This window comes from Antechinus flavipes, chromosome 3 (genome assembly GCF_016432865.1).
Source record: "Antechinus flavipes isolate AdamAnt ecotype Samford, QLD, Australia chromosome 3, AdamAnt_v2, whole genome shotgun sequence".
Taxonomy (NCBI): domain Eukaryota; kingdom Metazoa; phylum Chordata; class Mammalia; order Dasyuromorphia; family Dasyuridae; genus Antechinus; species Antechinus flavipes.
This window is the reverse complement of record NC_067400.1, coordinates 54,290,446-54,422,563: the sequence shown is the minus strand read 5'-3', so window position 1 is coordinate 54,422,563 and position 132,118 is coordinate 54,290,446. Positions and strand designations below refer to the sequence as shown.

Sequence of the window (132,118 nt, the reverse complement as noted above, 5' to 3'; positions counted from 1 at the left end):
TTTTTATTTACAAGTTATATGCTTGGGTAATTTTACAGCATTGATAATTGACAAATCTTTTGTTCAAATTTTTCCCCTCCTTCTCCCCAATCCCTCCTCCTGATGGCGGGTTGAGCAATACATACTCAGCATCAGTTCATGTAAGTCTCTCCAGGCCTTTCTGAAATCATCCAATGCAAACAAGATTAGAAGGGAAGCAACAAACTGGGAAAATATTTTTACAGTTAAAGGTTCTGATAAAGGCCTCATTTCCAAAATATAGAGAGAATTGACTCTAATTTATAAGAAATCAAGCCATTCTCCAATTGATAAATGGTCAAAGGATATGAACAGACAATTCTCAGATGAAGAAATTGAAACTATTTCTAGCCATATGAAAAGATGCTCCAAGTCATTATTAATCACAGAAATGCAAATTAAGACAACTCTGAGATACCACTACATACCTGTCCGATTAGCTAGAATGATAGGAAAAGATAATGTGGAATGTTGGAGGGGATGTGGGAAAACAGGGACACTAATACATCGCTGGTGGAATTGTGAACACATCCAGCCATTCTGGAGAGCAATTTGGAACCATGCTCAAAAAGTTATCAAACTGTGCATACCCTTTGATCCAGTAGTGTTTCTACTGGGCTTATATCCCAAAGAAATCTTAAAGAAGGGAAAGGTACTTGTATGTGCAAGAGGGTTTGTAGCAGGTCTCTTTGTAGTGGCCAGAAACTGGAAACTGAATGGATGCCCATCAATTGGAGAATGGCTGAATAAATTGTGGTATATGAATATTATGGAATAATATTGTTCAGTAAGAAATGACCAGTAGGATGATTTCAGAAAGGCCTGGAGAGACTTACATGAACTGATGCTGAGTGAAACGAGCAGGACCAGGAGATCATTATATACTTCAACAACAATACTATATGATGATCAATTCTGATGGATGTGGCCATCTCCAGCAATGAGATGAACCAAATCAGTTCTATTAAAGCAGTAATGAATTGAACTAGCTACACCCAGCAAAAGAACTCTGGGAGATGACTATGAAACATTACATAGAATTCCCAATCCCTTTATTTTTGTCCACCTGCATTTTTGATTTCCTTCACAGGCTAATAGTACATTATTTCAAAGTCCGATTCTTTTTGTACAGCAAAATAACTGTTTGGACATGTATATTTATATTGCATTTAAGTTATATTTTAACATATTTAACATGTATTGGTTAACCTGCCATCTCGGGGAGGGGATGGGGGAAAGGAGGGGAAAAATTTGAAGAAAAGTTTGCCAATTGTCAATGCTGAATTACCCATGCATATAACTTGTAAATAAAAAGTTATAATTTAAAAAAAACAATAATACTATATGAGGATGTATTCTGATGGAAGTGGATCTCTTCGACAAAGAGAAAATCTAATTCAGTTCTAATTGATCAATGATGAACAGAAGCAGCTACACCCAGAGAAGGAACACTGGGAAATGAATGAGGACTACTTGCATTTTTGTTTTTCTTCCCAGGGTATTTTTACCTTCTGAATCCAATTCTTCTTGTACAACAAGAGAACTGTATGGTTCTGCACACATATATTGTATGTAGGATATACTATAATATATTGAACATGTATAAGACTGCCTGCCATCTAGGGGAGGGGGTGGAGGGAGGGAAGGGAAAAGTTGGAACAGAAGTGAGTGCAAGGGATAATGTTGTAAAAAAAAATTACCCATGCACATGTTCTGTCAATAAAAAAAGGTTGAAATATATAGTCCTAGGCAGGGAACCTGAACATTGGATAATACTCATGAGAGGGGATACTATTGAGAGGATCATTATTTTCACCATTTGGCATGCTGGGAAGAATGTTGGATATGTTGTCAAGAAAGTTGGGTCCATGTATTGTCTTTATAATGTCCTGCCTCTGATTCTCATTGCCTTTATAACCTTAGGCAAATCACAACCTCCCTAGGACTCAGTTTTCTTATCTGTAAAATAAGAGTTGTGTGAGATGCTTTTAGGGGTTCTTCTACATCCCTGTCTACATGGAATGTTCTACATGTTCCAAGTCTACATCCCTAAGAGCCCATGATTCTATCTTAGCCCTGCCCCTTTTACTGGTTATACTACCATGGGCCAGAAACTTACCTAAATTTCTTTTACCTTTCCATTCTTTAGGCCAGAAACTTACCTTCCCATTCTTTACTTGTAAAACTGGTTCTGAGGGGAGAAATACCATCTATGCTACTTGCCTCATAGAGAAAGGATTGTAGAGTGTGAGGAAGAGAAAAATTTGTAAGATTAAAAAAGTAAGAGAGGGTCAGGTTGTATAGAGTTTAAATGTCAAGCATAGGCGTTTGTATTGAATTCTAAATATCTGAGTCAACTGTGCACTAGCCTATCAAAAATACTAAAGGGAATAGGGAGAAACTGGATTACATTGATTCCGGATGATAAGGTCAGACTTAAATTTAGTGGCTGTTGGGAAGCTGGATTGGAGTAGAAAGAGGCTTGAAGCAGGAAGGCCAAAATAGAAGACTATTGCAATAATCCAGGCATGAGGTGATGAAAGCTTGAGTTATCAGAGTGAGGATTGGGGGGAAGGGAAGGAGATGTAGGGGAGAAATGAAAACCATCGGAGAAATGAGCATCAAGAAGAGGGGGGTGAGCAAGTGTTTCAGAGATTGCAACAAGGTCTTTAGTGAGGACTTAGAATGAATCAATGGAATTGACTTTTAGAGTCCTGATGCCCCTAGAGACAGGTGTTTCAGATGACTTGTAGGAATGGAAGTCAGATCTTAGGGGCCTAAGGAATGAGACCACTTCTTTAGTGAAGCTTTGTAATGAAAAGACGAAGATGGGTAACATATTGCAGAGTAGGTAGCAGAGAAAAGAAATAGTATTATGGTTATTGTTTAGGATATGGAAGATTTGAACTGTTTTTAGAGAGAGGAACTGTTTTTAGAGAGATCACAGAATCCCAGAATTTGAGAGATCAGAAATGATCTTGGCATCCAACTCCACCTATCATACCAGAACAAGCATCCTCACTATGGGCACTTGAGAAATGACCATCCAGGGCTTGCTTAAAGATCTCCAATAAGAGGGAACTCACTATCCATTCTATTAGACATAGTTATAATTACTGGGACATGTACTGTTATATGAAATTTGATTGGCTTCTTTGAAACTTTCATCCATCATTTCCAGTTAAGCCCTTTGGTCTGAGCAGTAAAAGTCCATTCCCTATTTCACATGACATTGATCTTATCCTTCCTTGAATTTCTTTTCTTGAAATTGAACATCATATAATTCCTTCAAATGACCTTCTTATGATATGAATTAAAGGCCTTTCTCTCTTCTGCTTATCTCATTCTGTCAACTTTTTACCTTATAAAGATACATCTTTAAAAAAAATCCTTAAAATTTAAATTTACATGTTAGGTTGGAAAAGAACTCCCATTCTCTCCAGTAAAAAGAGTAAAGAATAGTATGCTTTAATCTGCATTCAGATTCCATGACTTCTTTCTCTGGAAATGGATAGAATTATTCATCATGTGATATATAAGAAGTTTGAGAGATATAGTTTTAGGGTTATTAATTTCTTCATTAATTATTATCAGAGAATAATTTTTAAAAAGGGTCAGTGGCACTCTGGAATTCCAAAAATCCCTCATGGAACCCACTCAGTGCTTAAATGTTCATGAACTAGTGAGTGTTCCTGAGGGTAAAAATCAACTCTGATTGGTTTATAAGTCATGAAACAATAAATATTCTAATAAGAAGTGCGCGTATTCTAATGGGAGTCCAGGGAAATGATTGATCATTCAGTCTTGGACAAAGTAACTTACCTCTTTCCTGACCACCCTAGTGTAATGTGATCTTTAAAAAAAGAGTAATCCATTCATACATGTCTGACTGAAATACAACTGGCCTGAATCTGCTTATTCATCTAAAACAAAGCTTCCTAAACTTCTATGGGGTTGTGTAACTGAATAGGGGGTTATGAAATTATGATTTATTATCAGGAAATGTTTGATTTGTTAAGCCTCTTTTATATAACTATATACATGGGGTCACACAAAAAATTTCTCAGGCAAAAAGGGGTCACAAGTAGAAATAACTTTAAGAAGTTCTAGAATCTAAGCTAGTTTTCCCAGTTGAGTTAGCCTAAAATTGAAGAGAATGTCAGAGAAGGAGCAAATAGGAAGGAAAAAATCCTGAATTTCTCCAATAATAAATGGATAAATAATAAATGAGAGAAGCAATCATTTCTCTCAATCATAAATCCTTTGAAATCGTCTCAGATCATTTTGTTATTGACAATAGCTAAGTCATTCACAGTTGATCATCACACAATACTGCTGTTACTTTGTACAGTGTTCTCCTAGAATTGCTTAATCCACTATGCCTCAATTCACCTAACTCCAGATTATTCTGAAAGGATCCTGCTTGTCATTTCTTAGAGTTCAATAGTACTCCATCATAATCATATATTACAACTTGTTTAGCCATTCCCCAACTGATGGCCATCCCCTTAATTTCCAGTTCTTTGCCATTCCAAGAAGAGATGTCATAAATATTTTTGTACATGTGGATATTTTTCTTCTATGTTAAAAAAAAAAACCTTTTTGGGGGATGTAGACCCTGTAGTGATATTGTTGGGTTAGATGTTATACACAGTATAAATATTCTTCTTCCATGGTAGAGAAAGAACTGACCATAATGTTCCAAGTATGAGTAAAGGAAGCTAAGGTAGAAATAATGACTTCCTGATTCTTGAAAGTCATGTTTCTCCATGAAGCTTCAGGTCACACTAGCTCATTCTTTTGGCTGTCATGGTACACTGTTGATTCATATTGGGCTTGTGGTCCAGCAAAATCTACAGATCTTTTTCATGCAGACTACATTTGTACTGTTCCTCCCTCATCTTGAATGTGTGCAATTGAATTTTTGAAACTAAATGTGCACACATACATTTCTCCTTATCAAATTCATTTTGTTGGAGTCAGCCCATAGTTTTAGTGTCTGAAAATTCTTTCGAAACCTGATATCATTTGGTGGTGTTAACCGGCACTTCTACTCTTTTATCCCTTGTGAATTTTCTAGGGATGTCATCCACATTTTTTTCAGGGTCATTATTGAAAATGTTAAACAGCAAAGCCCAGAGCACTCCCCTGGAGACCTCCTTGAAAAATTTAAATTATCTTTGAAACTGTTCAGTTTTTAATCCATCAATTTGTCCTATTATTCAGTGCTAGAAGCTTCTGTCATTCCAAGCCAAATTCGCTGATGTATAGATTACAACTTTTATGCTCCTCCTCCTCCCTTTACTCCTCTTCCTCCTCCTCCTGCTCCTCCACCTCTTCCCCTTACTCCTCCTCTTTCTCTTCCTCCCCTTCCTCTGTTCCTCCTCCTTTTGCTTCTCTTCCTGGATCCCCTGCTCCCCTCCCCTTCCCCCTCCTCCTCCATCTCCCCCTTCCTCCTCTCCCTACCTCTTCTCCTCCTTCTCCTCCTCCTCCTCATCTGTCTCCTCCTCCTTTTCCTTCTCCTCCTCTCCTCCTCCTTCTCCTTCTCCTCCTCCTCCTTCTTCTTCTTTTCCTTTTTCTCCCTCTCCTTCTTCTTCTCCTTCTCCTTCTTCTTTTCCTACTTCCTGTCCTCTTTCTTCTTTTCTCTCTGTCCCTTTATCTTCCTCTCTCTTTCTCTTCTTCTCCCCTTCTCCTCTCCCTTGCTCCTTCTAGCTCTTCCCCTTATTCTTCCTTCCCCCTTATCTTTCTCTATTCCTCCTTCCTTCCCCATATATTTTTCTCTTCCTCCCTCCTCTCTCTCTCTTTATCTCTCACATGAGTATTCACTTAATAGAATATTATTGATCTCCCCTTCTGAAATAGCAATCATGTTGTTTCTGCAATGTAGGTAGTGATAAAAATAGCTGATACAATAAACTAGATTGTACAATTCCAAAGAGAAAGAAAATATGGATAACAACTCCTTTTACTTTAATATTTAAAAAATACATATTTTATATATATACATATATGCAAATCACACCAGTGGGGGAAAAAACCTCTTGTTTCCCTGCTGTAGTAACAAAAAAGAGTTACTTATACACTTACAATGTTGAATTCAAAAGAAACATAGAACACAGTCAGAACACAGATTGTCAACTTCGTTTCTCAAGGCAAAATGCACTCACACAGACACACATGCTACAAATGACAACAATGTGTTCAGGGACAATAAGGAAGGTAAAATAAAGTCTTGGCATCTTAAGGACTTGAACCAATAGACAAGAACGTTCCATCCATTAAATATTGCTCAGGACAGCCACACCAGGGAGGACTTTTCCTTTCAGAAGCTCTAGACTGGCAGCATTTCCAGTGCTCACATGCTGACTTTGCTTGAGGGTTCCTTTTGACATAGTCAATAGCAATATCCCCACGATGGTGATAGAGCATGAGGAACAAAAGAGCAAAGGAACAATGCGGTAGTGGCTCCTGCTTAAGGTATGCTTCTTTTCAAATTAATTAGAGGGCTCCTCAGATATCTTAGGGTGATCCACTCCAAGGAGACCTATGACTGGAGGAGGAAACCTGGGTGTTTGTTAGCTTTGTAGTGCCCCTGTAATTATTGCTATCATGGAAGCGCATCAGACTTGGCACAGGAAGGACACTACATTTGGAGTTGCAGAGGTGTCAAGACAGTCTTGTTTTAAAGATCATTCTTTAAAGGCACCCCTATTTCCAGGAATAAGGCTATGTTGTCTTTATTCATCAGAAATGTTCAATAAACATGTGATGGAGGGAAAACATTTCTCAACATTGGTGTGTGAGCAGGGATTATTTCCTTGAGGATTCCCAAGGTAAGATGCGTACCAGTGGCATGGAAATTTGCATTATCTCTGAACTGAATGCTTCTCATCTATTGAACCCTTAACCCTTAGTAGCAACATGATAAGAGCCCCACTTTTGTGAGAAAATCCAGTCCTCAAGAGGATATGATTGTGCTTCTCTTAGACTAGAGTTTTCCATACATTCAAACGAAAAAGGATCATGAGTGATTTTATGGTCATTTTTTGGATTTTATTGAGAAAAAATAGTAAAGATTTAGAAAGACTCCAAAGCAGCAGAGTAGTAAAATAATATATAGTACAAATAGAAAGAACAAAATTAAAGGTAAAAAAGCCAGAAGAGGATGAAATTCAACAAGAAAGAAAATATTTTAAAAAATTATGATTCCAATTTGCTTGGCTCATAGGCTAGACTATTCAGTAGCTGGGCTGTATTCTTTTTTTACTGTCCGACACCAATTGTATTGAGAGACAAGCCTCGTAGGGAGACAGATCTCAGTTGCAACAGTGCCTTTGAGAAGAGGCATTAAGTGCAAATAACTCAAAGGATCATATATGTTCGTGGATGCATCAATTCTATTCAGGCCAGAAAAGAGCAGAAGTGAATAACAGCAGTCAGACCTCAGAGCTGACAATAATCTCATAGTCCATTTTATTTAAGCTTCTTATTTTGGGAAATGAGGTAAATTAGAATCACGTTGCCCTCTCATGTTCCTTTTCTCTCTGAGAACTGATTTTTCTCTAAGTCTGTGCAAGTGACATGCATGAGGTCTTAAGTTAAGTCACTGGCAGAGTGAGGTTTAGGACCTCATCTCCTTAAGTCTCAGGCCAATGCTCTATTGCTAAACCCCTGTGAAATCTTACCGATTGGTGGAGAGTTTTCCCACCTAGCAGCAGCATTGCTTCTTACAGCAGCACTGCTGGCAGCAGCATTTCTGTTGGCAGCAGCCCTTGCAACAGCCACAGCCCTTACCACAGCCACAGCCACAGCCACAGGAGCCACAGCCACCACAGCAGCAGGTGCGGCGGCAGCAGACCACTGTAGGGCTGCAGCAGCCCCCGCAGCAGCCACAGCAGCAGGGGCAGCAGCCAGAGCAGCAGCCTACACGGCGGCAGGTACAGGTGGTACAGCAATTGCCACAGCCGCCACAGCCTCCACAGCCACAGCCTCCACAGCCGCAGCCGCCACAGCCGCCGCAACCACAGCCGCAGCCACCACAGCTGTTACAGGTGGTACAGCTTCCTCTACAGCCACAACAACCCATAGTGTCAGAACAGAGGGTTCAAATGATGCGAGGAGAGAAAGAACTCAGGAGAGGTGAGTGAAGTTTGATACTCTCCTTCTACAGGACAGTCCTTATATACACTGCTCAAGAGCTGGTCCAAGACCCATGATGTTTTTTGTTGTTTATCCCATGATAATCACATGAACTCTTCTTTCTTGTTTACTTCCTCTTTGAGCCTCCTCTGCCTCATGAAATTATTTGTTTTAGGATTTCCTGAATTTCACACTGTTTCACAGCCACATTTTAATGGGAAGTTTTAAAAGCTGAAATTTGTAGTCCTAGGCAGGAAACCTGAACATTGCATAATATTCATGAGAGGGGATACTATTGTGAAGATTATTACTTTCACTATTTGGCATGCTGGGAAGAATGTTGGATATGGTGTCAAGAAAGTTGGGTCCATATATTGTCTTTATAACATCCTGCCTGTGATTCTCATTGTGTTTAGAACCTTAGGCAAATCACAACCTCCCCAGGACTCAATTTTCTTTTCTGTAAAATGAGAGTTGGATGAGATGTTTTTAAAAGTTCCTTCCAATTCCATGTCTAATCACTAAGAGCCCATGTTTCTATATTATCCCTGCCCCTTTTACTGGCTGTACTACTAGGGGACAGATAGATAATTTCTTTTACCTTCCCATTCTTTTTGTTGTTGTTGTTGTTGTTGTTGTTGTGGCAATTGGGGTTAAGTGACTTGCCTGGAGTCACACAGCTAGGAAATGATAAGTGGCTTAGGTCAAATTTGAACTCAGGCCCTCCTGACTTGAGAATTGGTGCTCTATCCACTGTGCCACCCAGCTGCCCTACCTTCCCATTCCTTAGGCCAAAAACTTACCTTCCCATTCTTGACTTGTAAAATTGGGGGTGAGGGGAGAAATTCCATCTATGCTACTTGTCTCATAGAGAAAGGATTGTAGAGTATGAGGAAGAGAGAAATTTGTTGGACTAAAAAAGTAAGAGAGTGTCTGGTTGTACAGAATTTAAACATCAAGCATAGGAGTTTATATTGAATTCTAAATATTTGGGTAAACTCTGTGCACCAGCCTATCCAAAATACCAACGGGAATAGGGAGACAATTGATTACATTGGGTCAGGATGATAAAATCAGACTTGAACTTGGTGACTGTTGGGAAGCTGTAGAAAGAGGCTTGAAGCAGGAAGGCTAAATAGAAGGCTATTGCAATAATCCAGGTATGACGTGATGATAGCTTGAATTATGACAGTGAGGATTGCAGGGGGGAAGGAAGGCGATGTGGGGGAGAAATGAAAACCAGAGGAGAAATGGGCATCAAGAAGAGGAGGATGAGCAAGAGTTTCAGAGATTGCAGGAAGGTCTTTAGTGAGGACTGAGAATGAATCAATGGAGTTGACTTTTAGAGTCCTGGTGCCCCTAGAGACAGGTGTTTCAGATGAGTTGAAGGAATGGAAATCAGATCTTAGGGGGCTAAGGAATGAGACCATTTCTTTAGTGAAGCTTTGTAATGAAAAGGCAAAGATGGATAACATATATTGGGGAGTAGGTAGCAGAGAAAAGAAATATTTGAAGATTGAACTTAGAGAGAGTAACTGTTTTTAGAGAGATCACAGAATCCTAGAATTTGAGAGATCAGAAGTAATCTTGGCATCCAGCCCCACCAATCATACCAGAAAAAGCATCCTCACCATGGGCACTTGAGAAATGACCACCCAGGGCTTGCTTAAAGATCTCCAATAAGAGGGAACTCACTATCCATTCTTTTAGACATAGTTATGATTACTGGGACATTTTTTGTTATGTGAATTCTGATTGGCTTTTTTAAAACTTTCCTCTATCATTTCCAGTTAAGCCCTTTGAGCTGAGCAAGAATGGACTTTTAGTCCATTTCCTATTTCACATGACATTGATCTTAACTTCCTTGAATGTCTTTTCTTGAATTTAAACATCATCTAATTCCTTCAAATGACCTTCACATGATATATATTAAAAGCTTTTTTCTTTTCTGGTTATCTCCTTCTATAAACTTTTTAGCTTATAAACCTACATCCTTTAAAAAAAAAAAACCTTAAGATTTTAAATTTACATGTTAGGCTGGGAAACAACTCTGACTATCTCCCCCAATAAAAAGAGTAAAGAATAGTATGCTTTAATCTGCATTCAGATTCCATCACTTCTTTCTCTGGTAGTGAATAGAATTATTCAGCATATGATATATAAGAACTTTGAAAGATATAGTTTTAGGGTGATTAATTTCTTCATTAATTATTAAAAGAGGATAATTTTTAAAAAAGGGTCAGTGGCACTCTGGAATGCCAAAAAACCTTCATGGAACCCACTCAGTGCTTAAATGTTCTTGGGAGAGAGAATGTTCCTGAGGGTAGAAATCAACTCTGATTGGTTAATAAGTCATGAAACAATAAATATTCTAATAACAAATGGGCTTCTTCTAATCAGGGTCCAGGGAAATGATTGATCATTCAGTCTTGGACAAAGTAACTTACCTCTTTCCTGACCACCCTAGTGTAAGGTAATCTTAAAAAAAAGAGTAATCCATTCATACATGTCTGACTGAAACACAATTGGCCTGAATCTGATTATTCATCTAAAGCAAAGCTTCCTAAACTTCTATGGGGTTGTGTAACTGAATAGGGGTTATGAAATTTTGATTTATTATCAGGAAATGTTTTATTTTAGGCCTCTTTTCTATACCAATATACATGGGATCACACAAAAATTTCCCAGGCAAAAAGGTGTCAAAAGTGGAAAAAAAACTTTAAGATGCTCTAGGATCTAAGCTAGTTTTCCCAGTTGAGTGGGGCCTAAGATTGAAGAGAATGTTAGAGAAAGAGGAAAAAGGAAGGAAAAAAATCTTGAATGTCTCCAATAATAAATGGATAAATAATAAATGAGAGAAGCAATCATTTCTCTTTTTTTTAAAATAACTTTTTATTGATAGAACGCAAATCATTTCTCTTAATCAAAAATCCTTTGAAATTATCTTAGATCATTTTATTGTTGACAATAGCTGAGTCATTCGCAGTTGATCCTCACACAATATTGCTGTTACTTTGTACAATGTTCTACTGGTTCTGTTTATTCCGCAATTCATCAGTTCACCTAACTTTTTCTGGTTCTTCTGAAAGCATCCTTCTTGTCATTTCTTAGAATACAATAGTATAATATGTCTTAGAGTGCAATTATATATTACAACTTGTTCAGCCATCCCCCAATTGATGGACATTCCCTTAATTTTCAGTTCTTTGCCGTTCCAAAAAGAGATGTCATATGTGGTTCTCTTCAATAATGAGATGATTTAAATCAGTTTCAATTGTTCAGTGATGAAGAGAACCATCTGCACCCAGAGAGAGGACTGTGGGAACTGAATGTGGTTAACAACGTAGCATTTTCATTCTTTTCAGTGTTGCTTGCATTTTCTTCTTCTTCTTCTTCTTCTTCTTCTTCTTCTTCTTCTTCTTCTTCTTCTTCTTCTTCTTCTTCTTCTTCTTCTTCTTCTTCTTCTTCTTCTTCTTCTTCTTCTTCTTCTTCTTCTTCTTCTTCTTCTTCTTCTTCTTTTACTGGTTTGATGTCATTTTTCTTGTGCAGCATAATAATGGTATAAATATGTATGCATACATTTGATTTAACATATATTTCTATCATATTTAACATATTTTGGAGTACTTGGCATCTAGGGGAGGGCCTGGGGGAAAGGAGGAAAAATTGGAAGACAAGGATTTGCAAGGGCTAATGTTAAAGAATTGTCCATGCATATGTTTTGAAAAATAAAAACTTTAATTAAAAAAAACAACAACAAAAAGATATGTCATAAATATTTTTGTGTAGGTGGAGTCTTTTATTCTATTTAAAAGTTTTTTGGGGGGATTTAGACCCTGTAGTGCTATTGTTGGCTTAGATACTATGCACAGTATAAATATTCTTCCTAGATGGTGAAGAAAGAACTGAGCATAGTGTTCCAAGTGTGAGCAGAAGAAGCTAAGGTAGAAATAATAACTTCCTGATTCCTGAAAGTCATGTCTCACCATGAAGCTTCAGGTCACACTAGCTCATTCTTTTGGCTGTCATGGTACACTGTTGATTCATATTGGGCTTGTGGTCCAGCAAAATCTACAGATCTTTTTCATGCAGACTACATTTGTACTGTTCCTTCCTCATCTTGAATGTGTGCAGTTGAATTTTTGAACCTAAATGTGCACACATACATTTCTCCTTATCAAATTCATTTTGTTAGAGTCAGCTCATAGTTTTAGTGTCTGAAAATTCTTTCGAAACCTGACTTCATTTGGTGGTGTTAACTGTCACTTCTACTCTTTTGTCCCTTGTGAATTTTCTCCACACTCTTTTCAAGGTCATTATTGAAAATATTAAATAGCAAAGCTCAGAGCACTCCCCTGGAGACCTCCTTGAAAATTTAAATTACTCTTTGAAACTGATCAGTTTTTAATCCATCCAATCGTCCTATTGTTTAGTGCTAGATACTTCTGTCATTTCTACATTACCAGGCCAAATCCACTGATGTATAGATTTCAGCTTTTATGCTCCTCCTCCTCCCCTTACTTTTCTCCTCCTCCTCCTCTTCCTTCTCCTCCTCCTCCTTCTTCCCTTACTCCTTCTCTTCCTCTTCCCCCTTTTCCTCTTCCTCTTCTTCCTCCTCCTCCTCCTCCTCCTCTTCTTCTTCTTTCTTCTTCTTCTTCTTCTTCTTCTTCTTCTTCTCTTCTTCTTCTTCTTCTCTTCTTCTTCTTCTTCTTCTTCTCTTCTTCTTCTTCTTCTTCTTCTTTTTATTGGTTTGATGTCATTTTTCTTGTGCAGCATAATAATGGTATAAATATGTATGCATATATTTGATTTAACATATATTTCTATCATATTTAACATATTTTGGAGTACTTGGCATCTAGGGGAGGGTCTGGGGGAAAGGAGGGAAAATTGGAAGACAAGGATTTGCAAGGGCTAATGTTAAAGAATTGTCCATGCATATGTTTTGAAAAATAAAAACTTTAATTAAAAAAAACAACAACAAAAAGATATGTCATAAATATTTTTGTGTAGGTGGAGTCTTTTCTTCTATTTAAAAGTTTTTTGGGGGGATTTAGACCCTGTAGTGCTATTGTTGGGTTAGATGTTATACACAGTATAAATATTCTTCTTCCATGGTAGAGAAAGAACTGACCATAGTGTTCCAAGTATGAGTAAAGGAAGCTAAGGTAGAAATAATAACTTCCTGATTCCTGAAAGTCATGTCTCTCCATGAAGCTTCAGGTCACACTAGCTCATTCTTTTGGCTGTCATGGTACACTGTTGATTCATATTGGGCTTGTGGTCCAGCAAAATCTACAGATCTTTTTCATGCAGACTACATTTGTACTGTTCCTTCCTCATCTTGAATGTGTGCAGTTGAATTTTTGAACCTAAATGTGCACATATACATTTCTCCTTATCAAATTCATTTTATTAGAGTCAGCTCATAGTTTTAGTGTCTGAAAATTCTTTCGAAACCTGACTTCATTTGGTGGTGTTAACCGTCACTTCTACTCTTTTGTCCCTTGTGAATTTTCTAGGAATGTCATCCACACTCTTTTCAAGGTCATTATTGAAAATATTATATAGCAAAGCTCAGAGCACTCCCCTGGAGACCTCCTTGAAAATTTAAATTACTCTTTGAAACTGATCAGTTTTTAATCCATCCAATCGTCCTATTGTTTAGTGCTAGATACTTCTGTCATTTCTACATTACCAGGCCAAATCCACTGATGTATAGATTTCAGCTTTTATGCTCCTCCTCCTCCCCTTACTTTTCTCCTCCTCCTCCTCTTCCTTCTCCTCCTCCTCCTCCTTCTTCCCTTACTCCTTCTCTTCCTCTTCCCCCTTTTCCTCTTCCTCTTCTTCCTCCTCCTCCTCCTCCTCCTCCTCTTCCTTCTCCTCCTCCTCCTTCTTCCCTTACTCCTTCTCTTCCTCTTCCCCCTTTTCCTCTTCCTCTTCCTCTTCCTCTTCCTCTTCCTCTTCCTCTTCTTCTTCTTTTGATTCTTCTTCTGATTCTTCTTCTGATTCTCCTCCTCCTCCTCCTCCTCCTTCTTTTTCTACTTTCTGTCCTCTTTCTTCTTTTCTCTCTGTTCCTTTTTCCTCCTCTCTCTTCCTCTTCCTCTCCCCTTCACCTCTCCCTTGCTCCTTCTAGCTCTTCCCCCTATTTTTCCTTCCCCTTATCTTTCTTTATTCCTCCTTCCTTCCCCTTATATTTTTCTCTTCGTCCCTCCTCTCTCTCTCTCTCTTTATCTCTCTCACACGAGTATCTACTTAATAGAATATTATTAATCTTCCCTTCTGAAATAGCAATCATCTTGTTTCTGCAGTGTAGGTAGTGATAAAAATAGCTGCTACAATAAGCTAGATTATACAATTCCAAAGAGAAAGAAAATATGGATAACAACTCCTTTTACTTTAATATTTAAAAAATACATATAACATAGATATTTATGCAAATCACACCAGTGAGAGAAAAATTCCCACTAGGATTATATCTTATTTTCATACTGTACTGACAAAATGAGTTACTAATACACTAACAAAATTGAATTCAAAAGAAAAATAGAACATAGTCAATAATTTTTTCTGGATTGTCAATTTTGTTTCTTAAGGCAAAATACATGCACACATATGCTACAAATTACAACAATGTTTTCAAGTACACTAAAGAAGGTAAAATAAGGTCTTGTCATCTTAAGGACTTGAACCAACAGACAAGAAATCTTCATCCATTAGCAATAGCTCAGGACAGCCACACCAGGGAGGACTTTTCCTTTAGGAAGCTCTAGACTAGCAGTAGTTGCGGTGCTCACATGCTGACCTTGCCTTGAGGGTTCCTTTTGGCACAGTCAGTAGCAATATCCGCATGATGGTGATGGAGCATGAGGAACAAAAGAGCAAAGGACAATGTGGTAGTGACTCCTACTTAAGGTATGCTTCTTTTCAAACTCCAAGGAGAACTATGACCGGAAGGAAACCTGGGTCTGTGTTAGCCTTGTAGTGCTTCTGTAATTATTCCTGTCATGGAAGCGTGTCAGACTGGGCACAGGGAGGACACCATATTTGGGGTTGCACAGGTATGGAGATGGTCTTGAATCAAAGATCATCCTTTAAAAGCACCCCTATTTCCAGGGATAAAGCTACGTTGTTTCAATTCATCAGAAATGTTCAGTAAATTATGTAATGGAGGGAAAACATTTCTCAACATTGGTGTGTGAGCAGGGATCATTTCCTTGAGGATTCCCAAGGTAAGATGTGTACCAGTGGCATGGAAATTTGCATTATCTCTGAACTGAATGCTTCTCATCTATTGAACCCTTAACCCTTAGTAGCAACATGATAAGAGCCCCACTTTTATGGGAAAATCCAGTCCTCAAGAGGATATAATTGTGCGTCTATTAGAGTTGTTCATATATTCAAACAAAAAAGATCATGAGCGATTTTATGGTTGTTTTTTGGATTTTATTAAGAAAAACTAGTAAAGATTTAGAAAGACTCCAAAGCAGCAGAGTAGTAAAATAATATATAGTACAAATAGAAAGAACAAAATTAAAAGTAGAAAGACAGAAGAGGATGAGATTCAATGAGAAAGAAAATATTTTTTAAAATCATGATTTCACTTTGCTTGGCTCATAGGCTTGACTATTCTCCAGTAGCTGGGCTGTGTCCTTTTCTCACTATCTGAGACCAATTGTATTGAGAGACAAGCCTCATAGGGAGACAGATCTCAGTTGCAACAGTGCCTTTGAGAAGGAGCATTAAGTACAAATAACTCAAAGGATCACATATGTTCATGGATGCATCAATTCTATTCAGGCCAGAAAAGAGCAGGGATGAGTAACAGCAGTCAGACCTCAGAGCTGACAATAACCTCATAGTCCATCTTATTTAAGCTTCTTATTTTGGGAAATAAGGTAAATTAGAATCACATTGCCCTCTCATGTTCCTTTTTTCTCTGAGCACTGATTTTTCTCTGAGTCTGTGTAAGTGACATGCATGGGGTCTTAAGTTAAGTCACTGGCAGAGTGAGGTTTAGGACCTCATCTCCTTAAGTCTCAGGCCAATGCTCTATTGCTAAACCCCTGTGAAATCTTACCGATTGGTGGAGAGTTTTCCCACCTAGCAGCAGCATTGCTTCTTACAGCAGCACTGCTGGCAGCAGCATTTCTGTTGGCAGCAGCCCTTGCCACAACCACAGCCACAGCCACAGCCACCACAGCCACCACAGCAGCAGGTGCGGCGGCAGCAGACCACTGTAGGGCTGCAGCAGCCCCCACAGCAGCCACAGCAGCAGGGGCAGCAGCCAGAGCAGCAGCCTACACGGCGGCAGGTACAGGTGGTACAGCAATTGCCACAGCCGCCGCAGCCTCCACAGCCGCAGCCACTGCAGCCACAGCCACCGCAGCCTCCACAGCCGCAGCCACCGCAGCCACAGCCACCGCAGCCACCACAGCCACAGCCACCACAGCTGTTGCAGGTGGTACAGCTTCCTCTACAGCCACAACAACCCATAGTGTCAGAAAAGAGAGTTCAAATGAGGTGAGGAGAGAAAGGACTCAGGAGAGATGAATGAAGTTTGATGCTCTCCTTCTACAGGACAGCCCTTATATACACTGCTCAACAGCTGGATCAGGACCCATGATGTTTTTTGTTGTTTATCACAGTTCTGATAATCACATGAGCTCTTCTTTTTTATTTACTTCCTCTTTGCACCTCCTCTGCCTCATTAAATTATTTGTTTTAGGATTTATTGAATTTCATTCTGTTTCAAAGCCATATTCTAATGGGAAGTTTAAAAAGCTGAAATATTTAGTCCTAGGCAGGGAACCTGAACACTGGATAATACTCATGATAGGGGATACTATAGTGAAGATCATTACTTTCACATTTGTCATACTGGGAAGAATGTTGCATATGGTGTCAAGAAACTTGAGTCCATATATTGTCTTTAAACATCCTGCTTCTGATTCTCATTGTCTTTATAATCTTAGGCAAATCATAACTTCCCTAGGACTCAATTTTCTTATCCATAAAATAAGAGTTGTGTGAGATATTTTTAGAGGCTCCTTTGGACTCCATGTCTACATCCCTAAGAGCCCATGATTCTATCTTAGCCCTACCCTTTTTACTGGTTCCCCTACCATGGTCCAGAAACTTAATTTCTTTTACTTTCCCATTCTTCAGGCCAGAAATTTACCTTCCCATTCTTTACTTCTAAACTTGGGAGTGAGTGGAGAAATTCCATCTATGCTACTTATCTCATAGAGAAAGGATTTTACAGTATGAGAAAGAGAGAAATTTGTAAGAGTAGATAAGTAAGAGAAGGTCAGGTTGTATAGATGTTAAATGTTAAGCATAGGAGTTTATATTGGATTCTAAATATTTGGGTCAAATCTGTGCGCTCGCCTATCAAAAATACTAAGGGGAATAGGGAAACTGTGGATGACATTGAGTTGGGATGATAAGGTCAGACTTGAAATTGGTGGCTGTTGGGAAGCTGGATTGGAGTAGAAAGAGGCTTGAAGCAGGAAGGCCAAATAGAAGGCTATTGCAATAATCCAGGTATGAGGTGATGAAAGCTTGAGATATGACAGTGAGGATTGTGGAGGGAAGGGAAAAGGATGTGGGGGAGAAATGAAAACCAGAGGAGAAATGGGCATCAAGAAGAGAAGGGTGAGCAAGAGTTTCAGAGATTGAAGGAAGTCTTTAGTGAGGACTGAGAATGAATCAATGGAGTTGACTTTTAGATCCTGATGCCCCTAGAGACAGTTGTTTCAGATGAGTTGTAGGAATGGAAGTCAGATCTTAGGGGCCTAAGGAACGAGACCACTTCTTTAGTGAAGCTTTGTAATGAAAAGGCAAAGAGTAGGTAGCAGAGATAAGAAATAGTATTATAGTTATTGTTTAGGATATGAAAGATATGAACTGTTTTTAGAGAGAGCAACTGTTTTTAGAGAGATCACAGAATCCCAGAATTTGAGAGATCAGAAGTGATCTTGGCATCTTGCTCCACCAATCATACCAGAAAAAGCATCCTCACTATGGGCACTTGAGAAATGACCATCCAGGGCTTGCTTGAAGATCTCCAAAAAGAGGGAACTCACTATCCGTTCTTTTTCAGGATAGCTCTAATTACTGGGACATTTTCTGTTATATGAATTCTGATTGGCTTCTTTGAAACTTTCATCCATCATTTCCAGTTAAGCCCTTTGGGCTGAGCAGTAAAAGTCCATTTCCTATTTCACATGACATTGACCTTAACTTCCTTGAATTTCTTTTCTTGAAGTTGAATATCATATAATTCCTTTAAATGACCTTCATTTGATATGAATTAAAGGCTTTTCTATCTTCTGGTTATCTTCTTTTATAAACTTTTTAACTTTTTATAAACTTATAAACTAAGGTTAAACTTTTATAACCTTAAAAATACAACATCACTTCTTTCTCTGGAAGTGGATAGAATTATTCATTATGTGACATATAAGAAATTTGAGAGGCATCGTTTTTAGGTTATTAATTTATTCATTAATTATTACCAGAGGATAATTAATAAAAAAGGTCAGTGGCACTCTGGAATGTCAAAAAACCTTGATGGAACCCACTCAATGCTAGATGTCTATGGAAGAGTGAGTGTTTCTGAGAATAAAAATTAACTCTGATTTGTCAACAAGTCATGAAAGAATACATATTCTAGTAAGAAGTGGGCTTATTCTAATGAGGGTCTGGGCAAATGATTGATCATTCAGTCTTGGATGAAGGAACTTAACCTCTTTCCTGACCACCATAATGTAAGGTAATTTTAAAAGAAAGGGCGGAAATCCATTCATACATGTCTGACTAAAACACAATTGGCCTGAATTATGACTTATTTTTGGGAAATGTTTGATTTGTATGCCTATTTTATATACCAATATACATGGAGGAACACAAAAATTTCTCAGGCGAGAAGGGGTAGAAAGCAGAAAAAGCTTTAAGAAACCCTAAGATCCAAGCTAGTTTTCCCAGCTGAGTGGGGTCTAAGATTGAAGAGAATGTTAAAGAAGAAGGAAATAGGAAGGGAAAATGCTGAATTTCTCCAATAATAAATGGATAAATAATAAATGAGAGAAATAATCATTTCTCTCAATCATAAATCATTTGAAATTATCTTATATTGTTTTATTGTTGACTATAGCCAAGTCATTCAAAGTTGATGATGAAATGATCATCAGGCAATATTGCTGTTACTTTGTACAATCTTCTCCTGGTTCTGCTGCTTACTCCATTATACATCAATCCACCTAACTCTTTCCGGTTCTTCTGAAAGGATGCTACTTGTCATTTCTTAGAGTGCAATAGTATTCCAACATAATCATATATTCCAGCTTGTTCAGCCATTGCCCAGTTGATGACCATCCCCTTAATTTCCAATTTTTTGCCATTCCAAAAAGAGATGTCTTAAACATTTTTGACATATGGATTTTCTCTTCTATATTAAAAAACAACTTTTTGGAAGTTAGACCCTTTAGTGCTATTGTTGGCTTAGATAGTATGCACAGTATAAATATTCTTCCTACAAGGTGAAGAAAAAACTGACCATAGAGTTCCAAGTATTAGTAGAGGAAGCTCAGGTAGAAATAATGACTTCCTAATTCCTAAAAGTCATGTCTTTCCATGAAGCTTCAGGTCACAGTACCTCGTTCTTTTGGCTGTCATGGTACACTGTTGATTCATACTGAACTTGTGGTCTGCAAAATCCATAGATCTTTTTCATGCAAACTACATTTGTACTGTTCCTCCCTCATCTTGAATGTGTGCAATTGAATTTTTGAATCTAAATGTGCACATATACATTTCTCCTTATCAAATTTCATTTTGTTAGAGTCAGCCCATAGTTTTAGTCTCTCAAAATATTTTTGAAACCTGACATCATTTGATGGAATTAATCATCACTCCTACTCTTTTGTCCCCTGTGGATTTTCTAGGGATGTCATCCACACTCTTTTCAAGGTCATTATTGAAAATGTTAAATAGCAAAGCCCAGAGCAAGCCCTTGGAGACCTTCTTGAAAGTTTAAATTACTCTTTGAAACTGCTCAGTTTTTAATCCATCCAATTGTCCTATTGTTAGTGGTAGATACTTCTGTCATTTCTACATTACCAGGCCAAATCCACTGATCTATAGTTTGAAGCTTTTATGCTTCTCCTCCTTCCATTAGTCCTCCACCTCCTCCTCTTTCTTCTACTTCTTCTTCTCCTCCTTCTCCCCCTCATCCTCCCCTTCTCCTGCTCCTTCTCCCTTTCTCCTTCTCCTTCTTCTCCTCCTCCTTCTTCTCCTTCTCCTTCTCCTTCTCCTTCTTCTCCTTTTTCTACTTCCTGTCCTCTTTCTTCTTTTCTCTCTGTCCCTTTTTCCTCCTCTCTCTTCCTCTTCCTCTACCCTTCTCCACTTCCTTGCTCCTTCTAGCTCTTCCCCCCATTCTTCCCTCCCCCTTATTTTCTCTATTCTTCCTTCCTTTCCCTTATATTTTTTGTTTCCTCCCCCCTCTCTCTCTTTATCTCTCACATGAGTATTTACTTGATAGAAAATTATTAATCTTCCCTTCTCAAATAGCAATTATCTTGTTTCTACACTGTAGGTAGTGATAAAAATAGCTGCTAGAATCCTAACAAATCTAGATTGTAGAATTCAAAAGAGAAAGAAAATATGGATAACAAGTCCTTTATTTTAACATTTTAATAATACATATAACATAGATGTTTATACAAATCACACAAGTGGGAAAAAAGACAATCAGGATTATATCTTGTTTTCCTGCTGTAGTGACCAAACAGAGTTACTAATACACTAACAATGTTGAATTTTTTAAAAAATGGAACATAGTCAATAGATTTTTCTGGATTGTCAACTTTGTTTCTTAAGGCAAAATGCACACACACACACACACACACACATATGCTACAAATCACAACAATGTGTTCAGGGACAATAAGGAAGGTAAAATAAGGTCTTGCATCTTAAGGACTTGAACCAACAGAAAAGACAGCTTCTTCCATTAGATATTGCACAGGGCAGCCACCCCAGGGAGGACTTTTCCTTTCAGAAGCTCTAGACTGGCAGCACTTCCAGTCTTCACATACTGATCTTGTCTTGAAGGCTCCGTTTGGCACAGCCAGAAGCAATATCCCTATGATTGTCATGGAGCAAGAGGAACAAAAGAGCAAAGGAACAATGTGGTAGTGGCTCCACTAAAGGCATGCATCTTTTCAAATTAATTAGAGGGCTCCTCAGATATGTTAGGGTGCTCCACTCCAAGGAGACCTATGACTAGAATGGGGAAACCTGGGTGTTTGTTAGCTTTGTAGTGCCCCTGTAATTATTCCTATCATGGAAGCTTGTCAGACTGGGAGGACACCACATTTGAGGTTGTACAGGTGTTGAGATGGTCTTGATTCAAAGATCATTCTTTAAAGGTATATCCATTCCCAGGGATAAGCCTATGTTGTCTTTATTCATCAGAAATGTTCCATAAACATGTGATGGAGGGAAAATATTTCTCAATATTGGTGTGTGACCAGGAATCATTTCCTTGAGGATTCCCAAGGTAAGATGCGTACCAGTGGCACAGAAATTTGTGTTATCTCTGAACTGAGTGCTTCTCATCTATCGAACCCTTTACCTTTAGTAGCAATATGATAAGAGCTCCACTTTTGTGAGAAAATCCAGTCCTCAAGAGGATATAATTGTGCTTCTCTTAGACTAGAGTTTTCCATACATTCAAACAAAAAAAAGATCATGAGCAATTTTATGGTTGTTTTTTAGATTTTATTGAGAATAAATAGTAAAGATTTAGAAAGACTCCAGAGCAGTAGAGTACTAAAATAATACAGAGTACATATAGAAAGAATAAGATAAAAGGTAGAAAGATAGAAGAAGATGAAACTCAACGAGAAAGAAAATATTTTTAAAAATCATGATTCCACTTTGCTTGGCTCATAGGCTTGACTATTCTCCAGTAGCTGGGCTGTGTCCTTTTCTCACTGTCCGAGACCAATTGTATTGAGAGACAAGCCTCATAGGGAGACAGATCTCAGTTGCAACAGTGCCTTTGAGAAGGGGCATTAAGTGCAAATAACTCAAAGGATCATATATGTTCATGGATGCCTCAATTCTATTCAGGCCAGAAAAGAGCAGGGGTGAATAATAGCAGTCAGACCTCAGAGCTGGCAATAATCTCAGGGTCCATCTTATTTAAGCTTCTTATTTTGGGAAATGAGGTAAATTAGAATCACATTGCCCTCTCATGTTCCTCTTCCCTCTGAGGATTGGTTTTTCTCTGAGTCTGTGTAAGTGACATGCATGAGGTCTTAAGTTAAGTCACTGGCAGAGTGAGGTTTAGGACCTCATCTCCTTAAGTCTCAGGCCAATGCTCTATTGCTAAACCCCTGTGAAATCTTACCGATTGGTGGAAAGTTTTCCCACCTAGCAGCAGCATTGCTTCTTACAGCAGCACTGCTGGCAGCAGCATTTCTGTTGGCAGCAGCCCTTGCAACAGCCACAGCCACAGCCCTTGCCACAGCCACAGCCACAGCCACCACAGCCACCACAGCAGCAGGTGCGGCGGCAGCAGACCACTGTAGGGCTGCAGCAGCCCCCACAGCAGCCACAGCAGCAGGGGCAGCAGCCAGAGCAGCAGCCTACACGGCGGCAGCTACAGGTGGTACAGCAACAGTTGCCACAGCCTCCGCAGCCGCCGCAGCCACCACAGCCGCAGCCCCCGCAGCCGCCACAGCCACCACAGCCACAGCCACCACAGCTGTTGCAGGTGGTACAGCTTCCTCTACATCCACAACAACCCATAGTGTCAGAACAGAGAGTTCAAATGAGGTGAGGAGAGAAAGGACTCAGGAGAGGTGAGTGAAGTTTGAAGCTCTCCTTCTACAGGACAGCCCTTATATACATTGCTCAAGAGCTGGTCCAGGACCCATGATGTTTTTTGTTGTTTATCCCAGTTCAGATAATCACATGAGCTCTACTTGTTTATTTACTTCCTCTTTGAGCCTCCTCTGCCTCATGAAATTAATTGTTTTAGGATTTCTTGAATTTCACTCTCTTTCAAGGAAATCCTAAAACAAATAATTTCATGAGGTAATATTCATGAGAGGGGATACTATTGTGAAGATCATTACTTTCACCATTTGGCAGGCTGGGAAGAATGTTAGAAATATTGTCAAGAAAGTTGGGTCCATGTATTGTCTTTATTATTTCCTGCCTCTGATTCTCATTGCCTTTATAATCTTAGACAAAGCACAACCTCCCAGGACTCAGTTTTCTTATCTGTAAAATAAGAGTTGGATGAGATGTTTTTAAAAGTTTTTTCTAACTCCATGTCTATATCACTAAGAGCTCATGATTCTATCTTAGCCCTGGCCCTTTTACTGGCTGTACTACCAAAGGTCAGACACTTAATTTCTTTTATGTTCCTTTTTTTTTTTTCTGAGGCAATTGGGGTTATGAGACTTGGCAAGGGTCACACAACTAGGAAATGATAAATGTCTTAATTCAAATTTGAACTCAGGTCCTCCTGACTTGAGAACTGGTGCTCTATCCACTGTGCCACCTAGGTGCCCTACCTTCCCATTCTTTAGGCCAAAAACTTACCTTCCCATTCTTGACTTCTAAAATTGGGGGCGAGTGGAGAAATTCCATCTATGCTACTTGTCTCATAGAGAAAGGATTGTAGAGTGTGAGGAAAAGAGAAATTTGTTAGACTAAAAAAGTAAGAGAGTGTCTGGTTGTACAGAATTTAAACATCAAGCATAGGAGTTTATATTGGATTCCAAATACTTGAGTCAACTCTGTGCACCAGCCTATCAAAAATACTAATGGGATTAGGGGGAGAAACTGGATTACATTGAGTTGAGATGATAAGGTCAGACTTGAACTTGGTGGCTGTTGGGAAGCTGGATTGGAGTAGAAAGAGGCTTGAAGCAGGAAGGCCAAATAGAAGGCTATTGCAATAATCCAGGTATGAGGTGATGAAAGCTTGAGTTATGACAGTGAGGATTGTGGGGGGAAGGGAAAAGGATGTGGGGGAGAAATAAAAACCAGAGGAGAAATGGGCATCAAGAAGAGGGGGGTGAGCAAGTTTCAGAGATTGCAGGAAGGTCTTTAGTGAGGACTGAGAATGAATCAATGGAGTTGACTTTTAGAGGCCTAATACCCCTAGAGATAGATGTTTCAGATGACTTGTAGGAATGGAAGTCAGATCTTAGGGGCCTAAGGAATGAGACCACTTCTTTACTGAAGCTTTGTAATGAAAAGACGAAGATGGAGTAATCTATATTGTGGAGCAAGTAGCAGAGAAAAGAAATAGTATTCTGGTTATTGTTTAGAATATAAAAGATTTGAACTGTTTTTAGAGAGAGGAACTGTTTTTAGAGAGATCACAGAATACCTAGAATTTGAGAGATCAGAAGTGATCTTGGCATCCAGCTCCATCAATCATACCAGAAAAAGCATCCTCACTATGGGCACTTGAGAAATGGCCATTCAGTGTTTGTATAAATATCTCCAATAAGAGGGAACTCACTATCCATTCTATTAGGCATAGTTCTACTTATTATTATATCAAATCTGATTGGCTTCTTTGAAACTTTCATCCATAATTTGTAGTTAAGCTCTCTGGGTTGAACAGTCAAAATCCATTCCCTATTTCACATGGCATTAATCTTATCCTTCCTTGAATTTCTTTTCTTGAAGTTGAACATCATATAATTCCTTCAAATGACCTTCATTTGATATGCATTAAAGGCCCTTTTCTCTTCTAGTTATCTCCTTCTGTAAACTTTTTAGCTTATAAACCTACATCCTTTAAAAAAAAATCTTAAAACTTTAAATTTACATGTTAGGTTGGGAAAGAACTCTGACCCTCTCCCCCCCATAAAAAGAGTAAAGAATAGTATGCTTTAATCTGCCTTCAGATTCCATCACTTTTTTCTCTGGAAGTGGATAGAATTATTTATCATGCGATATATAAGAACTTTGAGAGCTATAGTTTTAACGTAATTAATTTCTTCATTAGTTATTACCAGAAGATAATTTTTTTAAAAGGGGGTGGGCTACTCTGGAATTTCAAAAATCCCTCATGAAACCCACTCAGTGCTTAAATGTCCATGGCCGAGTGTGTGTTCCTGAGGGGAGAAATCAAATCTGAATCGTTAATAAGTCATGAAACAATAAATATTCTAATAAGAAGTGGGCTTATTCTAATGAGGGTCCAGGGAAATGATTGATCATTCAGTCTTGAACAAAGTAACTTACCTCTTTCCTGACCAATGTAGTGTAAGGTAATCTTTAAAAAAAAGAGTAATCCATTCGTACATGTCTGACTGAAACACAATTGGCTTGAATTTGCTTATTCATCTAAACCAAAGCTTCTTAAACTTCTATGGGGTTGTGTAACTGAATAGGGAGTTATGAAATTATGATTTATTATCAGGAAGTGTTTGATTTTAAGCCTCTTTTCTATACCAATGTACATGGGGTCACAAAAATTTCTCAGGTGAAAAGGAGTCACAAGTAGAAAAAACTTTAAGAAGCCCTGGGATCTAAGCTAGTTTTTCTAGTTGAGTGTGGTCTAAGATTGAAGAAAATGTTAGAGAAGGAGGAAATAGGAAGGAAAAAATCCTGAATCTCTCCAATAGTTAATAGATAAATAAATGAGAGAAGCAATCATTTCTCTCGATCATAAATCCTTTGAAATTATTTTAGATAATTTTATTGTTGACAATAGCTAAATCATTCACAGTTGATCACACAATATTGCTGTTACTTTGTACAATGTTCTCCTGATTTTGTTTATTCCACTATTCATCAGTTCACCAGCTCTTTCCTGGTTCTTCTGAAAGCATCCTTCTTGTCATTTCTTAGAATGCAAGAGTATTCCAATATAATCATATATTACAACTTGTTCAGCCATTCCCCAATTGATGAACATCCCCTTAATTTCCAGTTCTTTGCCATTCCAAAAAGAGATGACATATGTGGCTCTCTTCAACAATGAGATGATTCAAATCAGTCTCAATTGTTCAGTAATGCAGAGAGCCATCTGCACCCAGAGAGAGGACTGTGGGAAATGAGTATGGTTTACAACATAGCATTTTCACTCTTTTTGTTGTTGCTTGCTTGCATTTTCTTCTTCTTCTTCTTCTTCTTCTTCTTCTTCTTCTTCTTCTTCTTCTTCTTCTTCTTCTTCTTCTTCTTCTTCTTCTTCTTCTTCTTCTTCTTCTTCTTCTTCTTCTTCTTCTTCTTCTTCTTCTTCCTGGTTTGATTGATTTTTCTTGTGCTGCGTAATAATGGTATAAATATGTATGCATATATTGGATTTAACATATATTTTACCATATTTAATATATTTTGGACTACTTGCCATCTAGGGGAGGGTGTGAGGAAAGGGAGAAACAATTGGAACATAAGTTTTGCAAGGGCTAATGTTAAAGATTGTCCATGCATATGTTTTGAAAAATAAAAAAAACTTTAATAAAAAGCAAAACAAAGAAACAAAAGAACAACAAAAGGAGATGTCATACATATTTTTGTACAGGTGGATTCTTTTCTTCTATTTAAAATTTTTTTGGGGGATTTAGACCCTGTAGTGCTATTGTTGGCTTAGATACTAAGCACAGTATAAATAATCTTCCTACATAGTGAAGAAAGAACTGACCACAGTGTTCCAAGTGTGAGCAGAGGAAGCTAAGGTGGAAATAATTACTTCCTGATTCTTGAAAGTCATTTCTCTCCATGAAGCTTCAGGTCACACTAACTCATTGTTTTGGCTGTCATGGTACACTGTTGATTCATACTGAGCTTGTGGTCCATCAAAATCTACAGATCTTTTTCAGACAAACTACATGAGTACTATGAACCCCTCATCTTGAACGTGTGAAATTGAATTTTTGAACCAAAATGTACTCACATGCATTTCTCTTATCAAATTTCATTTTGTTGGAGTAAGTCCATAGTTTTGGCCTGCCAAAATACTTTTCAATTCTTGTCTGGATCCTATTATTGGGGACAGCCAGCGTCTTACTATTATTGGTCTTCAGAGTAATTATTTTTATCATGGAAGAGTACCAGACTGGGCACAGGGAGGGCTCAAGGTTGCACAGGTGTTGAGATGGTCTTGATTCAAAGATCATCCTTTAAGGGCACCCCCATTTAAAGGGTAAGGCTACATTGTAGTCTTAATTCATCAGAAATGTTCAATAAACTTGTAATGGTGGGAAAACATTTCTCAACATTGGTTTGTGAGCAGGGATCATTTCCTTGAGGATTCCCAAGGTAAGATGCATGGAAATTTGTGCTGTCTCTGAACTGAGTGCTTTTCTTCTATTGAACCCTTAACCCCTTCTAGCAACATGATAAGAGCCCCACTTTTGTGAGAAAATCCAGTCCTCAAGAGGATATAATTGTGCGTCTATTAGAGTTGTTCATATATTCAAACAAAAAAGGAGCATGAGTGATTTTATGGTCATTTTTTGGATTTTATTGAGAAAAATTAGTAAAGATTTAGAAAGACTCCAGAGCAGCAGAGTAGTAAAATAATATATAGTACATATGGAAAGAACAAGATTAAAGATAGAAAAGACAAAAGAGGATGAAAAGCACTAAGAAAGAAAATATTAAAAAAAAATCATGATTCCACTTTGCTTGGCTCATAGGCTTGACTATTCTCCAGTAGCTGGGCTGTGTCCTTTTCTCATTGTCTGAGACCAATTGTATTGAGAGACAAGCCTCATAGGGAGACAGATCTCAGTTGCAACAGTGCCTTTGAGAAGGGGCATTAATTAAGTGCAAATAACTCAAAGGATCATATATGTTCATGGATGCCTCAATTCTATTCAGGCCAGAAAAGAGCAGGAGTGAATAATAGCAGTCAGACCTCAGAGCTGGCAATAATCTCAGGGTCCATCTTATTTAAGCTTCTTATTTTGTGAAATGAGGGAAATGAGGTAAATTACAATCACGTTGCCCTCTCATGTTCCTCTTCCCTCTGAGGATTGGTTTTTCTCTGAGTCTGTGCAAGTGACATGCATGAGGTCTTATGTTAAGTCACTGGCAGAGTGAGGTTTAGGACCTCATCTTCTTAAGTCTCAGGCCAATGCTCTATTGCTAAACCCCTGTGAAATCTTACCAATTGGTGGAGAGTTTTCCCACCTAGCAGCAGCATTGCTTCTTACAGCAGCACTGCTGGCAGCAGCATTTCTGTTGGCAGCAGCCCTTGCAACAGCCACAGCCCTTGCCACAGCCACAGCCACAGCCACAGCCACAGCCACCACAGCAGCAGGTGCGGCGGCAGCAGACCACTGTAGGGCTGCAGCAGCCCCCACAGCAGCCACAGCAGCAGGGGCAGCAGCCAGAGCAGCAGCCTACACGGCGGCAGGTACAGGTGGTACAGCAACAGTTGCCACAGCTGCCGCAGCCACCACAGCCGCAGCCCCCGCAGCCGCCACAGCCGCCACAGCCGCCACAGCCACCACAGCCACAGCCACCACAGCTGTTACAGGTGGTACAGCTTCCTCTACAGCCACAACAACCCATAGTGTCAGAACAGAGGATTCAAATGATGCGAGGAGGGAAAGGACTCAGGAGAGATGAGTGAAGTTTGATGCTCTCCTTCTACAGGACAGCCCTTATATACACTGCTCAAGAGCTGGTCTAGGACCCATGATGTTTTTTGTTGTTTATCCCAGTTCTGATAATCACATGAGCTCTACTTTCTTATTTACATCCTCTTTGAGCCGCCTCTGCCTCATTAAATTATTTGTTTTAGTATTGTCTGAATTTCAGGAGGCCTCCTTAAAAGTTTAAGTTGCTCTTTGAGACTGCTCAGTTTTTAATTTATCCAATTGTACTATTGTTTAGTACTAGATAATTCTATCTTTTCTGCAAAATTACCAGGCCAAATTCACTGATCTGTAATTTGCAGATTTTATCCTCCTTTTTTTCTCCTCCTCTTCCTTCCTCTCTGTCTCTCTTTCCTCCTCTGTATAATAAGTAAATTTACAAGGAGCCAGTATGAAGTGGCAGCTAAGTGTTGCTGTGGATAAAGTGCCAGGTTTGGAATCAGGAAGACTCATATTCCTGATTTCAAATATGGCCGCAGAACCTCAGCAAGTTAATTAACCTTTTTTGCCTTTGTTTCTTCATCTGTAAAATGATCTGGAGAAGGAAATGGCAAATTAGTCCAGCATCTTTGCTAAGAAAATCCCAATGGCATCATGAAGAATTGGACATGACTGAAAGAACTTAACAACAATAAAAGTATAAAGTAGCAATATCAGGAAGAAAGATTGCAAAGAGGAACGCAGGAGTTATATACAAACCATTCCAGAGATCAAAAAGAGCCAAATTTGCCAATTGTATATTTAACAAATTACAATGTTGTGATATGCTGAATTAGGGGAAGCTCTGTAGTCAGGAATTTTTGCTCCTGTGATAAATAAATCCCAGATAAGTTTTAGATATTTGCATCAAATCTAGTAGAAGTTCTACTGATAACTGTGGGATGACATGGATATATTAACCTTAAAGTTTTACTGAAACTTTGAGATGATTTGGATATATTAATGGATTAATTCCCAAGGTGGCAAGGAGAAAGATTAGCCTCTTTCTCCCCAAAATCTTATAAAATGAGACCTCAAACTCCCCAAATCTGCTTCCATCTCCATTGTGTCCACTCTACCAAGTGCTTCCAAATCTACTCCATCATTTCATGAGTGAGTCCCTGTGCTTTTTTCCCTCCTAATTCTTTTTCCCCTGCTGCCTCCCTTCTTTATCCCATCCTCTATCCCAATGGCATTTGACTCTATATCTCCTTTTACTATATCTCTATAATTTCTGGATTTTCATGCCTACATCCTTTGGGCCTTATTAAAATGCAATTGCTGCCTCATTTCTCCTTGTCATAGTAGTCTTTCACAGTGAGTATCAAAGAACTGGGTGTGCCTGCTCTACTTCATAATTTCATAAATTAATTATCAATTCATCTAGGAAGGATCAAAATAGTCTGAATTTTTTTTTTAAATAGGCTCATTAAGAAAAAGGAAAGATGGAACAGAACATTATGCTCACACAAGGATACCTTAGAATTCCAGATCTTGAATAGTGATGAGGAGTTTTGGATGATGGTGAGGGTTAAACTATGAATATTTGGAGAAAGGGTGGGGCTAGCTGAAGTAGAGTCAAGAATAGAAAAAACAGGGATTGGGACAATCAAGGAGCCAAGAGACAAAGTAGCCAAGGAGTCAAAGGCATCCTAGTGAAGAAGAGAACGTGAGACAAAGAAAATATGTCATCAAAATGAGATAAGCAACAAGAAGGAAGTATCTTGTGACATACTCAGTCACCCCCACCTACTAGAGTATATAAGGGCTGCCCTGTGGAAGGAGAGTATCAAACTTCACTCACCTCCCCTTTCCTGAGTCCTCTCTCTCATCTTATTTGAACCCTCTATACTGACACTATGGGTTGTTGTGGCTGTAGAGGAAGCTGTACCACCTGCAACAGCTGTGGTGGCTGCGGCTGTGGTGGCTGTGGCGGCTGTGGCGGCTGCGGAGGCTGTGGCTGTGGAGGCTGCGGTGGCTGTGGCAATTGTTGCTGTACCACCTGTAGCTGCCGCCGTGTAGGCTGCTGCTCTGGCTGCTGCCCCTGCTGCTGTGGCTGCTGTGGGGGCTGCTGCAGCCCTACAGTGGTCTGCTGCCGCCGCACCTGCTGCTGTGGTGGCTGTGGTGGCTGTGGCTGTGGCTGTGGCAAGGGCTGTGGCTGTTGCAAAGGCTGCTGCCAACAGAAATGCTGCTGCCAACAGTGCTGCTGTAAGAAGCAATGTTGCTGCTAGGTGGGAGTGATTGGCTCTGAGCTTCCAGGAAGGACCTGGTGGGGACACATGTGAAGCATGAAGGTAAGACTTTTCTTCATCTCAGCCTATTTGTTTCTCTCTTCCTTGTATGCCATCTCCTAGGCTCACTGCAGTTGAGTGAGTACCTTCCTAATTGTTGGATGATTTTGATTTTTGTGAAAAGCAGCATGATGTAGTGAATAAAGCACAGGACTTGGAAATGGGGGAAACCTAGATTCAAATCCTAGCCTTGGACACTTATTAGCTATGCTGACTCTAGGCAAATTAATCTTACAGAGGCCCAATTTTCTCACCTGCAAAGTTGGGAAGGTGGCTGGATCTGATGGCTATCAAAAGCTCTTCCAGTTTTAAACCTATATTTCTATGACTGTGCTATCTCAGACTCTAATCTCTTCTCCTAGGTATAATTCTATCACCATTATGTCATTTTACAAATCCTCCAAAAGATTATCATGTATCAAGTCATAAATATACAAATTCTCTCATCTTTTTATCTTCTTCAATTTCCCATGAGATATTATCTTTTCAATTTGTTACCTACATTTTTTCTTTTTAGATTATATAAATATGTTACTGTTCTCTTCTGCTATATTTTTCTACTAATTCTTTTGCTACTTTCAATAAAATATACCGAACAAACACACAACAGTCTCCTTTTCCTTATTTAATTGTTTCTTTCTCACATAAAAGAATTATTTTCTCCCTCCCACCCCCCTCACTTAATATGAATCAGCAAACTCTGTTTAGCCTGATACTTTCTTTTAAGTCAAACTCATTTCTTTTTAAAAAAGATCTTTATGAACATTTTAATCACCCTTTCTCCCAATATATCCTTCTTCCTCCTCCTCTTCCTCCCCCAATCCATTCTATAACAAAAAAGAAATAGTAAGAAAAATGCATTTCAACAAAAATCAAACAATACAATGGAACCTGACACAGACTCACATTTTCAAGATGATTTTACTCTATATGAGTTGTTACTATGAAATCATGATAAATCACTTGTCTCCTGCTTTAAGCATTTCCTACTGAAACCTTGTTTCATCTCTCATTTCTAGATTCTCTCCAGGCAATAGGAATATTGTATTACTTAGTGGGAGAAAATGCTGAAGTATTATCTCAACTCAATGAAAACAGTAATAATTAACTCACATTTACATAGTCACAAGTCAAGTCAACAAGCCATTCATTAAGTATTTTCTATGTGCTGGGCCTTTTACTAAGCACTAGAAATACAAATAGAAACAAAAAGAAAGATGGTTTCTGCCTTTAATGAAATTACAATCAAATTGGTGAAGATAAAACATAAAAGGATGCTTAGAAATGATTGCAGGAGTTCTGAGAGAAGGTACCAGAGGGATCGTAGCAGAGAAAGAAGTCAGCTATGAGAGCAGCTTCGAGAGAAATGAAGCAATGAACATGGCTACTTTTCTGGTCATTTTCCTTAAATTAAAAACTCTTCGAGGAACTGACCAGTCAGAGAAAAGGACTATAGGGGCTGACTGACCTTGGGTGGAAGAAGACTAATGCATCATGATGAAGAAAGAAGTTTACAGAGCTAGAAATGGAGCCCGGAGAAGAATCCATGATTTTTTCATAAAAAGCTTGTGGCAAAGTTCATATAAATATTATAATCCCATTTTACAGATTAAAGAAACTACCAGTAATTCATCTAGATGATTACTTTCCCATAGTTATTATCATGTAGCCAGTACTCTATCTGTAACTTAAGTCCAAGCAGCATTATTTAATGCTAGTGATTTTAATTTCTTTTCTCATTACTTCAAAAAATAGCAAGACATGCAGTGGCTAGAGCCCTAGCCTTGGAATCTGGAGGACCTTGTTATGCCCTGAATTGTCACATGCTGAATTGTTATGCTCTCCCCTTTTTTTTCCTTTGCTATTAGGACTGGGAGAACCGAGTCAGGAAAAATCTTGAAGCTCTGGCCACTTTATATTCCAGTGCATCATAAAATCCAGGTGCATTAACTCAGTCCTTGCTAGGATAATTCCCCCTCCATTTGAGTATTGCCCCTCATCTTGCTGTCTCCTGCCCTTGACTTTCTTATCTTGACCCTTATCCTGTCAGGACTAAGTTACGATCCTTTTCTGAAATTATGGCTTGTCCACTCACCCAGTGTCCTCACCCCCTCACTTCCCTTACCTGCTTTTGTTTCCCCTATAAGATTGTATACTCAGGTTTTTCTGTTTGCAAACTCTAGTTAGCTATAAAAGTTCCCTGCCTCAGAGCCATATGATTTTTGAACATGAGTCCCATCAGGCCAGCTAGCCTAAAAAAAAAAAAAAAAAAAAACCTCTCCACCTTATAAAGATTAAAAACCAATCTCTGTCTTGTCTCAGTTTCTCTGGCATTACAACCTGAGTTCAAATGTGACCTCACATACTAGCTGTATAACCCTGAATAAGTCAGTTAATCCTGATTGTCTCAAAAAAAAAAAAAAAGAGTATTGCTCAAGACTTAACCTGATGAATAAAAAGCACTTTGGAGATATATGCATCTTTGTTCTCTGCCTTTTTTCCCTTCTTCTGATCCCACATGGAATTACTTGGCTGTTTTTGATTGAATCACAGAATTGTAGAACTGAGTAGAACTGAGAGATAATTTGCATTTTGTAAGAAACAGATCAATTATTTTTCAATGAAAATTCTATATTCCCAGTCAGCTCTTTATATTCCCCCCTGTCCTGTCTCCTACCTCAATGGATTATACCAAGGGATGGGATGGGATCACTTCAAGGGCAGCAATCATTGTTCTGATATTCTCTGAGGTAACTCAGATTTTGGAGGAGAAAAGACCAAAGCTGGCTGGTTTCATACATTTGCTGTTACCTAAGGTAGTTCTGGATTTGTCATGGACCAGTTAACTAAGCTGGAAGGAGTACTTCCTATACTGAGGCCCAAGTCACAGATTTGATGCTGACAGTCACATATCTCCATCTCTTCATGTCATATTTTGCCAGCCAGTGTACTCATCCTAGGGGATTGAGGAAAGATATTGGAGATATGTCAGAATTGCTGACAGAGCAACTCAAAGTGCATAATTAGTTGGTGGAATTGAGGCATAATCATAGATCTGAAGTTAAAAAAGATCTTTAAGAATATAGTTTCAAAGACAAATTATCAGGGAATCTGAGAGACCATTGAGTGTTAAGGGACAGGTCAATTCTCCGAGAGCCTCCAAAGCTGTGGATCACAACATCTGAAGGAGTTGTAAGGCAACCTTTGCTGATACAGGGGTCGCAGACTAGGAATGAGATAAATTGGAGGCAGAGAGGAGAGAGGTCGGACAACACAATGGCTTCTCCGTCAGTATGGTCAGAGAACAGCAACTGCCTCTCAGTCTTCTTGTATCATCCTCTCACAAGAGGAGATCCATTCTGGGTTAGACCTCCAGCAGCCACTGTCAAGTGGCTCCCATGTATTCCAATAGCTCTCCCATGTATTCCAACAATTGAGTTCAACACCTTTATTTTAGAGATATGGAAACAGTCTCAGCAATAAAGTGACTTATCCAGGGTCACACTGTCTGTAAGTGTTTACATTTTAAGGCAGAATTTAAACTCAAGAATTCCAAGTTCATTGTTTCCATTTTCCAAGTGAGAAAATTGGGCCCCGAAAAGCTTAAATAACTAAATCGATATCACATAAGTAGAAAATGTCAGATCTGGTATTAAAACACAGCTCCTCAGGAGATCATTATATACTTCAACAACAATACTATATGATGATCAATTCTAATGGACCTGGCCATCCTCAGCAATGAGATGAACCACATCAGTTCCATTGGAACAGTAATGAACTGAATCATCTACACCCAGCGAAAGAATTCTGGGAGATGACTAAAACCATTATATTGAATTCCCAATCCCTATATTTTTGCCTGCCTGCATTTTTTTTTATTCCCTTCACAGGCTAATTGTACAATATTTCAGAATCTGATTCTTTTTGTACAGCAAAATAATGGTTTGGACATGTAAACTTATTTTGTATTTCATTTATACTTTAATATATTTAACATGTACTGGTCATCCTGCCATCAGGGGGAGGGGGTGGGGGGAAGGAGGGGAAAAATTGGAACAAAAGTTTTGGTAATTGTCAATGCTGTAAAATTACCCATGCATATAACTTGTAAATAAAAAGCTATAATTAAAAAACAAAACAAAACAAAACAAAACAACAACAACAATAACAACAACAAAAAAAAACACAGGTCCCTTTATTCCAAATCCAATGCCTTTTCAACCAAATCTTGTTATCTTCTCAAGGAAAATCTACTTAGGGTAGAACAATAGTGTATTAAGTTGAAGAGAAAGGGGGAAATGTATTGCTTTAATAAGTAAGTCTATAGATTCAGTTCTGGGTGATATTCTTCAAAAACCATAAGCACATGGTTTTCACTGGGTTCTAGGTCTTCCAAGGCATCTTGTTAGCTGTTTCAAACAAAGGGTGGTAATAGAAAGTATGCCAAATGTATTTATACCATCATGGGTTGGCCCAGTACCAACCATGAGCCAAGGTTGTGCTCTGGGGGCATGAAAACAATGTGGAGAAATTTCCAAGCATTAATCCAAATCACTGAGACTGAAGGCTGGGCACCTTAATAGTTGGAGGCTCTTAGCCACAGATGAATTATTGATGAAGAGATGTCAAGGTGGGCAAAATAAAGCAAATGCTTTTTGTAGTGTTTGGACTCTCACCAGCTCTCATCAAAGCTCTCATCAGCAGCTGTGAGTTGTAAAGGAGAATAAGCTCATCGGATTCTCAGAGAAGATAATGCTCCAATGACCAGCTACAGGAAGCAGGAAGCTAATATTAATCTAGATAAACTGATCAGAAAGTTCGGGAAGAATGATGTTCAGCAATGCATAGTAGAGGAAAGAGGAGAGGAGGAAGATGAAAAATAGATTGTAAGTTTGATAATGAACAGCAAAGTATGAAAATAATCTTAATTCCAGGGATGATATAACTCAATGTATCTATGGATATTTATTAAGTGTCTCTTGTATGCAGAGTGCTGTCCTAGGTGCTAAGGAAGATACATTTGGATAACACACAGTCTGTCTCTGCCCTCAAGGATTTAAAATTTTAATAAAAGGTGAAGGAGGCCATAACACGATTAAAATAAACAATATTGTGTGATGAGTGTGTTAGAGCATCAGAGAACAAATTATGGGATGTGAAGTACAAGATCAGTAACAACAGGAGAATCAAGGGAGACTTTCTAAGGGGATGGGTAGGAGGGAGGATTTGTGAGTTGAGCTTTAAAGAGTGGGAGGGGGTTCAGTGGGTAAAGATGGGGATGGAGAAAAATCCCATGGCTGGGGAGCAAACTGAACAAAAGCATGGAGGAAGAGAATACAGTAAACTGTCTGATTTAGTTAAGGAACAGACTGAGTACAAGAAAGTAATAGGAAATAAGTTTTGGAGGGACTTGAATGCCAGGAAAAAGAATTGGAACTTTTCTCAGTAGGCAATGGGAAGTCAAGGAAGATTTTAGAGAAGAGGAGTGATCTGGACATATTTTTGCATAAAGAATCTTATTCAAGCTCCAGAGGAAAGGATAATTGTTAGAGGAGAAAGTAGAAATAGGAAGACCAGACAGGATACTATATTAGAAATAGAAAAGTTAAGCAGAGGAGAGAGGATGAGTGTAAGCAACATTATGAAGGCAGAAATAGAAATAGTCAGGATACTATATTAAAAATGGAAAAGTTAAGCTGAGAAAAGAGAATGGAGGCATGATGGAAAAAAGAACCTTAGGTTGGAAGTTAGTTGTTGAGATGAAGAAGCCACAGATGGAATTAGTGAATTTAAGAGAAAGAACAAGTTTAGAGAAAGCATAGTGAGTTCAGGCTTAGACATTCTGAACGTGAAGATTTGCTGGGACATCTGTTTTGCAAACAAGTTGGAAATGCAGGTTTTAAGCTGACCTTGCTCCTAAATTCCTCCTACTTCCTCCACCTGTGTGTGTGGCCATGGGACTATGCTAGGCTGTGCTGGCAAGGAGTGGGAGTTGCAGAAGGCAGTGAGATAAAAAAGGATGCTATATTTAAATCTAGGAGACAGAACCAATTCTGTTTTAGAAGTTGGAGAATACAGGGCAGCTTGTTTGCAATAAAGTGGAGGGAAGGTGACTAAAAACCACAATGCAATGCACAAGTACTGAGTGAATTGGGCTGAAGTGGAATTAGGTATATGAATCATTTGAAAAGAGATGAAAATTCAGAAAGATAGCACGTCTATACTATTTATAACTAGGTTCTGTGAGGTTGAGCTTGGAGAACTAGCCCAATTTTTACAATTAGTTTGTACTTAGCAAACTACTCTTGAGTTAGCAATGTCAGTTTTCAGTACAAAGTGGGGAGCATAATAGAAGATGAAATACAAAAATGTCACTAATTTTTCGGTTGGATTATTGTTTTTTTCCTATCTTTTCTTTTAAAAATATTTTAATAGTATATTATCTTTCCAATTACATGTAAAGATGGTTTTCAACATTCATTTTTTGTAAGAGTTTGAGTTGCAGAATTTTTTTCTCCCTCTCTCCCTTATCACCTTTCTCCCCCATACTAGCAAGCAATCTGATATAGGTTATATATATAAATTCATTTTTAAAATATTTCCATTTGAATCATGTTAGGAAAGAAAAATCAGAACAGAAGGGTAAAACTGATAGAAAGAAAAAGATAAAAGAAAAGAAAAAAAGGTGAAAATAATATGCTTTGATCTGTATTCAGTCTTCATAGTTTTTTCTCTGGTGTGGATAGCATTTTCCATCTAAGATTTATTGGAATTACCTTGGATCACTGAATTGCTGAGAAAAATTGAGTCTATCATTGCTGATCATTACACAATTTTGCTGCTGCTGTGTACGATGTTCTCCTGGTTCTGCTCACTTCACTCAGCATCAGTTCATCATTTTCTGAAATCAGCCTGTTCATCATTTCTCATAGAACAATAGTATTCCATTACAGTCATATACCATAACTTATTCAGCCATTTCTCAATTAATGGGCATTCATTCATTTCCCAACTAATGAGTAGCTATCATAAAAAGAATTGCTACAAACCTTTTTGCATGTTTTCCTATCTCCTCTTGTTCTCTTCTCTCTTCTTTTATTTAGCCTTGACATGTTAGAATTATTCCTGAATATTGATCTGGAATTTTCAGGAAAGGGCCTAATTTGCCTCTTCTCTGAAAACCAGGGCAGTTTTTTCCTGGCAACAAACTCTACTATATAGTGAAAGCCTAGTATAATGCTTAGAGTGTTGAGTCTAGTGCATAGTAGGTGCTTAATTAACCCTTAATGATAAATGATGATAGAAAGACCTTGATTTCTTTTGCAACATGACAAATATGAAAATTTGTTTAAAATTATTGTATATTTCTAACCTATGTCAGATTGCTCGCTGTCTTGGAAAAGGGGGAAGAAAGGGAGGGAGAAAAAAAATTGGAATTCAAAATCTTACAAAAATACATGTTGAAAACTCTCTTTAGGGCAGCTAAGTGACACTGTAGATAGAAACACCAGCCCTGAATTCAGGAGGACCTGAGTTCAAATATGATCTCAGACACTTAACACTTACTGGCTGTGTGACCCTGGGCAAATCACTTAACCCCAATTGCCTCAGCAAAAACAACAACAACAACAAAACTATCTTTACATGTACTTGGAAAAATAAAATACTGTTAAGAAAAAAAAAAGAAAGACTCAGATCCAAATCTTTCTCAAACTTACTAGCTATGTGACTCAATTTTGGAATTCCTTGCTATGACTTCTTCCTTCATAAATTCTCTTCTTTTTGAGACCCTGAAGCATGATCACATTTAGACTTTCCATTCTGGGCCAAATCCTTTCCATTAGATTTAGCATTATCAAGATTTTTTTTTTTAATAAAAACTGTCCAATGGTTCTGATATATAGCTTCTAGGGGAGACAGCAATAATTTTAAGGTTCTTTGACCTTTGGGGGCTTCTATTCTGATAATCTGTCAGGGAGTCTAAAGTACTCTGACTTTGGAATCTGATCCTGAGATCCCCCACTTCCAACCTTGGTCTACCTCTAGGCCATAAAATTAGCACATCTATAACATGAAAAACTAGATAAATTCGTCTCCTTGATTCTCTTTCTTTGCTAAATTCTCTTGGAATTTAGATTGCTTCAGTTGACATAACAATTACAATCAACTTTGCCCCTTAACTTGGAAATGGGTTCAAGACTGAAAATTCTTTTGAGACACATCACAATACTGGTCTGTGACCCCAATATTTTGGGTCCCTTCCCAATTTCAACAATTCCAGCCTCTTATTAAGGTGAGTACTCCCTCCACAGTATAAATTACACTTCCTTTAAGCCTTTCTTTCTTGTGTGATTTTGAATGTTCTCCCATAGATATTTCATGGAGGATATAGACTATGATGCTTATCTTCCTGTAGATCAGAGCTTCTTAAACTATGTGACCCCAAGTATATAAATATATAAAATAGGTTTATAAATTAAACATTTACTGATGTGACTGATGTGACAACTTTGTGACCCTCACATTGAGTTATAAGGCCCTCTTTCAGGTAGAGAACTACAGTTTTAAAAAGTTGGGCTCTAGATTTTTTGGTATCTCAAAGGTACTCTCAGTCTGCCCATCTACTTGTTTCACTTTCTTTTCTGATCATACATTTTCATGATCTGGGTATCCTTTGCTTAAAGGCTGCCACAAAAGAGAGCTGAAAAAAGATATGAGAAGCTTGTAGAGATTTTACTAGAGAGCCATTAAGATGATTAAAGGGTAAGAAACAAGATCTCAGAAAGGATGTGTTGTTAAAATACACAATGAAGAGAAAAGAGCTTTGTCAGGTGACAATAATTATCTTTGAACATCATAAGTATTATCGTTCACAGACAGTAAACATTGCATCTGTCTCCATTGAGGAAAGAACAAACAGAAATAAGTTTAACCTGCAAAATCGATGAAAAGTTAAATTTAAGGAAGATTTTTCTGACTGTGTGAATCTTGTTCACTCATCAAAATGAAAATATGAAACTTTTTTTTTGTAGACTTTTAAAATGTGGACCTCATTTCTTTGAGAGAAATTAAGTAATACTTAGATGTTAAAGGATGGAAAACATGAGCAATCAAAGACCTTCTATTTCATTTATTTTCAGGTATTCTAATTTTTATCAAGAAGAAATAGAAGCCAATCAGAATATCCTGTTTCTGTTGTGAATGACAAAGAGGGGTGTGGTAATGAAAGAGAAATGGGAATATGTTGTTTGAATTCTTGAAGTCTTGGATAAACAGAAAAGGGACAGTCACATGCCAAAAATATAAAATACTCATGTGAGACGTGAAAAAGCATGACAGACATTTGCATTGGAGGGACCTCATCATATGATGCGCCAGATCTTCCACTTCCTGCTTCTGAAATTTACTAGCTATGTGATCACAGGTAATTCATATAACCTTTCTGAATCTCAATTTTATTATCTGTAAAATGGAAATAATATCTCATAGGGTTTCTAGGGGCTCAAATAAGGTGGTAATAATAGTTCATATTTACATAGTACTTTAAGGTTTGCAAAGTTTGGTACAAAAGTTTTCTCATTTGATCCTCACAAGAACCATGGGAGGTAGGTCCTACTATTATTTTCATTTTACAGATGAGGAAACTGAGGGAGACAGTGCTAGTAAGTGTGTGAGGCTAAATTTAAACTCAAGACTCCTTCACTCTAAATCCAACTTTCAGCTCACTGCATCACCCAATCAAATATAAAATACTTGGCAAATTTTCAAGTACCATAGGAATGTTATTTATAATAATAATTGTTATTATATTCCATAGAATGCCACAAGACAGTGCTTTCATGACAGCTGTCCTATGACAACTTTGTAATCTTTAGCCGATGTCAGGTCACAAGACCGACTTTACATCAGGACAAGCCTATTGTCCAGAACATAGGGATCTGCATAAAGTAAGGGAAAGGTTTTATAATAAATCTGATATATACTCGCTATAGGGTAGCTAGGTGGAGCCATAGTGCACAGAGTATCAGGGCTGGAGTCAGGAAAATTCCTCTCCTGATTTCAAATCTGGCCTCAGATACTCTGGGCAAGTCATTTAACCCTGTTTGTCTCAGTTCCTCATCTGTAAAATGAGCTAGAGAAGGAAATGCAAACCACTTTAGTATCTTTAGCAAGACAATCCTGAATGGGGCCACAAAGAATCAGGCGTGACTGAAAAATGACTAAAAAAATACTCATTATCCTTGAGAGGCATTGGGAACTAGTGGATAGAAAGCTGGATTTAACATTCAAGGTGACCTGGTTCAGATACCACCTGTGACTCTTAACCACTGACTGATCATGGGCAGATCCCCTAACCATCTGATCTTCAATTTTCTCATTTGTAAAAGGGGGACTTATGCAGGATGTGTGATTCTGGCTGAATATTTCTATTACTTCTCAGTATCCCAAGTAATTCTCAAAGATCATAAGTTTCAGAATAGCTGGTGATACACACACTGGAATGGGAAGCTCTTCACTGAAAGTCCTAAAGCAATGAAAATTTTAGGCTGGTCCACATACACACATATGCATAGATATATATGTATACACATATTTATATGCATAATATTTGCATATATGCCTCCTGGAGAGGAACTTCCTTTACCAATATTACTAGTTCTATATTAATATCTTAAAGCAATGAAATTTCTAGGCCAGCCTACACACACACACATATATATATCTAGATATATGTGTACATATGTATATGTACATACATATATAGGTATATTTGTATACACATATATTTATACATAAAACAATTGTATGTATGTTTCCCAGAGAGGAACTTTCCTTATCATTATTATCAGTATGTATATCTAGTAGATATAAATATGGATATAGAATGTCTCAAAAATATTAACATACTTTAAAGTTTTTAAAGCGATTATAATATAATTATATAACATTATTTAATATAACACACTCAACCCTCAACCTTCACAGGGGTATTGTTCCCAGAAAATGACTCAGAAGTAAAAATAGATCAAAGTTGGTACATTGAACTAATGGGAAATAAAGGATTAGGTTTTTGCAACCACTAAAAACCATAATCTTTCACTGGAAATTGTTCAAAATACACTTTCCTGCAAATAATTCTTTATAACAAGATATTGATTTTGATAATGTGTACTTTTCCTAATACAGTAACTATGAAATAACCAATAAAATGCAGTACACAAAATAAAATTGATAACATGCAAAATATTTTTAATACCAGCAATTCCCTCAAATCCTGAGACCTTTTGTGCTAACAACTCAAAAAATAAAAATAAAACAAAAAACAAAAAACAAAAAAACCCCAATACATTGATTTCAGACAAGTCACTTTTTAAAAAAAATAACATATGAAATCTACAGTATCATAAGTAATATATAGCAAATAAAATTCTTAAAACTAAAATAATTTTGAATCTGAATCTTATCTTTTGCAGTGTCAATTGGCGATGTGAGGGTGTCTTACTGTATGCTATACTGCTGTAGACCTCTCAACTTTGGTCATCCTCTGAAAACCAAGAGAGAGGTTGCTGTCTTTATCACTGCTATCCAGTGAAAGGTAAGGTCTGAACTTTGGAGGTGATCTCTAACACTCTCTTCTTCAGGTGTATGACCTTGGAAGTCATGAAGGATGCACCAGCTTGATATAATCCATCAGTAATGTCTGCTCATGTACATTTGAGACTCTTAAAGATCTCAGAATATTGAGAGCACAGCAGAGGTGAGTTGACAAGTAGCCTCGAGGCTACGATGATAATGGAATTGGCAGCCTCGATGGCTATAGCCAGCTGCTGATTGTCTAGAAGGACACTAGCCACTCCACAAATTTGAACATATTCAGCCTGTCATTTTTTCTTTACTATCCAAGAATGAGTGAGATTGCCAACATGAAAGTGAAACAAAGTTACTAACAAAATCATATGAATGCTTGAAGTTGCAAGTTAAACATGAGAATGTTGAAGATTGACTGTGTAACATAATGTAAAATAACATTCTATCACATCACATTGCAACATGTAACACTGCTTTATGTTATTATATATTTACTTTCTTTTAAAAAAAATTGTTATACTGTATGTGCACGAATGTTTGTGGCAGCCCTCTTTGTAGTGGCCAGAAACTGGAAACTGAGTGGATGCCCATCAATTGGAAAATGGCTGAATAAATTGTGGTATATGAATATTATGGAATATTATTATTTGGTAACAAATGACCAATAGGACGATTTCAGAAAGGCCTGGAGAGACTTACACGAACTGATGCTGAGTGAAATGAGTAGGGCCAGGAGATCATTATATACTTCAACAACAATACTATATGATGATCAATTCCGATGGACCTGGCCATCCTCAGCAATGAGATGAACCAAATCAGTTCCAATAGAGCAGTAATGAACTGAACCAGCTACGCCCAGTGAAAGAACTCTGGGAGATGACTATGAACCACTACATAGAATTCCCAATCCCTATATTTTCGCCTGCCTGCATTTCTGATTTCCTTCACAGGCTAATTGTACAATATTTCAGAGTCTGATTCTTTTTGTACAGCAAAATAACGGTTTGGTCATCTATACTTATTGTGTATCTAATTGATACTTTAATATATTTAACATCTAGTCATCCTGCCATCTAGGGGAGGGGGTGAGGGGAAGGAGGGGAAAAATTGGAACAAAAGGTTCGACAATTGTCAATGCTGTAAAATTACCCATACATATAACTTGTGAATTAAAAGCTATTAAAAATGAAAAAAAATATATATATATTAAAAATTGTTATAGTTTTTTATTGACAAAACACATGCGTGGGTAATTTTTCAACATTGACCCTTACAAAAACTTCTGTTCCAACTTTTTTTCTCCTTCCCTCCATCCCCTCCCCTAGATGGCAGGTAGTCCCATACATGTGTTAAAGTTTATGTTAAATACAAAATTTGTGTACATATTTATACAATTGTCTTGCTACACAAGAAAAATTGGATTTAGAAAGAAGATAAAAATAACCTAGGAAGAAAAACAAAAATGCAAGCAAATAATAATAGAAAGAGTGTAAATGCTGTGTTGTGATCCGCACTCATTTCCCAGAGTTCTTTTGCTGCGTATATCTGGTTCTGTTCATTACTGATCAATTGAAATTGATTTGGATCCTTTCATTGTTGAAGATAGCCATTTCCGTCAGAATTGATCCTCATATAGTATTGTTGTTGAAATATATAATGATCTCCTGGTTCTACTCATTTCACTCAGCATCAGTTAATGTAAGTCTCCCCAAGCCTCTCTGTATTCATCCTGCTGATCATTTCTTACAGAGCAATAATATTCCATATCATTCATATACCACAATTTATTCAGCCATTCTCCAATTGATGGGCATCCATTCATTTTCCAGTTTCTAGCCACTACGAAAGATCTGCCATAAACATTTTTGCACATACGGGTCCCTTTCCCTTCTTTAATATATGATATATTTTAATATCCAATTATTATAAAAGCTTAAAACTGTATTAAGACTTTTGGGATGCTGTATGTGGAACCTGCTTCATAGAATTTTTTGTGAAATTTATCTGAGATAATGTGTATGAAGTGCTTTGCAAAAATTTAAATATTTATAATTATGAACTGTTCTTATTCTATTTTCTGCTTCAGGTCACACCCCCATTTTTCCTATCCCTTCCAGGATGCATCACTGCCCCCAAACCCTTGCAGGGTCAAGACACTATTGATCCTTCTTCCACCACACCTTAGGTGCCCCCTTGGAAGGGCTATGGCAGCTGGGCCAGGCCATGCAAATCAGCTCAAGGTTTCCTGGCAAAAAGTCAAGATAAAAGGAGGTTAAGATAAGAGGCAGTTGAGAAGGTACAAACCTTTGATCTATAGAAAGATGAAGAGAATTGACTTTTTTCCAGAGGCAGAGACATAAACTAGGGTCAGAGGGTTCAGTTCCAGTGACTCAGGAGCTGAGGATTAAACAACACACTGTTCTCTCATGATACACCAGCCAACCCTTGCCCTGGCTAGGTAATGATATCTACTGTTCTCTGCCATTCCCTTTTCCCTACCAACAGTAATTCACATTTACACGGAGTATCTCCAAAGCCTTAGTGCAGTTTGAAGCCTTAAGAGATCAAAACTGCATCAGTGCTTTTTGAGACTCCCTGGAGATTCCTTTCTAATTGACAATGGGTTTTCCTCATAATCCTGGCAAGCTGGCAGTGACTATATTATTATTCCCATTTAATCATTAAAGAGACTGAGGCTTAGTTTCCTTCCCTCCCACTTAGTATTTTTTTTTTTTTAATTTTCCAGTTACATATAAAGATGGCTTTCAATATTCACTTTGTAACATTTTGAGTTCTAATTTTTTTCTCCCTCCCTTCCTTTCTTCTCTCCTCCCCAAGTTAGCAAGCAATCTGATATAGGCTACATATCATTTTAAACATATTTCCATATTAGTCATTTTTGTGAAAGAAAAATCAAAACAAAGGGAAAAATCATGAGAAAAAAAAAGGTTAAAATAGTATGTTTCCATTGCATTCAGTCTCCATAGTATTCTCTCTACTTGTAGATGGCATTTTCCATCCCAAGTTTAATGAAATTGTCTTGGATCACTGTATTGCTAAAAAGACCTAAATCTGTCATATTTGATCATCACAAAATCTCATTATTACCATGTACAGTGTTCTCCTGGTTCTCCTTACTTCATTCACCATCAGTTACAGTTAGTCTTTCCAGACTTTTTTGAACTCAGTGAGGTTCAATTTTAAAAGGGTTTTTACTCATACAAATCAGTGAATAGCAGAACATTTATTTCTAGTCTTTGGAGCCAGCTTTGCTGACTCTGGGTTCACTATGTCAGCTATTAGGCTGTGATATCTTTCAGCCCATAGAAGAAAGGCTATAGAGTTTCCTCTTCTATTTTCCCCAACTTTCTCACACCAACCTCTCCAGTATTTTAAAATCAGATGACAAAACATTTCAGAGGTAGCTAGGTGGCACAGTGGATAGAGCACCAGCCCTGAAGTCAGGAGGACCCGTAGTTCAAATCCGGCCTTAGACACTTAACACTTCCTAGCTGTGTGACCGTGGGCAGGTCATTTAACCCCAATTGCCTCAGCAAAAAACAAAACAAAAACCCAAAACATTTCAAGGGAAACATATTCCGGCATAGATATGGAGGACAGGATAATATCATGACATAATCCAAGATTTTTGTGATTGAATCTGTCTTTGGCACCAACTAATGGACTTTTGGCATATTAAAAATATTTTATTGATTTATTTTGTTTTTCTATTAGTTATTTTCACATATTCCTTCACTATGTGAACTTTCTCTTGAATAAAGACAGCCTCTGGCTCTGTAGTGATTAAGTGTGACAATGTGTGTCATAAGAGAATGACATAAGAGATCAGAGGTTTAGAACATTAGGCTAGATCTAGAAAGGTGATATTTAATAAGACTAAATATAAAGTTTTATACTTGGGTTGTGACAGCAAGATGGCATAGTGTATAAAGTGCCAACTGTGCATTCAGGAGGTCTTTAGTTCAAATCAGGTCTCAGACACTATTTGCCTCAGTTTCCTCATCTGTAAAATGAGTTAGAGAAGGAAATGGCAAACCACTCCTGTATCTCTGCCAAGAAAACATAATTGGAGATGTGAAGAGTCAGACATGGTTGAAAACAACTGAACAACAACAACATTTTGGTTCAAGAGATTCACTCAACAAATACAAGATGGCATCAGGTAGCCATTTGTAAGAAAAATATCTGGGAATTTTGAGTTGATGGCAGTTAAGACATTTATTGGGATCTCTCTTATAAGGACCTTTTATTGCATTGGTTAAACGAGGAGTATATAGAGACATGATAATCTTGTCTTCTTTTCTGAAAAGACAGTATCTGAAACTTTGTTCTATGTTAGGTGCCATTTTTATTCACCCAAAGAACTTTCAGAAGAGGGCAAGCAGAGTAGTGAAGGGCTTGGAGTTCTTGCTATATAAGGAGCACTGGTAGGAGCTAGGGATTTTTTTTTCCTGGAGAAAGTAAAAATTAGGGGAAACATAATACTTATTTCCAAGTATTTGACAATCAAGCTGTTGGTAGCATCCTTACGTTTAAAAAACAAAAACAAAAACAAAACTAAACATAAATTTTTTCTCCCTCTCACCTAATCCTCTCAAGAGAAAAAGAAAAGAAAAGAAAAACAAAACTCTATAACAAATTTTATAGCCCAGTTAAAAAAAAAATTCCCACAATAGACCCAGCCCCCCCCCAAAAAAAAAGTCTCATTCTGCATATTTTGTTGATGGTGCCTCTGTCATTGGTTCTCTGGAATCATGGTCAATTATGAGGTTGATCTTCATTTTTACAATGCTATTTTAATATAAGTTGTTCTAGTTCCCCTTACTTCACTCTGCTTCAGTTCAAATAAATCTTCTGAAATTTCTCTGAAACTTTCCCCTTTGTCATTTCTTATAGCACAATAGTACCCCTTTGCCACATAGTATAATTTGTTCATCCATTCTCCAACTGATGGAAATTTCTTTAGGTAGTCCACAATTCTTACATAATTTTGAACTAGCTTTCACCCTCAAGTTTGGTTGATCACTAGTTTCAAAGTATAAGTTTTATCCAATAATAAAGCTTGATTTCCTAATAATACTTTATTGCATACTGATCATGTTCTAATGCTTCATGTATTCCTGGAAATAAGACTTTTATGAACCCATTTAATTCCAGATAAATACTTATTTGCCTGAACTATTCTGATAAGAATTTGAAATCATGCTTTGAACCTAAGACAAGGCCCTAACCAAGAATCTCTTCATACGCTGTGAAAAATATTTACTTCAAATTGCCATTCACAGTGTCTTGATTCAATAAACATGGTATTCTGTAAATATGTCAGAAAACCCTTCCTAATCCTGATTATTATCAAATCCAAGTGAAGGACAATGGGGAAAATATATCTCTTATCAGAAAATTCAGGTGCAGAAAATTACAAGGATGTATTGGACAATGCTCAAATGGCTTATCAGAGAAGAAAGTAATAGATAACCAATCTGAAATGGAATTGGAGTCCATTAAAAGAAAAAAGCATTTTGCTTGAGATCAAAATCTACCTTGGCATCTGTAAACTGCAATAATCCCTTATGAAGAATTCCAGTTCTCTGATTTACAAAGAATTGAATGTTTTAGGGCAAAGAAAAACAGAGTTGAGTGGGTAATTATGGCTCACAAGAGATAATATCTGCAAATCCAATGTATGTATGCTTGTGTATATGTGTGTGTGCATATCATAATAGAACATTTTTAATCCCATTTTTGACACATATTTGCTATGAATTCTGGGCATGTCCGTTAATCTCTTAGTGCCCCCAAGTAACTCCTTAAAATCATAGGTTATAAAGTACTAATCTGCAGGAAGTTCCTCTGCAGGAGAGTCATACAGAAATGAAATGTCCAGTCAAATCTGATTATATGTACATATATTTCACATGCATATATATATAAATAATATTGGCACAAACATGTACCTTCTGGAGAGGGATTTCTCAACACCATCTAATGCCCAGTTTCTTAAATTGTATAGTAGCTTGCTCAATTGAGGAAACTGAGGCAAACTGAGGTTAAGTCCAAGTCCAAGGTTAAGGCATGCCCAAGATCACACAGCTAGTAAGAGTCTGAAGTATATTTGAACCATAATCCCCACAAATCCTTGCCTCTTCTAGCTTTCAGGTTAAACATCCCCGAGAGGCAACATGGCTTAGTAATAACATATTGGACTCAGAGTTTGAAAGACCAGGATTCAAATCCTGCCTCTGACACTTACTAACTGTGTGATCATGGTTAAGACATTTAAATGTTTGCCCATGTAAAATGGGCAGGAGGCAGTGTAGAGAATGACTCAATGAGAGTATAGAAAATGACTCAATGACCTCTGAAGGTCCTTTTAAACTCCATTGACATATGATCTGGATTCCTTTCAATAATTCTTCTGTAATATATCTTAAGATTTCCACTATCTTGCTCCTCTTCCTCTGAATGCACTGTACATACCTAGTTTTAATATATGATTTGAAGGAGTGAGTCCAAATAAAAATGAAAGTACTTCATTATCCTTTTCCCACTTGGGCTTCTACCCATATTCTGTGTGTATTTATTGTTGGCAGAAACTTGAGTTCTTTCAACCTTAGGAGATGAAAAACACAGAAGCAGATGGAGACAGCTTTGTGCAGAAACAGTTGGTGCTGGCAGATCTGCATGATGACAGAGTGGGCCGGCCAGCCTGGGCTGCTAGCAAACCATTTGGAAAGCAGTGTGAAGCTCCTGAAACAAAGACATCCACATGATTGGAGGGCATGGATGTGGCAGTCCTTGAACCCCTTCACAACAAAGTAGGCAGAATCTGTTTAGAAACTGATGCCATACCAGCCAAAGATGGGAGGTGATTCTACAGCGTATTTTGCAACATAAACGTTGAAACCTCTGTCCGCAATTTAAATTTTCCTTCCAGAAAAGGAAAGAACAGCATATTGCAACATTCACAAGAAACTGTCACGTTATATAATCCAAAGGGAAAGTGTTCATGAGTGGTGGCTGAATTTTCATTAGAATATTTCCGACAGGAGCATTATGGGACTATAAATAATGTGTGTAACATGAAGTTTCTTGGGAACCATATAATCTAACCCAAAATATATGGCTAATATATTCATTTTGTTATTTTTTCCCCATGAAATAAATAGATTTTGAAAGATGGCAATTTTAAATAATTCCAGAATTCTTTATTATTTTGGCAATAGTGACACACATTGAAAGGCAGCCTGGAATGGTGGACAGAGAGAGTCAAGAAGAGCAGGCTTCAAGTCTTGCCTTAGATATTTATTAGCTATGTAACTTTGGGCCAGCTATATTCCTTTTCTGGCTCCCGATATCTTAGCTGTAAAGTGAGTGTGTTAGATTCAATGACTAGGCTGTCTATCTCTGACCCAGAAGCAGTAGCATGTGGCAGTAGAGAGTTGATGAGCTAAACCTCCTTGGCTGTCACTATGGTGACCAAATAGAGATCTGGCACCATCCCTCCTGTGTGCTATCTGCAGAAACTGGGAATACTGAGTAAGCCCTGCAAAGATGTCGTATTCTACAGGGCACCAAGACAAGAAAATAACAACAAACTCCCTTGGTTAATTAAAAAAACAACAACCCACAAAAAACTGCATGTCTTTATCAAGAAATAGTAAGTGATATAGAGATCATTAGTTAGAACCAGCCACTTTAGTCTCCCCTGACTTAACAATATTTTATTTTTTTCCAATTGCATGTAAAGCTAGTTTTCAACATTCACTTTTATGAGATTTTGAGTATCATTTTTTTTCTCCTTTCCTCCCTTATCACTCTTCTTTCCTAAAGAACAAGCAATCTGATCTAGATTATACATGTACAGCCAATTAAAACACATTTCCAAATTAGTTATTAGTGAAAGAAAAATCAGAATAAAAGGGAAAAATTGTGAGAAAAAAAAACAAGCCAATAAACAAAAGGTAGAAAATATGCTTTGATCCGCATTGAATCTCCATTGTTCCCTTTCTGGATGACGACGGCATTTTGTATCCCAAGTCCATTGAAATTGTCTTGGGTGACTGTATTGCTGAGAAGAGTTAAGTTGATCATAGTTGATCATCATAGAATCTTGCTATTACTGTGGATCATGTTCTCCTGTTCTCTTCCCTTCACTTAACATCAGTTCATGCAAGTCTTTCCAGGCTTTTCTGAAATCAGCCTGCTCATCATTTTTTATAGAACAATAATATTCCATTACATTCATATACCATAACTTATTGAGCCATTTCCCAATTGATGAGCATCCATTCCATTTCTAATTCCTTGCCACCACAAAAGAACCAGCCATTTTGTTAATGAAGTTGATCTCCTAAAGAATCATCTAGTCTAACCACTCAGTTCACAATTGAGGCAATTGAAATGTTAAGTGATTTGACTGAGGTCATACAGATGGTAAGCATTGGAGACAGGATTTGAACCCAGGGATTGATTTGAAAATGGAATCAGTGTTTTTTCCACTGTTTCCCATTGCCTCCAAGATAAGTGACCATGTATGTCTTTATTTTATTTGTCATTATGTTTCTTATATGATTATTGTATATTTGGATATGTAGCTTGTACTTTCTACTAAAATCTAAAGCCTTTCAGGATAGGGAACATTGCTGTGCTATTTTTGTACATCCCTCAGTGCTGAACTTAAAGCATTACATATGGTAGGTACCTTGGTTTGAGCAATAGATGCTACATGAACAAACAAGTAGTTTAACAACTAGTTCTTGCATAAGAAACTATCACTAGAGAGGTCTAATCACCTGATGAAAATGTGATTTGGTTATTTTAGTTACTGAAAAGATATAGGAGAAGGATGTATCTTGTACTAATAGGTAGATGAACCTGGGCATGTTACACATGTGATCTGTGTTTCAGCCTGCAAAAGCCATGCCCTAAAGGATGTTTTGGAATAGTTTTCCTTTTATCATAGGCAGCTCCCTGTATGGGTTTCAATCTTATTTATAAAAAGAGGAATCAGATTAGATGGGCATCTGAAAGGACCTTTTCAGTTCAGGGTTTATTCCTTCTATAGGATTCCTCAGCTGATTCAGAAGCAAATATAGAATTTTTCCTCTCTAAAAATGAGTTTATCACAAATCACTTAAGTTATTCTGTTGAACTGTGACTTTAAGGTAAACAAGAAAAAGTTGAATTTAGTAGTTAAATTGAGGCAAAGAAGCCCACTGAAGGAAAAACAAACAAACAAACATCCAAAAGCCAAAAAATAAGAAGCTTTCATGGGGAACTAAGATAAACAACAAGAAGGAACTGTCTTGTGACATCCTGGGTCAAGTCCCTCCAGAATGGTATATAAAAGTTGCCCAGCAGAAGAGACCATCAAACTTCGTTCACCTCTCCTGAATCCTCTCTCTCCTCACCTCACTTGAACCTTCTGTACTAAAACCATGGGTTGCTGTGGTTGTGGAGGCTGTGGCGGCTGTGGCGGCTGTGGTGGCTGTGGCGGCTGTGGCTGTGGTGGCTGTGGTGGCTGTGGTGGCTGCGGCTGTGGCGGCTGTGGCTGTGGCGGCTGCGGTGGCTGCGGCTGTGGTGGCTGTGGCGGCTGCGGCAACTGTTGCTGTACCACCTGTACCTGCCGCCGTGTAGGCTGCTGTTCTGGCTGCTGCCCCTGCTGCTGTGGCTGCTGTGGGGGCTGCTGCAGCCCTACAGTGGTCTGCTGCCGCCGCACCTGCTGCTGTGGTGGCTGTGGCTGTGGCTGTGGCTGTGGCTGTGGCAAGGGCTGTGGCTGTGGTAAGGGCTGCTGCCAGCAGAAGTGCTGTTGCCAACAGAAATGCTGTTGCAAGAAACAATGCTGCTGCTAAAGGTAAATGATCAGTGCTGGACCTCTGGGAAGGAATTACTGGAGGCACATATACAGCAAGAAGGTAAGACTTTCTTCTTTTAGCTTGTCTTCTCTCTACTAAAACATCTTTGGGTTTCAAAGTGTGGAACACTTAACAGCCCTCAGTATCTCTCAAGTACTTAATTTGGAAAGTGCCCATTTTAAAAAGAATGACTTCCCCAATTATTGGAACAAGGACTCAGTACAATTTTCCCAAACTTCATTCATATCATGAGGTCAATAAATAGAATCATGAATTTTAGCATTTTTTCCTCTTAAAATGTCTCTTATAAATGCCTGTATCAATAAGTCTATTCTTTGGATATTTACTATACATTCACTGCCCTTTCTACAATTTCTGTGTTTTTCAATGAATATTTCTTAATAAAATGGACTAAATTTCATTTAAAAAAAAATGGTTTCCTTTTGTTGTTGTTGTTCTCTTGCATCTATACTGTGTACTGATGAAACCTTAAGGAAAATGATGGTGCTAAACTAATAGTAGAAGCTAAGTGATCCAAAGAAACAAGATCCTGAAGGAATAACTGTAGATATTCAAAAGAGTTTACATAAAATTCATGCATGATATGTGCATCATAGATTTTTAACGAGATCACATCTTTAAGATTTTAAGGTAGTTATTATAAAGAGAGGACAGTTACAAACATCTCTTGTCCCATGTCACTGTCGAAGCCAGAATACTGGCCAAAAAGACCACGGAGCAGAGTTATGTCATAGATTTAGAACTGAAAGCAACCTCAGAGCTTTTCCAGTTCAACCTTCCCATTTTACAGATGAGGCAGAGAGGAATAAATTGATTTACCCAAGGTCTCAAATAGTGATGGGAAGTTCAGAGCTGGGATTCAAACCTAGATTCTCTGATTTCAAGCCTAAAATATTTTTCACAATATAATATGATCTTTCATGCTTATAGCTTGTTCAACTGATCACTTTGAATCTAACTTTTCTAATAGATGTTTACTCTTTGGTCATGCTCTGCTATCACATTGGTCAACAACCACCATAAATGATAAAACAAAAGTATACCTCTATTAGTCCCACAATAATTTCTAAGTATTATATCCCACTGAAGTCAAGGCCAACATGTACAAAGATTAGGATCAGGGAAAAAGTATTCTTACCCAGGACCAAAGAGGAAGTGTCCAAGGTGGGAGACAAGCAAACAAATATGGAAAAAAAAAACAGGCCAAGTTGATACCAAGATATCTCAGGATCATCAAAGCCCAAGGAGTTGAGAAAAATAGGATGAGTGGTTCTTTGGACAAGGACTTAAAACCCAGGAGCATGTCCCAGAGCAATATGCCAAATGACAGGTACTGTCCAAGGAGCTGATCATTTGTAGGCCTCAGCCTGATTTCCCAGATCTTCAGTTTTTCAAATGCAGCTGCTTTTACCTTCACATAGTCATGGATTGTGTTGGGTCTCTTTTGAGACATCTCCATAAGGCCATTGGTCAGTCAGTCAATAAGCATTTATTAAATACCTACTATGTGCTGGACTAAACACTTGAGATAAATTAAGGTAAAAGGTCTCAATGATCTTACAATATGGTTATACACAATAGGCCCCTGAGTACCTCCTTTTGCTTCTGCTGTTTATAGAATTCAAGTGAATTTTTCAGGAAGTCTACACTTATTAAGTGTCTGCTATATCCTAGTTGTCTCTGAAAAAGTATTTAGGATAAAGTAAAGGATACTGTGTTGAACACAACACTGGTCAAGACTTGTCTATGAGCAAAAGCAGTTAATTAAACAAAGGATATATTTCCTTTCATTCCTTACAATATGCCAGGATTCAAAGGCAAAAAATTCACTCCTTAATTTCAGGTAGCTTATACTCACAAACTATTGGTTTTTTTTTTTTTTTTTTAATTTGATTTTAACATACATACACACACACACACACACACACACACACACACACACACACACAGAGAGAGAGAGAGAGAGACACACACAATCAGCACTCAATGAAGCCAAAATGGATTCATACCTGTTCATCAAAGCTCCCGTATCTGATGTGGACTACACACATGCCTACTTGGTATTCACCATGGACAGCTCATTCCAAACCCCAAAATTCACAGAATTGTGAAGGGATTGACTTTCTTTTACACCCTGAAAGAGACTTGGAAATCAACTGTCACTTGTTCAAGTGAGTTACAGAATCAGGACCAAAAAATGTGTGCCCTTATTCTCCCTATATGGTTCTTTGCACTATACCCCATGCAATATATTCTAGAGCCTGCTCAACATGAGGTAGAAAAGATGGAGAAACTACTTATATAGAATAACACAGTAGGTCCAATAGTGAGGAAGATTGTCCATTCTCCTTCTTTGTTCCTCTAAGAGATGAAAAGTTCATGCCCCAGTTTCATCATTACACATTTTGACTAAAGAGGGTCTGTCTAACAGGCCATCTAACTAGAACTCTTGTAGAAAAGAGACCCAGAAGAGGATTCTGTGATCTTGGAATTTTCTAGAGCTTCCTCTAAGTAGTTTCCTACTTTGCCCATTTCCTCTCTTTTTTCAGAGATTTTTTTTTTAATTTTGTGTTTCTCAGAGATTTTTTTGTGATCTGAGCTCCTTTAGATTTTTGACCTTCTTGCTCAAGCCGAACAGGAAGTTTAACCAAGGTAAATGAAATTAGAAAAAAAGAGTGCAAACAGGAGAAAAAATGATAGAAAAAGATCTACCAAAAAATTTCAAGAAACTACTTCCCCCTTTGAGGCTATTTAGACCCTAACAATACAGCTCCCAAAGAGCTTATTAAGGCTGGAAAAATGGTATTAAAGAGAGCAAAGATCAGCAAAGTAGCTGGATTGCACCAAGTATAGCTAGAGGAGATACATGCTGGAGGCAATGAAAAAAATGAATGAAGCATCTATGAGCTCTTTCTGTGTGCAAAGCACTGAGTTAAGGACTTAACACATAGAGAAGACAATACAAATAATATCTCTCACAACCACCCTGAAAGATGCTATTATTCTCTCTGTTTTACAGTTGAATAAATTTGGGAAGAGAGAAATCACATGACTTGCCCAGGATCACACAACCCCAAGTGTCTGAGACCAGATCTGAATTCAGGTCTTCACAATTCTTTTCTTAGTGACCTATCCATTGTACTACCTATTTGCCGAGAAGAATCACAAAACTTGGACTTTATAAAGATTATCTACTATACCATACCCATTTACTTATGAGGAATCCTGAGGTCCAGAAAGCTCAGGCAAAGCTCACATGGTGAAAAGAATACTGGGTTGGAGTTAGTAGATTTAGAAAGTTCCTTCAATGATAAGATCAAAACCCATCCATACCTATACATGTTGTGTGATTCTTGTCCAAAAGTTCATGTCAGGGGACCTACCCAACATGCTGGAGGTCTTGCTCCCTTTCCCCTGATATTACATCAAGTCAAAGTTCCAGAACACATCATCTACATGATATAGGGCAATTCCCTTCACTTCTCCTAATCTAAATGTTCTCATCTGTAAAATGAGAATAATAATAATAATGACAATAATAATTTTTACTGCCTATTTCAGCGAATTATCTAAGGATCAAATGAGGTGGGATGTATATTTTGTCAACCATTACATGCTCTACAAACTGCAAGCTGTTATAATTCATTGTTGTTACTAGGAGAGCCTCCTGATCCTGGCACTCTGTAGCTCACCTTACTTCATTATCAATCTCTATGCACAGAAGGGAGAGAGTTGAGTCTGGAGTTAGGAAGACTCATCTGAATTCAGACACTTATTAGCCATGTGAACTTGGGCAAGTCACTTCACCCTTTGTTTGCCTTAGTTACCTCATCTGTAAAATGAGCTCGAGAAGCAATTGGCAATTGATTCAGTATCTTTGTCAAGAAAGCGCCAAATGGGATCATCAAGAGTCAGGCTGAAAATCACTGAACAACAACAAAACACAATGAAAGTCTTATGCTTATAAGAAATCAGCTGCAAAAATATATGTAGTCTATGGGAGACATAGCAGCCTAGAGTACAGTACCTTCGCACAGCCATCTGACACAACTGAAAAACAACTCAGCTACAACCACCCCCACTAGCCACAACTGCCTAAATATTAACAGAACAGCAGACACCTTAGTGAGACACATGGAGGACCAGTGGAATTACTACCCCTCAAGTCATGACCCCAAATCTAAACTGTATGCATTCAAAAAGCCAGAAGATATCCAAGGGTAGCACCTGGATCGAGGTTCCATGCTCTGGGCTCAAGAAGCAGTTTGCTTGGGGATCAAGGATTTAGGAGGAATTTGTACTTGGGACTCACTTGCAACTCATTTTATTACCACACAGCCCGAAGCATGAGGAAAACTACAGATGCCAAAAGGAGTTAGGGAAAGGGAGGGAAAGGAAGGGTGCACAAACAGAATCTTGGTCACAGAGGAACACTCAGGTGAAGAGAACACACAAGGTACAGGATGCAGGAGTTAGCTCTTAGCTTGGAGGTCCAGAAGGCAGATTCTTATAAGATCAAGAGGGAAAAGGATGGTGATCTTAGCCAAGCCACCTGAGAATGAGTTCACTTCTATGTGAAGCTTAATAAGAGCCACCTGCTCCTTTGAGTGAGTCACATGGGAAAGTCAAGGAAAGCAACCCAAGATTCCTTTGTTTACTGTGGCCATTGGGGTCACATATTTACAACATTGTGATAAACACCTCCCTGTCCTGTGTGATCTATTCCAATTCATGTGTCTGTCATGTGTCAAGAAAAATAGCTTAATAGTTCCTATATCTTCATTAGGTAATACTCCAAAACAGAAGTCTGGGGAGGAACAACTGCTTCCAATTAGCTACATCTACAATAAGTACTTTTTCTTAATCTAAATAAATAGCTTTAAAAAGAAAAAAATAGATTTTTCTCTCTTTCTCTGTGTCTTCCTCTTTGTCTGTTTCTCTGTCTCTGTCTCTCTGTGTGTATGTCTCTGTGTCTTTCTATTTCTCTCTCTATCTCCTTCTCTCTCTGTTTCTCTGTCTCTCTCTTTCAGTTTGTACATTTAAAATTTCATCCTCACACCAACTCTGGAAGGTAGATGTTGATGATCCCCATTTTACAGATGAGGAAACTAAGGCTCAGAAAAGGTCAAGTATTTTCTCCAGGGCCACATGGTTATATAGCTAATAAGTGTCTTAAGCAGGATTTGACGTTATAACTTTTTAACACCACATTCAGTGTTTTATCTGCTGCATATGAGTATATGCCTTAGTGGGCTAGAAATAGTCTTCCCTTTCTCTCATCATCAAGAGATGACAGGGTACCAGAGGAGCATTCTATTAATTAATCTGTCCAGTGAAAAGAGTTTCTCTCCAGACTTCATTGGTCATGGGGAAGAATAGGAGTGATAGGATTTGGAGTATCACCTGATGAAGATATTGGAACTATTAAGCTATTTTTCTTTGTTTCCTTTTTAATTTATTAAAGCTTTTTATTTACAAAACATATGCATGGGTAATTTTTCAGTATTGACCCTTGCAAAGCCTTCTGTTCCAAATTATCCCCTTCTTCCTCCCACCCTTCCCCTAGATGTCAGGTAGAACAATACATGTTAAATCCAACATATGTATACAAATTTATACAGTTATCTTGCTGCACAAGAAAAATTGGATTAAGAAGGAAGAAAAAAAACTGAGAAAGAAAACAAAATGCAAGGAAACACCAACAGAAAGAGTGAGAATTAAGCTATTTTTCTTGACACATATGAAAAAGGTATCTGCACATGACAGACACATGAATTGGAATAGACTACACATAAGACGGGGAGGTGTTTATCACATTGTTGTTAAGTATGTGACCCCAATGGCCACAGTAAACAAAGGGATCTTGGGTTGCTTTCCTTGACTTTCCCATGTGACTCACGCAAAGGAGCAGGTGGCTCTTATTAAGCTTCACATGGAAGGAAGCTAATCCTCAGGTGGCTTGGATAAGACCACCATCCTTCTCCCTCTTGATCTTATAAGAATCTGCCTTCTGGACCTCCAAGCTAAGAGCTAACTCCTGCATCCTGTACCTTGTGTGTTCTCTTCACCTGAGTGTTCCTCTGTGACCAAGATTCTGTTTGTGCACCCTTCCTTTCCCTCCCTTTCCCTAACTCCTTTTGGCATCTGTAGTTTTCCTCATGCTTCGGGCTGTGTGGTAATAAAATGAGTTGCAAGTGAGTCCCAAGTACAAATTCCTCCTAAATCCTTGATCCCCAAGCAAACTACCTCTTGAGCCCAGAGCATGGAACCTCGATCCAGGTGCTACCCTTGGATATCTTCTGGCTTTTTGAATGCATACAGTTTAGATTTGGGGTCATGACTTGAGGGGTAGTACTTCCACTGGTCCTCCATGTGTCTCACTAAGGTGTCTGCTGTTCTGTTAATATTTAGGCAGTTGTGGCTAGTGGGGGTGGTTGTAGCTGAGTTGTTTTTCAGTTGTGTCAGATGGCTGTGCGAAGGTACTGTACTCTAGGCTGCTATGTCTCCCATAGACTACATATACTTTTGCAGTTGATTTCTAATGAGCATAAGACTTTCATTGTGTTTTGTTGTTTCAGCCTGACTCTTGATGATCCCATTTGGCGCTTTCTTGACAAAGATACTGAGTCATTTAGCATTTGCTCTTTCAGCTCATTTTACAGAGGAGTAACTAAGGCAAACAAAGGGTGAAGTGACTTGCCCAAGTTCACATGGCTAATAAGTGTCTGAATTCAGATGAGTTTTCCTAACTCCAGGCTCACCTCTCTCCCTTCTGTGCATAGAGATTGATAATGAAGTAAGGTGAGCTATAGAGTGCCAGGATTAGGAGGCTCTCCTATTAACAACAATGAATTATAACAGCTTGCAGTTTGTAAAGCATGTAATGGTTGACAAAATATACATCCCACTTCATTTGATCCTTAGATAATTCGCTGAAATAGGCAGTAAAAATTATTATTGTCATTATTATTATTATTCTCATTTTACAGATGAGAACATTTAGATTAGGAGAAGTGAAGGGAATTGCCCTATATCATGTAGATGATGTGTTCTGGAACTTTGACTTGATGTAATATCAGGGGAAAGGGAGCAAGACCTCCAGCATGTTGGGTAGGTCCCCTGACATGAACTTTTGGACAAGAATCACACAACATGTATAGGTATGGATGGGTTTTGATCTTATCATTGAAGGAACTTTCTAAATCTACTAACTCCAACCCAGTATTCTTTTCACCATGTGAGCTTTGCCTGAGCTTTCTGGACCTCAGGATTCCTCATAAGTAAATGGACATGGTATAGTAGATAATCTTTATAAAATCAAGTTTTGTGATTCTTCTCGGCAAATAGGTAGTACAATGGATAGGTCACTAAGGAAGGAATTGTGAAGACCTGAATTCAGATCTGGTCTCAGACACTTGAGGTTGTGTGATCCTAGGCAAGTCATTTGATTTCTCTCTTCCCAAATTTATTCAACTGTAAAACAGAGAATAATAGCATCTTTCTCTCAGGGTGGTTGTGAGAGATATTACTTGTATTGTCTTCTCTATGTGTTAAGCCCTTAACTCAGTGCTTTGCACACAGAAAGAGCTCATAGATGCTTCATTCATTTTTTTCATTGCCTCCAGCATGTATCTCCTCTAGCTATACTTGGTGCAATCCAGCTACTTTGCTGATCTTTGCTCTCTTTAATACCATTTTTCCAGCCTTAATAAGCTCTTTGGGAGCTGTATTGTTAGGGTCTAAATAGCCTCAAAGGGGGAAGTAGTTTCTTGAAATTTTTTGGTAGATCTTTTTCTATCATTTTTTCCCTCTTTGCACTCTTTTTTTCTAATTTCATTTACCTTGGTTAAACTTCCTGTTCGGCTTGAGCAAGAAGGTCAAAAGTCTAAAGGAGCTCAGATCACAAGAAAATCTCTGAGAAACACAAAATTAAAAAAAAAAAATCTCTGAAAAAAGAGAGGACATGGGCAAAGTAGGAAACTACTTAGAGGAAGCTCTAGAAAATTCCAAGATCACGGAATCCTCTTCTGGGTCTCTTTTCTACAAGAATTCTAGTTAGATGGCCTGTTAGACAGACCCTCTTTAGTCAAAATGTGTAATGATGAAACTGGGGCATGAACTTTTCATCTCTTAGAGGAACAAAGAAGGAGAGTGGACAATTTTCCTCACTATTGGACCTACTGTGTTATTCTATATAAGTAGTTTCTCCATCTTTTCTACCTCATGTTGAGCAGGCTCTAGAATATATTGCATGGGGTATAGTGGAAAGAACCATATAGGGAGAATAAGGGCACACATTTTTTGGTCCTGATTCTGTAACTCACTTGAACAACTGACAGTTGATTTCCAAGTCTCTTTCAGGGGTGTAAAAGAAAGTCAATCCCTTCACAATTCTATGAATTTTGGGGTTTGGAATGAGCTGTCCATGGTGAATACCAAGTAGGCATGTGTGTAGTCCACATCAGATACGGGAGCTTTGATGAACAGGTATGAATCCATTTTGGCTTCATTGAGTGTTGAGTGTGTGTGTGTGAGTGAGTGTGTGTGTGTGTGTGTGTGTGTGTGTGTGTGTGTGTGTATGTATGTTAAAATCAAAAAAAAAAAAAAACCAATAGTTTGTGAGTATAAACTACCTGAAATTAAGGAGTGAATTTTTTGCCTTTGAATCCTGGCATATTGTAAGGAATGAAAGGAAACATATCTTTTGTTTAATTAACTGCTTTTGCTCATAGACAAGTCTTGACCAGTGTTGTGTTCAACACAGTATCCTTTACTTTATCCTAAATACTTTTTCAGAGACAACTAGGATATAGCAGACACTTAATAAGTGTCTTCCTGAAAAATTCACTTGAATTCTATAAACAGCAAAACAGATCGTAAGATCATTGAGACCTTTTACCTTTCTTTATCTCAAGTGTTTAGTCCAGCACATAGTAGGTATTTCATAAATGCTTATTGACTGACTAACCAATGGCCTTATGGAGATGTCTCGAAAGAGACCCAACACAATCCATGACTATGTGAAGGTAAAAGCAGCTGCATTTGAAAAACTGAAGATCTGGGAAATCAGGCTGAGGCCTACAAATGATCAGCCACTTGGATGGTACCTGTCATTTGGCATATTGCTCTGGGACATGCTCCTGGGTTTTAAGTCCTTGTCCAAAGAACCACTCATCCTATTTTTCTCAACCCCTTGGGCTCTGATGATCCTGAGATATCTTGGTATCAACTTGGCCTGGTTTTTTTTTCTTTTCCCATATTTGTTTGCTTGTCTCCCACCTTGGACACTTCCTCTTTGGTCCTGGATAGGAATACTTTTTCCCTGATCCTAATCTTTGTACATGTTGGCCTTGAATTCAGTGGGATATAATACTTAGAAATTCATTGTGGGACTAAAAGAGGTATACTTTTGTGTTATCATTTATAGTGGTTGTTGACCAATGTAATAGCAGAGCATGACCAAAGAGTAAACATCTATTAGAAAAGTTAGATGCAAAGTGATCAGTTGAATAAGCTGTAAGCATGAAAGATCATATTATATTGTGAAAAGTATTTTAGGCTTGAAATCAGAGAACCTAGGTTTGAATCCCAGCTCTGAACTTCCCATCACTATTTGAGACCTTGGGTAAATCAATTTATCCCTCTCTGCCTCATCTGTAAGATCGGAAGTTTGAACTAGAAAAGCTCTGAGGTTGCTTTCAGTTCTAAATCTATGACATAACTCTGCTCCGTGGTCTTTTTGGCCAGTATTCTGGCTTCGACAGTGACATGGGACAAGAGATGTTTGCAACTGTCCTCTCTTTATAATAACTACCTTAAAATCTTAAAGATGTGACCTCATTAAAAATCTATGATGCACATATCATTCATGAATTTTATCTAAACTCTTTTGAATATCTACAGTTATTCCTTCAGGATCTTGTTTTTTTGGATCACTTAGCTTCTACTATTAGTTTAGCACCATCACTTTCCTTAAGATTTCATCAGTACACAGTATAGATGCAAGAGAACAACAACAACAAAAGGAAATCATGGTGGTTTTTTTTTTTTAATGAAATTTAGTCCATTTTATTAAGAAATATTCATTGAAAAACACAGAAATTATAGAAAGGGCAGTGAATGTATAGTAAATATCCAAAGAATAGACTTACTGATACAGGCATTTATAAGAGACATTTCAAGAGAGAAAAAATGCTAAAATTCATGATTCTATGACCTCATCATATGAATAAAGTTTGAGAAAATTGTTTTTGGCCCCTATCTCATTGTTGGGAAGATCATTCTTTTTAAAAACGGGCACTTTCCAAATTAAGTACCTGAGAGATACTGAGGGCTGTTAAGTGTTCCACACTTTGGAACCCAAAGAGGTCTTAGTAGAGAGAAGACAAGGTAAGAGAAGAAAGTTTTACCTTCTTGCTGTACATGTGTCCCCAGTAGTTCCTTCCCAGAGATTCAGCACTGATCACTTCCTTTTAACAGCAGCATTGCTTTTTGCAGCAGCATTTCTGTTGACAACAGCACTTTTGCTGGCAGCAGCCCTTACCACAGCCACAGCCCTTACCACAGCCACAGCCACAGCCACATCCACCACAGCCACCACAGCAGCAGGTGCGGCGGCAGCAGACCACAGTAGGGCTGCAGCAGCCTCCACAGCAGCCGCAGCAGCAGGGGCAGCAGCCAGAGCAGCAGCCTACACGGCGGCAGGTACAGGTGGTACAGCAACAGTTGCCACAGCCGCCGCAGCCACCACAGCCTCCACAGCCGCAGCCCCCGCAGCCACCACAGCCACAGCCTCCACAGCCGCAGCCACCGCAGCCGCCACAGCCACCACAGCCACCACAGCCACCACAGCCTCCACAACCACAGCAACCCATGGTTTTAGTATAGAAGGTTCAAGTGAGATGAGGAGAGAGAGGATTCAGGAGAGGTGAATGAAGTCTGATGCTCCCCTTCTGCAGGGCAGCCCTTATATACCTTTCTGAGGAGACTTGTTCTAGGACATGGGATGCTTTGTTGTTTATACATCTTTCTAAGATGACTCTTATTTACTTCCTTCTTGTAATCTCTGCATTAATTTAATGACTCATTAGTCTTAGTGTGACATCCACGTTACAGAATCTTGCAGAATCCTGACCTCATTGTAGTGACAGTTGAAAGATATTTAGATATCAACACTTGATTGAGTTGAACTGTATTTAATTAACCCTGATAGATTTTATTTTCTGTCACATCTTTCAAAATATGCTATTGCTATTTATAATGTAATACATGTACTTTTTAGTGATTATTTAAAAATGTTTGAACAATCATTTGTGATGCATCTATAACATGCTAGATTCCTATACAAAGTGAACTGGCAATACTGTTTTTGTTCTCTAAGAACTTTTTTTCTGGTAGAAAAGTTAAGACATATACACAAATAAGCATCTCCTACCTCTGTGTCCTTACATAAGCTGGCTTCCTCATATGTAGGACATGCCCTTTCTGAATTTCTGTTCCTTAGAATCCCTAACTTTCTTCAAGGCTCAACTCAATTGTGATCTTCTACATAAAACCTTTTCTGATCACTCCTGGATGATAATCTGTCCCTGAAGTGATCTTATGTTTTGTTATCAAGAGATGATGTGATTTTATCAATAGAGAGTTAACTCAGAACCAAGAGAATCTGAGTTCTATCCCTGCCTCTGAAACATGCTGGCTCTATGATCAGTACCTCTGACTGCTTTCTAAGTCTAAAAGATCCAGACAGATTGACTACCTGTTTTGGTAAAGAGATTTTTTTGCCACTGAGAGTATTTCCCTATGCCATTAAAATTAGATCTAGGTATCTAACTTTGTATACACCTATTGATTGTTCCAATAGAATATAAACTCCTTGAGTGAAGGACTGTCAAATTTTGTCACAGTAATTCTAATATCTAACAGTGCCAGGTATATAATTTTGTTTTTGTTTAGTCATTTTTCATTAGTATCTGACTCTTTAGGGTTTTTTTGGGCAAGAACATGGGAGTGGGTTTGATATTTTCTTTTCAGCTCATTTTACAGATGAAGAAAATGAGGCAAACAAAATTCAGTGATTTTCCTAGAGTCACATATCTAGCTAGTAACTATCTGAGGTTAGTTTTATACTAAGGAAAATGAATCTTCTTGACTCCAGGGCTGGCATTCTAGCTGCCCCAGGCATATATGGTAGACACTTGATAGATTTATCGCTTGTGGATGGATTCATATAGATTTTGGACAAAAGACCTGAAGAAATTTGAGGAGAAGAACTGCTAGATTGATGGCTGTGGGGACATCTTTTTTTTTGGGGGGGAGACAATCCCAGAGATTGACAAACCACGGACTCTCTTCTTCATAGATGTTAAAAAATAACTATAGGCCTTAAAAACTTTTAGCACATTAAAGATCTCAGTGAAAGATTTGTAGAAGAAATTGGAAATTAATCACAAAGAATAAGGAATAGGTGTTTTGTGACCTGATAATGGAGAGAGTAAATGCACTGATGAGACCATGGACAAGAACAAGACTTGGATTTTTTCAAATGAGGTGATTTAAGGCAATTCCAATAGTCTTGGAATGGAAAGAGACATTTGCATCCAGAGAGAACCATGGAAACTGAATGTGGATTACAGAAAGCATAGTATTTTCCCTTTTTTTTTTTTTTTTTTTTTTTGGTGGTGGTTGTTGGTTTGCTTGTATTTTTTTTCTTGTGATTTTGTTCTGCTTGTTCTTGTGTAGTATAAAGAATATGAAAATATATTTAGTAGAATTGCATACATTTAACCTTTATTGGACTGCTTGCTGTCTTGGGGAGGAAGGAGGTAAGGAAGGAAAGGAGAAAAAATTGGAAAACAAAGTTTTGCAAAGGTAAATGTGAAAAACTGTCTTTGCATGTATTTAGAAAAATAAAATACTATTAAAAAAAGAAGTTTTAGATCAATAGGCCTCAAAGTGTGGTCTGGAAAAGCCTTGTGATGATCTGCTCCTCTCTGGCATACATACAATCAATGATTATAGACCTTTAAACTGTTGTGTATCATAGCAGATTTTGTGGTTTTTGGTTCATGTGTAAAAAGATAGTATTAATCTTTTGATTTTTAAATCCCATAAAAGAAGACAGTTATAATTTATATATATATGTACATATGTAACATATTAAAGAAACATGCATATATACGTATGTAAATATATATGCTTTAGAATTGAACTTGAGACCTCTTTACAGCATCGAGAGGTCAAAGTTGCTTTCATAATAACACTAAAATATTTTAATTTATATTATGATAAATATAAGCTGTAACTCATATGAACAAAAGATCTTTAGAGTCTCCAATAATTTTTTTAAATTACAAAGGGATCTTGAAGTTAAAAAAAGTATGAAAACTGCTCATCTAGAGTATTATATTTGAATAAGAGAGAATTTTAAACTTTAAATGGTTGTACATATCATAGCAGATTTTGTAGCTTTGTTTCATGTATAAAAGGATAGTATTAATCTTTTGATTTTCAAGTGCCATAAGAGAAGTTATATTTATATATATATTCATATGTGTCTGTATACATACATACATACATACATACATATATATATATTTGAACTGAACAAAATGGTATGATGGATCAGTTTCACAATTCATTTCCTAAATTTTCTTTACCAGGGATTTTATCCCATTTTTTTTTTTCAGGGATATATGGAAGCTTGAAAATGGAGACAAGAGAAAAAAAAATCATCCTTTTAGGGAAGAAAATGGAATTTGTAAGAGTGAATGTAAAATAAATATGGTTTACAGAATAACATGAATATAATGTGAAGAGTAAACACTTGTAAAAGTGTACATTTGAAATGCCTACATTTTAGACTCAGTCTTTAGTGAAAGTAACATTTTCCTAGTTTAGGAGATAGCTTTTGAAAGTCTTGAGAGAAGATAGTTTTACATTGGGAGAGAACCCTAGTAATCATTGAAAAGGATATTGCCATTCTGCTCTTTATTTCAAGGTAGATGATTTCGCATATGAGTTTGGGACTTTCTTTTAAGAAACATCTCTGAAAAAAAGTAATGGTTTACCATGAAGAATTCTAGGATTTTGTTTTGAACATTCTTTGAATACATTTATATAACAAATTATTTGGGACTAACTAAAATAAGCAATTTAATGAAGCTGAAAAGTCACATAAGGAAGTAAACAAAACGTGTTTCCCATAGAAAATGAAATAAACAGCAGTGTCATGTGTCCTGAGCAGTAGCCCCCCAGGATAGTATTTAAGGGCTGCCCTGTAGCAAAAGAGCATCAAACTTCACTCACCTCTCCTGATTCCTCTCTCTCCTCATCTCATCTGAACCCTTTTGACTGACACTATGGGTTGCTGTGGCTGTAGAGGAAGTTGTACCACCTGCAATAGCTGCGGTGGCTGCGGCTGTGGCGGCTGTGGTGGCTGCGGCTGTGGCGGCTGTGGCTGTGGAGGCTGCGGCGGCTGTGGCAATTGCTGTACCACCTGTACCTGCCGCCGTGTAGGCTGTTGCTCTGGCTGCTGCCCCTGCTGCTGTGGCTGCTGTGGGGGCTGCTGCAGCCCTACAGTGGTCTGCTGCCGCCGCACCTGCTGCTGTGGTGGCTGTGGTGGCTGTGGCTGTGGCTGTGGCTGTGGTAAGGGATGTGGCTGTTGCAAGGGCTGCTGCCAACAGAAATGTTGCTGCCAGCAGTGCTGCTGTAAGAAGCAATGCTGCTGCTAGGTGGGAGTGAGCAGAGACTGGCTTCCCAGAAGGAACTTCTGGAGATTTATGTATAGCATAAAGGTAAGATTTTCTCCTTTTGCATACAATCTGCTCCTCTATGACATGCATGCAATCAGTAATTATATATTTAGACCTTTAAACTGTTGTGTATCATGGCAGATTTTGTGGCTTTGTTCCATGTGTAAAAGGATAGTATTAATCTTTTGATTTTTAAGTGCCATAAGAGAAGTTTTATATATTTATACATGTGTCTTTATATATATATATATATATATTTGAGTTGAACAAAATGGTATGATTTCTAACATTTTTTTCTTTTGAAATGTATAATCCTTTATAACTCTTACACTGGTATTTCCGTTCTTTTTGTATGTACCTTATACTTTTTATAAATTTTCCCCTACTGCTAACATGCACTAATAGATACAAGACCACCTTTTTATAAATAAACTCAATAAACTAAACTAAACTTACATTAAAAGTTGTGTGCTTTTCTTTCAAAATGTCTACCATCTTTACCAAAAAAAAACCCCCAAAACCAAACCCTAAAACATTAGATCAATGCTTTGATTAAGAACACCAACCACAGGGGGTAAAAAAGGATTGCGTAGAGTTGATGTGAGGGCCACCATTTTTTCTGCTATAGTTGTCCAGTTAACATCAATAAGAGAGCCACTCCCAGTCTCCTTGGTGAATTGTACCCAACACCACATAGTAAAAGCAGGCATTTTGGATTTATTTTCACCATGGTATCCAGGTATCCATAAAAATGACAATTCATTAGTGGAACTCTAATTTCTATTCATATTGTGTAGTCCTAGGAGAATGTAAACTTGAGGACAGAAACTTGTCATTTCTCCTCATCACATACTCTAGAAAGTTACATAAAATGAGTTGGCAATTGTGAATATAACAAAAGTACAATATAAGACTAGAGATTGAAGAAAACAAAGGGGTTAATTTATTCAACTCAATCATATTAAAGAAACAAGTGTAACCCACAACTCAAAATCTATTCGCATGGGGCCATCATCCTTGGTAGAGATTTATTACTCAGTTCTACAGGCTTAAAGTTGGCAAGAATTTGAGAGAAGAAAGATCTTAGTTATCTGAGTTTCAGTTTTGAGGAAAAATATATAGGATTCCAGATTCTCTTCAGGTTCCTGAAGGGAGAGAAAGACTGTAGCCATCATGTAGAGGACTCAGCACTTCAATCATGTCCCTACTTCTAGATATTAAAGACTTTGGGACATTTTCCTTTGAGTGACTTCTAGTATTTTCTCTTAATTTTGGTCGAGTAGAAATAATTTATTTCCAGTGTGAATGCTTATTCATTCTCTACATTGTCTGGTACATATTCTCATCTGTATATCTTTTGCTATTTCTATTTGCTTGGATGTGTTTTATTTGCTATTTGCTACACATATTCTTTATGAACCTCCATTTAGTGGGGAGTCAACACTTGAATATTTAGCTTGGATCATTCCTTTCCTATTAAGGGACGGTAATTAAGGATCTCAGCTTGAACTTAGGTTATTTTTCCTAGTCTAACAATCAGGGGCACATAGATATGATTTTAGAATAATACTCTCTCTCAAACTCTCTGAAGAGAGCAGAGTGGCCAACCTCTCAGTTCTTCCTGGAAGGAATCAAAATGTGCCTTGAAGAAAGACTAGAGAAGGATAATCTAAAGTTTTATACCACCATTTAAGCCCTGTGGCCATTAGCCAAATGGCCAACAATGTCCCCCTCCCTAAACCCTGTCCTTGCCCATATGAATTACATCACAGTCTCTGCCCTCAAATTTACAAGCTACTGGTATAGGACCTGCTGGAGTCAGCTCAAATTGGTCTCTGGGCAGTTGTCAAGTTTTCAGTGTGACTGATACATTTTTGGTGGAATTGTGAATGGATCCAACCATTCTGGAGAGTAATTTGGATCTATGCTCAAAAAGTTATGTAACAGTGCATACCCTTTGATCTAGCAATGTTTCTACTGGGCTTATGTCCCATAGAGATCTTAAAGGGAAAGGGATCCACATGTGCAAAAATGTTTGTGGCAGCCCTGTTTGTAGTGGCTAGAAACTGGAAAATGAGTGGATGCCCATCAATTGGAGAATGGCTGAATAAATTGTGGTATATGAATATTATTGTTCGGTAAAAAATGACTAGCAGGATAAATACAGAGAGATCTGGAGAAACTTACATGAACTGATGCTGAGTGAAATGAGCAGAACCAGGAGATCATTATACACTTCAACAACAATACTAACCATTCTCCAATTGATAAACGGTCAAAGGATATGAACAGACAATTCTCAGACAAAGAAATTGAAACTTTTTATAGACATATGAAAATATACTCCAAATCATTATTAATCAGAGAAATGCAAATTAAGACAACTCTGAGATACCACTACACATCTGTCAGATTGGCTAGAGTGACAGGGAAAGATAATGTGTAATGTTGGAGGGGATGTGGGAAAACAGGGACACTGATACATTGTTGGTGGAATTGTGAACACATCCAGCCATTCTGGAGAACAATTTGGAACTACTCAAAAAGTTATCAAACTGTGCATACCCTTTGATCCAGCAGTGTTTCTAGTGGGCTTATATCCCAAAGAGATACTAAAGAAGGGAAAGGGACCTGTATGTGCCAAAATGTTTGTGGCAGCCCTGTTTGTAGTGGCTAGAAGCTGGAAAATGAATGGATGCCCATCAATTGGAGAATGGTTGAGTAAATTGTGGTATATGAACGTTATGGAATAGTATTGTTCTGTAAGGAATGACCAGCAGGATGAATACAGAGAGGACTGGAGAGACTTACATGAACTGATACTAAGTGAACTGAGCAGAACCAGGAGATCATTATATACCTCAACAATGATACTGTTTGAGGATGTATTCTGATGGAAAAAGAAAGAACACTGGGAGATAAATATAAACTGCTTGCATTTGTGTTTTTCTTCCCGGATTATTTATACCTTCTGAATTCTCCCTGTGCAACAAGAAAACTGTTCGGTTCTGCACACGTGTATTGTATCCAGGATATACTGTAACCTATTCAATATGTAAAGGATTGCTTGCCATCTGGAGGAGGGGGTGGAAGGAGGGAGGGGAAAAATCGGAACAGAAGTGAATGCAAGGGATAATATTGTAAAAAATTACCCTGGCATGAGTTCTATCAATAAAAAGTTATCTAAAAAAAAAAAATACTATATGAGGATCAATTCTGACAGACCTGGCTATGTTCAGTAATGAGAGGATCCAATTCAGTACCAATTAATCAGTGAGGAACAGCACCAGCTACATCCAGCGAAAGAACTATGGGAACTATGTTATGTGGACCACAACATAGCATTTCCACTCCTTCTGTTATTGTCCGCTTGCATTTTTGTTTTCCTTTTCAGGTTATTTTTACCTTATTTCTAAATCCGATTTTTTCTTGTGCAGCAAGATAACTGTATAAATATGTATACATGTATTGTATTTAACAGATACTTTAACATATTTAACATGTATGGGACTACCTGCCATCTAGGGGAGGAGATGGGGGCAAGGAGGGGAAAAGTTGAAACAGAAGGTTTTGCAAGGATCAATGCTGATAAATTACCCATGCATATATCTTGTAAATAAAAAGCTGTAATAAAAAAAAAAATTTCAGTGTGATTATTTACTCTTTGGAAATTTGGCTTATTATTTTGTTGATTGTCTGGACCTCAGAAAGTGAAGAAAAAGCTAAAGATATAGAGTAAATCTGCTAGTGTATCATACTTATATTTCCATGTCTTCTTCCAGAAAGCTATTGTTAAATATTTACTAATACATCCTTGACATACAAAGTAGAATGTGATAGGTTCAAAACAAAAAACAAACAAACAAACAAAAAACCAAAATGCTCTGGAAATATCTGATGAAACACTTTTAGCTGACATGGGTGTGGGAGTACAGTGAATGGAGGAAAGAAGTAGGGAAAAGCTCAATGAAGAAAACAGTACCCGTACTAGGTTTTGAAGGAGAAAGATTTAAGGAAAGAAAGCATTCCAAAAGTATGAAATGACTTATGCCTACACACAGAAACAGGAGAGGGTTCGATTAAGAAATTGCTAGCTTTCACTATAAGAAATTGCTTTTTTCTGTACTATGTCTTAACCCTTTCCATAATCGTTGATTTAATTTACCCAAATGACAAAATATCACAGTATTCTCAGGAGGCAATAGCCTTTCTGAAAAAGTGAAATCAGCCTATTAGTTTAAAAGCATCTGAATTAAATATATATTTTTTTACCTTTCCTCCCGTTTGCAGTAACCAGCCTCTTTTTCATAGAATTATATTCTGAAAGGGGCTTTGAGAGATCACGTAATGAAAGAGAAATATGGGATCTTGAGGTAGAGAGGTCTTTTAAGGCTGCTTGGTCTCAGTTCTCAACAACACAGTCATCTGCTCTATAGCATCACTGATAGGTGGTTACTCTGCTGATCAAAGAATTGTGCTAATGGGAAGCTTCTTCCTTCCTGAAACATCCCATTTCATACTAAAACAGCCCAGGTTCCCTTTCCCCGCTAAGTCCAGCAACCAGAGTGTCTATGGAGACATAGACATTGATCCATTTTCACCAGGATCACATAAGGGCCAAGTACAACATTATGAGACTCATGTATTTTGGTATTATGTGATAAACTACTGTGAATAGTTATACTCCCCCCCTCCAATTTGGAGGGGGATTTGAGGAGACATCTCAGAATAAAGGATTTACTGGATAAAAGTGACTTTTAGTGGACAAAGTCTGTAAAGAGGTTGAAAAGGACTCCTGTTAGCTCTCTGCTTAATTAAGTTCTTAACATGCCTTATTTCATCCCTTCTGTTTATCTCCTGCAATTTGCCTCACCCCTTTCTTTCTACTTAGAAGACAGTGCTTGTCATCATAACTATTCTCCTTCTACTCCTCCTCTGCCTAGATCAGCCAATTCTTCCTTTCCCACCCTCTTGCACTCCTTTGGATTTCTCCATCCCAACATGCTTCATCATGTTCCTGAATAGCTTCCTTTCCCCTTTTCTCTTATTTTTAAGTTTTGTTGTTGTATATTATCTCCCCCATTAGACTGTAACTTATGAAGGTCTCTGCCATTGTTTATTTTTGTTCTGTTACCCTCAGGCTTGGCATAATGGTTCTATAGCAGCATGTCTGATACCTGTAATGGACCAACCCATAACAGAAAAAAGAAGAATTCCCACTATGTATCCAGCAATGGGTAATCCAACTTTTGTAAGAAGACTTCCAACTTGGGGAATCCCACTGCATCTTGAAGTAGCCCTTTTCACTTTCCTCTAAGGCCCAATGAATGTTCTCATCCCTGATATAAGTCAGGAAAACCTGACTTTGACCTGAAATTTAAAAAAAAAATTAATTAAGCAAAAATATTTTTAATTAAAAATTTTACTTCTGCCTCCTACCCACCACATTGCACTAGACAAGGCCACAATTTAATGCAGCCTTATAATGTATATAAAATCATACTAGCTGTACTTCTTTTCCTTTTTTTTTTTTTTAAATCAGTTCTTTCTCTGGAGGTAGATAGCTTTTGACTTTATAAATCCTTTATTAAAGAATAGTAGATTTTTGTATTTGCAAACTGCCTAATCATCATCCTGACTATTGGGTTCATTTTTGGGGTGAGCAGGAGGGATAATTCGACATTAAAGTTACCATTGGAATCTCTCTTTTCACAGTTACACGCTGTTTTAGAAATTTCCCATTTAATTTGTCATGCTGGCTTTTCAGGAATAAGCACTAATGATCAATAAAAATTACCCACAGATGATTAGACAGAACTTTTTCACAATAAAAAAAAACATTTATTTAACACCAACAGACATTTGATAATGAAGTTCATTTAATAAATAATAGTCAAAAGACCCACTGAAGAAGATTTTTGGAAATCTCCCTCTCTGGAAAGAGAGCAGAATAAAGAGATTTCAGAAATCTTTTCCAGTAGGTCCTTTCTTTTTAAAAAATGATAACAACGAGATAATAATATACTCCCTGTCAAATGAAAAAGAATGTAACTGAGGTTTATAGGTCACACTGGATGCTGAGATCAGGGCCAGAACTAGCATCCTGAGGAGTTTCTGAAATCTGTCCCAGTGCTTTAGTTTCTTGACAACATAATTTGATAGATAAGGAACAACTGTTTGGAGTGATAGTTTCTGAGCAACATTTCAGGGTTTAGTGGGGTCTCCTTTAGACACTAACATAGATGACATAGATTTTCCAGGAGAATTACAAGTAGTGCAAAGAGTGTGCTTAATTACCGGGGAGGAAGAATGAGGCAATGATGAACATTTTCATGGGAGTTGTTTGTTTTGGCAAAATTAGACATCTGTTGGGAGGAAATTCTGGCTGGTCCATTTAGAAATTTATGAAGACAGAAAGAATGCTCACATCAGCTCCTTAGGTTGTCAAAAAGCTTTAGTTGTCCTGACCCCGTAGCTTGTGAGTGCTGCATTGGGGATTGGGAGATCTCTGTTCTTCACTGAGTCCATGTAGAAAGGATGGATTAATCAGCTGAATCTCTTAGGAGCACCCAATTTGATCTGGGGCCAAATAAAGACCTGGTCCAGTGGGACTGAGACAAATGGTAGTTTAGAAAAGGCTCACCAGAATCTAGTCACTTCATATCTTTTGATTCATGGTGATCAACCAGTTTTCAAAAATTTTCAGTCAAAATAATTTTTTGCAAAAAAACAGACCGATGTGGGCAGAGCTAAAGCTGTGTTGATTCGATACATTCCTCTGGTGTTGCTTCATTTGAGTTTGGATTGGCCACAGTATCTATTTCCCTTTTTTTGCATTTGGCGAAATAGATTATATAAATGCTTCTCACTAAGAAAATTCCAGCGATGACTAAGAAGTAGCTTCCATAAATTAGGAACTGGAAAAACAAACAAGATTTAGTCAGTCGCACACATACATATTGCCAGTGCTTTACCCTGCTGAAGCATAATGATGCTTTTGGTTTGGTTAGATGGTTTGGTTAGGTCACATATGAGATTTTTTTCAAAGCACGGTTAAAATAATATATTTGGCTACTCAATAAGCAACTGTTAAATGTTTACTATAAGCCATTATGTTAAGTATAAGGGATTTAAAAAATGGCAAAAACAGAGTTCCTAACCTCAAGGAAATCAAATTTTATTAGTGAGATAGCATGTAAATTATAATGTATATAGAAGATACAGATAGCACAATTGGAAAAGAATTAGCAGCAAAAGGAACTAGAGAAAATTACCTAGAGAATTTAGGATTTAACCTAAGTCTTGAAGAAAGCCAAGGAGCCATGACATAGAATTGAGGTGGGAGGGGCTTCCAAGGATAAATAACAGTGAAAAAAGCCCAAAATTGGGAGATGGAGTTTCATGTGTGAGGAATACCAGATTTAGCTGCAGCATAGAGTATGTGGATGGTGAATAAAGGGTAATAAAAATAGAAAAGTAGAAAAGAAACAGATTGTTAAGGACTTTAAATGCCAATGAGAACCTCCATCTCCAAAGCCTATATGATTTTGTTTCTTAACTCAACCTGTTGCTCTGTGAGTACATTGACAGCTAAAAGAGCTAAGTGTAAGTTATCACTACACTGGAGGAAAAAAATATCACAGAGTAAGTTTTTTCATTGGTAGGACATTATATTACTGAATATAAAATTCCTATCTGCATTCATTGGATTTAATAGAAAGTTACAGAGGAAAAGAACCTTGGAAATTATTTATTTCAAATACCTATTTTTGGAGTTGAGGGAATTTAGCTAAAGACAAAAAGGAAAAAAAGCAGAAGTGTATTTGAACCTAGATGGCCTGATTCCAGATCCAAAGCTCACTTTCCCCCTCCTTTGAAATCCAAGCCAAATATGTAGAAAGTGAAAGTAGTTTTTTTTTCTTTTGTCCAAAACATCCTCCCTGGCCTCCCCACTCCTGCATCACTGTTTTTTAATATTAATTTCACTAACTGAAATCTTGCCCAGTTGAATGATTACCCTCAGATTATGTGGTTATAGACCACTTGAAGTAATAAAAATGAACTGTGTTGCTCCTAATACTTCCAGTTCCTAGATTTGATCTCTTACCATGTCTGGGGTAAGTGCCCAGAGAAAAATGGAGTTTTGGGCATAGGAGAACGCTTATCAGGTTGGTTTTTTGATTAAGGGGAAAAATAAATTCCCCACTGAAGATACTTACTTATAGTATATAATATATACTTATGTGAATATTTGAATGTGTAAATTAACAAGTTTGCTATTCAATACCTTGTCAGTATAGGGAATTCTAGTAATTTCCTTAAACCTAGGAGTGAGCTAGAACCAATTTAAAGCAGCTCAGGAGAGTCAGTGGTTAAATTTCCAGTGAGAACATTAATATCTTGGAGATCCACAACTGCTACAAATAATGGCATGATTTATTGTTTTGTAGATTGTTTAAACTTAATGATGGAAAAAATGTTAATAGTGCAGATTAAACTTAAAAGGCTGTGCATTTTTTCCCCCAGAGAACTCACTGTTAAACATTTACCAGCACATCACTTTTTAAATCCCATTAAAAAAAAATCAATGTTTGTGATTAATAGTTTAGGACAAGATTTCAGTGACTTCAAGGTCACTTGGTTCAATACAATTCCTAATTTTGTATTTGAGGAAACAGGACCAGTCAAGTAAAGGTATTAGCTAAAATCATATAAAGAATAAAAAGAGCTGGTTTCCATTAAAAAAAAAAAAGAAAAGAAAAATGTGTGATGGAGTATCCAATCCATGATTGAATTACACATTATTTATTTAAAAAAGAAAAGCATTCTGTTATTCCATGCATCGAGTACATTATATCTTTCTATAGATAGCATCTCTTAGGAATTATTTTCTCATTTTCATGCATTTTGCTTTTATCTGGTTTAACATAAAAACAAAAATATCCATCATTGGATGACTAATCTAATAGACTCTGCAACTCAAGGCTCATTTGGCTTCGTTACTAAAGACTGAGTGAAAAGGTTTGATGCCAAGTGGGACTAGGGATGTCACAGAGAGCACCCGTCTACATTACCCTCAGAGGACCATCCAAATTGGGAGCAGCTGTTGTTCTCATGTCAAAGAAACACTTTGCCACAATTTATCATTTTTTTTTTGTCACCTCATTTTTGTTTTCATTTTTTAATTTGGAATTCTCACTTTATTTTGAGAGAAAAGCTAAAAGCAGAGTACTGAGAGTGAAATCTGAGCTGGGGGTATTGGTAAGACTGATAGGATAACAGAGAATAAGATGCCTGCCAAATGCCAGTGGATCTCCCATTCAGTCCATAAACATTGCTAGGCACTAAGTATTGGAATTAGAATAAAAAAGCAAAAGCAAAAGCAGTCCCTGCCTCCAAGGAACTTGCATTCAAATGGCAGAGACAAATACATAAATGGCTGTATTAAAGAAACATACTAGATAAATGAAAAATAACTCTAAAGAAGAAGGCACAAGCAAATAAGAGAACCAGGAAAGATCTTTTGCTGAAGGTAGCATTTGAGTTGAGTCTTGAAGAGATATAGGAATAATATGAGGCAGAAATGGGGAAAATATTCCAGATAGAGGATGAGGCAGGGGAGGAGATGGAGCATTCTGTGTGAGGAACATATGGTTACTTTATGGAATGGATGAAATAGAATAAGGCTGGAAAAATATGCAAAGGACTAGGTTGTGCCAAATTATATTTGATTCTGAAAGTAATGGAAACCAAGTAGAAGAGTACTGCATTAGTCAAGTGAAAGGTGATGAAGTTCTGAACTGGACATGAGAGCAGAAAGAAAGGAAAATATCTAAGACATTTTGTGGAAAAAGGGGGAAAAAAAAAAACAAGATTAAGCAAATATTCATCACCATCCCTGATAGGACGAGTAAAAATGACAAGTCAAGGATGATATCAGTTTTGCAAACTGGAGTGACTAGAAGGACATTAATAGGAAGGTTGGAAGAGGGGACTTTGGGAGAAAAGATAATGACTTCTGTTTTGGATGTGTTGAATATGAAATATCTATTGGACATACAAAAAGCAATAATATAATATCAATACTAAACATATGTGCACCAAATGGCATAGACTACAAATTCTTAAAGGAAAAGTACATGAGCTACAGGAGAAAATAACAAAACTATATCATGAGGAGTCTCAACTTTTTCCTCTCAGAGATATTTACTAGATAAATTTAACCAAAAAATAAACAAGAAAGAACTTAAGGAGATGAATGACTTCCTGAATTGAATGTTAATAGAAAGGAACATAACTTTTTATTAGCTATACATAGCACCTTCACAAAAATCGACCAGATATTTGGTAAAAAAAAAAAAAAAAAAAAAAGCAGAAATATTAAATTCATATCACAATATAGTAAAAATCACATTCAATAAAGAGTCATGCAAACAAAGATAAAAAAAATATAAGTATAAGGTTTTCTAAAAGCTTCTTTTGGAAGACCTTGTATATACATAAACTAAAATTCATTCATTGAAGCCTAAGTAAAACCTTTTCCTTTTGTTCTGCCTTCAGTGAAGATACAATTCCTGTAAGGATCTAATGAGTTCAAGATCTCCACTAAATTACTTCTTGCTTTTCTCTCTTTAAAATACACACACACACACATGAAAATTCTTGTTTTATTCCATAAATTAAAAATAAAATAAGTTAAAAAAAATTTAATAGGATAAGGACTTTATACTCCCCATCTTTCTATGATGATCTTGATTTCTAAAGCTATAAATGTATGCTTTTTAAGGGATTCTTATGAAATGTAAGAGTTGTAACTAGTCATTTTTATTTGCTTTTTTTCCTGAGGCAGTTGGGGTTAAGTGATTTGCCCAGGGTCACACAGATATGAAGTATTAAGTGTCTGAAGTCCTCCTGACTTCAGGGCTGATGCTCTACGCACCACACTAGCTAGCTGCCCCCTTTTTATTCCCTTTTAATAACTGAAGATAAAATAGGTGTGGCTATAGTAGGGGAAAATTACCCTGAGAAAGCCTGGAAGTTTGCATTTTTTCTGACTTTGCTATATGGCTGTGATGAGAGAATGAGACCAGAGCTTGAAGATGGAGCCATCACAGGGAGGAAGCTTTCTCTGAGACTTTGCAGTGGGTACCCTCTGGATTTCATGTGGTGGGGCAAAGACCCTATTGTTCCATTTAGTTTATCATTAAGAGTAGTTAGCATTTTAAAAGTTCTCTAAGGTCTGCAAAAGGGCTTTAATATTTTAATTCACTTGACTCTCCCCACAGCTAGGAGGCAGGATTCCATCTCCAGCATTCCCAATCCCAAGTCCAACACTCTATCTGCCATTGGTACCCAGGAGAACTTGTTCAAGGAAACTTACCTGAATGCTGATGGATAGATTCAGACCTCTGGAATCAACTATAATTAATGTCATTATAGTCTGAATTACCAAGGCCAAGAAGGTATTGACTCCAAAAACTAAAGCATAGCGCTCCATGTTGAGGTTCATTGCAATCTGAAATCTAACATAATATAAATGGTCAATAAATGTCACTACTATCAAAATACCATTGTCCATATATTATTAAAATACAAAAAGGGTAAGAGCCAAAAATGGACCCAGATTTCATTGTTGATCTTATACATATGGCCTTTGGGGGAGATAAATCATTAGCCTAATGGGGAGGTCTATCTTAATTTTAGTCATCTTTTTCCAGAAACAATGAAAAGTAAGGTGAAGGAAAAATTAAGAGTGGGAGTAGAAAAGAGGGGGGAAATTGGATGAGCTGTTAAAGCCTTAATCCTTATCTTTGGTCCAATATGGTGGCACATGCCTGAAATCCTAGCTCCTGGGGAAGCCGATTCTAGTAGATCTCCTGAGCTTGGAAGTTCTGAACTATAGTAGTGCTAAAGCTATTTACTCTTCTGTGATCAAGAGAGAACCCTTGGGAATGGGGGTCTATTAAATTGCATAAAGAAGGACAAACTAACCCAAGTCAGAAGCAGGGCACGTCAAAGTTCCCATTGTGTTCAGTAATGAATTTGGGCTATGAGTAGCCACTGTGCTTCAAGCCTGGGCAAGAAAGGGAGAACCAGCCTCCCCCCAAAAAATAAATAAATAAAAATATTCAAAACTAAGAACTAGTAACACAGGACATATTGTGGTTCAAAATCCCTCTAGGACACAAGTCATTTAATTTCTCTTTACTTTACAACTTATTTACTAAGTTATAGATTATATATTGTTCAGAGGAGTCTTCCTGAAAACAAAGATCATTCATATATTCAAAATCTCTTTTGAAAATTTTTCCTATTCTTTTGTTACTTACCTAGTGAGAAATAGCTCTTGGTGTTGAATATCCATCTTAATTCCCCATGTATTTGGATATCAGTCTTTTATTGATAATAATACAAGCATTTTTCCCATTCTAATATTTATTCTATTTATATTTAAGTCCAACAATGTTAGTAGATTGTAAGCTCCTTGGGGAAAAAAATGTCATATTTTCTTTGCTTTTTACTCAGATAAATAAAGGAGCTATATTAATGTTTGTTGACTGAAGTAACTGTAATCTCAAATTAACAAAAACAGCAAAAAAATCAAACCATACAGGAAGTATACAATTGAACCAGAGTACATAATCCCAATGAAAAATCACAGAATTCAGAACACAAAAATGAAGTCTCACTCACAGATGTCCTATCAAACAAGGAGAAACTATGATTTGTTATCATGAATAGCTTTAAGGGTGGAAGCACCTTCAATGATGTAGATTGTAGCTAGGTAGGGAATTGTAGTGATTTGTTCAATCATGCATTAAGTGCCAGAGCTAAGATCTGAACTCAAATCTTTTGAATTCCACATCCGGTATTCTATCTATTCTATCAGATATGTTCACTCTACTTACATTTTCTAGTTTTTTTAATACTTGATTAACAATTATTAGAATGGCTTTTTAGAGATTGGGGTTCAAACAAACAAGTTACTCTCTTGGCTTGCATATTGTCCCTTGTGGATTTTGGTTCATATTGTACAAATGTTTAGACATTTAAACTTTGTCAGATTTAGACAAGATCTATAAAGGTAGAGGTTTATGAATACTTAATCAGTAGACAGGCACTGAAGTGACCAGCTTTTTTTTTTTTCTCTTTCTTTTTAAATAAATGAAATCCCTTACTATCATACTGTTCCTTGGAGGATTGTTAATTTGGCTCCCTCCTATGTGTGTGTGTGGGGGGGGGGTGTTAGGAATATAATGGGAAAGAATGCCATAACCTTGACCAGAACTTTTGTACTAACATACAGGCTCTGTGCAGTAGTTAACTCTAAATATGGAACAAACACTTGGATAATTTTCAATGCTCTAAGTTGCATGGGTAAGGAAACCTTGAATTTACAAACTAAAGTCATGTTTGAATTTTTGTATAAGATTGATTATTGGAAAATCACTGATAAAAGTCAGACATCCGAAATAGATGGGCATGTTTCTTGAATTTATAAGATCAAGATGTTTTTGTTGTTCATTCATTTTCAACTCCTTATGACCCTATTTGGGATTTTCTTGGCAAGGAAACTGTAATCATTTGTCATTTCCTTCTCTAACTCATTTTTACAGATGAGTAACTGAGGTAAATAGGAATTAAGTGACTTGGCTAGGATCACACATTTGGATTTGGCAAGTGACTAAGACTAGATTTGAACTCAGGCTTGAGTTCAGGCTCTATCCATTGTGCTACCAACATGCCCCATGAGACCAAGAGCAATTCCTCAATCAATAATCATCAACACTATGAGAAATGTGAAAGCAACCCTTTCAGTTTCATTTCATGTCTACCCAGTTGGCTGACATGTTTATCTCCTATTGGTCAAGCAATGAATCAGTTCAACCATTTTGGAAACCATATGGAAACTAGATGACCTTTGAGAATGCGTGTGATTCTAATTTGTGATCTTATAATAATAGTTTACCTCCTATATAATGTTTGGGGAATGAGCTCATATTTTATATCGGGGCTCAAACTTTTTCCACTTGCGATTTCTTTTTGCCTAAGAAATTTTTACATGATCCCAAGTGTATAGGTATATAACACAGGTATACAAATCAAACATTTACTGATGATAATAATTCTGTGACCCCCACATTCAGTTACAAGACCCAAAATGGGGTGGTGACCACAATTTAAGAAACTGGGCTCTAAATGGATGTTTTTCATAGAATTTAGACTGCCAGAAAAGTCCACAGCACTAAAGCTTTAGTTAAGAAGCACCTGAATTATTTAGATTCCTACCATATAGCCATGGTAAGCATTTAATAAATTTCCATTCATAATTTCATTCAAAGAACTGAATAATGCCAGAAGCAAGCACGGATATACTCTCTTTCTTTTATTCTTCAGTTGGGTTCCGTGATTATTGGATTAGAGGCTGAGGAAACCTCAAGTTTCAGAGATAAAGCTTATGAAAGATTTTACAGAAATGGGAGTCTGATTCTGTCTTTTCTGCAGAAGCTTAAATGAGGGTTCCATCATCCACATAGCTTTGGAATAGACCTTGCAGTTCTGGAGAAAGTGAACAAGGGCTGATGTTACTTTATTTCCCAGAGAAGATCATGGGAAGGTAATTGGATTATAGGTTCTGAGCTAGAAGGGTGTATCCAACTCCCTCCAACATTACCAAATCAATGAGTTGTAGAGCCAGGATGCTATTCATTCTCAGTTTATTATTTTATCTCGAATCAGTTACCAAATAGGAAGTTGTGAGCAATGAATGCTTCATCCCTTCAGGTGTTTTTTCCTCACATTATGGAGTATTCATCTTCTGTAACTCTTTTAATGATTTCCTGATAGCATATTTTGACTTTCTTTATGATTCAGGATGGGCCTTCAAAAACATCTGTGGGATTTTGATCTTTCCATAATCTCTGTATCTAGGTCTCTACAGGGTATCTTTATTTCACTTTCCTGGGAACATTTCTAAAACTGGTTTCACAGAGAGGTATTTATGCTAGGATTGCCCAACAAGAGATCAAGATGGAAAGAAACCTTAGCAGTGAGCCCACAATGGAATCACATCCTCTTATAATAATTTGCAAGACAAAACAAAATCAAATCAAAACCTGATAACATCCTTACCAAACCTATTGTTTAGCACGAATGACCTTTTCCTAGTTTCATCAACCTCAGCAAAATTTAGAAAAAATAGGAAGTAAATTGTTACCTTGTTTTTGACAAGAAAACAAAGAAGCATTCAAAACTCAGTGGCTAAAATGGTGCAGCTATCCGAAGATGAGAAGGGTGGTTTTTAAAATTACAAACAATTTTGAGAGGAATACACAGTAATACTTACACTGTGATGGTTATGAGAAGCATGTAACTTGATTTGAAAATCAAAAAGGCAGCATAACACACCCAGATGTTGCTGGTGAAATGCATGAGGAATAGTGATCCAGCATCTATGGCTGAAAAGATTCCTAAAGCCAACTCTCCCAAAAGATTCCAGTTGATTTTCACATATCCCACCCCAAAAGCTGCCACTGCACCTGCAAAAAAAAAAAAAAAAAAAAAGATTATTTGTGGAACATCTATTTGAAAAAAAAAAATCAGAAATCATGTTTAATAATTCATGGATTATAAAATCATAATTCTACTATTGGAAGGGTCAAAGAAAGTTTGGGTAAATTCTTAATTTATAGATGAAGTCAAGGAATGTTAAGAGAGTGGCTGGTCCCAGGTCCCAGGTCATATAGGCAAAGAATAATAGGTGAAGAGGTAATATTTAAAGCCAATTAATATGATTCTGAATTCTGCACTTTCCAATGGCCTAGAATACTAACAATGAGGAGAATTAGGTAAGGCTTCCTGGAGGAGGTGACAGCTAAGCTATGCTTGTAAAGTCTAGAGAGATGCTATGAGATGAAGGTAAGGAGGGATTACATTCTAGATATGGAACGATGCCTGCTATGTCCCTTTTTATTAAAAGAAAATTTTTGTTTTGTTTGTCTCTTCTCCTCTTGGATTTTAACTTTCCCAATAAGGTACTTTGGTCAGATATGTGAGAGACCCAAAAATAGCCTTACTGGTCAAATTGACCCAAGTTCAGATAATGTTAGCAATTCTTTTATATATAAAACCAAATAAACAAAAAGAAAAAAAATCTTGGTATGACTTGGAACGCTAAAGCACGGTCAGTTTTATACTCTAGAAACCATATTAGGTGCTGGATGAGTTCTAGGGTAGGAGTGGAAAAGGGAAGACACTTGTATTCGTTTGGGATGTGGGACTTTGAGTGGGTGAATTCCATTTTGTACTGTTTGCAGTCTTTCTGATCTCATACCAAGTATAGCTCAGGATATTCTCCATTTTCCCTTTTTGTGGAACATCTACCCTATGTATTCCACAGATTGGGGAAAAATTATGATTTATTTTTCACAAATGAAATCTCATGTAACCTTGCTTACTTTTACAAGTGTTACTGTTTTCATAATCCTGGAGCAGTTTGCTTTTTTGAATTCATATCAACTATTGACACTTCTTACTGTATAATTTATCAAATGTAGCATTATAAAACAATACAATGCATATTATGAAATTAGGAATGTAGAACCAGACTGTTATAAAGGGAAAATCCCTTTGAGATTTTGGTTTGACAAATTCCTAAATATTTTTCTTGTCAAAAATGAAATGTTCCTTTTGAAGTTTTGTTCCAGGGTATATTGAGGTTGGAAAGTGATATTATTTGAGTCTAGGACTGCCACTGCTCACATGACGAAAATGAGAACAAAAAATTCAGGTCACCTACTCTCCCGGTGACATGCTTGTTCTACTTTTTATTATTCCATTCAGTCCTTTCCTTCTTCCAGGGAGAATTTATCATATTTTTTCCCTTTTTTGGAGAAAATTAAGAACTTTAATTTTTCTATATTTTCGGCAAAGACTGTGGATGTCTACAATGTGCTGGTAAATGTTTAACAAGCAGCTCTGAAAAAAATGTGACAGGACACATTTTCATACTTTAATTTGTACTACTAATATTTTCTTCATCACTTTCTTAAGTCTAGACATTGATTAAACAATAAATCAAGCCCCGATTTATAGACTGTGCTGATTTCTGAGATGCAAACATTCATGCTGAAAATTTAATAATCAGGTCTGCCAAGCTAGTTCTAGCTGGATCTAAAATGCCCTTTTGTTATACTTAAGCTTCAAAGCATTTCCTCCCTCCCCTCTCCCTAGGTTCCTTACAAGTACAACATCTCCTCTATACTTTCTCTCTCCCTTTCATTTTCAGTAACCACAGTTACTGACATCTGACACCTGACACCGTTTTCCAGGACTGTGGGTATCATTAGGGTGTTAGATAAAATTATTATTAGTCTTCTGCTCGGTCGGTGATAGATGTGTTCCAATTTTTATGCTATCTTAGGTCTGCCAATCAATCAAAAAGCATTTATTAAGTACCTAGTCATGGTGCCAAATGCTCAGGGATAAAGGCAAAAGAAGAAAGTTCCTGACCTGAATAAGCTTACATTCTACTGGAAAAACCAGCATATGCTCTTAAAAACAGAGACACCCATAAGTATACATATGCATATTGCACAGTTTGCTTTGAAAATTGAAAATAGAATTCTTTTCTATACAAAGAAATGAAAACATTTAGAAACTGGGAACCTTTAGCGACAGGTTTTTATGATTATATGAAATTCTGACCCTGTTTAAACATAGGTTAATGTCTGGGGGAAAAATGGATATATGGCTTCTGTCCAGAAACAGGTACAGAAAATCAAAAGGAAAGGAAATGGGCTCAAATGAAGCAACCAGAAAGAACAGTTTTCTACATCTAAGGCTCAAACCAGATTCTCCAAGAAGAAAGAAAATGAACTTGACAGTGGATTTCCTGAAAATTTCAATAAGGACATGGGTGTGGAACCATGTGACTTCCTAGAAAAATATCTTCAAAGTCTCCTTTGATTTTCAATTAGGAAAACAAACGTCTCTATTGTTGAGTTAACTTCCAAAGTCAGATTAGTCAACTAGTATTTATTAAGTACTTCCCATGTGCCAGGTCTGATATCTAGGGAACCAAACAAAAACAAAACAAAACCAAACCCCCAAAACCCAAACCCTGAAACAACCAATCCCTACTCTCATGTGTAGCTCACAGAAATAATGAGGGAGACAAACAATTATATTCAAACAAGATAAATACATGGACAAATTGCTGGTAATCTAGAAGGCAAAGTACTAAGAAAATTGGGAAAGATCTCTTGCAGAAGGCTGGAATTTTAGCTTGAAGCCTAAGAGAAGAGGCAAGTGAGGAGGGAGATTCTAGGCCTGGGGGATAGCCACATCTCTTTAAAAAGGGAGTGAGAAAAGAGAAAGAAGAGAGAGGGACATTGCAGATGTTTTTTCCAGTGGTTTTGCTATAAAGGGCAGAAGAGATACAAAACTATAGTCTGCTGAGATGGAGAGATCAAATGAAGAACTTTTCAGGATGGAGGAGACATGGGTATGTTTGTAGAGAGCAGTAAGTGAGCCAGAAGAGAGAAATTGAAAACAAGTGATAAGGGAAGGACAGGGGGGTTAACTTGTTGAAGGAAACAGGATGGAATGGGAATCCTTGAACAGGTAAAGATGATCACCTCGATAAGGTTAAGGCTACTCCATTATATGAAACAGGGGTGAAGGAGGAGAAAGAGCAGAAGGCACCTGAGAATGGAGATAAAGAGGGGAGAAGATGCAGTTCACAGTGGGCGATCTCAATTTTTTTTCCCATAAAAGATAAGACAAGGTTCTCAGCTCACAGAGAGGGAGGATGGGAAGCCATGAGAAGTTTGACAAGGAAGTCAAAAGTCTGGAATGGCAGCTATGGAAAGCGGATTGATGAGTTGATAAGAAAGGTGTTATAGGATTACCTAGCAGCAGTGAAGGCTCATTTAAAGATGTGTAACATAAATTTGTAATGGACTCAGAATGGTCACACGATTTTCTCCATCTTCTTTCAGAAGCTTGTGTGGAGGCACAAAGGTGACAAACTGAGGGAATGATGAGGTTTGGCTAAGTATAATTGGCAATATAAGAGTACTAGAGATTCTAGAGAGGAGGACAGTACAGAGTTGAAATAGTTCACCACAGAATCGAGACATTTAGAAGAGGAGCCTCTAAGATAGGGGACATAGCCTAGAAGAGAACTGAGGGGTCACAGTGCAGATAAAGAGCAGAGTTTTATAATAGAAGGCAGAGGTAGAGATGAAGAGCCAAACATTTATGGTCAGAGAAGGGGATTTCAGAATTCTTGAACATGGAGGTGTACAAAGAATTATGGATAGAAATGGCAACAGATTTAGGCTTGATGTAAGAAAGGGCTTTCTAGAAACAGGAGATGTCCAAAAGTAGAATATACATATGGAAATAGGCAGTTCTTCATCAGGAAAACCAGCATCAGCAATGTGGATGAGGGCAGCATTAATGGTATGACTTTTGTATGTAGATGACGTGGAGTGGAGTAGTTCATAGGAGGTGAGTAGTTTGAGAAACTGATTTGGATATTTGAGGAGGAATCAATATGTATGTTGAAGTATGAAAGCAGAAGTTGAGGAGGAGAGAAAAATTGTAAGTTGGATATAAATATAAATATATTTATGTAAATAAATATAAAGCTCATTGAGGAAGGAAGGGGACTGACCTGAGGATCTGGAATAAGCATTCCATGGGGCATAGTGGAAGAACTGAGTGGAGTTAAGATGAAACTTTGGAGTGAGAAGGATGAGGGAGGTGGGAATGGGACTCAGGTAGAAGGGGGTATGGAGTGGAGTCTTGCCGATATGCAAAGATTTCAGGATGTGATAAGTGTGACCAGCTATCGTTTAAGGATAGGTACAATAGGTGAAGGAGGCTTGAAATCAACTGAATGTTCTCATCCACTTGGATGAGAGAACAAGGTGCAGAGGATGCTTTGTGCTGTGATTGAAAGTGTTTTTTTTTTTTTGGGGGGGGGGCAGATGCATAATGATACGACTGGCTCCATGCATTATTTCCTCAAGGAACATATTCATCCAAGCAGGAAATACAAAACTCAGGGTTCTAAATACTTGTGGTCTGAGATCTTCAGAATATTATGTATAAGGAAACAGCAGGAATTTATTGGCAGACTCCCTAAAAGCTTATTTTTTTTTTTTAACATCTGAATGGCTATCAAGAGGAAAAGTTAGTCAGTTAATAACAACTGTGTGCCAGGCACTGGGTTAAACACTGAGTGTACAAAGACAAACAAAAAGATTCCTTACTCTCAGGAAGCTTTCATTTCTATGGGAGAAACAACATGTAAATAATTAGGTATATACAAGATAGCACAATTTTTGTCACACAGTAGGTGCTTAATAAATGCTTATTTATTGATTGAAGATATATACAGAATAGATGGAAGGTAATCTGAAAAGGTAAGGCATTAGCAGCTGGGGACAGGGACTGGGAAAGGTCTGCTACAGTGAGTGGAGTCTTAAAGGAAGCCAGGAGATCAAACACGGGGATGAGTAGATTTATTATGTTAGTTGGTCCTGGAGAGCAATACTAAGAATTATGGACAGAAATGGCAATAAATTTAGGCTTAATATAAGGAAGGATTTCTAGAAAATGAAGATGTCCCAAAGTAGAATACACACATGGAAGGAGACAGTTCTTCATTAGGAAAACCAGCATCGGCAATGTGGCTTCAGTATATAAAAATAAGCTAAGTGATGGGAAAATCAAGATGGGGGAATAGAAATGGGAGTGAACAGTCAGGGAGTATTTATGTAGATGCCTACAAACAAAAGCAAATTCAACCCAAAGCAAATGGTCTTGGAATCAGAAAGATCTGAATTCAAACCTAGTTTCAGATGTTTACTAGCTGTGCAATTCTGGGCAAGCCACTTAAATCTCTGCCTGCCTCAGTATCCTCCTCTAGGAAATAGGAATACTATTTGTACCTCTCAAGCAGGATTATTGCGAGGGCCAAATGAGGTAATATTTCTAAAGTACTTAGCACAGTGCCTACTACATAGTTAAGTGCTAAATATAAATGCTTACTCCTTTCTACTTTCCTACATTACTAAAGGGATTCAAGCTCAGGAAGAAATATTATTTGTTGAGGGTCTGTCTTGTTTTAGAGAAGGCGTTTCTTTACAAATATGGATTAGATCTCCAAGGTTCTTAAAATCCCTGAGATTTTCTGATTTAATTTTGGTCAGAAATGAAAGCTCTTCCAAATCCATACCCTTTTCTCTTCCTCCTCAGTTAAGTGCTAAGAAGGGCATATCTTTGGAAATATGTTGTCCAGCACATTGAGATCACAAAAGAGGAAGTGCCATATAAATCAAATCCTTAATGACTCAATAAGAATTTGGAAGCAGAGTCAATTCTTTGAGTTTTTTAGTTCCCTTAAAAGTTCATTGAAAAATTAATATATCCCTTAGGAATTATGCTCCATTCTGCATCCAAGTCTTTTAAATAGTACTCTTTGTTAAGGAGGCTTTTTTTTTTCCCTTCAAGATCTTGTTGATAAGAAAAACAGCAAACAAAACCAAAAAGTTGAAATTAGAAATCAGGAAATCTGAGTTTAATTCATGATTTTGCCACTTCGCAATACAACTATGGGAAAGCCCTGTTACTTCACTGAGCTTCAGTATTTTTATCTACAAAAGGAGGATAATTCTTAACACTATCCCCCAGAATTAAGTGGTGCACAGAAAACATTGTAAACGTTGGACCTCTATTATGAATGTTAGCTTATTTATTTTTATTCATCCATCTATCTATCTATCTGGGCCTAAACCTCTGATTTCATTGGTATAGAAAACTTCTGATAAGGATATTCTCTAGCAATACATGCTGACAATTGCTCTTATTGTTTATTTAGGTAGTTATGTGATCCAGTGGACAGGGTGCAGTCTGCCTCAATTTCTTGAACTATAATATGGGAATAATAATAGTAACAATTTCCTTCCTTCCCTCTTTTCTTCCTCCTTTCCCTCCTTTCTTTTTTCCCTCCCTCCCTCCTTCCTTCCTTCCTTCCTTCCTTCCTTCCTTCCTTCCTTCCATCTTTCCTTCCTTCCTACCTCCTTTCCTCCCTTTCTTCTTTGGTCAACTTATAAGCATCAATATCTTGAAACAGTCAATATAGTATAAATAATAGCACATTGTATATAGGAGCCATTTAATTTTTGTCTTTATGTAGCTATTTATAGCTAATGTTTATGTCATTCCCACTAGGTACTAGGCACTGTGTCAGCACTTTACAAATCCTCACAACAACTCTGAGAGGTAGCTGCTATTATTATCCCCATTTTTTACAGTTCAGGAAACGGGCAGGTTGAACATTCTAACCACTGGATTACCTAGATTCCTTTATATCTCCAATGATTGGCATTGTTATTGTTTGTTAATTGACTGTAAGTATAAAAAAAGGAAGTTTCAGCTTTGTCTACCCACCTCCAAATGTTGAAATAGCTTCTACGGCTCCATTGTAAACATCAGAGGTTTGAGATGGTGCCTTGTGGTCCCACAGAAGCTGGATATAGTTTAATACTTGGTTATAGCCGGCTGTGGAAGAAGCCCACCAAATGGACCAAATAAGAAGATGTTTGCTCAAGTAGCACTCCTTCAAGTCTTGCCAGCATTGTAGAAATACTCTCAGCACCAGGTTTCTTTGTTGATGGTTAGTTGACTGGCTTTGTTGCTGTCTTTCTGATCTGGCCAATGATTCTGAAGTGGTGCCGTTTTCTTGGCTGAATGATGTGTTTTCATTATCAGGCACCTCTAGTGCTGTGACATATTTGTCTGATGACTCTTGAGGACTTCCTTCTTCCACCTTTTTATGGAAGAACATGCTTTTCTGGGGCATTGGCAGGAAAAATGTGAAAACAAATGCCAATGACACAGAAGCTATGGTTATAACATTGAGATAAAAGTAAGATACGTGTGCCAGGGAGACCAAAAGCTGTGCCAGCACAGAAGCGGCAGTGTACGCCACTAGCGTGATACTTCTACAGTAACTTGTTACTTTCTGGTAGTGTTCCACACTGACCACACTGTAAATGTAGGAGTAATAAGCTACCTCCGTGGCTGTGACCAACCCATAGAAAAATTCCACAATTTGCATGGCTAATAATCCTTGGGCAAATAAAAGCAACAACCAGGTAATCAGATAGCTAATTCCTTGTAAGATGATGATGGGCTTATACCGAAGATAATCAGTCAGCACAAACACAGGGAATAGCAGCACCAAATAAGAGTAAGTCCAAACTGGAAACATATGATTGGAGACCTGTGGGATTCAGAAGAAATGCATAACATGACAATGAGGTAACTCAAAGGTTCTCAAGCACATGGAAGACAGTGAACTAATAATTAGCTGATATTTTTGATCTATCCACACAAAAATATAAACACAGACATAGATGTAGACATAGCTATAGACACAAAGACACAAACACATAGATATAGACACAGATATAGACAGACACAAATGCAGACTGACAAAAACATAGGCACAGATATAGACACAGATATAGGTACAGACATAGACATAGATATAGACATATACAAATACAAATACATAAATGTACACACATCTTTGTAATTTTCCAGGAAAACCCCAAAATGGCGTCACCAAGGGTTAGTTACAAGTGAAATGACTGACCAACAAATATTTTTAATGCATAAACTAAATGCCAGCAACATATTAAATACTTTACAAATATTGTTTTATTTTAGATTAATAAAATGAAAAATTATTTGAAATTAATAAAATAAAAAAGTTCTAGTCTTCACTGAAGGCTATAATGTACAACTTGGCTAAGTATAACATTTCTGATCTGATTTGGTATTTTTTGAATTCTCCCTATCAGTAAGGAGAGGAGCAGATAACAGATTTTCCAAGAGCCATTTAAAAAGTTGTTAGACTTCCATGGTAACCATATATGTGGTATATTTGGTAGGTTATCAAAGGAAAACTCTTGGTATTGAAAGACTTTTTCCTAGTTTTCTGTTCCCTATAGTTTTCATCTTCCTGTTCAGTAATTCTGCACAGGCTATTATTATGATTTAAACATTTTTTTATTTGCCCCAGTTATATGTGAAAACAATATAATTTTTTGTTATACATGTACTTTTTTTTTTTTTTTGCTGAAACAATTGGGATTAACCTATCTAATTCCCTTCTATTTACCACTTTTGAGATTTTTCCTCATCATCTGACAATTACATTGGAGCCATCTGCACTGGACACTGCCCTGTTGGGTTAAAAAGGCCTGTATTCTCCCCAACGGTAATCCTGATTCCTTTTTTGTTGGTTGATGGCATCAGAGTCCTGAATTTCTAAAGATTCTCTGGGTGTCTGTCAATAAAAAGTTATTTAAAAAAAAGACTCTCTGGGTGTAACCTCAGCTGCTATCATGCTCCATCTGTCTTTTGATTGATACCTTGGAGCTGGGCCCACCTCTCATTTCTCTAGCTCAATCTACATTCCAAGGCCCAGCGAAAGCCTCTGTTGCATTTTGGACATGGGGTTTTGGGTTTTATTCTCTCACCCTGTTTTTTCACTCTATCTCCTTATCTACATTGGGCTCTCAAATATCCAACTTTTCCACATTGAAAACATCTACAAGCCAGAAGGACTCAGGTCCTTCTGAATTCAGGACCTGGTGCTCTATCCACTGCACCCACTTAGGTGTCCCTAGTTCATTAAAAAAAAAAAAAAAAAAAACATATTTCAGGGCAGCGAAGACCTGAGTTCAAATCTGTGCTCAAGACACTTAACACTTCCTAGCTTTGTGATCCTGGGCAAGTCACTTAACCATAATTGCCTCAGAGGAAAAAAAGCATATTTCTTTTTTTAAAAAGTGTTAAAATATACGTTAAATCTAATATGTGTATACATATTTATGCAGTTATCTTGCTGCACAAGAAAAATCGGATTTAGAAAGAAAAAAACCTGAGAAGGAAAACAAAAATGTAAGCAAACGACATCTGAAAGAGTGGAAATGCTATGTTGTGGTCCACACTCATTTCCCATATTTCTCTCTCTGAGTGTAACTGACTCTTTTCATTACTAAACAAATGGAACTTATTTTGTTCATCTCATTGTTGAAGAGACCCACGACCATCAGAATTGATCATCATATAATTTTGTTGTTGTCGTGTATAATGACCTCCTGGTTCTACTCATTTCACTTAGCATCAGTTCATGCAGGTCTCTCCAAGCCTCTCTGAAATCATCCTGTTGGCATTTCTTACAGAACAATAATATTCCATAACATTTATATACCACAATTTATTCAACCATTCTCCAATTGATGGGCCATCCATTCAGTTTTCAGGTTCTTGCCACTACAAAAAGGGCTGCCACAAACATTTTTGTACATGTGGGTCCCTTTCTCTTCTTTAAGATCTCTTTGGGGTATAAGCCCAGTAGTAACACTGCTAGATCAAAGGGTATGCACAGTTTGTTAACTTTTTGAGCATAGTTCCAAATTGCTCTCCAGAATGGTTAGATTTGTTCACAATTCTACCAACAATGTATCAGTGTCCCTGTTTTCCCACATCCCCTGCAACATTTGTCAATATCTTTCCCTGTCATTCTAGCCAATCTGAGAGGTGTGTAGTGGTATCTCAGAGTTGTCTTAAATTTGCATTTCTCTGATCAATAGGGATTTGTAGCATCTTTTCATATGACTAGAAATAATTTCAATTTTTTCATCTGAAAATTGTCTGTTCATATCCTTTGGCCATTTGGAGAATGTCTTGATTTCTTATAAATTTGAGTCAATTCTCTATATAATTTGGAAATGAGGCCTTTATCAGAACCTTTGAATGTTTTCCCAGGGAAGCAATAAATCAATCTAATCTTGTCTACATTAGTTTTGTTTGTACAAAAACTTTTTAACTTGATATAATCAAAAGTATCTATTTATGATCAATAATGATCTCTAGTTCTTCTTTGGTCACAAATTCCTTCCTCCTCCACAGGTCCGAGAGCTAAACTATACTATGCTCTTCCAATTTATTTATAATCTCATTCTTTATGTCTAGATCATGAACCAATTTTGACCTTATCTTGGTATATGGCATCAGGTGTGGATCAATGCCTAGTTTCTGCCATACTGGTTTCTAATTTTCCCAGAAGTTTTTGTCAAATAGTGAGTTCTTATCCCAAAAGCTGCGGTCTTTGGCTTGTCAAACACAAGATTGCTATCGTTATTGACTATTTTGTCCTGTGAACCTAACGTATTCTACTGATCAACTAGTCTATTTCTTAGCTAGTACCAAATGGTTTTGATAACTGCTGCTTTATAATATAGTTTTAGATCTGATATAGGTAGGCTACCTTCATTTGATTCTTTTTTTCATTAGTTCTTTTGAAATTCTTGACTTTTTAAAAAACACATTTCCTTAAGAATCATGTTGGGAAAGAAAAATCAGAACAAAAAGAAAAAACCATGGGAGGAAAAAAAAAACATAAGAAAAAGAAAAAAAAGTGAAAATAACATGTGCTGATTTATATTAAGTCTCTAGTTCTCTCTCTGGATGCAGATGGCATTTTCCATCCAAAGTTTATTGGGATTGTCTTGAATCACTGAACCACTGTCATAGATGATTATTGTATAATCTTACTGTTACTGTATACAATGTTTTCCTAGTTCTGCTTATATCATTCAGCATTAGTTCATGTAAATATTTCCAGATCTTTCTAAAATTATCTTGGTTCATCATTTTTATAGAACAATAATATTCCATTGCTTTCATATACTATAACTTATTCAGCCAATCTTCCAAATGATGGTCATTTTTCAATTCTTTGCCACACAAAAAGAGCTGCTATAAACATTTTTGTATGTGTTAATTCTTTCCCTCCTTTATGATTTCTTTGGGATACAGACCCAATAGTAGTACTGGTGGATCAAATAGTATGCACAGTTTGACAACCTTTGGGCATAGTTCCAAATTGCTTTCCTGAATGGTTGGATCATTTCACAAATCTACCAACAAAGCATTAGTTGCACAGGCCATTGTTACCCATACTTTGAAGAAATTTCTTCATCACCTTTGCCTTCTTGATCGACTAGGACTTCTTTTGAGGCTAACTTTATGTTTTAAAACTTGATTTTTCTGGGAGTTTTTCCTGTCATATTGTCCAATAAATATTATCTGCTTATTAGTTCCTTCTGCTCCCCATGTAAGTTTCCTGAGGACATATACTATATCAATTTTGTTTTTGTATTACACACAGAGCTACCCCTATGCCCAATATACACTAGGTGTTTGATAAGTACTTATTGGATTGCTGCAAAATTATCTTGCTTGAATGGACAAATAGCATCCAGACTTTGTTTAGGAGCAAAGGATAGAAAAATAGGAAACCACAGGGTAAAAGCTGCACCCTGCAGGGTAACACCTGCCCTATGGTGATACAGCTTAGCTTAGATTGTACCACTCTAAGAATAAGATGCTATCTTTTACAAAAATAAATGTGGTTTTCTGTGGGAAGGAAGTTTTACTTTTCTGCACTTACTATGGTAGAAACTAATTTTCTAGACTTTTTATAGATCCTGGTTTTCCCTAATCATTATACATCTATCTATCCATCTATACATATACATACATAGATATACACACACACACATATATATATATATACATATACAAATAAACATATATATACCTGGAGGTATATAGAAATTTATCCATGTATCTATACATATGTATCTATTTCTACATTGAATTGTGCCTGTATCTATATATACATATACCTCTCTCTCGCTATATGTATACAGAGATAAACTTTCATTGTTACCTTTTGGTTTTTATATCAAATGCATAATGTTCTTAACCTGGAGAATGTAAACGTTTTAAAATGTAGCCATAGATAGATTGATAGCTATTTCTATAAAATTGAGATCCTTTGCAATTCTGTGTATTGTATTTTATTTTATACATTTAGAATATTATTCTGGGATGCAGTCCATGGCTTCAGACAATCAAAGGGATTCTTGAGATGAAAAAAAAGCTAAGGTACCCGATTTGCATAAGAAATTATAGCTGTGCCAACAGATAGCTATCCAGTTATAGATCCAGAAGCAGGTGGGGTGAAGTGCAGATTTATTGACTGTGATCCAGGGCAAATTACTTAACTTCTCAGTGCTCTAAGCAACACAGTTAAGTCTCTCAATTATAGAGAAAATAACAGCAATTATTGGTAGAGAGAATGAGAATGTGAAATCAGAGTTTCAATCTCTATTACTCCCTCTCATGCACATTTCCCAATGTTTTCCTCCTACTCTAGAGAAAATAAGAAAGGTGAACAGTTTGGAAGTCACCTGTAAAATTCCATACCCATAGTCCCTCATTTTGGGGGATGGGGCAGAAGGACTGTGCTTTTTAGGTTTCTCTCCTTTAGTGTCAAGCTTCATTCTATTTTTTGCAGCATTCAATTCTGAGCATTTTGTTCCTTCTACTAACATTGTGGTATCTGTTCACATACTTTGTGTCCTAGCTATGTTTAAACCTGTGGCAGGTCTGTTTACTTTTTCCTTTTCCTTCCAAGTCCTAAGAGTCTCTTAAAAGTTAATAAAGAAGAGACATCATTTCAAGTACCTGAAGTACCTAATACCAAATAGTAACTCCCTAATGGGTAATATACTAGAAGTGGCTAAGTGTACAGTGGATAGAATGGTGGACTTAGAATCAGGAAGACCTGAATTCAAATTTGGACCCAGAAATCTACTAGTTATATGATTCTAGAAAAATCAACAGCACCATTTGCCTCTGTTTTCCCATCTATCAATTGGGGATAATAATAGCACCTGCCACTCAGGGTTGTTGTGAGGAACAAATGATATTTGTAAAGCATTTAAGACAATGCCCAGAAAATAGTAGGCACTTTAGAAATATTAGATATTGTCATTATTGTCATGATCATTATGTTATTATTTTAGAATCCACTGCAAGGCTTAAACTAAAGCTGAAATCCAGAGTTGGCATCCTGGCTTCATTTCTGCAACTCTGTACAAACCAAATTTTCTGTGCTTCCATTTCCACGCCTGTAAAACAGGCAGAGAGTTGTACTAGATAAAGTTATCTCTAAGCTACCTCCCAGTTCTAGATCCACCATCCTAACAAGATAAGCATGGCATTTCTTTTTTGGAATTTTCTGCAACCTAAAAACAATGCAGAAGTTAAGATATCATCAGTAGCTCTTGTGGGCCCTGAGAAGAATTTAAACTTCTCTTTGTTTCCTTCTAAAAATGTTGTTAAGGTCTAAAGGAAAGAAATGCTTCTCTTTATCTTTTCCTGTTTATAAAACAGTAGAGAAACTGACATATTGTTTCTACATGATAGAATATGATTAACAGATTTATCTTCCTTGAGAAAAATTCTTTCTAGTGTTTGTTAATCCAGGTTAGATAAGTGGAAGGTGACTTTTAGAATCCAAGGGAAGCTGGTACATTATCCTTGTAAATTTTTTGGAGGACTGTGGAAGAAATCCTAGAAGCATGGCAATGTTGGAGTTCTTTGGACAATGGTTCTTTTGGAAGGAGTTTTGGAGCTAAGATGCTAAATTTTACCCTCAATAAATGTCCTTCCACCTCATTTGTTAATGTTACTTCAAGTTGAGTTAAATGGCCATGATTCCTGGTTGCAACTGGAGAGTAAATGAAATTCAGTCCATATAAAATATGCAATCCCACTGCTCCCAATATTACAAACATGCTCTTGATTCTGAATTAACTTGTCGTTTGACTTACCTCACTGAGGGTTAGATTTTTATCTGGTCCAGTTAAGTAAGGTACAAAAAATGGTTCTGATGGTCTCATCATGGAGAAAAACCCATAGACACAGAGGATGGTGGTGGGGAAAATCCAGGACTGACGCATTGTTTTACAGCAATCCATGGTTGGTTAGCTGGAACAAAGCAAAGACCAGGAACAGAGATTGATGCTTGAAGTTTCTCCCTTAAGGATAAAGCTAAATTACTGTTTGCAAAAAATAGGGATTACTTGTCCATCTGTGATCTTCCTTTTGCCTCAATAATGGAATCAACTCAAGATCAAAGGATATTAACAGGTTACTCTTTCTCACTCTTTGGAAACAAATAGCAATTTTACAACATTGAGGGCTTCCTCAGCTAGAGTTGAAACATTTCTGAGGCGTGATGACTACCATACTGAGCACCCTTTATTCCCTTATATATAACATCATAAAATTCTAAGTATCCTGCAAAAGGAGGTGCCACCCAGACCATCTAATACAATCTCCTCATTCAAAAAGTTAACAAGCAGACAAGAGTTAAAGTGATAGGACACCAAGGTCACACAGGGAGTAAATAGAGATCTTTTGTGCAATGCTCAGTGTGTACTGCTTCTAGGGCAGAAAACTCATGTAGAAGAAAGATTATAAGCTAATGCTCAAACAGCAGTAACTGGAGCCTTACTCCTTTGATTTCAAAATCCTGGGAATGTGGTGTACTGTGTAAGCTTTCTCTCTGACCCCTTAATTTTCTCCTGGGTCACCTTTCCTGCTTTAACTACTCCTTCCTCCTTTCCCTGACTTCTTGGTGAGTTTAATTCATTTCAATATTGTCCTCTCTCGAGTCCCTTTTCCCCCCCTTATCCACGTTATTAATTTTGCCTGCCAAGCCTTAGTCTTCAGGTTACTGCCATCATCTACTGTCTTTGGTCCTACACATGAATCTGGAAAAATCATGAAACTATGTTGACTAGTTCCACTAGGAATGGATCATTACATAATCTTTACTGGACCCTCACCAATGCAAAACAATCCTTCTATACCTCCCTAATTAACTATCTCACTCACCATAGTATCTGTTTCAAACTCATCTCTCCTTAAATCTCCCATGGGTGGTCTTCTCCCTATCCTCTGAGCTGGAGTTCACCCTTTTATTTTACTAAAAATAAACATTTTTTCTGAGCCTTCCCTTTTCTCTGCTTCTCTTCATCTCCTATCTAATCTAAGGATTTTATGTCACTATTTCCTCCTTTATTGTTGTCCAACATAAAAAGGTGGTCCTTCTCATTTCCAAGGCTAACTCGTCTATGTGAAGTAGATTGCTCCTTCTATTATTTACATTTTCTTTTATGTTCAGTCTCCCTTTGTCTGCTCAGTGCTTCCCAGCCACCTATACATTTGCCAATTTCTGTCCCAACCTCAAAAAGACCTTTCATTTCACCCATTTTTGCAAACTTTTTTTTAATCCTTTAAAAAAAATCTTTTTCTCTCCTCTTTTTGAGGCTAAATACCTTCAATATAACAGTCTACAATTGCTCCCCTTCATTTCCCTTAACTCTGTTTTTTTCTGGCTTCTGACCTCATCATTTATCAAGAAATTGCTCTCTTCAAAATTACTGTTTCCTTATTGCCAAACCCAATGACTTTTTCTCAGTTCTCATCTTTCTTGAGCTCTCCACAGCCTTTGACACTTGTGAAATCACCTTCTTTTCCATATTCTTTTCTCTCCAGGTTTCTATATACCATGCATTAATTTAGGTTTTTGTGATGCTATTTTCTAGTTCCCCTCCTACTCTCTGAAGCACAGGACTCTGCACAAGACTATGTACGGCTCTCTTCTTCTCTATTATTTAGCTTAGTGATCTTACCTCATACATTCAACTATCACCTCCATGAAGATGACTCTCAAATTTGTCAAGCCCTTATCTTCTCAAGTGACCTCCAGCTTCCCTTCTCCAACTGCCTATTAGACATCTAGAACCAGATGCTCTATAGACAATCTTAAAATGAACATCTCCAAAACCTAATTCATTATCTTCCTACCTCGCCCTCCCCACACCCCCACCCCCAAGTCCTCCCTTCTTCCTGACTTCTCTGTTACCATCAAGGGCACTACCATCCTCCCAGTCACCTACGCTTATAATTGTCCTAGATTCCTCTCATCTTCAATTGTTGCCAAGACATGTTGATTTTACCTTTCTAATTTCTCTTGCACGTATCCCCTTCTTTCCTCCGATATCGTCTAGTTGGTCCAACCGCCACAAGTCTCGCTACTCGAATCTATTCCCCATTTAGCAGTCAAAGTAATTCTCCTAAAGCACAGGCCACGCCCTAAATTCATTCACTTGTGGATGCATTTGTTACACTAGTCTTCCGGGGTCAAACTGAAGTTTCTATCAATTAGCTGCAGATTGGTTGAATTTCTGGTCAAGGAAAATCAGAGTAAGGTCTTAAAAATGGTTTTAGTTGTTTAATAATTTCTTGCTAAGTTTTAAACTTGCTGAACTATGTTTACCTTGTTTTCCAAAGGTACATCTGGAGCAAACAAACTGATGAATTATAAGAAAAGCATTTATCTCTTCTCTGTAGAGAGCTAAGGGTTATGGATATGGACTGGGATCTGTCATATGGTCTTATATCCTGTCATACATGGAATGGGACGAGGCAAGGAAGAAGAGAAACAAATGTTTGTGCTTTGCACGACTCACCTTATTTGACTCTTACAATAACCTGGAGGGGGCAGGGGGTAAGTGCTGTTATTATCCTTATTTCTATAGGTGAAGAAACTGAAGCAAACAGATTCAGTGATTTGCCCCTTTTGAAGGATCACAAAATTAATTAATGTTTGAAGCTAGATTTGAAAAGTCTTCCTTAATCCAAAAACAGCTGGGTGCTACAACACTGGAGTAGGTCAAGAAAAACTCATCTTAAATTCAAATCTGGCCTCAAGTACTTACTAGTTGTGTGAAAAGTTTCCTAATCTGTAAAATGAGCTGGAGAAGGAAACGGAAAAGGAATTTTCTTTGTAAGAAAACCCTCATTAAAATGACAGAACAACTCACTCCTGGTCCATTGTTCTACTCACATTCTGCCTAGTGGCAAATTTTTTTTTAGAAATAAAAGCAAAAAAAAAACCAAAAAAAACCCTTTTGTCTTCAAAGTGTTTTTGGAGAACTTCTGAGAAGCTAGAAATAATGCCTCCTTCGACTATGCAGACGGAATTCAAGGGAGAGAAACAGCATCTTCTAGCAGACCTGAAGTGACCCACAGTTAGGGAAATCTCAGTTTTTAATTTCAAATCTATCTTATTTCAAATTGTGAGGCAGGTCTCCACTTTTACCATATAGTCTGGTTTCACTCCTCCAGAGTGGAAGACTGAGCCAAGTAAGCGGCTAAAGTAGAAAGTCCTGCCCCAAGGGGAGAAGTGGGTGTTTCACAAAATGGTGGAGCAGTAAAAGTGATAGACTGGTACTACACTACTCACCAGCTGAGTATTCCATACATCTCTGCCAAGTTAATCTATGGAATCGATTTGTCCAATTTAGATGGAGTAGTCACTTTTTTCTTTGGGAAGAACAGTATTTTTACTTACTTAGTCAATTCCTGCCCATCTCTTCCTGTTAAAATGAATGACTATCCTTATGAATCATGAAGAATAAGTAAAAGCCAGTTAAGAACTACGAATATGAATTTGAAAAACATGAAAGACTAAAGTGTAATCCTGTTTCCTAGGTCTTAGCTGAGACTAAGGTGAATGTGGTAAAGAACTTCCTCATTAGGGTGAATACCTTCATTTAGAGCCTTTTCTCTAAGCTTGTCATTTTGACTGTTTTACGCTGAGCTCCAGGGGTCCTTTTTAGTTAAGAAATTGGAGCATCAGTTAAAAGACAATACTTCTTGTCCAAGCACCGGCCTCCCAAATAGCTCCTTCCTGCCTGAACCACCCAAGGCTCAGACAGGACTTTCTTTTGAAACCAATGAAAACCTAAAAATTTCCCTTAATGATTAACAAGTGCCTCCCATGACTTCCTTTATACTCTCCCCATTTTAGTGATTCTAATTCCCAGTTTACTGCCCTCTCTTCTTCCCTCCAAGTCCTACCCTAAAAAAATCTACCCCTTCCATTGTGCTTCCTTAGGCAACAAATTTGCCTCCATCTAAATCTTCTCTATTCCCTCTGATCTTCTGGCTTTCACTGAGACCTGGCTCCCTCTAGGCTACCTTAAGCCTACACATCTTCGTTGTCAAAAAGCAAGCAAACAAAAAAAACCCCTCTCATTTATTGTTGTTCAGTCATGTCTAACTTTTGCTAACCCCATTTGGGGTTTTCTTGGCAGAGACTGGAAATGGAGTACCATTTCTTTCTCTAAATCATTTTACAAATGAAGCTGAGGCAGGCAGGGTGAAGTATCTTGCCCAGAGTCACCTAGCTAGTAGTACCTGAGACCATATTTGAATTCAGAAAAGAGTCTTTGACTCCAGGAGTCCACTCTATCCATTGCAACAACTAGCTGCCCCTAAGCATTTATCTACTAAATATCAGGTCCTAGTCTAAGTAATTTACAGGTTTTGTTTCATTTGAGATAATCAGTTACAATTTATTTATTCAAGATGATTCAATTATATCTTTGCTACTAGTCTCAGATCTACTTATCCTACTAACTTTATTCCTCTGATCTTTAATCCTCTCATCTCCAACTACCCATTAGACATCTACAACTGAATGATACTATAAACATCTTAAACTCACTATGCCCAAATGTAAATTCATTATCTTTCTCCCCAGCTAACAAGGGCTCCACCATTCTCCTAATCCCCCAGGTTCTGATTTAGATATTTTCCTGGACACCTTCTCATTCCTTCTCCCCCACACAATCTGTTATCAACAGATCAATAATATCTTTGTAATATTTTTCACAAATGCTCTTTTCTTTCTCTGACATTATCCCTATCCTGGGTTTGACCCCAAACTCTTCACACCTGGATTATTGAGATAGTCTCCTGGTTGGGCTGTCTGCCACAAATCTCTCCCCAGTCTAAAATATCCTCCAATCAGCAGTCAAAATGATTTTCCTAAACCACATGAGTGATCACTCAACTCGATAAACTCCAGTAGTTCTCTATTATTTCCTGGATCAAATATAAAACCATGCTTGACATTCAAAGCATTTTATATAATCTTTTGTTCCATCTACTCACCTACCCCCATCCAGTTACCTTTCCATTCTTCTTATATATTACATGCCACCTTTCCAAGTTCCTGTGATCTGTGATCCAGCAACAATTGTCTCTTTGCTCTTGCACCACAATTCCCTTTTGATGTCCAGACCTAGTTTCCCCATTGTCCTATTTAGTTACTCTGGTTATGAACTTTCCCTCTTAACGTTGATGAGATAAAGGTCTACCTCAATTGCTCTGCCCCCAAACCTCAGGCTATAATCATTCCCTCTTAAATGGTTGGTGAGAAAAAGGTTTTATATCTTTAGGTTATAATAATTCCTTCTTAATATTTAACAGGATAAAGGTTTATCCATTTTAGATGTCATTAGAATATCAGTTCTTGTTATCCTATAAAAACCTTGCTCTCTGATCCTTAAGGGCTGGACTCTTTGAGATGATAGTCTCATCTAGCCCTGGAACCAAGATCCATTTGGTCCCAGTATGTCTCTCCATTTAATAAATTATTAAGTTGGTCTCTAATTTCTGTCTTGCTCAATTTCTCTGGCATTACACACTTCCTTAGATATGATACTCCACCTCCAATTCTGGATATTTTTACTGTCTGTCTTCCATTCCTGGAACACTTTCTCCCTTCATGTTCCTACTCTCTAATTTTTATGGCTTCCTCCAAGTCCCAGATAAAATCCCACTTTTTACCAGACGCCTTTTCTGATCCTTTTTAATTCTATTGGCTTCCCTCTGTCATTCCCCCCCATTTTATCCTTTCTATAGCTTATTTGCACACAGTAAACTGCAAATTATCTTCTCTATTGTGAGTTGTGAGTTCTTGGAAAACAGTCTTGCCAAGAGAGAGTTTTACCTTGCTTTGAATCCCCAGTGCTTACTTAGCACAGTGTCTGACATATAGAATGACCTTGGTAAACATTTATTGACTGACAAATATTCTTTCTCTATTGTGTTTTTCTGAACTGTTGCAAACATCACCTCTTGGATATTAGGGAGCTCAAGCACCAAGTATTGTTTGAGTTGCATTGCTAAATGACTTAGCAGAGAGGAGATTGCAATGACAATTGAATCTGGGATGATAAATCTCTTAGGTCACATCTACCTTGCCAGGATATGATGAGAAGTCACAGAGTAAAAAATTGTGATTGGCCTTGTGATGGAATTGACTTCCATAAACATGAGTTAAAGATTCAGTATGAAAATCTCAAAAAATGAAGAGCTGTGTTTTCAAGGAAAAAAGGGAGTAAGCATTTATATAGTACCTACTGTGTGCTAGGAAACATGTTAAGTGCTTTTATAAATATCATCTCAGTCATCTTCACAAAAATCCCAGGAGGTAAATATTATTATCATCATTTTATAGATGAGGAAACTGAGGCAGATTGAAATTAAGTGACTTGTCCAGGGTCACACAGCTAGTATTTGAGCTTGGATTTGAACTCAGGTCTTTCTAGCCCGAATACCTTATCCATGGTGCTGCTCTCTATATGTCATTTGGGCATCAAAACCCAGTGTTCCTTCTCAGTTAAATGTTATTCCATGGGAACCAGAGTAAAGAAATGAAAGGAGCCCAAAATAAATTTTTACACTGTTTCAAAATAATTATCCATCTTAAAAGAGATTCTTAATTCTCATGGACATAATTCATTAAGTTCTATAGTGTAGAGCAAAATCTTAATTCAAGCATTATTAGTTGCAATTATTATTACTAATTAGTTCAAGCAGTATTTATTCAAGTATTATTTTTAAATTATGAACTCCAATGAAAAGTTTGCGTACTACTACCTATGTTTGTAATTTTCATATAGAAATTACCTATAGAAGCTCAAAACAACTTTGCCACAAAGTGTGTATTTTGTGTGACACACTACAGTAAACTAATTCTGTTTCCTTACCCATACAAACCCAGTGCAAGAAGATAGGAAGGTTAAATAGATATCTTCTCTGTTTGCATCCCATTATTGCTTAGTAGGGAAATAAAGAGAAATATGGCAGTATTGCTGTCCCGGTCTATGAAAATGTTACAATTGTTCATTACTTTGTTCATCAAGTAATTATTGAGTGCCAATTCTATGCACAACACCATGGCCAAGGGCCATAAAGGTACAGAGAGAAATAAAACACATGGTATCCAACCCTTAATGAATGGCAGTTAATGAGATGAATCTCAGCAATGTGGAAAATGACCATTAAGACATGTCACAGAGTCATCAGTTTAGAATGGAAAGTCATGTTTGGCATTATATAGTTCAGCCCACTCATTTTACAGGTGTGAAATAGATTTATTTAAGGTCATAATGTAGTAAATCCCAGCCATCCTGGCATTTAAATCCACTCCTTCTTGAGCCAAATCCTTTCTTTTATCAGACATAGTTAATTTACTTAATCAGAAGTACTTGCAAGCAATAAAAGGATGGGTTTTTTTTTTAAGTCTTAAAATACAGACTTTTCACTAATTATGACTGCTTGCCCTCAAAATCTGTCTGAACTGATGAGGTTTATTGCAAGTGAAAAGCCAAGCAAAAATAAATGATACCTCAAAGCTAGCCAAGAGTGACTCAGCAGTGAAAAGACTTTATGTTTGAAATATTTCAATGCAGTTTTCCAAGCAAAACATTTCTTACCCTGAATTCACCCTGCCCTGTCCTCTGTAAATCACTAGCAAATTTGGATATTGTACCCAGATCATTTCAGTCTTTTTTTGTAATCAGAAAAAAAAATTCTTTTTATTAGTTTTTGAATCAGTTCATATGATTTTTATTGCTAACTGGCCTCCACAAGGAGAAGCTTAATTTCTCAGCTTCATGTGCACGTGAATAGAGGGAAGAGACAAGAAAGGGAATTAAGGGAAGGGAAAAGATGGAAGAAAGGAATCAAAGAAAGAAGGAAGGAATAAAACACAGAAAAGAAGGAATGGAGGGAGGAAAGAAAGAAGAGAAGGGAAAGAGGAAGAAAAAAGGAAGGAATGGAATAAGGAAGGAATAAAACACAGAAAAGAAGAAATGGAGGGAGGAAAGAAAGAAGAGAAGGGAAAGAGGAAGAAAAAAGGAAGGAAAAAAGCAGGAAGTAAGGAAGTATGGATTGGAGGAAAGTATGAAAAGGAGGAAAAAAAGAAGGAAGGAAAGGAGGGAAAATGAATCAAAAATGAAAGGGGAAGAAAGAAACAAGGAAAAAAAGAAGGAAGGAAAAGAAGGAAGAAATATTAAGTATCTACTATGTGGAGGCACTATGCTAAGTACTTTACAAATACTATTTCATCTGCTTCTCCTAAAAACTGTATAGGTAGGTACTATTATCATCCCCATTTTCAGCTGAATAAACTGAGAGATAGTTTAAGTGACTTGTTCAGGATCACACAACTAGCAAGTGTCTGAGGTTGAATTTGAAGCTTCCCAATTCCAGTTCTAACTGCCTAATATTTGGAGAACCCCAACTAATTGTCATTAAACAAATCGTAGGACCGGGCAGAGAATTTTGGAGGCCAGTTCAGTTGTGCAATTCTGTTTTGCAATTCTTTCTGTCTGAGGGCTTCCATTTTCTCCTGCTTTAGACTAGTAACCAAGTGGAGAAAATAGAGCCTATAGTTCTTCAGTTTGTGTCTGTGTGAATATTTCTGGATTTCTGCTCTTTCCAGGTTGGGGATAGCATACAATTTTAACTGGTGTCCGTCTGCTAATGAACCTCTGCCTTCTGTGGGAGGAATGAGAAGCCTTTGACCTCCACAAACCTGTACCAGACCAGCATGAGGCAATTATTGCCAAACTGGTGAAGACTAAAATAGGCTCTTGATTTTGTTGGGATGTTGAGGAGGTCCATGACCCTGGGGAGGACTGAGTCCCGCGGGGGCTTGGGAGGCTGTGATGGGGGCCATGATTTGGGCTAATAGGAATTTATTCTGAAAACAAAGAAAATTTCCCCTTAAATGGCATATAAACTAAGCAGAAAAAAAAAAAAAAAAGATTTAAAAAAGAAGTGGGATCCAAGGTTACCTCAAGCTTTGATGATGCAAGAGTTTTCTAACTGACTTTCCTGCCTCTACTCTTTCCCTTTCTCCTTTCCAACCCATCCTCCAAGAACATCCTTACTTCTACCTTCATAAATCTGTAAAGTCTCCCCGTGACTTAGCACGGAAATTCTAAAAACTATGGTCTGGCATTCAAAGCTTTCCAACATGTGACCTCATTGCTGCTCCCCCCTCCCAACTTGTCAGCTTCCTGCTGCCTGTAAATCCTGATGGCTGTTTTCTACCTGGGACCTTTGCCCACAACATTTCTCTTGCTAGAATGCCTTCATTTTGTTGCCTAAATTTTACCTTCTTGGAGCAAAGAGGGAGTGAACCGAGCACTGGCTCTGGAGTGAGGAAAACCCGAGTTCAAATTCAACGCCAAACATTTTCTAGTTGTGTGACCCTGTCTCCCTAAAAATCCTCCTCTACGAAGTCTGTTCTGACTACTTCATTTCCACTCACCGTGATGTCTCTTCTTGGTGATCTGCCCACAAATATTGTTTTGGATTGGTGTTTCATCTTTCTAGTTGAATAATAATGACAGCTAAAATTTATATAGCATTTTAAGATTTACAAAGTGCTTTATATTGCTTCATTTGATCCTCACCACAGCTTTGATTATTATCTCCATTTTACAGCTGAGGAAACAGAGGCAAATGACATTGAAATGAGTTGCTTATTGTCAGACACTCACTAGTGTCAGGCAGGATTTGAACTTGGGTCTTTCTTATCTTCAAATTTATCTTTCTATTCACAAAGCCCCCTAATTACTCCCAAGGTGGCTAATAATAGCACCTGTTTCTAGTGATTTGAGTTTACCGAGTGCTTTCTTCACAACCCTATGAGGCCAGGGAGTACATATGTTATCATGAATAAATAACTGGACATGGAATTAGGAAGGCTCTGAGTTCAAATTTGATTTTTTATACTTGCTAACTATGTATGATTGGCCAAGTCACTTAACTGCTGTCTGCCTTAGTTTCTTCATTTGGAAAATATAAATAATAATATAATATATAAATTTAAATAATAATAGCAATTCCCTTCCAGGGAATGTGGATAAAATGAGAAATTATTCTTTTTTTTTTTTTTTTTGGCTGAGGCAATTGGGGTCAAGTGACTTATCCAGGATCACACAGCTAAGAAGTATTAAGTGTCTAGGGGCAGATTTGAACTCGGGTCTTCCTGACGTCAGTGCTGGTGTTCCATCCACTGTACCACTCAGCTGCCCTAAATGCGGAAATGTTTGTTAAAGGATCTGCTGAAGGTATTTCTGGTCAGCTGAAACTACTCCTGCAGCCCACTTTCCCTTGGGGAGTAAGGAGAAGCCCTGGACGCTGGTGGGCTACCTAAATCAGGGCAGGGCGCCACCCAGCTACCACCCCAAGGGTTCACCTACTCACCACAAGTAGCGCAATCCCGGAATGAGCCTCCAAGACTGTGGGTCAGAAACCATTTAATAAAAAAAAACTGGCGAGATCTCTAGTAGCAAAGCAAAGTTTATTTTATATACTGTGTTTCTCGGGCGTCCCACCCATTGAGCAGACAATCCACGGGAGGAGGCACCTTAGGGGGCAGGGTCAACACTTTTAATCCCTAACGCAAATTCCCCTCCCACCACTGACCCTCATCCTTATTGGCTGAGGGTCTTACATTCTAAACACGGGAACGACCCAAGAAATTGAACTTGGTTCATACATAGTTGCCCATATTTGGTTGAAATAGGGAGGATAACAAGAAGGGGACTTAAGTATGCCCTTAAGAGGATATCGGGGAGGAGACTTTCAGGATGCCCTTAGGAGAATAGCTGGGAGGAGACACTTTAAGTATGCCCTTGATTTAATGTTTAAAGTCCTTCAGGCCTACTCAAACTTTGAAATAGATGAAGCCTTACTCAATTTTCACAACTGTTTTGAAAGATCTCACCTTATCTCGTTCAATAACGACTTACTATTATAAACTAACATGGTGATGATTTGGAAATAAACTCTTTGGGGAGTTTTTCATTTTTCCTTATTTATTTATTTTTTGATTAATTAATCAAGGCTTAGCATCTGAAGAGCTGCATTGAATTCCTGCCTCAGACACTTACTGGCTATGTGACTATAAATCACCAACTTTTATCTCGCTTTTCTGCAAAATTGAGACAATAATAGCAGGCTTGTTGGGAAGTCCAAGTGGGCTTAGGTATATAAAGAATTTTGCAAACCTTAAGATGCCATATAAATATCACTGATGCTCTTAATGTATTCTGGAGCCCATTACAAGGGTCAATCTGGAAGCCTTGTCAATAATCATGTCTCCATTCAGGAAAACCCTATGAATATCTGAATTTGTTTAGATTCGCTCCTGAAGGGATATTCAGTTTCTCTGTATATATCATACTACCCGCAATCATTTGAACATAGTACAGGTTTATTTTAGCCACACAAAAATCTGAAAAGGGACTCATGTCTGAGGCTTGTTAACAAGGAAAAACAGTAGTGTTTCCGTCCTCCTCTAGGAAGGTCAGACACAAGCCCCACACAATCAAACTTCCCTCCACCTGTAGAACAGGTAGATAGATGTTCTTAGTAAGGTTGATGTGGACATCTTGTCATTCTAGAGGAAGGGAGCAATCTCTGTTGCCTCATTAGCCCGTCTCATCACCCCCTCAGTTCTCTGAAGTTGTCACCATCTTGTCCTTTGCTGCCGTTGTGGACAAGAACACAACTTCATCTCATTAATTTACCCTTAAAACCTCTATTGGAAGAGGTGGGGACTCCCAGAAACCTTTTGAAAACCACTTGCATACATCATATTCTCCATAAGAAAAGTTATTCATGACCCCTACAGTATTATTCCCCTCAGCCGCCCCTAAAAAGTATAATAAAAAATAGACATGGAGACTCTGTAGGGTTAGGGCTGCAACCTCTGAAGATTAATAGCAAAGCTGATTGGTGCATGATACCTGAATCAATGACCTGTGTGCCATAATTATTCTTACCAGGTTCTTGACCTCCGCAGTTTTTGATGTAATTGGCCTTCTCTTTCAGGATATTCTGAGGTTTTCTGACACAGTTTTCTCGGGCTTTTCCTTCCAACCTAGCTGATCACTCCTTTTTCAATCGATTTTATCAGTTTATCAACTGGGTCACTCCCCTCAACTAAGTCTATCCCCCAAGACTCTCCCAGGCTTGATCATCTAATCACCACAAATTCAATTACTATTTCCATGCAAATGACTCTCTGATCTACTTATCTTTTCTTTCCCTTTTTCCTAGTCCAATCTCTTTTCTCTAATTGCCTTCTCATCTCATGGTTCTACAGACACAACAAATTTAACAGATTTAAGACAGTTTACTACTTCCCCTCTCCCCAATTCATCCTTTGTTCATAGTGCCTTCTTATAATGGAGGATACCACCATTGTCCTAGTACCCTGCTTTGACAATGTCCTCTCCCTCAATCTCCCCATATACAAGAGATACTGTCACTTCTCTGTCTACAGTAGTTTTTGTGTATGTCTCCTAGCTACTATGGGCTTCTATTATGTTTCAGACCTTGTTCTCTTATTTAGTTTTCATGCCTCAAGTCTCCTTCCATTCCAATCTTCCATACAGTTGCCAAAATAATTTTTCTTAAACCCCAAATATGATTCTAGTTAGCCCCTGCTCCAGATATTCTAGATGTTACCTCTTGTCTCTAGTATCAAATATAAAATCCGTTGGCATTTAAGGACCTTCATCTCCTGGCTCTTCTATTTGTATACATTTGCCTCAGTTTCCTTATCTGTAAAATGAACTGGAGAAAAATGGGAAACCTCTCCAATATTTTTGCCAAGAAAACCCCAAATGAGACAGTACTGAAACTTGCACATGATTTCCCCATCCCTCTCTCCTCCTGCCTCCAACACTGACACCATACTGGGCTACTTGCTCCATCTCACACATCTCCTACCTTCATGCCTTTGCCATGACTATCTCCAGGGACTACAAGTATTATTTTCTTCTTCTTGGAGATAAGGAGGTTGAGACTCAAAATTAACTTGCTCAGACTCAGGCCAGTAGTGAATATTAGAGCCAGGGTTAGAATTTAGGTCTCTCTTGATTCCAAGTTGAGTCCCCTCTCCCCAACCTAATATGTGTCACTCTCTTACAGTTAAAAATGATTAAATTTACAAAAGAATTTTCTGTATTTAAAAAAAAATCAGCAAATATTTGACACAAATTTTGATACAGATTGATTCAAAATTCTTCAAAAGAATTGGGATAGTACTTGAAAGTTTGTCCACAATGGAGCACAGATTCAGGACTGAAAGGGACTGCCGAGGTTATAGGGTTCAAGGTCTCCATTATACAGATGAGTAAACTGAGGTCCATGGGAGATTCAGTAACTTGTCCAAGATGACACAGTTAGTAAGGATTTTTGGGACAGGTGGCCTCTGACTAGAATTAATGTTCATTCTTCAGCATCTAAACTAAATATAATATCCTATTTAAAGTAAATTAATTTTATCTCTCTAGACCTCAGCTTCCTCATTTGGAAAAGAAGAGGGCTGGATTGGATGTTTTCTAAAGTTCCTTCCTATTCTACCCCTTTGATCCTAAATTGAAATGACCTCTTAGATTTAGATTTTAGGGATTCTTTCAAAGAGCAACACTAGAGGGCAGCGTGACCCCAAGAATAATACAAAGCAGGCCCTGTTTCATCTCAGAATTGTAATAGAAGGACCTAAGAAAGTCAGCTAGAGCAGCATACTTATTTTTGCAGAAGGGGAAACTGAGGCTTAGAGAAGACAAATGACTTGTTCAAGCTCACAGAGTTGAGTCAGGGGCAGCTTTTGAACTTAGGGCCTCTGATTCCAGTATCATTATTATTTCCCCTATACCCTATAATCATAAAATGTTAGGGTTGGAAGGGACATAGTCCCTCACGCCTAAACAACTCCTTCATTGTCCCAGATGAAGGAACTTGGCCAAAGTCCCACAGCTGGTTAGTGACAGAGAGGAGACTGCTCAGGGGATGAATTTCTGTCCTGTCATTTGAAAGAAATTACAGCGGTCTTTGGCCTATGATTAACAACAAGACGCACATTCTGAATTATTTTTCAATTGTGGTGACAGATTGTGGTGAATTTCTTCCAGTCTGGACCCTTCTATCGAGTGGGACATGTATTTGTAAGATGGTCATTTGGGATGAAGAACACAATGAATGGTCTAGTTAAGGAGAATTTGTTAAGTAGCTGCTGTGTTCTGGATATTGTACTAAATTCTGGGAATATAAAGAAATGCAAAAAAAAAAAAAAATGAACTCCCTTTTCTCCGGGAGTTGACAGATTAGCAAGGAAAGACTACATAAAAACTATACACAAAAAAGCGATATATAAATTCAATTGGAGATATTCAAGAGAAAGAGAAGGGAATAGAATTAAGAGACATGGGGGAGTGGGGTGCTTCCTTATAGTGAAATAGCCCAGGCAATAAAATTCAAGACGGCCATAGTAATTCATAATTTAGAAATAAATTTATTTCTGCCTGGCCTAGGTGGTCTACGTGGCTGGGACCGACTTCCAGTAGGATTCTGGCATGGTTCCATGCCCAAATGAAGTAGGGACAGCCTTATAAGCATTCTTGTTCACCCTTGCTATCACATTTTGACATTAAATAGTGACTCGACTTTACAGGACAAAAGATACGATGGCAGATGTTTAACATAGTTTAGGGATCAGGGTTAGGTGACTACCCTGAAGTACAAAAGAAGTCCCCTAATCTAGTTGAGCAGACCGTTCTCTGTGAGCCCCCAGGCCCTTTAACCTAAAACTGAGGGAGGGGAGGGGACGCCAGTCCTTTGTCCATTTCAATAGAAGATAAGATTTTATTTGGGACCTGAAGGAAACTGGGGAAGCCAGATGAGAAGGAAGAAATGACAGAATAAGGGGAACAGTCATGAAAATGCATGGAATAGGGTAATAGAGGGCCAAGAACAAAACATAATCAGAGTGAGAAAAGACCTCAATGGCTATATAGTTCAATCATTACCTGAAAAAAAAAAATCCTTTCAATGACATAATCAATGTGATCTTCCAGTCTTTACTTGGGGATCTCCAATGAGGAAGAACCCACCAAGACAGCCATCAAACTTGGAATCTTCCTCTGTGCGAAGTGACCCGGGAGCTTGAGCTCCTACGTATCATGCTTTGACCAAGCCAGCTAACTAGCTCTAAGTTAATCATCTGCCAGTGTTTCTCACTTCCACGAGTCCTTTGCTAGCTAATCAATGGCTGCTCTAGCTTCCTGTCATGAGACAAGTATAAGACTGAGAAATTGTATTATAAACGCTATCAGATCAGCTAGAAATCGATATCATTTTAAAGGCATGGAAGCCTCGCAAAACATTTGAAGTATATAAAGCAAGGTCAGTCGATGCTTTTAGGAGAATTACGGCCTGCTCTTAATTTTCCTTGTTAATGGCATAAGTAATCCCAAACTGCAAGTAACACCTTTTCCCCCAAAAGTAAGACTTTCTCTACTTACATTTGAATATAAGTTTCTTTAAGATTCTGAGGCTTCCTTCAGGTAAAAGTGCCGAAATAGCCAGTAATGGTTTAATTGCTCATCTTCTTAATCTTGACACTCCTGTGGCCCCCTTCATTCTGGGAAGAGAAGGTATCACTTCTAAGACTATTGAAGGAATCAGATCTTAGTTTTTCTCAGGAAATTTGATGGTTCTTGTCATTTACTGGGGCAGGAGTATAATTGTGTGCTGCATTACATCTTTTCTAAAGCAAGGAAAAAATTGGATTAACCACTATGGTTCCTTTCTGCCTCTCTGGACAGAAGATCCTATGAACCATGTTCTTTCATTTCACATACAAATATACTATTCAAGTTTCAATTTTTTCATATAAATTCAAATTTTCACAGTAAATCAGTTTTAACACTTCCTCTATTCATCCCCTCATACATATTTTGATGTTAGTTATATATATATATATTTAATGCCTGCATATTACCAATGATCTACAAACTGAATTAAATTGTGAAGTGGTCTTTGGTATCCCCCAGAGCTTTTCTTTTGAGGCTTATAACTCCCTTTTTATTATCAATTATCTTATCTCAGCTTCCTATTGATCTTCCTAAGTAAGTCTATTTGTAAAGCACTTAGCACCAAACCAAGTAGCCAGATGCTTAATAAATGCTTATTTCCTCTCTTTTCCTTCCTCCCTATCCTTCCTCCACTGTTTGCCTCTTTCTTATCAGCTAAGAAAGTATTAGCTAAAGTCATTTTCATTAAGGTATTAATGACTTAAAACTTCACTCCTACTCTCAAACGCAAAGAAATGAATTCTAATAGTGGAATTCCAGGTATCCAATGGAGTAGCTTCGTAGATCCCACCACATAGTCCATTGCCTACACCATCCACTCCTACTCTTGGGCAGATCAAACCTATCTAAAGATACCAGAGTTACTGGTAATTAAAAAGTTTCCCTCCCTTTCCAGTGAGAGTAAATACCAGCTGTGTGAATGTCAATGACATTCTTACTTAGCAGAGTGGGTGACTGAGTCACTAAGAATCACAAACTAATATTACTGCAGACCTTAGCTATGCTGGCAATGCCAATAATTTGCCCATGGATAGCTGAGAAGTGATGGTCCCTGACCTACAGGGGATTCTCAGAAAATGTTTCCTTGTTCTTAATGTTTGCTGATGTCTGGGTGCTTCATGTAGCTCTCTTCCTGTTCACTACAAGTTCATTATGTGGCCATGATGTTTGAGGAGGTAATTGATGGTGCCATCTGAGACTGTGATCTCTGTAGAGTGGTGGACATTGGCTATGTTTCTACTCCTGTTATTCCTCTCTTCTCAGTTTGATTTATACCTAAGTTAGTTTTCTGCTGAAATGTATTCTCAGTCTCAGTGCTGCAAAAACCTATAATAGGCAAACTTTGAACCATTAAAAAAAAAAAAAGGTATTTTTTCCCCTGAGGCAATTGGAGTTAAGTGACTTGCCCAGGGTCACATAGCTAGGAAGTGTTAAATGTCTGAGTCAAATTTGAACTCAAGTCCTCCTGACTTCAGGACTGATGCTTTATCCACCTAGCTGCCCCATCATAGTAGTTTTCCATAGTTAAGATTTTCTTTTCTGTTTTTTTACTTTTTCCCTATTTTGTAACTTTTAAAGTCAAGCTCTGCTTCTAGGGACAACAATTTGGTTTCCTGGGGTGGTAATTTGCCTTTTGTGCTGGGACTAGAAGCTGCCTCCACTGGTCTGCTCTGCTACTGAGCAGGACAGAGGATCTTAGTTATTGATCTGCTGTGATTAAGACCCTTTCACTGGCTTTCCTGGACACCATCTAAGCTGGGTGAGACTGATCTTTCTTGAAGTCCTTCTAATCTATCTTGAGCTGGAGAGTGGTGCCATTCTGACAGACTCTGTTCAAAGTCTTGGTTTCATGGGATTTTTGAGGGAACCTAGGAAAGCTTGAGCAATTTCCTTGCTTTATTCTGCCATCTTAGTTCCACCTTCAGAACTTTAGCCATTTTTATTATTTAACAGCCGTCATGCATACTGCTTAATGGAGAATCATTTCCAATGTTGCCCTTTAGAGATTTTTGCCTTCCTCACCCTTGTTCTATTCTCCTTTGGCTACTTCTCTGTGATTTTATTTAGAAACCAGTGGCCACAGGCAGAATAAGGTGGCAGCAACCCACCTTATACCACTGTGGTTTGACTTACTGAGGAAGAAGAAATGAGAGGAACTGACAGTCATGTTGGATGAAATAAGGCAGTTGGGGCAATGTAGGAGACTGGTGAGTTTCTCTAATGCTGATATGGGGCAGGGGACAAATAGTTCCTCCCAGACTCTTTTTCCTATCCCTTTTGTGACCTTTTCAGTTGTCAAATTGTCAGACCAAAGGGGAGGAGAAAATTAAGCGCAGATGGATATTCTAGAAACTAGGAGGAGACTGAAACCTTTAAGATCAAGGCATATTTAGGTAGTCTTTTAGATTTATCTCTCTAGAGAAAGTACCCCTTCACAAGAAGTGATCCTACAGAAGCCAGTCAGTATCTAGACCAAGCCCTTCACAAAATCCTCAGATCCAATTCAATTTAATTCAACAAATTTAAATGCTTGTGGTCCAAGACACCATAATCTCACAGATCAGTTGGTCTTTACCCAATTCTCTGTCGATTTTCCATCTGTGGCTCTGCTCAGTTTCTTCTTTGAAATTCATGCCACCTACAGGAGAAGCTGATCTTTTGAAATCTCATCATTCTGCAGCAATATCAGTTTTGATATTCAATACCTCCTCAGGACCTCCACTTGCCTCTCCTCCCTGATTGAAGGGCAGAACAATAAGTCTTTCTGAACCCTCCTTTAAAGAGGGCTCAGAACTTTCCAAGCTAACTCTTCAATTTTCATTGTCTCTACTTGGTTTTGACCCTTTGATTCTTAGCACTCCCTGACACCCCTTCCATCTTTAGTGTTTCATCTTGTATATTGTCTTCCCTTACTAGACTGTAAGCTCCTTGTGGACAGCAACTGTCTTTCTTTTTCTTATCTGTCTTCCCTGGACTTAGGACAATGCTAGGACATAGAAGATACTAAGTATTTACTGAATTGAATCGATGAGCTGGAGGCAGCCTGTATTGGTTTTAAGAGAACAAATGATTAAATTCAGTGTGATCATTAATACCTCAGAAATCATTGAAGACAATACATTAGGACTTGATTTATTCTTTTGTTGATTGCCTAAACTTAGGAAAATGATGGATAAAATGTTAATAATGTAGATTAAACTTAAACTTAATTTTAATTAATTAATTTTAAAAATTAAATTAATTAATTAAACTTAAAATATATTCTTCATGCTTCTCCCCACCCACTCCCTGGAGTTTGTTATTAAAACAAAAATTATTTTTTAGTACCTCCTTCATCTACCTCACAAAGAGATTTATCATATAATATTACATATCATAGTTATGTATATTTGTGTCTGATCATTTGATCTTATTGTGAGAATCAAATGAAATAACATGTAGTTTGCTAACCATGAAGTATTATATAAATGCTATTATTATTATTAATTAGTAAGCTCTTCAAATCAAAATCTCCAAATTGGAAGGGACCTCAGAGGTCATTTGTTTAATCCTTTTATTTCACAAATAAGAGATTGTAGGACAAGAAAGCATACACAGCCAGTGATTGGCACCTTTAGGAGTCAAACTTAGATTTTTGTTACTATAAATCCATTGCTCCAAGCTCAGGGCCCTTTATACAGAAAGAACAATTCAACATAATGCCTTGAAAAAGAATTCTATCTACAATTCCCCAGCAAATGGTCATCTAGACCATTTTGTTTAAAGAATTGTCTGTGTAATAAGGGGGGGACCCACTCTTCCTATGTAGTTCATTCTGCTTGGGGATAGGTCTCATTGTTAGGCAGCTTTTCCTTCTTTTAAGCCTAAATTGACTTCTCAGAATCTTCCATTCATTGGTAATAGTTGGGACCAATGGAATAGGACTAATCAAAAGAAATCTAATCCTCTCAAATAATCCTCTTCAAATGCTTGAGGATGATTATCACATTTCCCTTATTTTCTTTTACAAGCTAAATATCTCTAGTTCTTATAGCTACACTCCTGGTGTGACAAGTTCCCTTCACCATCATTTTGGTCACCATCCTTCTAATATTCTCCAGCTTTCCTCAAAAATATCATCGCCAGGATCGAACACAATATTTCAGTAATGATATGATTAGAGAAGAGTACAGTGGTACTAGCACTTTTGGCTTCTAGGTGCTGTGCCTTTATATAGCCTAAAATTCACTTGCTATTTTGGTCCTTATATATAATATATATATATATTATATTGGTCCTCCTATATATTAGAAGATTATATATCTTCTAAAAGCTGTGTGATTCTTAGAACATTTAGCACAGTGGGCAGATGTCCTTTGGTGAACTCAGGCAAGGACATAAGCACCACATAGATGGGAAGACAAGGGATTAGTTGCAGTCTGTATCATTGGAGTGACCTTCCAAATTTATAAGATCCAAATTTAGTATGTTGCACCATTGACTTATAGCCATGATATTGCAGAATATCATAATTGGAAAGGAGGTTAACAGCTGTCTTACCCAATCCATACCTGAACGAGAATGTTCAAGATTACAAGTGATAATACAGCCTTTTTTCAAAGGAATCCAAATGAGATTCTGTTTCTGGCTCATTCTGTTTCTGTCTAGGGAGGATTTTCAGGGAGCTTTGTAACTTCCTTCCAATGTAGATAGATACTCTGGGACAAATAGACTAGATGTAATCTTCCTTCCATATGATAGATAGCCTTTTCAGTGACTGAAGATAGCTTCTATGTCCCTTAAAATAAAATAATTTTCTTTTCTAGGCAAAATAACCCGAGTTCTTTGAACTAATCCATATTTGGCTTGAACTGTATTGTTCTAGGTCAGTCTTCTTTATATGTTCTCTAGTTCATCAATATCCTTCTTAAAGTATGTCACTCAAAACTAAATATAAATAAATATTTATTTATTTGTTCATTCATTCTTTTATTCATTTCTCTGTTAACTCACTCTCTCTCTCTCTCTCTCTCTCTCTCTCTCTCTCTCTCTCTCTCTCTCTCTCTCTAGCCAGACCTGAATACAGCAAGCCTATTGTCTCCCTATTCCTGATAATTATGTTTTTCTCAATGCAGTTCAAGATCTTATTAACTTTTTTGACCACTGCATCACATTATTAGCTCAAATGGATCATTCAATCCAATAATCCCATTAGGCCTTTTAAAGACAAATTGATATCTAACCACCCTCCCCATGCCTGTGAGCCTGGTTTTGAATCCAAGAATAAAACATTATAATTAAACTTATTGAAAATCATCTTTCATTTACCCAATGTTCTTATCTAAGATTCTTTTGGATTTGGTATCTTGGACTCTTCCCCATCTTTGTGCCATTTACAAATTTGATAATTTTGATATCTATGCTTTTTTTTCAAGATAACTTAAAAAAAAAACAGAACAGTACTTGGTGGATGCTTTAGTGGAGATGTTCATTAATAGAATTGGATTTAGAATTGAATGGTACCTCAGATTCATCTAGTCCAATTCCTGAATTTAAAAAGGAGGCAACCCAGCATCAGAAGTGGGATTTGAATCCTAATCCTCTGATTTAGTCTATACTATATATACTATATACTATACTATATCAAGCTATTCACAACAGAGAATTCCAATTATTTCTCTTTGGATCTGGCTATTAAACCATAATCCATCATAAGCCACAGAGTATCATATATTTTTACTATTAATCCACTAAATTACACTAAAAGGTAACCCAAAGCTTCTTAAATTGTGGGTCATAATCCCATCTGGGATTGTATAACTGAACATGAGGGTCACAAAATAATTATTTGTTATCAATAAATATTTGACTTGTATATCCATTTTTCATACTTACAAACTTCAGATCATATAAAAATTTCTCAGACAAAAAAGGGTCATGAGTGGAAAAAATTTAAGAAGCCCTATTCTAATCCATAATACTCTCTTTCTCTCCCTCCTTCCCTTTCTTTCTTCCTCTCTCCTTTTCTTTCTCTCTTTCTCTCTCTCTCTCTCTCTCTCTCTCTCTCTCTTTTTCTCTCTCTCTATGTATGTATGTATATGTTTGTATATATATATCTATCTCTCTCTGTGTTTATGTGTATGTGTGTATATATATGTATATTTTTAAACTAAAAATGACCAGATATTTTATTTTTCATATGAACTTTTGCCTCAGAATGCCTTCCCTAATCTTGCACTTGTTAATTTAATTTTTTTGTCTTAACAAGTATGGCATTTTTTCATTTTTTCCTACTAAATCTCAATTAATTACATTTGTCTGTTTGTTCTACGCTGGGGAGACAGGTTTTTTCCCCATGCTGACTGACATTCAGCAGGTCTGTTGCCCTCCCAGTTAGTTGTTATCTTTAAATTTGTTAAGCATGCTATCAAGGTCTTCATCAAAACCTTTGATAAAAATAATTAAGAGAGAGCCCTGAAGCAGAAACTTACTTCACCCTAAGTAGACAGTAAGCCTTTAATAACTACCCTTGGGTCTGATTATTTAACCACTTCTGAGATCTACATATTTATGTAATCCATAAAAATAGTAGAAATGACTTTATCAAATATCTTCAGGGACCATTTTAAATTTAAACTTTGTAGTGTCCTATATTCTGTCTACCACTGTGACTTAATAAATCTTTGTTGAATTGAATTGGTTCACTGAAATCTGCATGGCCAGAGTTGAACTGATAGGTCCAAATTTCTAGGTTTAAAAGACATCAGAAGCTCCTGGATTCTTTGCATTCTTGCTTTGTTATTGCAAATTTTAGAGAATTTTGCACCTTCAACCATTTGACTTTTAATCTTTCAGAATGTTGACTTCTCAGGCCCTACTCAGATGGACTTTCTGATTTCTGTGTTGTCCATTTGTAGCCCTTCTACTTCCTAGTTTCATGTTACAGATCCAGTGACTGACCCAGTCAAACAAGTCTGCTTCATCTCTTTGTTCTTAACTCTTTGTAACTATTTATTCTAAATTGTCATGTAGTTAGCTGGTTGGGTTGCTCATCCCAATAGTGACAACAAAAGTATCGGGCTAATTCTTTCAAGGAAGATTCCCAGGATGTGTCTTCCCCCCAGTACCTTCTCCCTCTCCCCTAACTCCTAAGACACATAGGTATCGAAATAAAAACTATAGTCCTTTATGACAGATTATTTCCATTTTAATGAAGTTCATTTTGACTTCAATGGGGCAGCTAGGTGGTACAATGGATAGAATGCCAGGCCCGAAATGAGGAAGACTTGAACTCAAATCAGGTCTGCTTACTAGCTGTGTGACCGTGGGCAAGTCACCTCATCCTGTTTGCCTCAGTTTTTCATTTATAAAATGAGGTGGAAAAGGAACTGGGAAGCCTCTCCACTTTTGCCCCAAATACCTCAAATGGGGTAATAAAGAGTTGGACACAACAACAACAAATTTTAATTTCATCCTATGTGGATTTCTACCATCTAGTTTGAGCAGATGGTAAGTTCCCTTTGTTACTTGTCTGTTGGCTGGTAGTATGAGATGAGCATCTGGTTCTTTTAATCTGCAATAATCTTACCAATACCTGTCAAATTTTTCTGGTCTAGCCACCTAAAATATGCCCACCTGTCAATAAATAAAGTATAGATATATACATATATATGCTTGTTTACATGTAATCACTCATATGCACACATAAGTGTATATACTCTGTAAATAAATGTATATCTATCCATCTATCTAGATGTGTGTGCACATATGTGTACATTCTTTTTCTCTCTCTTTCTTTTGCACACACACATACACACACACACATCTGAAAATGTTAGTAAAATTTTGATAATCAGTTCTTTATTCACTCTTCCATTATGTCTCTATACTGTGACTGATAACAACTGACAATGAATGCTTTAAGAGCACTAAGTGATGGAGGAGATAAATAATGCTGAACCTGTAGTTAAAAAGATGTGAATTCAAATCCTATCTCAGATACTTGTTAGACACTAAGCAACAATGGGGAATCTCAACTTTCCCCTCTCATAATCAGACAAATTAATCACAAAATAAACAGGAAAGAAACTAGGGAGGCTAATAGAATCCTAGAAAACCTAGATATGATAGACCTCTAAAGAAAACTGAATAAGGACAGAAAAAAATACACCTTTTTTTTTTTTTGGCAGTACATGGCATCTACACAAAAAGTGATCATGTTTTAGTATATAAAAACCTCACAATCAAATGCAGAAATGCAGAAATAGTAAATGTTTTCTTTTTAGACCACAATGCAATAAAAGTTATATTCAATAAAGGAGCAGGAAAAGATAGACTAAAAATCAATTGGAAATTTAATTCTAAAAGTTGAGTGAGTCAAACAACAAATCACAGAAACAATCCATAATTTCATCCAAGAGAATGACAGTTATGAGACAGCATACCAAAACCTATGGGATACAGTTCTCAAGGGAAGTTTTATATCTCTAAATAGCTACATGATTAAAATAGAGAAAGAGGAGATAAATGAATTGGACATGCAGCTAAAAAAGCTAGAAAAAGAACAAATTAAAACCCCCCAATTAAATAACAAATCAGAAATTCTGAAACTCAAAGGAGAAATTAATAAAATTGAAACTAAGAAAATTATTGAACTAATAAATAAAACTAAGATTTGATTTTATGAAAAAAAACCCAACAAAATAGACACTAAGCAAATCACCTAACTTTTAGTTTCTTTATTTGTAAAATGGGGTTAATACTAGTACTTACTTCCTAGTATTGTTCTGAAGATCAAATGAGTTAACATGTATAAAGTATTTTCCTAGCTTTAGTAAAGCATTATATAAATGAAAACAATTTTTAAAAATGTATACAGATTATCTTGTTCAGAACTTGCAATAGCTTTGTGAGGTAAATTTTCTGAGTATCACTTTTTGAGAAATTTGAGATTCTGTTAGATCATAAATGATTTGCCAGTGGTCATAGAACTAGTATCTGATTTCATATTTCCTGATTTCAAATCCAGCTATTTATTGACCCCCCTCTCCCAGTTTATATTACATTGACTTCACATCCCTGCATATATATTACATACATCTATTTATATAACATATATTTTTTTGTTATTCAGTCATTTTTTTAGTCATGTCTAACTCTTCTCAACCCCGATTTGAGATTTTCTTGGCAAAGATGCTGGAGTGCTTTGCCATTTCTTTCTCATTTTACAAATGAGGAAACCGAGGCAAACAGGGTGAAGTGCCTTGCCCAGGATCACACAACTTGATAAGTGTCTGAGGTCAAATTTGAACTCAGGTAGATAAGTCTTCCTGACTTTAATGGTCTATCCACTAGCTGCCCCATAATACAACATAAAGCATATATATTATAAAAGAAAATTTTCTCATCTTTTGTTACTGATATCCCTCTTTCTAGCTTCTAAGATGTCCTACTGTGCAAATAGTTCTTCTCTTGCTATTATCCCTAACAAATGCAGAATAACTATCTTCCTGCCAAGGATACTTTTGTAAACATTAAGTAGCGGCTGTTCATTCTTCTGACATGAAGTCTGTGGGAGGAGCAGCTTGTACACTGTTTCAAAGTTGCTTTGGGGACTCTGCAGTGTTCAGTATCCAGTACTTGCCAATTCTGAAGAGTTGCTGCCTCCTCTCTTTTGGCTTTGTATGTTCAGATGCTCCCATTAAAAGCCCCTGAAGAATGGAAGAACTTCCTTACTGATGATGCTCATTTGCATATCTGGTGTTATCCCTCATTCTGGAAACGGGCACTTGCAGCAGTATCATGCTCCTAATAGCTGCTCACTAAACATATAAATTCAGAGCATTCAGCTTCTCTGTGTATTTATTGTGAGCACTCTGGCTACAAGTAAAAGCTGATTCTGTTGTTTATTGATTGTATGCTGTTGTTTCTGTCTATTTTCTTGTAGGATTAAAGAGCTAGAAGAAATCTTAAGGATTTTCTAGTCAATCGAACACCTTCAATTCACATTATGAGGAAACTGAGACCCAGAAAAGAGGTGAACTGGGTTCCTGCCTACTATTGAAAGTTCCTTTTTTCTTCCTTGCCATCTGCTTCATTGCCTTCATTTGAATAAAGCTTTGGCATGAGAGGAGGGTTAACAAAGATGAAATCACTACTTTTCATTTAAGTAGTTTTTCTTTACTGCAGAGATAAGCTATTGTTGTAGTTGTTTGTCCTTTGTTCTCAAAAGAAACCATGACTTCAGGGAGGTGATCTATGGCATGCAAGTGAATTACATTTAAATGACAGAGGACTGTGCAAGGTCACCTGCCTCAGTTTCCCCTTCAGAGCCTTCTGATCCCTGTTGTAGGAAGATTTCTGTCAATCTAGCACTTAGCTCTATCTATGGATGGGTTTTCAAGGAAAAATTAACATGGTGGGGACTAGATTCTCATTGACCAAAAGAGAAGAAACTTAGTGATGTCGATTGTAACTAGGTTGGGGTGATTTGGGCTCGGGCCAAAGATAGTGAAATATAAAATAGTGAGGATGTAATATATGTATTTACTAGCAAAATTATTTTTTGTGACTAGTTTTAAGAATAATTAGTCAACTGCCATATATATTCTTCTATAAACTTTTATTGTAATTAATTCTCTCCCCTTTCCTCTGATTTTTAAAAATTATTTTCCATATTGCAGTTGCTTTTATTATTTTCCACATATTTCCATATTGTAGTTTTATTATTTTCTGTATTTTGGTTTCTTTTATGATTTTCCATGTATTTCCATATCTGTTTCTTGCCCTCCGAATGAAAATTGCTAGTCCCAACTTTGGGAGTCAAGGATAAAGACAATATCAAGCTTGATATTGAATGGAGTCAATGGAAGCATAAATGCCAATGTGTCAGCTAAAGTTTCAATACTGTTCAACTTATGAACTTTGAGGCAACCTTTGCAGGGTGTGTGCTGAGAGACCAAAAAAAAAAATTCACTAGCCAGTATGCTAAGTTCTGCCCCCTCCCCCCCTCCCCCCCCCCCCCCCCCCCCGCCTCTGCCTAGCCACAAAGATGGCACCATTATGTTAGACATGGGTTTCACTTTTCTATCTATAAACTAAACCCAATATCTGCCTCCTAAGTTATCTGAGCAAATCATTGCCTGGGGCACAAATGTCTTATTTCCTTGAAACACACACACACACACACACACACACACACACACACACACACACACACACCCCAAAAACAATATACAAGTGTCACTGATGTGATTTATGATCACAGGTATTAAGAGAGTTTGAAAAGTTTTTAGATTGTCTTCTCTTTGGAACAGTGTGAATATAGAAGGAAGCTTTGTAGATAAGGAAAACCCTGCCCAGTTTGAAGTGCACAATTCAAATATAACTGACATCTCTTGGAAACAAATCTCCTACCTTTTCTTTTGGAAAATTACTTTTCTTCTCATAAAAAAAATTCCCGTATTTACATCAGGGCTTCTTTTGTACTCCGACATGGTCCAGCATTAATTTTTCTCATGTTTCCTCAACGCATCTGGCCACAGGCTTTGCTGCTTGTTCTCCTTCATCTCACAGTAATCTTTTCTGATCTCTTCCTTGACATAGGAACTCTCCAGCCAGCAGTTATGAGGTGATTGCTTTGTAGTGGTCCCAAGCTTTCTTTTTGTCTGAAACGTCAAATGTCTGTACTTCTACCACAGTTAACTTTAAGGACTGGGGCCCTTGAAATTTTTCCTGATCTCTTCCCTTCCTTGGTTCTCTTTTCCCTGACTTCACCAATGTCTTACTCTTGGTATTGGAGTTCAAACTTTGTCCTCCTCTTTCATCCAATTATTAACATGTCTGTTTTTTCCTGGTACTTGGCTTTCAACTTTTTTTTTTTTTTTGAAATATTGCCCAGAATGCTTTCCAGATGGCTCCTGGCCAATGTTTTTCATTTTCCTTAAGAGTGAGCCAGTGTGAATGGTCTGGTCCCCAAGAAATAGCAATGTGGACTTGAATTTACATACATACACATGTATACAGATATATGATACATTTGAAATATATTCAAAGTTGATTTCTACTCTTACAATTAGTTCCTAGATAAACTTATTTGTTTTTATAAAGTCCCTTTGAAATAGTTAATGAGCATTTATTAACTACTTACTGTGGACTATTGCATTAATATTAGGATGGTTGTTATTTATCCTTTGTTCTCTTACAGCAGAGATGTGATACCATGACATACAAGTGAGTTGGATTTAAGAGAGAGTGGTCTAACCAAAGACATCAGCCTCACTGGGATACAAAGAAAGACAAAATTTGCCCCTGCCATCCAGAAACTTACATTCCAATGGAGGAAATAACAGTAAAGAATTATATACATAAAAGATTTACACAGGAGTCATAGAAGGTAATCTGAGAGCAAAAGACACCAGAGAGGAAAGAAGAAAATATTTTAGTAGGAAGCCAAGTGAATATTTTGTCCCTGCTTATATATATAGGACAGGATGACTGAAATTTTTCTCTACAGCACTGGTTTTCTCTCCATAGTGACTCTTTATTGACTCCTTGACATGCAGTTCTAGTTTCAGTGGGCCCCTTCTGACCACTGGGTTCATCTTCCCCTCACTAGATTCTTCTTGCTTATTGTCTCATCCCCCCTCTCCCTGACTTTCTCCAATGGGTTGGGGATGGGGCTGCAGTCAAATTTTCTGTAGGACATTAACAACACATATATAATTGGAGGAGAATGCCTTCTGTGCCTCTCCAAATGAATTTTCCTTCGGCACTGAAAGCCTTACTTACGTCTCTGTCTCTAGTGAATTGGCAAAGGTATGACTGAAATTACCTTCTTGATTTTCTTGCCCAGAAAACATTGCATTGAACTATCTCGTCATCCTTTAGTTTTGAATAACAAGGTAGTCATATATGAATAGGAGTTGTGTCTAATATCCAATATGTTCACCTTGCATATTTTTAGCACATGCAAAAGGTTCAAATTCAGAAATTGATGTCTGGTAAGTTTTGGGTAGTCTTATTACCTTACCCATAGCATCTAGACTGAAGAGATGGGCTCAACAAAAACAAAAGAAAAACAAAAATAAATATTGTCCATCAAGGAGAACTACATTTCTGAAATGCATCCTGAAATGTCCAAAAAACATCCTTGCTACTTCCTGAATATGAGAAACTATTGAAAGAGATAAGATGCTAATATTTCACAGGCAAGTTTTCATAATGATAGGGCACATCAGTCTGCTGATTTCCTGATAATTTGTTCCAAGGTAACATTTCTGAGTGTTAGTAACTTGAGAATAAGATGGCACAGTGGGCAAATGCTGAATTGGATGTTAGAGGAGTTGGTTGAATTCTTTATTCTTTCCCTCACTCCCTGTATGACTTTGCACACAGGAAGACTATTCCTCTGGGCCTCATCTTTCTTATCAGTAAAATAAAATGGTTGTACTAGATGCTTTCTAAATTTCCTTCCAGATCTATATGTATGATCTAATGAGCCTAAGGGGACTTTTCTCTGTATCCCTAGCCATAAAAGGACTAAATGCTTTTTGTATTTCTCCTTGTCAGTCTAAAGTATGATGTGATTGTGAGGAATCCCAGCTTCTGATGCCACATTTTGGAGCCCTGGGTGGCCCCTTAAGGCTAGAGAGAATTCTGCTCTTTCTACACCCATTATGTCTTTTGAACTTTGTTTTGAAAGGAGTTTTCCATAGCAACTGGAGGATGACAGAATGGAGCCTCTAGAGGAGTAAACACTTGCAGTCTCCCTTCTATGATTTAGAGATTACAATTAACTCAGTATCATACTTTAAACATAAGTAGAGGGCTCTGATTTAAAGAAATATCTAGGGCTTTCACTCTAAGGGAACTCTTTTAGCAAAGTACTTTAGCATACAGTAAGTAACTAACAAATACTTTCTCTTTTTTTGTTGTTGTTAAAGCTTTTTATTTTCAAAATATATGCATGAATAATTTTTCAACATTGACTCCTGCAAAACCTTTCCTCCTTCCCTCCACCTCTTCTCCTAGATGACAAGTAATCCAATATATGTTAAACATGTCAAAATATGTAACAAATGCTTTTTCATTCATTCATGTTCATCAAACAGAAGTCCTGAATTCACAATAATGATGACAATATGTCTATATTTTCAAATTATATTTCCCTCAACAACATACCTGACATTGCTTTTTGGTATTGTTGTTGGTGGTGGGGGGGATGAAGCAAGATATTTTCAGGAAGAATAAATCTATATTCTAAAGGTGTAAACACATAAATTTCCTTGCACATCTTTCTCGCCTTCACATTGCAAAGAACATGAACTTTCAAATCAGAGAAAAGGAAAGGAAGGAAGGGAAGGGAAGGAGGAAGAAAGAGACAAGGATAGAGAGAAAAAAGAAAAAAAAAGGAGAGAAAAGAGAAAAAAGAAAGGAAGGGGAAAAAAAAGAAAAAAAAAGAAGGAAGTTTACAAAAGATTTATTACTATCTACTACAAATCTTTTGAATTTCTATTCCCCTACCTGGCCATGGCATGGAATTGCCCCAGGTCTCTCAAAGATTGTGCCAACAGAACACAAGGTCTCACAGGTTCTATCAAGCTAGAAAGTCTTTGAGAAGAGGCCTAACACAGCCTAGCTAAATTATTATATATATTTTTTGTTGAGTTAAAAAGAAATTAATTTAAGAAATACTTATTTTCTCTCCTTCCCATTTTATTGTTTATATATTAAAAATGTGAAGAGAATCTTATCAGATAGATTTTTTTTCCTGTGGTTAAGAGATAACATTTCTTTTTGAAGTTTAATTAATTAAAAAAGTTAAAAAATCTCCTCTCCCATTTTCTCTCCCTTTTATTTTCCTTTCTGGAAAGTGAGAGGGTCCTTGTAAAAAATAATTATAGTCAAGCCAAAAAAATTCCTGCATTGGCCATTTTACACACACACACACACACACACACACACACACCCCTCTCTATCTACATTTGCATTCTGAATCTATCAACTTTCTATTATGCTTTATTATTGGTGTTCAGAAATCATGTTTGGTCATGGTATAAATCTGAATTCTAAAGATTTTCAGTATTGTTTGTGTTTATAATGTTTTTTTACTATATAAATTATCCTTCTATTTCTGCTTACTTCATTCTACATCATTTCCTAAAAGTCTTCCCAGAGTTCTTTGGAACTCTGGAACAAAATTTCTTGAAGCACAACAATATTTTATTACATTATTTAACTCTAATTTCTTCTGCGATTTTTAAATTGATAGGTACTCTCTTAGTTTTCAGTTCTTTCCCACTATAAATAGGGCTACTAAAAATATGCATATGGGTCCTATTTTCTCTCTTTGACTAATAGAGTTATCGCTGGACCAAAAGTATGTACACGTTTTATAACTTTTTGTGCACAGTTCCAAATTGCTTTCCAGAATGGTTAGAATAAATTAGAGTTCTATCAACAGAGCTAAAATATGCTTAATATACCTATTTTCCTCTAGCTCCTCCAACATTTATTATTTTCCTTTTTTTTGTCAGTTATCCTGATCTGAGAGATATGAGGTAATTATATTTGATTCACACTTTTCCAATTATTAGTGATTTGGAGTTTTCCATATGTTTCTTGATAGATCAGATTTCTTCCTTTGAAAACTGCCTATTCATATCCTTCAATCTTTTGCAGAATGATGAACTAGCTAAATTTAGTAAAACTAATCAGTAATAATAGAACTAATCACAAGGCAATGGATTTGGGGCCTGTGGTAAGTCTTGAAGATCATTTACTAAGTTCTATAGGAGTTGAATTTTGCATTGAAGTATCCAAACTGGGGAGTGGGGTGAGAGACAGATGGCTTGTGTGGAGTTGGAGTTGGCTACAAATATCTCTTTATTCAGGATTTGCAGTTAGCATGGTCTACTGTATTTTCTTAAGAGCGCACTAATCACAGCTTTCTGCATTTGACCTAATTCATCAAAGTGCTTCGTGTTCTCCTAATATTTCTCATAGCACTTTGTCTGGGCCTCCCCTTTGCAATTTCTGTCTAATTTGCAAAGGAGTTATTTGCATGCAAGCCTTACTAGATTGTCAAGTGAGTTTCCTGAAAGCTGAGACACTAGACTGCTTTCATCTTTGTCAGTTTAGCTCAGCACAATGTCTTGCATAGTTATATTTATTGTTTAACAAATACTGACTTTGAATTTGGACACATTTCACCAGGAAAAAGTCTTTTTTTCTACAAAGGAAAAAAAAATATCAGTTTGATTCTGGAAAATTGGGAGTTGACATCTCACAGGAGTTAAAATACTTGAGAAATAAGAACTTTAAAAGTGATGCTTTATAAAATTTCAGTAAAGTAGAAGTATCTTTCCAATGTGAGATATTTAAGCCCTTGCTACAAGTATTTGCTTGCCTCCATTTTTACATGCTCTATGAATACTTCCATGGTTCCATTGTACACATTGACAGCATAGGGCCTGAATTCAATAGAATTTTATCAATAGAGCTCTGGTATTTCAACCTGTAAATTCTTGGGCAAATCATAGGTCCTCTTAAGGCCTTACTGTCCTGATTTGTAAAATGACAGGGTTGGAATAGAATGATCTCTATGATCCCTCAAAGCTCTCATATCTAATTACCTAATGAACACCTGTGGCACAACATCTCATAATCTCAAAGCTACTTCTAGTCTTCTCCTTTATCTCTTTTTCCTGTAAGTTAAAAACCACAAAATCAGTCTCTTGATTTTAGTTCTATCAAATGACAATGAGTGGATCTGTCTCTATTTTTGTTTCAGTTTCTCTGAGTCTTTCTCTCTGTGTCTGTCTCTATGTCTTTCTGGCTATATATATTTTTCCCTGACTGAGTTTTTGGCTTCTGGGAATCAGGAAAATATCTAGATTAAGTACCTCTCCTCTCTTTTGTTTTGCCTAGCTTATTTCTTTCTGGTACAGAGCCCCAACTTCCTGATTCCTGTTCCAACTTTTGCTCCTCCCCATTACAAACTTCCTCATCAGCTTGAAAGAGCTTTCTTTTTTGGCCTCCGATTGAGACTCTCCATTTCCTTGGGCCAAACTGTCAAGCAAACAGGATTCTCAGATAGAAATATTTCTGGAAAGTCAAATGAGTAATCAAAAAAAAAAAAAAAGAAAGAAAGAAAGAAAGAAAAGAAATAATGTACTTTCCCAGGAAGAATAGATGAATTCTATCTAAAGATTTCATAAAGTATGGGAGCCTTCATGGTCAGTAGCCCATCTAACATGTCCACCTCAAGAATCAGAATTTTGGAGTTGGAAGAGATCTCAAAGACCATTTAATCCAAATGGCACCTTAACAGTAATTCCATCTAAAATAACTCCAGGAAATGATTTTCCTACCTTCATTCAAAAATTTCTAATGAAGGAAAACCCCACTATTCCCCCAAATCAATCTGTTTCTATTAATTTAAATGTTTTCTGCAGCATATATTTATTATATATACTTCACTCCTGGTTTCACTCTTGATTCTCCAGACTTTGCCACCTCTTCTCAAGAGGGCTTCTTGATTTGGTGGTGCCATCTTGCTTTGACCCTCTTTTCTGATTAGTAAATCCCTACTTTGCACTATCATTTCATGAAGTTGTCAAGACATGCTCATTTCACGCCTTAGTCTCCAGATTTTTCAACCTCTTCAAACCCTTATCTTCCTCCATTAGGATAAAGATTGGGAGATCTTTTTTTGGCTTCTTAACACTTAGTGCAATGCCTGACACATAGTTGATAGTCAAAAAGCGATTATTAAGTATCTCCTGTTTGGGTTTTCTGCCTCTACCTTCTCTGTTATACTATAAACTCCTCCATCTATCTTTCGATCCCCAAGACACAAACTGTAATGTCTTAAAAATGAGGACTCATAAATTGTGTTGAAGTGAATTATTTCAAAATTAAATGTTATAATATAGATGCTTCAATTAAGTATATTAGCAGATAAATATAGGTGGATAGGAAAAGTATTCATTAGGCCTATTACTAAGGGGTAGAAATGTAGAAAGTGGCAAAAGACAATCTCTGTCTCATAGTCTAATGAAGGAATCCATAGTTTTATGGACTAGTGAGCACTTAAATGTCCTCTCTATCAACTATCCATGTGTCTCTCTGTTTATCTATTCTTTGTATGTCTGTCTATCATCAATTCATGTCTATCTATCATCTATTCACATCTATCTATCTATGTAAATTGGTCTATCTGCTAATATATTTCATTGTGGCATTCACTTATAACATTTAATTTCAATTTAATTCAATTGAACACAATTAAGTTTTCATGTTTAAGACATTGGGTTTATATGTAGGGGATACAAAGCTAGATGGAGGAGTTTATGTTGTAATGGAGAGGGTAGAGAGAAGCATGCTAAAATAACACAAGAGAGAGATGCATACAAAGGGGAAATATAGAATGGCTAGGATGAATTGGAAGAGGAAGAATGTGTGTGTGTATGTGTGTGTGTGTGTGTGTGTAAATCAGAAAAAAAACAAAAACAATTTCATGATCTCTAAAGTGACTTTGAAGGTTCCTTCTAAATGGCACTTGAATAGAACTTGAAAGAGAGAAGGTTTCAAATAGCAGAGATGGGTGTGTACATATTAATTCTAGTCTTGATCAATAGTTTAAGAAAAAGTATGGAAATAGGAGAAGACAGAATGAGCCTTTGGTACATAAAGTAACTCATTGAGTCTGCAGTATTTAGTACATGAAAGAAAGTAGTATGAGATAAGTTTAGAAAGGTAAGTTGGAGTCAGAAGGATGGAATTAGAAGAACTTCTAATTCTGAATGTCAGGATTGGAAGTTTATATTTTAGTTGATGGCCAATGAAGATCCAGTGAAGATTTTTGAGTATAAAAGTAACGTGAATCAAACTATTATCAGGAGTATGTTGTGGCCTTCCCTCCATATGTGGAAGATGTGATCTATTCTACAATGACCAACATCCAACTTGGGCTGGTGTGTTGATGTTCATTTCATGACCTGTGCTCATCTTTCTTATTTGAACTCTTAGATTAGATTTCAGTGTAACAGCACTGCTGGTGATAGCTTGAGCCATTTTCTTTCCCTCTGGATGGGTTTTCTCATTGTAGGTTTATTAATCACCTACAGGTAATAGGAATTTTAAGTCAGGTATTCAGAAAAGCAATCAATAAATTAATGTTAAGGAGGTGGACAAGAAACAAGTATTAGAAACAAGCAAAAAAAATGAGTTAAACAGGGTGGTTACACTAAGAAAGGGAAT

The 132,118-nt window shown here is 37.3% G+C and overlaps 9 protein-coding genes across 10 annotated transcripts; 3 read left to right on the top strand and 6 right to left on the bottom strand.

Moving 5' to 3' along the window:
* Positions 1 to 6,516: 6,516 nt before the first annotated feature.
* On the bottom strand, positions 6,517 to 8,104 carry LOC127557004 (small cysteine and glycine repeat-containing protein 5-like). Its single transcript, XM_051990499.1, has one exon. It carries the CDS (start codon positions 8,102 to 8,104, stop codon positions 7,727 to 7,729), a length of 378 nt encoding a protein of 125 aa, XP_051846459.1. The 3' UTR covers positions 6,517 to 7,726.
* Positions 8,105 to 15,594: 7,490 nt separating this feature from the next.
* LOC127557003 (small cysteine and glycine repeat-containing protein 5-like) lies at positions 15,595 to 16,653 on the bottom strand. Its single transcript, XM_051990498.1, has one exon. It carries the CDS (start codon positions 16,651 to 16,653, stop codon positions 16,261 to 16,263), a length of 393 nt encoding a protein of 130 aa, XP_051846458.1. The 3' UTR covers positions 15,595 to 16,260.
* Positions 16,654 to 21,933: 5,280 nt separating this feature from the next.
* Positions 21,934 to 23,034, bottom strand: LOC127553031 (small cysteine and glycine repeat-containing protein 5-like). Its single transcript, XM_051983433.1, has one exon. It carries the CDS (start codon positions 22,975 to 22,977, stop codon positions 22,600 to 22,602), a length of 378 nt encoding a protein of 125 aa, XP_051839393.1. The 5' UTR covers positions 22,978 to 23,034; the 3' UTR covers positions 21,934 to 22,599.
* A 4,501-nt stretch (positions 23,035 to 27,535) lies between these two features.
* Positions 27,536 to 28,719, bottom strand: LOC127557002 (small cysteine and glycine repeat-containing protein 5-like). The gene has a single exon (XM_051990497.1). The coding sequence runs from the start codon at positions 28,717 to 28,719 to the stop codon at positions 28,336 to 28,338; it is 384 nt and encodes a 127-aa protein (XP_051846457.1). The 3' UTR covers positions 27,536 to 28,335.
* A 1,924-nt stretch (positions 28,720 to 30,643) lies between these two features.
* On the top strand, positions 30,644 to 33,284 carry LOC127557000 (small cysteine and glycine repeat-containing protein 5-like). Its single transcript, XM_051990496.1, has one exon. It carries the CDS (start codon positions 30,644 to 30,646, stop codon positions 31,013 to 31,015), a length of 372 nt encoding a protein of 123 aa, XP_051846456.1. The 3' UTR covers positions 31,016 to 33,284.
* Positions 33,285 to 52,128: 18,844 nt separating this feature from the next.
* On the top strand, positions 52,129 to 52,967 carry LOC127556999 (small cysteine and glycine repeat-containing protein 8-like). The gene has a single exon (XM_051990495.1). The coding sequence runs from the start codon at positions 52,129 to 52,131 to the stop codon at positions 52,540 to 52,542; it is 414 nt and encodes a 137-aa protein (XP_051846455.1). The 3' UTR covers positions 52,543 to 52,967.
* A 9,638-nt stretch (positions 52,968 to 62,605) lies between these two features.
* LOC127553026 (small cysteine and glycine repeat-containing protein 1-like) lies at positions 62,606 to 65,808 on the bottom strand. Its single transcript, XM_051983428.1, has one exon. The coding sequence runs from the start codon at positions 63,438 to 63,440 to the stop codon at positions 63,039 to 63,041; it is 402 nt and encodes a 133-aa protein (XP_051839388.1). The 5' UTR covers positions 63,441 to 65,808; the 3' UTR covers positions 62,606 to 63,038.
* Positions 65,809 to 66,194: 386 nt separating this feature from the next.
* LOC127553032 (small cysteine and glycine repeat-containing protein 5-like) lies at positions 66,195 to 67,782 on the top strand. The gene has a single exon (XM_051983434.1). It carries the CDS (start codon positions 66,927 to 66,929, stop codon positions 67,296 to 67,298), a length of 372 nt encoding a protein of 123 aa, XP_051839394.1. The 5' UTR covers positions 66,195 to 66,926; the 3' UTR covers positions 67,299 to 67,782.
* A 457-nt stretch (positions 67,783 to 68,239) lies between these two features.
* Positions 68,240 to 113,135, bottom strand: SLC19A3 (solute carrier family 19 member 3). 2 transcript variants are annotated; one of them, XR_007951646.1, is made up of 7 exons: positions 112,805 to 113,135; positions 97,097 to 97,253; positions 89,784 to 90,618; positions 82,666 to 82,858; positions 78,700 to 78,841; positions 73,617 to 74,236; positions 68,240 to 72,689 (listed from the first exon to the last, which is right to left on the bottom strand). XR_007951646.1 is itself a non-coding variant. In XM_051983394.1 (6 exons), the coding sequence occupies exons 2-6, from the start codon at positions 97,241 to 97,243 to the stop codon at positions 74,069 to 74,071; spliced, it is 1,485 nt and encodes a 494-aa protein (XP_051839354.1). In that variant the 5' UTR covers positions 97,244 to 97,253; positions 112,805 to 113,135; the 3' UTR covers positions 72,698 to 74,068. The 2 variants fall into 2 exon arrangements, 1 of the variants encoding a protein (XP_051839354.1); XM_051983394.1 differs by lacking the exon at positions 68,240 to 72,689 and having other exon boundaries at positions 72,698 to 74,236.
* Positions 113,136 to 132,118: the final 18,983 nt, after the last annotated feature.

What these genes read in the sequence shown, in the direction of transcription:
- LOC127553032 (XM_051983434.1), top strand. Translation starts at nt 66,927, where the DNA reads ATGGGTTGCTGTGGCTGTAGAGGAAGTTGTACCACCTGCAATAGCTGC.
- LOC127553026 (XM_051983428.1), bottom strand. Translation starts at nt 63,440, where the DNA reads ATGGGTTGCTGTGGTTGTGGAGGCTGTGGTGGCTGTGGTGGCTGTGGT.
- LOC127557000 (XM_051990496.1), top strand. Translation starts at nt 30,644, where the DNA reads ATGGGTTGTTGTGGCTGTAGAGGAAGCTGTACCACCTGCAACAGCTGT.
- LOC127556999 (XM_051990495.1), top strand. Translation starts at nt 52,129, where the DNA reads ATGGGTTGCTGTGGTTGTGGAGGCTGTGGCGGCTGTGGCGGCTGTGGT.
- LOC127557004 (XM_051990499.1), bottom strand. Translation starts at nt 8,104, where the DNA reads ATGGGTTGTTGTGGCTGTAGAGGAAGCTGTACCACCTGTAACAGCTGT.
- LOC127557003 (XM_051990498.1), bottom strand. Translation starts at nt 16,653, where the DNA reads ATGGGTTGTTGTGGCTGTAGAGGAAGCTGTACCACCTGCAACAGCTGT.
- SLC19A3 (XM_051983394.1), bottom strand. Translation starts at nt 97,243, where the DNA reads ATGGATTGCTGTAAAACAATGCGTCAGTCCTGGATTTTCCCCACCACC. An exon ending in CTTCTCATAACCATCACAGT is followed by an intron (nt 78,842 to 82,665) that starts GTAAGTATTACT and finishes ATATTATGTTAG; the next exon opens with ATTTCAGATTGCAATGAACC. An exon ending in ATCTATCCATCAGCATTCAG is followed by an intron (nt 74,237 to 78,699) that starts GTAAGTTTCCTT and finishes TTGTTTTTCCAG; the next exon opens with TTCCTAATTTATGGAAGCTA.
- LOC127553031 (XM_051983433.1), bottom strand. Translation starts at nt 22,977, where the DNA reads ATGGGTTGTTGTGGATGTAGAGGAAGCTGTACCACCTGCAACAGCTGT.
- LOC127557002 (XM_051990497.1), bottom strand. Translation starts at nt 28,719, where the DNA reads ATGGGTTGTTGTGGCTGTAGAGGAAGCTGTACCACCTGTAACAGCTGT.